The 144,179-nt window shown below is 47.8% G+C and overlaps 1 protein-coding gene and 2 long non-coding RNA genes across 4 annotated transcripts; 1 reads left to right on the top strand and 2 right to left on the bottom strand.

Annotated features, from left to right (window-relative positions):
- Positions 1–32,033: 32,033 nt before the first annotated feature.
- On the top strand, positions 32,034–85,843 carry LOC118968054 (uncharacterized). The gene is made up of 3 exons (XR_005055436.2): positions 32,034–32,653; positions 82,125–82,219; positions 85,728–85,843. It is a non-coding gene; the product is annotated as an uncharacterized lncRNA (long non-coding RNA).
- On the bottom strand, positions 35,181–60,049 carry LOC108394756 (uncharacterized). Of its 2 annotated transcripts, XR_001852504.3 has the most exons (5): positions 55,122–60,049; positions 54,964–55,025; positions 49,274–49,389; positions 37,421–37,533; positions 35,181–37,199 (listed from the first exon to the last, which is right to left on the bottom strand). It is a non-coding gene; the product is annotated as an uncharacterized lncRNA (long non-coding RNA). The 2 variants fall into 2 exon arrangements; XR_012122685.1 differs by lacking the exons at positions 54,964–55,025; positions 55,122–60,049 and adding an exon at positions 50,034–50,104.
- An 841-nt stretch (positions 85,844–86,684) lies between the features above and the next one.
- CD82 (CD82 molecule) lies at positions 86,685–133,846 on the bottom strand. The gene is made up of 9 exons (XM_017656499.3): positions 133,703–133,846; positions 109,296–109,378; positions 104,579–104,651; positions 100,407–100,528; positions 100,167–100,241; positions 91,260–91,361; positions 88,253–88,459; positions 87,916–87,999; positions 86,685–87,603 (listed from the first exon to the last, which is right to left on the bottom strand). Exons 2-9 carry the CDS (start codon positions 109,356–109,358, stop codon positions 87,526–87,528), a joined length of 804 nt encoding a protein of 267 aa, XP_017511988.1. The 5' UTR covers positions 109,359–109,378; positions 133,703–133,846; the 3' UTR covers positions 86,685–87,525.
- Positions 133,847–144,179: the final 10,333 nt, after the last annotated feature.

The following is a 144,179-nucleotide window of genomic DNA, read 5'->3' as shown; positions in this document are numbered from 1 at the left end:
AGTTCCTGGGCCAGTATGTGAACTGAGCCCCAAGACCCTTCCACCCAAAACTGCAGAGTGCATCTTGTTCATGAGCTAACAAGCAGTGGGCAAGGATCAGCTTTTCTTTGACTTTTTCTTGTTTTTCAGAGTGATGCTTGCTGACCTCCATCTACTATCTTGATGAAACAGGACATAGGACAGTGAATACTCCCAGAAGAGAGGAAGAGGAGGGTATTTCACAGTTTATCAGGAGTGATTTTATCCAACTGACTTCCTCTGCATATGAGGAACCTCACTGATCACAGCAGGTAAGTGGCTCAGCTGAGTCCCTCCGCTGATTTGCATCAGAACCGCAGCCCAGTCCGTTAATCCAGCTGCCCACTTCTCTTCTAGTTTTTCTTCTTTCCAGGATTTCCTTCTTCTCCTGCCTGCCTTGTTTCCTTGCTTTTTATTCCAAATATGTAAACATCTAATAAACATCTAGTGCCTGATTTATCCCCAGTTACAGAGGAGCTGGAGCCAATTATAAGGTGGATAAAAGGCCCCATGTGCAGTTTTTAGAAATGCTGCCCCAGCATAAACAGCTTAACTCTATAAAGCTCCCCCAGAATGTTTGCTTAGTGGCTCTATTTTTTAAGAAGCTGACCTTTGTTACAAGGCCTTGGGTCCACTCAGAAGATTGCAACATAGCAGATAATGGTGGCCCACAGCTGGGTGTGCATGGATCAGCTGCTTTGGGATAGCCTTGTCCAGGGTGTCACTCACCTGCCTGGCACCTGGTGGGGGCTCGATGAATATCTAGAGAATGAAGGGATGAGTCAAATAACAATAAGTATTAGCTTTAGCAAAACAAAATTAGGCGATTAAATCCTCTGAAGGGAAAAAAATCAAATAGCCTATCTTCCCTGGCCAAAAAGATCATGTTCTTCTGATTATCTGTGCCACTGAATGTCAGAAACACCACACTGCACTCTGGGGCATGATCCTCAAGTCAGAGGTTCCACTCATGCAGTCAGTATTTTGGTGGTGCCAGCAACTGTGCTGGGTGAACACTGGGCATTTGATGGGAAAGCCGATGTATGTGGCCCCTGCTTTAATGGCATGCATGGATCATGGGAAAGACTGTCTGCTTTGGGGTTTGCTAGACACAAGGCTTTCCTGTGAATGCAAACATGGACCCAGTCCCTTCTCATGTTCCAAGGCAGGGTAGGACCCCCTGAGGCCCACTTATGGGACTGGTCGGTGACTCCGCATCCTGCTATGGGGCCCAGCCAGGAGGAACAACAGCACTTCATTAGAGGTGAAAACTCACTGAGCAATTTGTATGCCACTTTCTATGACCTGGAACTACTGCCCCTAAATTAAACTAACTCACAAGAACTCAAAGCATTAGTTAAGCCTTCAGAAGGCTCCATGGAGGCTTGAGTACACCCAACACCAGAAGGGAGTGTGGTGGGGAGACAACAGTGCTCAACATCGGTAGACCACGATTCTAATTCCAGCTTTGCCAGTGATGTACTGGTGGCCTAGACAAGGTCCCACCCGCCGTTTCAGAGTTGTCCGGGTTGGATGAGATGAGCCATGAGTCCCTTCTACTTCAAACTTCTGTGTCCCTAATAAATAGGTCTCTCTTCCCAGTCCCCTCTGCCCCTCTGCCTGTCATCCCTCTAACTCAGAATCCTGCTATGACTGGATTGTCCTGTGTAATGCTTAGCAGTGTGCTGTCACTCCCAAACACAAATTTCTTAAAGAACTACTGGCCACATGATGCACAAAAGACTCAGTCAGTCCCAGGTGTGGAAGGGAACCCCAGCTTTAGCTACTGGGTTCAGAAATCAGAGGCAAAGATTCCAGTGCTGGTGGTCTGGGGGCACGGGAAGCACCTGGGCCTGGAACTCATATAGACCCCTGCTTCCCCATACTTGGCCATCCTGTGGCTTGCTAGAGACAGTGATCCAGGCCCTTTCTCTCCATCATCCATAGGGGAGTTCCCTTCTACTAAGAGTCCCCACAGAGCATACCCCATCCCTACATACACCTCTAAGAACCAGGATGGAATACTGATCAAAGGGCAGGCCTGCATTTGTTCTTGTTGCTTCACAGAATAGAAGGTAAATTCCTGACAATGACCTACCAGCCCAATCTGATCTGTCCACCATCCACTCCTTATTTCATCTTCTATCTCCCACCCTGCCTATTATATTCCAGCCACTGGCTCTTAGCCATTCCTCCAACACCAGCATGCTAGACATGTCCCCACCCCAGGGCCTTTGCATTTGCTGTTCACTCTGCCCAGAATGCTCTTCCCCCAGAGTACATGACTCACAGCCTTATCTTTCTCAAGGCTTCCTATAAACATAGTTTCTGCAGCAAGGATTACCCTGGCCACCCCACTGACAATTGTAACCCTAATATCACTTATCCTGTCCTATTTTTCATGGTATTTTTGGTCTGTATCATGTACTTATGCACTAGAAGATGAGCTGCTTATGAATGGCAGTCACTGTTTTGTTCACTGCTGTATCCCTGTATTTAGAACAAAGCCTGGACAAAGCAGACACTGAATGGGGAATGAATAAATGAATGAATGAGCACCTTGCACTGGGATTCCTTGAGAGCAGAGGCAGTACCTATAGGATCTTTGTTTCCACACAATAGGCCCTTGCTGAGGACCTTCTATGTGCCAGGCAGAGTGCTAGGCCCCGGTACCAGCTGCTCAGTTGCTACTGCTACAGCTAGTGCAAGAGGACCGCACACTGAAGAAGCACTCAGAACGGCCAGGCCCTGTTCTAAGCACTGTGTCTGTATCAATGCACTTAATCCCTGCACCTATACAAAGTGGCAGGTACTGTTATCATACCCACTTTAAGATGATACAGAGAACAGTTAATAAGTTGCAGAGCTGGGACTTGGATTCAGGGATCTGGCCCAGGAGCCTGTACTGCTCTCAGGGAGCCCACAGACTGATAGAGGAGACAGACATGCCATGCCATGCCAGTGACTTGTTCAGTGACAAAAGGGCACTGAGGAAGCAAAGGGCAGACTTTGACATCAAATACAACCAGAGAAGCCAAGAAAGGCTTATCATAAATGATACTTTTGGGGTCTTATAGGATGTATAGGAGTTCACCAGTGGAATAAAAGGGGGAGGATGTTCCAAGTCAAGGGGAGGACAGTGTGGAACAGCATGAGAAACCTCTTGGAATTGTGAGGGGTTCATATGATTAAATTATGGGACACACATAGGGGAAGAGTGGGACACAAAGCCAGAGCAGGAGGTAGGGCTGCCCATGACATGATAAGCTAAAGTGACTGGGCTTTCAGAGGACTTCTGGAGGCTGAGAGCTTAAGTAGTTAGTGAATTTATTTATTTATCCAACAAACATTTTAAGGAAGTTTACAAAGGAACTGGCACAGTCCCACATTCTAGGACCTGTGTTTGAAAATCAGTCCTAGGAGATAGGAAAGGTGCCTGGCTCAAATCCTGACTTGCAGCAGAGGCTGTATAGTAGTCTGCTAATGGAATGGGTGAATGGATGAATGGATGAATTAATTAATGAAACTTTGCAATAATGCATGGATTCTCTGTACCCCCATTTCTGTAGGCACGCACTTCTGTGACCACCTCCTGCAAGGGAATGACAGAGACAGACCCGTTAAGACTGGATAGTCTTTTAGAGATTACCCACTAGTGAGGCAGGATGCTTAAAAAGCACAGAATGTTGTGAAGCCCTGTGGGGAATTCCCAGGCAGATAAATGAAGCCCCTAAGAAGGGCAAAAGGTGAGCCACTGTCAAGAAGTATAAATGCTTCTGCCCCCCTTGGGTTGGTCACTGGCTCAGTAGTCCCTGCAGATGGAGAAGGCTGGGCCTTGCTTCCTGGTGCACCTCTCCCCACCTGGGCTCCAGTACCCAGTACAGTAAATCAAAGGACAGAAAAGGCAGAACAGGTGAGCTTGCTTGGCCTGTGTTTGTGGGAGAGTTCATTTGGGAGAGGGGCTTAGGCAGAACCATGATTTATTTTCTTTAAATCTTCTTACACCTGCCCTTTCATTTTAATTTCCTCTAGTTCAACCCATGTTTACAGAGGTCTGTGAGAGCCATTTGGGGACACAGAGAAGCTCCAGAGAGTAGGTTAGTTAGGCAGACGCATGTTTATTGAGCTCTGACTATATACAAGGCACCGTGCTGGAAGTCATGCCAGAGGGGAACCTGGTAGAGCAATAGTGACCACCAACAATGATCAGGATCTACTGTCAGCCAGGTGCTCTGCTCTGAGCTGTGTGTGTCAGCTCATTTAATCCTCCTTCTATTATAGCCCCATTTCACAGAAGAGGAAGCTGTGGCATTGAAGGGAGGGTTAGTTGTCCAAGGGACAGTGTTCTTAACCATGCCCCTGTGATAGGACAGGAGGCCTATGGCTGAGTCAGGGGGAAGGGATATCAGGGCAAGTGTGATAGGGGACAAGTCTGTGCACCTGCTCACAATACAAGCAGAACCTGTTCATGTACGATAGGTGCATGGTGATTTTAAAATATGTCCACAAATTCTTTAGCACTCCTCCCTTCAAAAGGTGGATCCTAACTCTCTTCCCTTCGAGTGTGGGCTGGACTTAGTGATGCCTTTGTAATGAATAGAATAGAATGGGATGTGGCAGAAGTGACAGTGTATGATTTCTGGAATAAGATCGTGGAAGGCACCGCAGCTTCCTCCTTCCATTCTCTCCCACAGATGACTCTCTCTGGGGAAGCTAGCCGCCACAATGCGAGGTCCACATGGTGAGGACCTGAGGCCTCCAGCTGACAGCCACAACATGAATCTGCTGTCATGAAAACAGTTCCTCCAGCCCCAGTCAAGCTTTTAAGATGACTGTAGTCCCAGCTGGCATCTTGATTACAACTACATGAGACACCCCAAACCAAAGCACCCCAGCCAAGCATCATGAGGCCCTGCCCCACGGAACTGTGTGATATATCATTTTATGTATGTGATGATTTGTTTTGCAATATTTAATAATTAATGGAGTGTGGACTGGCCTTAGGAGAGAGAGGCTTCTGGGGACTTAGAATGAGGAGGTCAGAGAAGGAGGCTCCATAGAGGACAGTTTGAGTAGATGGAATGGATGTAAAGAGACAATAATGATAATGATTACTGGAGGGCTTACATATACCTCCTGAGCTTCCTATACAGTTACTTATGTCATCTTCATGATAGTCCTGTGTAGTAGGTACTATTTATCATCCTCTATTTACGGATGAGGAGACTAAGGCTCAGAGGGGTCAAGGGGGCTCCCTAAAATCACAAAGTCCTTGCAGAGCAGAGTCAGGACTTGGTCAGAGGCAGACTGAGCTCAAAGCTTGTGCCTTCAACCTGCCTTTAGACAGAACCCAGGAAAGCCAGGTACTAGAAGGGATGTCAGGGTTGAGGATATGACTGAGGGCCAGGTGGGCTAGTGGCAATCTCTTGCTGGGGAAAAGAAGAGCTGGAGGTGCTGGAGGGCTAGACTAAGGCTTGCAGGTCTATCCATGGGAAAAGACCCTCTGGGTGGTCAGGTTGGGGGCAGGGACACCTTCACATGATGCTAAGTAGCCTCAGGAAGTAGGTGGCCCAGGTTCAAAATGTGTAGTTCTGCTGTGGGAACTCAAGGAAGGTGCATTTGATACAGTAAAGTTCAGCTGCTATAACAAAGAAACCCCCAAATACAGTGAAATACTATAGAAATGCTTTCTCCTTATGTAATAGCTCCAAGATTGACAGCATCTTTCTAATTGCTTTTCCACTGATGTCATCCTCATTTGAAAATGGGTCACATTGGGAAAAGGGACAAGAATGTGGAAAAGGTCCACCCAGTGTCTTCAAGCAAGACCCAGGAATAGCATCGTGACTTCTACTCAGTCTTTTGGCCAGAACTTGTTCAGTGGCAATGTCCATGTGCAGAGGAGGATGGGAAATGTAGTCTGCCTAGGCAGCCATGTGTACACCTACTGTTGTATTACTCTAGAAGAAGAGGAGAGGGGCTTTGGCCAACCAGCAGCCTCTGCAAAAGAGGGAGAGTGGGTTTGGCCCTACTATCCAGTAGGCAGGATATTGTAAGTTTAATGCAGACTGCCCCCCTTTTTTTTACCTTTTAAAAAGGTAATGAACATTTTGAGAACCTTGAGAAATCTAAAGACCCCTCCCCAGAAGAATATACATACACATAATTGTTATGGACTGAATGTTTGTGTCCTTGCTCCCCAAATTCATATACTGAAGCCCTGACCTCCAGCGTGATGGTATCTGGAAGTGGGGCCTTTGGGAGGTACTTAGGTTTAGGTGAGTTCATGGGAGTAGGACCCCTATGGTGGGATTAGTGCTCTTACAAGAAGAGAAAGGGTACATCAGAGCTTCCTCCCTATCTTGTGAAGACATAGCAAGAAAACAGCCATTTGCACACCAGAAAGAGGGTCCTTACTAGACACTGAAAATACTGGCACCTCAATCTTTGACTTACCAGTTCCCAGAACTTGTGAAAAATAGATGTATGTTATTTAAGCCCCCCAATCAATGGTATTCTGTTATAGAAGCCTGAGCAGACTAAAGCAAAAATTTTACATAGAATTTCAGGGGCTTTAGAAAGCCTCTGGGTTCCATATACTTCAAGTTAGGAATCCCTGGTTTAGAAAGTGGTTATAAATGTATTAATAATTGTAATTTAGATCTGAGCATCCTACCAGCCAGAGCAAAAAGGAAATACTAGGTTCTACAGCTCTCATTTGTCTTTGGGAGAAAAGAAAAGCATATTAAGTTCTTTGAAAGAAAAAAATCTCTTTTCAGACTATAGTCTGGGAGAAATTGATCCCTTGACAGCAAAACAGCAGCTCTTATTTTTCCACTAAGCAGGAGCTGCAGGCTGCCTGGGAATCCTAACCTGAAAACATGGCAACACCACCTTCAAATATAAAACACTGCCAGCTTCCTTTTCCCAACAATAGACTTTCAGGCACTCTGCTTGTGAATACAGCTCATAGCTTTGAGGCAGGTTGCTAAACATATGCATGTACCATATGGAGGACCCTGGGAGTATAGTTGCCACTGGGAAATGCTCCCAGCAGCCAATCTGCTGCTGCTACCTCTGCTGGTTTTCCTTGTGGTCCCCACTGAACAGTCTGGGCCCACCGCAGCTGGGCCTGGGGACACCCTGTCTGGCTGCTTTCCTGGGGATGGAAGGAGCAGAGTCCTGCTCACTTTCCTGGAGCAAACTAGGGTTCTCTCCGGGCGCTTCACAGGCAGGGGGCTCAAGTTCTATGCTGGGCAGGGCAGGACATGGGGCCCATCCCTGAAGCCTCACCAGCACGCTGTCAGCCTGATTGTCTTTCAGCCTCTACCTCCTCCCTCTCCTTTGCTGCTGATTGCTCTGTTTCTGACTCTTTCTCCTTTTTTTTATCTCAGTTTTGGCCACACTCATTTTCTCTCTTTCTCTCTTTTTTTCCCCCTTCTGCTGCTCTCTCTTCTGCCTTACGTTCTCTCTGTATTACCCTCTTGTTGATTCTGATTTTCTGTCCCAATTTTCTCCTACTTCCCTTCACCCTTTGTATCTGTTTCTCCCTCTTGCTCTGTCCAACACTGTCTTTATCCTTTCTTTCTCCATCTCTTATTAGCTCTTTCCCTTTGTCTCTCCACCCATCTCTCTGTGCCTCTGTCTCTGTCTCTGTGTCGTTTTTCTTTCTGTCTCTGTCAGTACTTTCTCTATGTAGATACCTGACGCTGTCTCCTTTTCTCAGTGTTTGACTCCCTTTTTGCCAGTGTCAATTTCTACCTCCATGCCTCTCACTCAGTCTTTCTTTCCTGATTCTTGGGAAAAGGGGTTGGGGCCCACAGAACCCTGTGCTGTATGAAGCACAAGGGCAGTTAACTCAGAACCCTGAATCTGTGTCTTACAGGTCCTCCCTTTCCCACAGTCTGTTCACTGCCTGGTTTCTGGGACACCCCCTTAGCTCCTCCTGTTCTCCCAGCCTAACACACACACAGAGCGGTCCTGGAGCCCAGCCTGGCCTGCAGGCCTCTCCATGGTCCTGGCTCCATTCCACTCCTGGCGCCAGTGCCTGGTTGCCATGGTTACCTCAGCTCTCCTCAGAGGCCACAGAGGATGGCTGGTGCTGGTGGCTCGGACTAACTGAGACCAGAAATGCTTCCCTGGCTCCCATGCCCCTCCTCAACAGGCCTCCCTCCTCCTACCCAAGGGATGCCAGCCTGAAGAACCCGCCATAATTCTCTATGAAGCATTACAGCTCTCAAAAGGACATTGCTGGCAGTTCATTTGAAAAGAAGTTAGATCCACAGCTATCTCATCTCTACTGGATTCATGACCAGGCCACTATTAGCCAAGTGTGGGTCAGGCCAAGATCAAAGCTGCTGAACTCTTACTAGCATACATTTATTCAATCATTCAGTTATTCATTCATTCAAACATTTGACAAAAGAGGGCTAAATAAAGACAGGTTGCTGCCTTTGAGAAGTCCCCACAGGTGATAGGGACAGACAACTCTGGAAACCCCAAGTTCCCTGAATCTAAGGCATCAAAAATTTCCCCCAGAGGGAAGGATAATGGCTGGGCCTTCAAAGATGAATAGGGATGTGAAAACAAGGGCTAGGATTTGAAGCAAATGACAGTTGGTGCAAAGGCACTAGGGTGTGGAAGATGTGAGAGTGGAGGTAACTGTGAGCTCCATGAGAGCTACAGCCTCATGCCCAACTCAATGTGTGGTGGGGTAAATGCCAGACACATGCTGAGTGAGTGAATGAAAGAATGAATTAGTGAATTACCTGCGAGAGGCTCAGTGGAGTCTGGAGGTATAAGGAGCATGTGGGGGTGGGGGGAGGAGAGCCGGACAAATGTCTTTGGGCAGGTTTTATTAAAGACCATTCCCCCATGCTAAAGAGTTAGGCCTTCATGCCTTAGCCACCTGGGGTTTTGTTTGTTTGATTTTTCAAGAAGTACCACTCTGGGACCCATTTTGAAAATGAACCGAAGTTTGAACTTGTCAATATGTCCAGAACTGCACTCTCCACCTTCCTCGCCTCCCCCTAAGCCTGCAAGAGGCAGGAAGAACCACGACCTTCTCTATCCAGCTGATGGCATCTCCATCCTTCCAGATGCTCCAGCCAAAAACCCTGACATCATTCTTGACTCATCACTTTCTTTCACTGACACATCTGATCTGTCAGGAAATCCTGTTAGCTATACTTTTAAAATGTGCCTGGAATCCAACAACTTCTACCCACCTCCGTCTTTGTCCAAGACACCATTGTCCCTTGCCTGGGCTACTGCATTACCCCTAATTTTCTGTTTTCCCCCTCCCCTTAGCTGCCCCCAGCCCAAGCCTCTTCTTGTATAGCAGCCAGAGTGACCTTGTTAAAATGTAAGTGAAATCATGTCACTCTGCAGCTCAAAACTCTGAAATGGCTCCATCTCATGCTGACTAAGAGCCAAAATCAGTGGAAGGCTTACAGGCCCTCATGAACTCCCTTCTAACCCATTGCCTCTGACTTTCTGTCCTGTAACTCTGCCCCCCCTCACTACACTCTGACCTCCTTACTTTTCTTCAAACACTTCAGGCAAGTGCTTGCCTCAAGGCCTTTGCACTGGCTGTTCCCTCTGTCTGGTATGCTCTTCTTCCAGATAGCCTTACTACCTCCACATCTTTATCCACAAGTAATCTTCTCAGCAAGCCCTACCTGATGACCGTGTTAGCTTCCTAGGGCTGCCAGAACAAAGTGGCACGAATGAGGCAACTTAAACCAACAGAAATGTATGTCTCACTGTTCTGGAGGTTGTAAGTCTAAAATCAAAGTGTCGGCAGGATGAAGTATTTCTGAGGGCTTAAGAGAGAATCTGTTCCATGCTATCCTCTAGCTTCTGGTGGTTTAGTGTCAATCTCTGATAGTCTTTGGCTTCTAGATCTCTGCCTACCTCTTCACATGACATCTCCCCGTATGTATGTCTCTGTCCAAATTTACCCTTTTTATGAGGATGCGGGAGAGGCTCACTCTACCTCAGTATGACCTCATTTTAACTAAACAAAATTACAAGGTCATTTTCTGAGGTACTGGGGGACATATGGACTTCAACAAATGAAATTTTTGCAGGGGACACAATTCAGCCCTTAACAACCACCAAATTTAAAATTCCACCCCAATCTCTGACCTCCCTAATTCTCATTTAAATCTCTTTTTATATATTGTGATCCCCACCCCATGTCTAGATAACTTCCTTACTTGTTACAGTTTGGTCTGTTGCTTTGCTGCCCCTGTGGGGACTAAGCTCCATGATGGCAGCACTTGCTTGTTTTGTTCACCAAAATAACCCGAGTGCCCAGATCAGTGCCTGACACATCACAGGGATTCAGGGAGCTCTGTTGGATGAGATGGGATTGACAGGAACCTGAGAGACTGTTTGGGAGGCTATTGTGGCACCCAAGCCTTTGTAGCCCAGACAAAGGTCACAAAGAAGGGATGACAAGCAGGGAACAAACAGAGGATATCGTGGAGCTAAGATGGACAGGACATAGTGGCTCTTAGATTATTTTTTAAAAAAGGGTAGAAAGGTAAAGACAGAAGGCATTCTAGGTTTTTCTCATGTCTTTCTGGTTAGTCAGTTCTTGTCACAGACACTATTGGTTGGCTCCCCCAAATCATGCTCAACCCCGGTCTTGCCATGGTAAGCAAAAAGCCAAGAGGATCACAGAGGCTGGCGGCTCTGACATTGTTATGGCATTAACCCAAAACCAGCCACGCTCCCTCCAGGCACTGGGCTTTGTGAAAAGCATGGCCCCCTACAAGTTTGACCCACTGTCCATCGATGCAGCAGGTTCTTGGGTGGGGGCATCTTGATTTCCCTCTTTGGGGGAAAGCTGGAAAGCTAGAAAAAAAAGATATTCCGAGACTCCTTTGCAGCTAAGGTTTGGGCTGCAACCGAGGTTCTACAGTTGCATGCACTGGTGTGAGGTGTGGACAGAAGAGGAGAGGCAGGCCACCATGCCCCAGTGATGATGTCCCCAGTGCCTCTCAACAGCCTCACAGGTGTGGCTGCTGTGGCAGAAGCAGCTTCCAGGTTTCTGAGTCACAGTGATGGTTGTGGCTGTTCAAACCGAAGTCTAGGACAGCCCCCTGACTGCCCCTTCTCCAGCCCTATCCACAATTTTGAAAACAGCTAATCTCCAGTTTGAAATCACTTGCTGCTTAAAATTCAGAATGCTTTCTATTTCCTGGACTGACTCCATACAGCCAGGTCCTGTCTCGTTATGCTGGTTCCCTGAGCCTCTTCCCCACCACATGGTCTCCTCTCTCACAGTCCAGTTAATTCCATTTAACTGGAAGTGTGGTGGAGATCATCTTTTTATTACCCAACCCTCTAGATCTAGTATCCTGGAACTTGAATATTTCCCACCCTTTTGAAACTCCAAGTCCAGAGCCCGTCCTTTTTTGCCATCTGCTCTCTCTGGGCCCTTAGTAGGGAGAAAGCCACCTCATCTGAGTGGGTTTGCTCTGAAGGTGCCCGATAGACTTTCCTCAGCATTCCCCTTCTCTAGACTGACTTTTCCCCAAAGTATTTTCCAGGCAACAGGTGTGAATGGGATTATTAGTAGAGGGGTACCAAATGGAAACTAGTAGTTACTGAAAGTTAAATGGAGTTCTTCACAGCAGGACTTCTCAGAGCCTTTATTGTGCTAAGGTAGATTGTGAATCCCTGACAGGGATCTCAAACACAGTGCCTGGCACAACACTTCACTCAGTGGACTCAATTTGGGGACTCAAATACACAATTTGGGGATGAGTTCATTATATAGACCCTTGATTCAGTTTAGCTTGGGTAAGATAAAACGACTATTTCCACTGTGTGGGAGAATGGAAAAAGCATAGACTCTGGATCTAGAGTGGTCTGGGTGCAGATTATGTTTCTGTCACTTACTGTGGAAAAGTAACCTCACACTCTGACCCTCAAGTTTCCTCTTCTGAGACAGGGTACCTACCACTCAGGAGGGTTGTGTAGGTAAATGAGACAAGGTACAGTGGGTGCTGGTAAACTGCAGCTATGAGTATGATCATCACCTCCAACTGCACCACCTCCAACCACAGTGAAGCCTTCCAGCACAGTTTACCAGGCTGATGCAGTGAGAGAAGAAAGCAAATGGTCCTGGCAGGCTGTGCAAGGAGCCCAGAGGGACCCTTCCCCTTAATTCTGATCATGACTGTGGGGCTCTTAGGCTTCAATATACAACAACCAGTGAGCTGCTTTGCTACCTGAGACAAATTCCTATAATTGAAGGACTAAGAGCTATTTCCAAAGCCAATTTTCAACTAATGCTGCTGGTTCACGGGGGAAGGAGGCTAGGCCCAAATTACGGCCTAATGGCCGAGGAGGAGACAGATTGATATCCTAACAATTAGCAATAGCTAAGACCTATGACTGCTTATAATGGGCCAGATACTACTCTAAGCACTCTGCATTTTTCTCACATAATCCTTACAACAAACCATAGATAGGTATTATTATCATTCCCTTGTGCAATGGAGGAAACTGAGGCTCACAGCTTCCCAAGGCAGCCTCATCCATCCGTGGTCAGCTGCCCCTGACTCTTATCAAGTCCTGGCTCTCCCCAGGTTCAAGATCACCTCCATCAAATGTCCACTTCTTGGCCCTAGTCTGTCCTCTGAGGCCTCATTGCCTTGTATGGCCCATGGGAGGCCAAGAGGTTTCAGATTATGGGGAATTGTGTCCCATCTAAAATGTCAGGGCCAAGGCAGCCCACCACAACCCAGAGAGCTTGAACTTTGAGAGCTAGAAATTTGAGGCCTGAGTCTCAGCAGCCCCATTCACTTGTATGATAATGTCTCTCCATTTCTTCAGGCCCCAGATGTGATCAGGGCCTCCTCTGTCACTGGGGTGCTACATCAGTGTGGATACAAATGACAAAAAGTCCTACTCACAATGATCTAGTAAGGAAATTTCATTTTCTCATATAAATAGAAGTCCAGAACTAGAGTAGGTAATTTATGCCCAGTGATGACATTAAAGATCCAGGTTTCCTCCATCTTTCTATTCATAGATTCTTGCTTGCCTCATGGTGGCAAAATGTCTGCAGCAGCTCCAGGTACAGCATGCTCGAACAACAATGTCTATAGACCTTCCTCCTGCTGTGCCTTTTTAACAGACAGCAAAACCTTCTAGAAACACCTTCCAGAAGTATTTGGAACCAACACATACCTGTCCTTGCATCCCATTGCCCAAGTGCCCTAGCTCCATCCATACCTGGTGTCCTAGTTTGCTTGGGCCCCATAATAAAGTACCACCAACTGGGTGACTTAAACAACAGAAATTCATTTTCTCACAATTCTGGAAGCTAGAAGTCCAAGATCTAAGTGTTGACAGGGTTTCTTCTGAGGCCTCTTTCCTTGGCTTGTAGATGGCTGTCTTATCCTTGTGTCTTCACATGGCCTTCCCTCTGTGTGTGTCTGTTTTGTAATCTCCTCTTATAAGGACACCAGTCATGTTGGATTAGGGCCCACTCTAGTGACCAATTTTACCTTACCTGTCTTCTTAGACTCTAAATGCAGTCACATTGTGTAGTACTGGAGATTAGACTACAACATGAATTTTAAGAAGTTCATAACTCCTGGAAGTAGCTCAAAAACACAACTATTGGTATTTATATTTGCATTTGTATTCACCTTGGTGTTTTTTGATGACTTCATTTGCCATCTCTACAACGAAAATTGAAGTCTGTTCTATCTGACTGAATTGTTTGAACAAAATTAAAAGATCACATAATATTAGTTCACATGGTGTGTGTGTAGGGGGGTGTCACGGAGAACACAGTGGAGCACAGAGAAGACAAGTAGTGACTCTGTGGCATCTTACTACACCGACGGACAGTGATTGCAATGGAGTATGGGGGGGCACTCGATAATATGAGTGAAGAAAACCACATTGTTTTCTTGTGAAACCTTCATAGGAATGTATATCAATGATACCTTAATAAAAAAAAGGATCACACAATAGATACTACTCTGCAAACAAATATCCTAATGCAGGAAGGAGTCACTGCTAGTAGGACCCAGGGAAAGTCCTCCAGAGGACAGGGAATGTGCTCTTGGACTCCAGCTCCTGCTGAGTAAAGCCTGGAGGCCAGTGGGTGGTGATGTCCTGTTGACCCTAACCTTCTGGTCATGTCTGCCAGGTGGCATCTCAGCCTGGAATGATGACAGCTGGGTGGGCCACAGGCAGCAAGGAAATTAGCAGTTCTGGGGTAGGAGGCAGGGAGCTGGTGGCTGGACCAGTCTCTGGGCAGGGCATCAGGCATAGCAGCTGATTGTAGCCAGGGCTGATGGATGCCAGTTTATGCCCTTTGGGGGCAGTCTCCATCCCTGCTTTGAGTAACAACAGGGATGTTCCTTTTCAGTTCTTCCTAGAGGATTCCTTCTCACCCTGACTGGTCTGTCAGAGGGAAGAGGTGAGGGGTGGACAGGGGTGCAGCCAGATGAATGGGGAGTCAAAGATGCCTTTCATAGTCAATCCCCTAGGTGACCTGATGCTTTCATTTGCTAATTCTTTGATTCACTGGTTCACTCATTCATTCAACAGATATTTACTGAGTGCTATTAGGCAAGGCAGGCATTGTTCTGGGAACCACTGATAGGGAGGCAACCAAAACAAAGTCCCTGGCCTCACGGGGCTTTCAATCAGTGAGGGAGATGGACAGTACATACACAGACACTTATTTATAGAATGTAATGCCAGGTGCTATGCTGGAAAAGGAAGCAGCATAAGGGGATGGAAAATGAGAGAGAGGGGTATTTACATTCAAGGGTCCAGGGGGACTCTCTGAGAGATGACACTTGGGCAGAAATCTGTATGACGCAGATGATCTGTGTCCATGGAGTGGGATTCCAGGCTGAGGAGACCATGCTTGCAAGAGCCGTGGCAGCAGGATATGCTCAGAGCATGTGAGCAACAGCTAGAAGCCAGCATAGCTAGAGGGCTGGCAGTGAGGAGACAGACCCTGCAGGCTTTCTGAGGCTGTGGGGATGACTTTGGCTTTCACTTTGAGTGGGAGGGGAAACCACTGTTAAGCTTGAGTAGGGGAATGATGTGGTGTGATTTGCTGTGTCTCATACTGTGCAGTGCTTGAAACAGTAAGGTGAATTCATTCCTGAAAAGACTTACAAGAAATACTGCATGAGATTTTCTATCATTATTGTTGTTGTTATGCCCATTTTATAGAAGAAGAAACTAAGGCTTTGAGTAGTAACTAACTTGCCCAAACACAGCCACTAGTAAGTGGTGGAGCCAGCCTATTACCAGAGCCTGGGCTTGGCATCACTGCAGATTAGTGAGTTTCAGCAAACCCGCATCCAGGTCTTGGCCCTGTCACTTACCAGCTGTGACTTTGGGTGACTAAATTCCTGTGGTTCCATTTCTGCATCTATAAAGAGGAGGTGCCCGTGGTCCTTTCTCCTGGTGTTCATGGCCTTGTGGAGTCTTCTCCACTGAGTAACTTGCTTCTGGTCAATAGAATATGTCAATGTGGAGGGATGGCATTTTCCTGATTAGGTACTGGAAAATGGTGAGCGCCACCTTGTCCTGGCATTACTGTCCGCCTGGGCTATCTCCCCACTACACCCACACCAGGCAGCACCCTCCCACCATGAGTCATCGGCTCCACAAGGCCTTATGACCATGACCTCTTCTCTAGAGGACATTAGGAGCTGGCTGTCTGTCCACTCTCCAGAGGCAGGACTCCCCGTATCTAGGCACCTGGACCATCCTTTGGCCTCCACAATGCACACCCTGGGCATGTAATGGGGTCTCCGTAAGTCTCACTTGATGTCTCTGTGTCTCTCTCACATTGTTTTGTTGTCTCTCTCTCCCTCATCTCTCTTAGCATTTCTTTTTCTCTCTCTCCCCCCCCACCTCCATATTGCTCACCACTCTCCCTTTGCCCCCCATGGCTTTAGGGAGGCTCCCTCCACACGTGTTCCACTCCCTAATGCCACTCCACGCTTTCGTGCCTGTGTGTCTCCTGAGACAGCTGAGCCAAGTTCTAGCTCCAGGGCCCCCTCCTCCTTGAGGCCCACTTTTATTACCTCCTCATAATCTCTCTCAAAACTGATAGCTCACTCCCCAAGGAATCAATCTCTCTCGCTACCTTGTATCATGTAATTTGTGAACAGGTCTTCACTTTCCTTCCCCTCATCTACTCCCGTACCAGGCCCAGTCATCCTCAAAGGCAGTGACAAACATCAGACCTGGCTCAGGTCCGTGCTCAGGAGGCTTCAAAGCTGGAAAGAAGGAAGAAGGACAGAGAAGAGACAGATCTGAACATAAAGACACTGAATGAATTTATTGAGCACCTACTCTGTGCCAGGCACTGTCCTAGGTACTGCAGAGTTATTAGCTCCCTTAGAGAGCTAGAGAAACAGAAGTAAGGAGGAGATTTCAACTGTGATGACTGCCAGAGAAGGGGAAGACTGGGAGCTTTGGGAGTCCGTGGGCCACGTTCTTTACCCTGGACTTGGGCATCTATAAAGGCTTCCTGGAGAATGTAATGTCTAGGCTGGGACCTAAAGGACAAGTGAGCAGGTGAGGAGGGAAAGAAGAGGGTGGACAGAGGGAGGAGCAAATGGGAAGCTCAGAGGCAGGGAGGGCAGAATGGGTAGATGGATAGATGAGTGGGTCAGGTGAGTGAATAGGTGAATGGAGGGATGATTGATTGAATGGGTGGATCCAAGAATGCAAGAATGCACACCCTGTTTGGCCAACTGTAGGGTCAGAGCAGCTACCTCTAGCAGGAGGCAAAGGAGGCTCCTGGGTCAGGCCATTATCGTCTGTTTGGTACTTGGATCTGAATCCCAGAGGGACACTAGTGACCCCCACCCCCACCCCAGCCGCAGAGACCAGACCTTGTGGCCTCAACTCCTTCCAACCCCCTCCTGGGGATCCTGGAGGTAGGGTTATTATTAGATGATAACCTCCCTGCTCCCCACCCCCAGGCAGACACTTGCCTCTCTTGGGCCATTTCCTTCTATTCTTCTGCCCTGTGTGTGGGGAGGCAGCAGCCCTCACTTCACAGAGGTCTCCCCTTCCCTTTTTTTCTTCTTATCTCCTGGTATGTTTCCTGCCCAGGAAGATAGGAAGAAACAGGCAGACCCTCCTATGAATGTTTGTGATAGTGAGAGCAAGTTTCTCAGAGGCTCCAGGCAGGGCGGACTGCTCAGGGCTGGAGGGCCTCTGCCTAGCCAGGTCCCTCTGCTGGTGTGGAGCACCTAGGTGTGGAGCAGCCAGACTGTGGGATGCTCACACGTGGGGCTGGGATGGTGATGACGGTGCATGTTGCAGCATGACTAAGAGTGTGTCAAAGCTGTACTTAGTCTGCATCCCTGGGCAGTCACAGCCTCCCTCAGCCTCATTTTTTCCATCTGTGAAATAGGGATGGTGACGGTGCATCTCTCAGGGCTGGTGTGGGAATTAAAGGAAACGATGGAAGTCATAGCACTACTGGGGATGTTTAACTTCTATTGTTAAGGCAGGAGATTTTTTGAAGAGCAATATGGGGAAAAGTGGGCTGTTGGCCAGGCCTGCAAGACCCTGAGCAGGGCAGGGGCAGGGCAGGGGTAGTGGATGCATCTTGGACCTGCTGAGCTCTAGTCTGGCACTCCCTCCCCTGGGCTTGGAAAGGAATTCCTGCCTCTGGCATCCTGCCTCTGGTTTCCAGGAAAGACCCAGGCTCCTGGCTCGGAGCTCTCCCACCCCCCACCCCAAACCCCCAACTCTCCCACCCCACCCCCACAGCTCCCTCTCACTGTCCTGCAGCAGGTCTGTGAAAGGTCCGCAGAGACACCGAGCCCCACCCTACCTAGGCTTCCACTAAGAGCCTGATACATACATCCCTCCCTAGCCAGGTGGCTCAGAAAACACTGATGTGATTTTAAAGATTTAAAACTCCTGTGATTTTAGAGAGGCCTGTAAGTGGGTGAGGAGAAGGCAGGGCTGACACCAAAGGAAAGAGCCCAGGAGGTGGCAGGGATGTCTCTGCACGCTCTGAGCACTCTTCTCCCTTGACGGCCCTTTGGCTATCTCATTTAATCATTCCCCAAGTGTGTTCAAGCACCACTATGTGCCACACAACAGTGCTAGGCCTTGGGGATATAGAAATGACCAGACATAAGGAAGATTCTGGCTCTTTTAGAGGGAACAGAAACCAAGCAGGTCAAGAATCGTAATAATTACCAGTTGGGATGGTGTTATAATGGGAATGCTAGGACAGGAAATAACAGAGTGCATGGCTGCTTGAGGGTGGGTGAGACAGCCTCTCAAGAAGACCTTTACCAGCCTGCCACAGTGAGGAGGGAAGACTATTCTAGGTGGAAGGGGCCACAGCTGGAGAGGCGCTGTGAGGAATTAAAGTCAAATACCCCAATCCAGACTGCAGTTTTGAATTAGCTTCTCCTCCAGCCATTACCTGCTTTCCCAAGTCATTCAAGGATCCTCCTCATCTGACCCCACAGTCCACCTGTCACCAGGCTGAGAATTCTGCCTCTTAAATGGTTCTGCCATGATGCTGTGTGCCCTCTGCAGTGGGAGGGCTGAGACTCGCCCTCCCTGGCCCCATATCTCTTCTCCCCATCCTCCAGTTCATCCTCCTCCCCATTCCCAACAGCTGGTCTAAAACCCACTTCCTCACACAGCTCCTTTGCTCCCAAACCTCCCCCAGCTCCCCATGGCCTACCCAGCCCAATCCATACTGCTTCGCTTGGCCTTTTGGTCACTGCACAATGACATCACAGCCTGCTTGTCTAACCCCATGTCCCTGCTCCCACCCCTTGCCTCTCACAAGGAGCACATCATGCTCGCCACCCTCTCTGTCTTTACTCTTGCAGTTCCCCTGCCTGAATGCCATTCCCCCGTTGCTCACCCACCTTTATCCTTACACAGCTCTGACTCTGTGATCACCCTTCCCCTGCCTGTCCCTTGCTCATCAACATGCCTCTCCACTTCCTCACCATGCTGTACAGGGAGGGGTCTAGATGTCTGTGTCCACCTAGAAGGATGCCTTTCAGATGTTTGGGTTCCCAGTGCCAGCTCAGGCCTGATAGGCAGGAGGGAAGGCAGTGGAGCAGACTGCACAGACTTATGACAGCCTTATGTGAGGGTCCTGGCTCCTCCTCTCCTACCTGGATGCTCTTTGTTTCCTCTTCTGTAAAATGGGGATAATATTAAGTATCTCTTATATCAGCTTGTTGAGATGATAGAACAATGTGTTAAACTGGGTGGCACTGCCCCTAGGGGATATTTTGGAAATGGATGGGAGCATTTGGGATTGTCACAAAGATAGAAGCAGGTGGGACCAGGTGGGAGCTGTGGACTGAACAAGGCAGGTGATGAGCACAGAGCGGGATAGTGTTGCCCAGGGGGGAAATGTCCCATAACCCACATGATTTTCACATGTCCTGCTGGACATTCTTGTGGGGAAGAAAAGGTGTTTATAATTATATGAGTCCAAACATTGACTAATGCCGCTTTACATATAAATATAAACCATTTTTGCACAGCTTGAATATACACTGAATTTTCCAAGGGTGCAACCAAATGAAGACAAAAACAAGAGAAGTCTATATTTAGTTTGATTCAGAGCCTGCCAAGAATTGCTCACAATTTTGGATGGTGACACTGTTAGAGTGTTGGAGTCTCTGCTCTGCACCCCACATTCCTGTACATCTATAACTGTCGCCGTCATGATGGTTCTGCAGGGGCCAGGAGCTCCTGACAACCTCATTCTGTCTTCTGGAGCAGCTGGGCCTGAGTACTAAAGTCTATACAAACAGATTTTTATTTTACACGAGGTTCTTCTATTTCTCCTTTATGTTACAGTTGGGCCATTATATATGGATATTTTTTAAAACTGTGTAGTAGGCAGGTTACAGTTTCCATGGGGGTCATTTCAGAGTGTTAAGAGGATATTACATGTCTTTAACATAAAAAGATGTTGGGAATGGGGATGTTTAGAACCGGTGTTGTGGAATACTTACAAAGTTGTAAGAATTAAGATATTATTGTTAGGGGCTCAATACATCTTTGATGGATGAATGAATGAATGACTGAAGACATGTTGTTGAAGGAGGTTCTCTGGTGCCCCTCATATTATCACCCACAGATGATCTCTTGCTTGGGCCCACCTGCACCTGGCTGCTCTCAGTTCCAGAATCTACCACTGGACAGCTCAGCACAAGGTTTCCTCGGTCTGGGTACCTGGCTCCTCACTGGGTTGGGAAGTTGCTCGAAATAACTTTAAACCTGCATTTGGGGCCCCTGAGCGGAGGCCACCTGGATTTGAAGGCTCAGCCGGAAATGGGTGAGGCCCACTATCCTGTGTTACAGGATCTTTGCAACATTCCACGTGGGACTGGCCTATGTGAGGGGCAGGGCAGGGAGCATGGTTTTCTGAGCATTGTGCTCCTTTATGCTGGAAGAAAAATCATCATATTTGCTTCAAAATTTACTTCTTTTTTTACACATTTTCTCTTTATAGGTAATACACACTTGCTGTCAAAAAACCCCAAACAGTGTAGGAATGTGGAATTCTCTATTCCATCTACTCTTCCTTACTAACCAGAGGCAGGCTGGCATTGCTAACAGTTTAGCACGGGCCCTTCTCCACATTTTTGCAAATAGCCAATTCACTCAGTTTTTTTTCCTTTTCAAGACCCATATCATATTGAATTTATTATCCTGCAATTTGTTTTACACAAAATAATGTGTTGAGGACACCTTTCCAAGGCAGGACATGCAGAGCAACTACTGGGCATTTCATAGATGCACCTTCATTTATTTGGCATTAATTTTTTCTGTTAAACTTTTTTTTCTTCTCATGGGTCGCATACATTGTGTGGTTAGAGAATAATAAAAAGTAAATTTCTTTATAGTGCCTTCCTTGGATAGCAGGAGGCTGATTGTCAGAATAAGAGAGAAGCCTTCAGATAGTGGCAAGTTTTGCTAAATGTTCTGATTCTTGCATTGGATTACAAGGTCCTGAGTGTTTGTTTATATAAATAAACAAAAAAATGGAGAACAATTCTTGAACCTACAACAAGAAGGCATTGAGCAGGAAGAATTATAATTAATCCAATTCTGTGACTCTCGATCCAATACAGTGGGGGAAAACCCTCTGGAAGTTAACTCAGGAAAGAGAAGCCACTCTTCCACTGAGATTGCCAAGAGTATAGGCTGCCAGCCTGGGACTTTCAGGGTACTCTCGGGTCTCTGGGTGAGAATCCCCAACCCAGAGGGAATCAGAACTAAGAGACGACCACCAGAACTGAGAGCAAAGAGCATAATTATGACCCCTGGATCCAACTGTGCCTGAGCCCTACATGTTGACATTTCTATTACATGAGAAAAGGTCTTCCTTTTATTGCTTCTTCCAGTTTGATATATGCATTTTCTGTCACTTAACAACCAACAGAGCCCTGAGCATAGCTTTAGCCTATCACTTCTCAGTGCAGCTGAGGTAAGGTTTGGAGGAGGAGGTGAAGCCTGAGCTGAGCGAGTCTGGAAGAGTTGACTGGCACTGGTCAAATGTGCAAAAACAGAAAGGGAGTGCCAAGAATGAAAGAAATACAGAGGCAAGAAACAGTAATATGCAAACATTTGATTCTAGAGTGTGCAGTGGGAGGAGAGCTGCAAGTGGGAATGAAAGCCAAGAAGCCCACAGGGTAAGAAGTGGGAGGGGTTTTCTGCCATGGACAGTTAGACTCAGCACCGTGGAGAGGAAAAGGAACCAATCTGGGTGTTGGGAAGTCAGCTTTGAGGCCACAGCTTGAGTCCAAGTGCAGAACTCGTTTTACCACCATGATGGTGATGACAGGAAGAAAGGAACAAAATCTGAGCCCTGCGGAAGAAAAGTAGGCAGGCAACACACCTCCATGGCCTTTGGTCAAGGTCTGATTCAGAATAAGAAACAGTGTTCGCTGTTGAAATGTCACTGAAGCCAGAGCAGCCCCCAGAAGGCTTGGGGACTTCTGCAAAGCACGTGGCCATACACCAGCTTTTCTCAGTTGGATGTGCAGAGCCTCTGTTCAGTACAGAGGCAGAGAGATGGCCAGAGGGCTGTTCAGCATTGACTGGCCATAGTGTCCCTGCCCCAGGTAGTGGATCCTGACTAACAGTTATAAAGCACTTACTTCCTGCTGGACATTTACTCAGTTAACCCTCACAACAATTTTATGAAGGAAATACTGCCGTTATTTCCATTTTTGCTGATGAGGAGACAAAGGCACAACAAGGCTAAGTGACTTGCCTAAGGTCACACAGCTAGTAAGGGGAAAGCTGGGAGTGGAGCCTGGGCAGTCTGGCTCTGCCCATGCTGTTAGTTCCTGCCCTATAGGAGGCTTGGAAGTCTGAGGGCTCAGATGGGCAAGCATCCCTCCCCTCTGCCTGTCTTCATCCTAAACACATGGCAGGAACAGTGGTTCATGGAATCAGGAGAGCTCTGGCTCCCCTGCTCTCTTATGTCCCAGAGGAGGGCTTGTAACTTCTATAGGGCTGGAGCCGGGGTGAGAGCAAAGAGGACATCTCACTCTGATCTTTCACCTGCCCATGGAAGTTCTGAACCCAAGGACCTGTCCCCACCAACATATGGAAAATATCCAGACCATGGGAGCTGTTCAGAATTGTTAAAATCATAATGGTAGCGTTAAAAAAAATCAACTGACTATGACCCAAAGACCCTATCTTAACAGCAATGGTGAGGTCAAATATCATCTCAGAGGCACTGCATGTAGCTTTTATAAATCCAGGTCTTGCAGTTCTTTACAGGACTCAGAGCTTCTGGGGTGGGGTGAAGGCGGGAACCACATCAAATCTTATGTAGGTAGAATGGGGGACTGAGAGCAAGCCTTTGGCATCAGCCAGTCCTGGGCTCTGGGTTTGAGTTCCACTGTTCACTATGGGAGCCTTGGACAAGCTCTTTCACATCGTATTTTCCAATGGAAATAATAAAGATATTCACCCCCTAGAAAGGTGTCGAGCTTAATGTATGAAGATTCTTAAAGATCATAGCCCAGGGCCTCATTCCAGGGGCATTCAGTAGGTTTTTATTGAATTGAATGAAATGGATGGAAGACTGTGGTGAATAGAAAACATTTCACGATACGAGGTTAAATAGGAAAAAAAAAATCCAGACTACATCACTGGCTAGAGATCAAATGGCAACTCTGTAAGCATTGTATCTGAGTGGGGACAAGGACTGAAGGGTCTGGGAAAAGGAGGACATTAGCGGGGAGTGGTGACTCCATTTGACTTCATTACTGGTTTGTGCAGTGCAGATACGAAAAGGAGGCACCCACACAGGAGAGCACCTACTGTGTGCCACCGTCCAGTGTCCTAATATGCCCAGCAGCAGGACCAGGACTAACTCAGACCTGGTGTCTTTCAACCATCCTTTCTCCATAGAAATCCTAGCAGACATGAGACACAGCGGGATGACTCTTTGCAGACCCAGCATGTGATGTGGAGCCAGGGAAGACATCTGGTTTTTGGATCTTTGGACCCCACACCTTTAGGTGGAGGGAAGGCAGGAAGAGGCTTGTGGGGGACTCTATATTCCCATACCTTCTTTCCCAACCTCCACACAGCCCCAGTGAGAGTTTGGGACTCAGCAGCTGGCCCAGCACCAAAGGCAAACCCTGAACCAGTGACCCCCAGGCAGAGCCCCCACCCACCCACCTACTCCCTGCCCAGTGTGCAGCCCTTGCCAGCCCCCAGCCCAGGGCCTGTAGGAGCTCTCCCCTCATCATGTTAAGTGGGACTGACTACCCACCCTAAAGGGGGCAGCCCTGATGGTAGAAGCAGATGACTGCCTAATGGGCCTCTGGGGAGTTAGGTGTTGAGTGCCACGGGAGGGGGTGTGGCTGGAGAGCTAATGGCATTAACAGACCCTAAGGGCAACAGAGCTGAACTCTCAGCCTGGGGTCCTGGGAGGGAACAAAATGCAGGACTAGGTGTTCATACAGGTGCCTTGTAGGCACCATTCCCTTACTTAAGTGACACAATGTCTGGTGAAGACAGGGGTTAGCTATGATATTAATAATAATAACAAAACGCAAAATGGTCACTACCATCCGCCAGTGAGTAGCAAGCATGTTTTGAGAGCTTCTCTGCTTGGTCTTGGGCTTTCACAATGGCCCTCTGAGGTAGGTACTCTCTTATCCCCATTTTGTCTTGGGTTGAACCAAAGAGGTTAAGTCATTTGCCCAAGGTCACACAGCATCTAACCCAGATCAGAAGGGAATGATGGCCCATTTCCTAGCTTGCAATGGCTATGTGACTCTCCAACTTCGGTGGCTATCAAATCATTTGAGATGCTGACAAAATGCAGATTCCTGCCCCTACCCCTTGACTCATTAAATCAAAAAGGGGAGTGAGGCCCTGGAAGCTGTATTTTTGGCCAGTGCCCCCAGTGACTCTTATAATCAGGCATGTTTGGAAATTCCCTCACTAAGCTATTGAAGGAACCCACCCAGAAAGAGCAGGAAAGGACCTGGATGGCAATGTCAGGCCCCCAAAAACGTGGCCCAGGGAAGAAGGGAGGAAAGAGGAGGGTTGTCATCTCAGAGGGGATAGACAGGAGGCCATTACATCCCTCCTTCCTTCCCCATGCCCCTGTCTGGCAGCCTGGGCAGCCTCATCTTAAGAGGCCCTAGTAGGTGGGGCTCTTGGGACCCAGTTGATCAGTGGGGGTCTGTCAGTCCTGGGGTGAGACTGGGTGGAGAAAGGCAGATGAACCGTCCATGACTTTCCTTAGGGTCAGACAAGAGCTCTTCCCAGCCATTCTTCCTGGGGGTTCTGCTTGCTCCCTCCCCTGCCATGACTCCTATCTCCCGTGACTCCCAGCTGGTCCCCTCTCTGAAGCTGTAATTCCACCACCTCACAAGAACATAGCAGGTTCAAAACCCTGGCTCCATCATCAGCTCCACTGATAGACAAGAGGAGTGCTTCCTGATCCCCACCTAACTAGACAGGAGACTGAGGCCTTGAAAGATGGGAGGAGTGTGCACTGCCTAAGGGCACTCAATTCAAGGGGCAGTTGGGGTTGAAATCCAGCCTACCGACTGCCCAGTCACATGCCCTGGCATGGGGTTGTGTCTCCAGGGTTGGGGGTGGGAGGTGCCTGGTTTCCAGTTGGCACAAGGGCACTGGATGGGCAGATTCAGTCTTTGGTAGGAGGCTGAGATGTGCCCTGGCTCACATGGTTGCCAGGTCACAGGTCTTCAGACCTCTGGATGCTCTCTGATCTAATAGACTAGTGTAACTCCGGGGGAAAATATGTTCCCAGCCTGGGGCAAATAACTTTTGAAGCCAAAATCAATCAAAGGGAGAAATAAAATGGGAGAAACCCATTTATTGCTTATAAACAGGTCTACTTCTGCTTGCCATGTCTCTCGCAACCTGGCTGCAAAAGGACCCCACGTACCTCTCTGGTCCCAGTGTGTGCTTGCTCCCCACCCACCCTGTAATCACCTATTGATATGATATGGAGATGCACTACTTCTCTCCACCCCTTGGAAACACCTACTGATATGGAGATGCAGTAAAGCCAGGCAAGAGATTCTGGAAATATTGCAATTTTACTCACAGCCAATCTCTCCAGAAATCTCACCTCACAATCTATTTGCTCCCCATCTTCCACAATGACCTCTGTGAGAGAAAACTGGAGCACTGTAACCAGACTAATAACATACCATAACAACAGTAATAAAATCATGATAATCCTCAAGCCAGATGGTTCAGCTAGGTTCAAAGTCCTACACAGATTAAGTCCATAGCGCTCCCATTCCACAGACGCCAGTAGCTGAACAGGTAGGGAGTTCAAAGCAATCATCATAGGGCAGCTGCAGCCAGGGCAGAGCCCTGGGCCTGGCCACAGGGACTATAGAAGAAAATAACCTTAAGAGTGATAAGACACATTTTAATGACACCAGAATACGCAAATCTTGTCCATCAGATAGGATGCATGTAAGAGAGAGTCCTGTGATAGGACAGTGGCAGGAATGGGATCTCATCCTGGTCTAGCAAACCAGACCTTCACTCCCCTCCCTGTGGGAGTAACAAATGGGTCAATATATAGGGCTATGGGAGGTACATGCACTGGCCATAAAGATAAAACAAAACTTAGATGCTCTTACCTCCTGGCCATTTTGGGTACACTACTGTGATCTTCAGGGGCCACTCTGCTGTTACTCCAGTAAAACACAGGAAGCCAGCTTCCAGGCCTTTTCTCCAAGGTGCCAGAGGGCCAGCCATCACTGGTCCATGTGTTGTAATGTCCAGGGCCAGGTCCACACAAATCATGGCATACCGATATCCTTCTGATATGGACAGAGGCCCAATATGGTCTATCTGCCACCTGACAAGGGGTATCGGCCCCTTTACTATCGTCCCACACTGCTGTGGACACAGTGTAAGTCCCTCTTAGTGCACACAAGGCACTCCTTCTGGGCTCTGCCAACTTCTTCAGAGGTCAACAGCAAGCCCCACTGATGGGTTACAGCCCACATTGTCTTTTGCCCATGTGCAACAAACACTGATATAACCATTGGACTACATAAGAGGCAGGCTTTCCTTCTAGTCAATGCACCTGGGGCCATGTGTCTGCTTCATCATTCCGTGGGGTTGCCAAAGGAAAGTGACCAGTCACATGATATACAGTAACTGTTTTAGTCTGACCAGAGACCCATAGGTCATGCCACAGGTCTTGCCCCAAAGGGGCCAGTGACCAAGCATCTAGTTGGCATGGTACTATGTTGGTAGCCACAGGGTCAGGCCCTGATAGAGGGCCCAGCTGTCAGTGCAGACAACTACAGGGGTGAGCTCCTGGGTGATCACGAGCCATATTGCCCGCAACTCAGTCCACTGACTGCTCTTCCTCTCTCTGTCCCCCATCCATATTGTCTCAGTCTTAGGATGGAAAGACACAGCCCTCCACTTCGGGGCCTGCCCCTGACTGGGGCTGTCTGTATACCAAGTATCTTCAGGTATAGGGGCTTTTCCCTTCTGATAAGGACTCTCAGCTACCAATGGCCCAAAAGAAAGTTCTTCCTGCTTTCCACTGGTATACATACACATGGCCCCAGTAAGCATTAGAGTTCTCCACTTAAGGGGCTAGTGGAAAAGGGCACTATGCTGCTGTAAATATGCGCCCCATTTGGCCAGTGTAGGCGTCTGTGCCATGCTACTCCATGGCCTTTGGGTCCAGGCTTGCACCCATCCTGTGATGGGATAGGTGGTTATTACCTTGATTGGAGCTGTTCCTGTAATGAGCTCTGTAGCCAGCAAGGCATGGTACACAGCAGTTAGTTGCTTCTCTATCAAGGTGTACTGGACCTCTGCCTTTCCATAGTTGTGAGCAGAATCCAATAGGTTGGTGGGTCTATTCAAGCTGCTGCCAAAGGCCACATCTTTGGTTACATGAACATCTAGCTCACCGGGCTTTGATGAGTCCATTACACTCAAAGTCTACACAGCCTTGACTGCTTGCTTAGCAGCAGTAAAAGCAGCTGCACATGTCTCATCCCAGTCCTACCTGATGCCCTTTCATACCAACCAGTATAAGGGCTTCAGAATTTGTGCCAAGTGTGGGATAAACACTCTCCAGTAGCCCAAGAGAGCCAAAAATTCTTGTAATACTGTCACAGTGGTAGGAGTAGGGAAAGCCTAGACCATGTCTGTGACTGCTTCTGGAATAACTTTAGTTCTACCTGACCAGAGAACCCCCAAGAACTTTACAGACAAACCAGTTCCCTGAACCTGGGTGCTGTTCACAGCCTATCCTTTCCCCTATAGATGTTGCAGCAGTCTAGGAACTGCCCCTTCTAAATCTGCAAGAGAATCAAGCGTGAGCATAATACCATCAATGTAGCAATACAGCCACACCATTTGCAGTTTCTTCCATGTGGCCAAGTCCTGGGCTACAAGTCTGACAGATGGTGGGACTGTGGAGGTATCCCTGTGGAAAGACAGTGAATGTCCACTGCTGGCCTTCCCACGTGAAGGCAAACTGTTCCTGACTTACCTGTGCTATGTCAATAGAGAAGAAAACATTAGGAAGGTCTACTACATAATGCTATGTCCCTAGTTCATGACTGAGGGTGTCCATAAGGGCTGCTTATAGAGGGGACAGAAACATGCAAAGGGGGTGTGACTATATTCAATTCACTGTAATCCATGGTCATATGTCGGGAGCCATTCTACTTTTTCCACTGGCCATACCAGGGAATAAGAGGATTATGAGTGGGCTTTATGATGCCCACTTTCACCAACTCTTGTAGAGTTTCTCCAATTTCCTTGTGTCCCCTAGACAAGTTATATTGCTTAGTATTTGTCACCCACTGTAGTACAAGCAGAGCTGCAGGCAGGTGCTTAGCATGTCCCCTCAGAACTATCTTTACCGCATGTGCCTACAATCTGAACTCATCTGCAGGGCGTGTAACCACAGGCCCTGAAGGATATTCACCCCCAAAATACATTCAGGGATGGAAGAAATGTACACAGTATACTCCTCTGGGGATAAACACCTATCCACAATGGGATTTAGGCTTTCTTCACTTTAATTGCCCTACTCCCATAGCCATCTATCACAGCAGGAGTCCCAGGAAAACACTCAGGGTTGCCAGAAATCAGAGAACATTAAGCTCCTGTGTCCACCAGTGCCAGGACATGTTGTACATTCATGGGGGACCAATCAGTTGCTAATTCTACATGCAGCCTCCAGTTCCCATCATGTCCCCCAAGGTGGGGGCCTTGACCCCCTCCTAAGTCAAACTGCAATGCCCAATTGTCCTCCTGTAGGGGTGAGGGCTCAGGTGAGCCTGAGAGCCTGAGTACTGTCCCCCAGGAAGTCTTGCAAGGACACAGGCTTGCCTCCTAATTCTATTTCCTGGACCTCAGTGGCTGGAACTACTGCAATGTCTATAATTGGTGCCACAGTTCTAACAAGATCCGATTGGGCTGCCCATCAAGTTTTTCTTTTACTACCTCTGCCTTTATCAGATCAACCCACATCCGGGTCCTTGAGACCTTCATGGGACCCTTTGCACCTCTCCTTTCAGTACTAACCCTAACTTCCTTCCTTGCTCTTATTGTTTCAACCTACCCCAGATCTCCTAAAGTACAAGTAGCCTCACTTATGCCTTGCCTTCTGTAGGGGGCAAGAATAGTCACTAGGTACCCAAAGAGATGGAGGAGCTGTATGGAGCACTAGATTTCTCATTCTTACAGTGAACAACTCCTCCTCAGGACCATGGGGATCCATATTATAGATAATATTTTTCATGCCCAACTCCAGTAACACCTGCTAGAGCTCTACATATGTTTTCCAGTAGTGGATAAGTAGGGTAAATCAGCCTGATTAGGCCAAACTTTCCTGATGCCTGCTGTCAGCCAATCCAGAAGTGCCAGATTCCTTGAGGTGTGATGGGCATTTTGCAACCACTGCTGGAGGGAAGGGTGAGTCATCAGTTAAGCTAGTCTACCCATTTCAGAACCCAATGCAACAATGTTTTCCACCCCCATATCCCAAAGACACAAAAGCCTTGTAAGCAGAGAGGTTCTGATGACTTCTGCTGAAATTGGATGCTCAGTACACCAGCTCATCCAGGGTACAGTGGCAGCATGGAGTATTCCACAACCTGGGGAGGAAGTGGCTCCTCCCCCTCAGGAGCTCACGATTGTTGCATTTTTATTTTCTTAATTACAACCAGGAGGGCCTTTAATATGGGAGAGGCTGATGCCTCAAATGGTGGCCTTGGCAACAGCTTGGTCCTTGAACCTACCCCCTCGTCCTCCCCTGATATCTCCTCTACCATCTCCACACTGAATGCACTACTCCTTCCTCCCCCTCCCTCACACACTCCTGCAGTGTGGATTTTCCTGCTGCCTCCCCCCTCACTGCTAACATATCTTCCAGAGGCAATGACCCATCTTCTCAATAACTGTCTCTCTTTCTTAAGGGCATCCCATAGGTCATCCCATAGGCCCAGCTCCTCCAAACAATACTGAAGTGTGTCTCTCTCCTTGATAATTCTTTCTACTCTCTCAAAAAACAAACATGCCACAATCCTGGCTGCCACATGGCCATTCAGGGCCTCTAAGCAGTCTTCTATCTCATGGAGGGATAATTTCATAGCTTCTGGTGTCTCCACACTTCCCCAATTCTGGGGAAAGGCACACCCATCTAGGATGTACTTTATCTTAGACCAATTCCCCACTAGGGACTCCCCAAATGGAAGTGCCATGGATGGGGGGGCTCCCATGTGATGGTGCACCATCCACTGCTGCTGGAGGTAAAAGTGAGTTATTACCCTCCACTGCAGCAGCCACTGGGGCCTCCCCACCATCCACACAGGGTGTTCTGGGTATCTCCCCACCATCTCTAGGGGCAGCCTAGGTTCAGAGGTCCTGTTAACTACCACCAGGTATAACTCTGGGGGAAAAATATGATCCCAGCCTGGGGCAAATAACCTTTGAAGCCAAAATCAGTCAAAGGGAGAAATAAAGTGGGAGAAATGCATTTATTGCTTACAAGCAGTTGTCTACTTCTGCTCACCCGTGTCTCTAGTGACCTGTCTGCAAAAGGACCCACAGCATCTCTCCAGTCCTAGTGCATCCTCACTCCTCACCCACCTTGTAATCACCTATTGATATGGAGATTGTCTACTTCTCTCCACCTCTTGGAAACACCTATTGATATGGAGATGCACTAAGGCCAGCAAGAGATTCTGGACATATTGCAATTTCACCTACAACTAGTCATGTCAAATTCCTTTAGACACAGAATTCTTATTTCAAATGATATCCTATATAAAATAATAAATAATAACAACAAGGTTTGAGCAGTTCCTATGAGCTGAGACCTGTGTTAAGCACTTCACATAGATTGTCTAATCTAATCCTAAAAATAGCCATATACATTATTATTGCCAATTTTTAGATGCACAAACCAAAGTGTAGATAAATCAGGTAAAAATGGAATTGGTATTCTAGCTCTAGTGGGACCACTCCCACACTTTTGGCCTCTAGGGTCTCCCCAGAGTACATTTTGAAAACCAGTGCACAGATAAGCCTAAACATATTTGTACCTGAACCAGAAAACATACCAAAACCATGACTCACATAAAGTTTAATCAGGGACAGTTCTTCCTGGGACCTCAGCAGTTTTCTAGAATCCTGATATCCCACCTCACTATCCTCACTCCCAAAAGCCATTTCACCATGCTCACTGTCCAGTCTTAGTAAAGAAAGGAAGTGCTCACTTATCATTTTATCTGCCCAGGCTCTTCTTTCTGGGAGTTCTATGCTCTCCCAATTCCCATGTCCTGCTTTGAGGAAGGGTTGCCCTGTTCTCACATCACTCCACCCTTAAATCACAGCTAACTGGCCAGAGGATGGATATTAGATCCCAGTTTGGCCAATCAGGGTGCTTCCACAGGTTTTCAAATTGGAATAGAAGTATTCCTGCCTGATAATGGAACTCTGAGATGTGGATCTTGTTGGATGTGTTCCTGACTGTGGAGAACTCAGTCTGTAAGGAAAGGGACTGAGTACAGCCTGCAGAGAGCAAATACAGTCTTGGGACATTTGATTTTCTGCTTTCAGTCCCTGAGATTGAACAACATTGCAGCCCTTCTCACTGTGTGCTTGTTCATTCCTTCTTTATGTTGGCCTAGCTAAGCAGAGCCAGTTTCTGTTGGTGCCACAGAAAAAAAAGAAAGGAGGAAAGGAAGAAAAGAAAAGAAAAAAGACAGAAAAAAAAGAGGAAAAAGAAAAAGAAGGGCATAGATTGTACGAGTTGAGTTGACCACTCAACAGCCATTCTTGCTCTTTTTTTTCCCTGGGAGAACCTGAATCCCAGCCAGCCATCCTTGCAGATAGGGAACTGGCCCAGCATTAACCTTGGTGAATAAAATGTAAGGGACAATCTAACAGGAGGTAGAAGAGTTGTCTGGAAGAGTTTTCTTGGTTATTCAAAGGCGGAATGAGATAGGGCATGTGAAGAGATAGCTTTTTGTCCCCAGATATCTGTTTTGCCCTTTCTCTGTCTAGGAGGAATTTTTAGCTAGGCACATATCCAGCCAACTATTGCATTTCCCAGCATCCCTTGCAGCTGGGTGTGGCCACATGATCAAGTTCTAACCAACCATATAAGTGATGTACAGTTTCTGTGCCTGTGCCTGTAAGAGGAGAGGCATGTTCTCTTTCCCCTCTCTTCCTCCTTCTTGATGACTAAAATGCTTACATAATAAAGAGCCATCCCCATCCTTGAAGATAAAGGCAACAAGATAGAGAAGTCTAGCCCTCAATATCACTTCTGTCATGTTAACCCTGAACTGGTTTGGGGCTGGAATGGGATAGGAAAATAGACTTCTATTTTATTAAATCTACTGCTATTTGGGGTCTTGTTACAGTAGCTGTCTTGTCTACTACAGGATCTTCCTACTTTAGATCTTGGTGTTCTGTGTGGAGCTGTGGCAGCCATCTTATCACCATGAGGGGAAAGTGAAGAGGATAATTGAGAATCCAACTGAGGGCCCTACCTCCACTGAGCTGCTGAATTTGCCAACTCTACAACCTCTAATTCCAGGTATCTTGTTAAGTGAGGTAATGAATTTCCTATTATTCAAGCTGCTTTCATTGGTCTTTGTGTCACTTGCAGGTGAAGCATGCCAATGAGACCTCTATGAGGCCTGTGGTGGAGTTGCCTGAAGTCATACCTTGGGCAGGGACAGTGAATGGCTATAGCCCCAGTGGGGAGCTTTGTGACCCAAGCGCATTCTCCCATCAGGAGATTCTGCCACTTCCATCCAGGAGTACCAATTTAGACTCAGACCTTTCCATACAAAGCAGCTATCAAAAGTGTTACTAAAACAGAGACTCTGTTTATCTGAAAAGAGATAGAAAAAGAGAGAGGGAGATTGAAGACATTCCACCTAAGGTGTGTGGTAGGAGGAACATGGCTTGTGTCCCCTGACCAGGAGTAACAGTGAGTCTCTCCTGGGTCCCTGGCAGCTTTACCATGAAAAGCTTTATTTCTGTCTGTGATTTACACTTCATGAAGGCAGGAGTTCCTGTGGATCACTTGGGGTCTTCGAAAGGAAATAGAAATCATATCAGCTAGGATTTGGATGAAGACTTAATGAAGGGGCTTTACAGAGGTGTGGACCAGGGCTAAGGGATTGCTGAGGTGACCACAAACCAGTAACAGAAGGACGCATTGCTCCCAGCCTGAAGGTGCCAGTGCAGAGAGCCTGGCAAGGCCTGGAGCATGGGAGGGGCTGCCCACAGGAGCTGCCACTGTAGAGGGACACAGCCAAGACCTCGGAGGAAATACCCCAAACTCCTCTCCTCCTACTCTCTCATTTCCTGCCAGTACCTTCCATTCCACAATCAAGAGAGTAACGGAGCTTGGAGGATGCAATCCTTAGAGGTTAACACCCTGGGGCAGGGAGGCTCAGGGTATGGATTGGGGATGGAGGTGCAAGGGAGCCAGGCAGGAGTCACGTTTGTGTTGAGGCCCTCTTGCTCCAGAACTTTCCACAGCTGTCATGTCTTGCGATGTGAGTGGGGAGCAGAGGGTCACAACGGCCCCTCAGCCCAGGCACTTACGATAATGGAGGATCCAGGTTTAGAGGCCACTGAGAGGGCAGCTGGTGCCAGGATGCCTTACAGGAAAGGAAGAGAACCCTAGGGATGAGGGAGGCAAAGAGCCAGCTACCCTGCCAGGTGGGCACCAGAGGGGCTCTTGGGAAGCACCCTTACAATCAATGGCAAATGATGAAAAATGCAGACAGATAAATGACCTAAAAGACCCAAGCTTGCTGGAAGTGGTTTCTGATCTTGGCTCCGCTGCTGGGCAGCCAGGCTTGCAGGCTCTATTTTTAATCAGGGGCAGTTTGGTGGAAATAACTGGTTCCTTTGGGTTGCTTTGAAAGGAGGCTCTCCCTCTGTCTTCTCTACGTAGCTGCCTTCCCTGTCCCTAGAGCCCCTCCTCTTTAGTCCCAGCATGAGGAAGGTCACTGGGAGCTCCTCCTATGTAGACAGAAGAGGTGGAGGCCAGGGGTTTAGACCTCAGACAGAGCTATGTTCAAGCTCCAGCTCTGCCACATCAATTACACATTTGGGGGTAAGCCATTTAATCTTGGGGAACTTCAATGGCCTCATCCATGAAATGGGATAACAATAAACTTGCCTCTCAGGGACATTGTGAGGATTCAGTGAAACCGTGTATTGAATACAGCACACATAGTAACTGCAGAGGAAGTGTTTGATGAAGGTTAAATGAAGCTGAGCTGAAATTCTGAGCGAAGGCTGCCTGTATTCACTACCTAGCTCTGCTTAGCCTCTCTAAGCTTTGGTTTCCTCCTCTGTAAAATGTGCCGATTGACTGTGTCCACTGCCTATCATTACCATGAGGGTTAGGAGAAATGACACATGTAAGGCACCAGGCCTCTCTGGTAAGCACTAAACAGGTGGCACCTGTTGGAATTATTACTGGTATTATTTGAAAAGATTGGGGTAAAAGAACAAAGTCACTACCTAGGGTGGGGGCTGGGCTGGGGAAGAGGCTTTTACGAGCTGAACCCCTACCTATCCCACTCTTCATCACTCATTATTGGTATAGGAAATGACATGGGAAGCTGCCTTTCCTGGTCACAAAATGCACCCTTGGGTCGAGAGTGGTGCTGGTCAGTTTGGTGCCATGAATAAGAGCTGGAGCCTCACCATCAGACAGGATACACCTATGGGCCGTGGAACCTGGAACTAATCATTTCATTTCTCTGAGCCTCAGTTTCTTCCTCTGTAGAACATCTCCTAGCATAGCTGTTACAGTTGAAGGTAAAGGACTTAGGGCCTGGTTTATAATAAAGGGTGATAGTTTTTGTAATTATTCCTTGGATAGAATCAGGGTCCTCAGCACCCTGGAGGGAAGGAAACCTAACTGTCCCACTTGAAGGTGGAGAGAAGACACGTGACCAACATCACAAACCATCAGGGAAATGCAAATCAAAACCACAGGGAGGTATCACCTCACACCTGTCAGAATGGCTATTATCAAAAAGAGATTGCAAATGCTGGCAAGGATATGAAGAAAAGGGAAGCCTTGTGCAATGTTGATGGGAATGTAAACTGGTGTAGCCATTATGGAAAACAGTATAGCGATTCCTCAAGAAATTAAAAACAGAACTACCATATGAGCCAGCAATCCCACTCTTGGGTATATGCACAAAGGAAACAAACCATTATCTTGAAAAGATAACTGCACTCCATGTTCATCTCAGCATTATTCACAATAGTCAAGGTATGGAAACAATGTAAGTACCCATCACTGGCCGAATGGATCAAAAGAATATTATACGCACACTCCCCCACACAAAAAAATATGGAATATTTTTCAGCCATAAAAAGAAAGAAATCCTGTCCTATGTGACAACGTGGATGAGCCTGAGGGGCATTATGCTAAAGGAATAAGCCAGACAGAGAAAGACAAATTATCACACAGCATCACTTATATGTGGAGTCTAAAAAAAATAGACAAACTCATAGAAATAGAGAGTAGAAAGGTCGGGGAGATACAGAGGGGCTGGTAAAAGGTCACAAATTTTCAGCTGTAAGATGAATAAGGTCTGAGGATCTAATATATTATATGGTGACTATAATTGCTAATACTTTATTGTATAATCAAAATGTGCTAGGAGAGTAGAACTAAAATGTTCTTACCAGGAAAAAAAAAAAAAAAGGATAAAAGGTGGGGTGGAAAAAAAAGAGATACATGAGAGGTTGTGCTCCTGCTCAGTGAACAGACTGCTTCCCAGTTGCTCACTCTGTCCCTTCTCAGAGGCTGCATGATACCAGAGACATGGGGCCATCTGAGTTGCTACAATGCCTCCGCCCAGCCAACTGAGTGCCCTAGAGAGCAGGAGACCAGGTATTCTTTCCCCAGCTCCTATACCGGAGTCCTGGACTAAAAGACAATCAGTAGCTAATAAGGAGAATCACACATTTGTGCACTGTGTTTCTGCTTACAAAACATATTCACATCTGTTATCCTATCAGATTGGCCTTACCACCCCTATTTTACTGTCTGAAAGACCAGGAGGCTTGCCTAAGGCCTCTCAGCTGGTGGAGATCTAAGTATGCTCCCATCACAGCTTGGGTGCTACTTGAAAATGATAGCTGAAGGGATTTTGTTTGAAACACTTACTATGTCTCAGACCATATGCTATATGCTTTATATCCATCATCTCATTTAATCCTCGTAATAGCTTTGTAAGGTATATGCTACCATTTGATAAGTACAGAAACTGCGAGTCCCAATGTAGAGCTATTTGACCAGGGTCACACAGCAATTGAAACAGAGCCATGGCTTGGAACCAGGTCCATTCTTCAGAGCCTTCCAGAGTCTTCAGAGCTCATGCTCTCAACTGCCACACTTCCTACCAACAGTTTTTTCCCCAACTCCAAAGCCATATTTGGTGGCTATGCAACATCCTTTCCTACAAGGTGTCGATATTGCTTGTCCTTTGCCTCATCCCCATATCCAAGACAAGCCAGGGCAGAAGGAATAAGCATGAGTGGACATAAAAAGGTAAAAGAATACGATCGGGGTCAACACAACAGTTAAGCAATAGATCTGAGATTAGAATAAGTTTTGTTGGATTCTGTAGCCTATACTTCTAACCAACATAAAATATCATCTTCAATCATATTTAATTAATTTAGTATTTAATTTTATATACTTATATTTTATAATGGAATACTTGTAGTTCATTAATTTCTCATTTATGATTCCTACAACATTGCATTATAATTAAGGATTCATTTGTTTACTTAAGTATTCAATAGATCACACATACACAGTGCTTAGTGCACAAAGTTCCTGTAGAAAGCAGGGAATCTCCAAGTAGTTCTGAGCTTCTCCAGAGTGTGGACTGGGTCTCAATTGCCTTTTTAGTTGTGGCGCTTAGCTCAGTGCCCAGCACAGACAGCATTGCTACTTAGAGTTAGAGCGATGAATGAAATAAATGAGTAGAGTTGCTGAAATTCCAGCCTCATTTTCTGATTTCCTTTGCTGATCTCCAGTGCTTTTTCCATTACATCACAGCTACAAAGATGTGGAGTTGCTGGAACACCTAGTGGTACAATGGTACAAGCCAGGATGCATATGAACTTCCAAGGGGTGGACTGTGTACAGAAAGTAGGGCAAGCATGTGGACTCTAAACCCAACTTGCTTGGGTTCACATTCTGACTCTACCACATATTAGTTATGGGACCTCAGGCAAGTTACTCATACTCTCCCATCAACAGGAGGGGTACCACAGGGAAGACTTAGGGAATAGGGGTCACCATTACCTGGGTGAAGGCATCTCAGGCTCCACCAATGGGCAAGGCAGATGGGGCATTTGCAGTCAGAGCCTTAATGCTTCTCCATCAGAGTCCTCTTGTGGCCAGCTCTGTACTCCTGCCTTGACAAATGCATAAAGCCTTGTTAATAATGAATAGGCCCCGTCTGCCTTGCTTAACACTGAGCTCCAAGCAGATGCACAGTCCTTTATAAATGATCCAGTCCAGCTGATTAGGCCCCATGGGGCGCATTCCAGCAGCCAGCCTCTTGTTCCCCATAATGGAATCATAATGTTAATGTGATTTCAATTAGGACTACATTACAGAACACAGGTGCTAGAGTGAGCCTGTGGGCCTGGAGGCCTCCCCAGGGACTCATTTTCCTGGGAAAGGTACGTGTGTTTCCAAGGTCTCTGCCAACTTCAGAAAAAGCAAGTCACCCCACTGAAGGTAGGTCGTGCAAGCAGAGACAACAGGTATCCAGGCCCTGCTTTTCCTAGGCCCTGGACCTGTGTTTCTTATTCAGATTTGACTGGTGTGTAGCCTTTAGAGGAGAAAACCTGTCTTGGGGATCTCTGAGGTTCACAGGCCCAGTACTGGCCCAAGAACCAAAATCTTACTCAAGGAAGATGTCTTTCCATTGTAAATTCTCATTGCAAAAGAGAGGCATTGTCTTGATAAATGGCAAGAGCATTTGTTTCTAAATAAAAATACCTCACATGTAAGGAGGGTTTACTATATGCCAGATATAATTTTTTGTACTTTATGTATATGAACTCATTTCTTAGAGTTTTTATTATCAGAATGAAAGCATGCAGGCATTTAAAAATTTTTTCCACAGGATGCAAGCATCCCCAAGAACACATTTCCAGTCCCTAGTCTGAGAAACCCCTGTCTGGAGCAGCCAGTCCAGATGGGACTTTGAAACCCACTGGGCCCATTCTCATTCTCCAGATGAGGGAGCAGAGAGCCAGAGAGGGGAAGGCGCTTGCTCAGGGTGTCTGAGCAAGTCAGGGGCCAAAAGGAGAGCAGAACCCAGGTGTCCTGACTCCTAGTCCCAGTGCTTCCACATGCTTATTGTGGAAGAAAGTACAAAGAGGAAAATAAAAATCATCTGAAATTTGACTGCCCAGAAATCTCCATTGCTAATGTCAGGCAGAAAGACAGAAATGAGCAGGATGGAAAGGAGGAAGAGTCCCCCAAAGATGATTCAGGGAGTCGATCAGGTGGAACCAGAAAGCCAAAAATGACTCAAAGCGTTAATCAGATGAAGCCACAGTGTCCAGGGGTGACTCAGGAAATGTCCAAGGTCCCCCAGATAAGAAATATCAAAGGCGCAAGCACAGCACAGCCCCTGTCCCCATTTCACCAATCAGAACAAGCCTAGAGAACCGACAGCTGTCAATCAAGGACCTCTCTGCCATGCCAAAACCACATAAAAGAAGCCTCAGAACGAGCATTAACGCCTGCCTGTCTTATCTTAGGCAGGCCCCCTCTGTGACTCTATGCAGAGTGTATTAAAACTTACTTTGCTTTCTTGACTTTGGTCTCTTGTCTGACTGTATCTGACTTCCCTGCGACACTGAGCTGAGTCCTTTCCTTCCTAATACTAAGATTCTAGAATATCCTTCACTCTATAAATATATACCCACTCATAAAATGCGATAATAATAAATAGGTTATATTGTAACCTGATATTCTTTCGTGCCTAAATAGAGCATCTAGCTGGGCAGCCCTTGGGCATTTGTTTCTGAGACCCCGTCAATCTAATGACCCAATAGGCCCAGGGTGGCTTTTCTTGAAAGCTGCATCTTGCCCAGATTATCCTATGACTCCTTTGTTCCAAATACTAAAAACTATTTGTTTCCCTAATTGAGTCCTCTCAGTTCATGCCTCCATTCCCTTGTACTTGCAGTGACCTCTGCTTGTTAAGTCATTCTCTGCCTAGCAAAATCATATGCAACTCAAGTATTACCTCTGCAGTGAGGCCTCCCCTGACCTCCCCTGACCTTTCCCTCTCCTCCCCACATTCTTCTCTTGCAGTGCTTCTGCAGGATTTTTTTAAAAGTCTTGTTGGAGCATCTATGGCTTTGAATTTCTACTGTAAAGAGTGCCTATAAATATATATAACGTCAAGGATATCTTCAACCTGTAAATAAAATATACATTTGTGTGTATATATATATATGTGTATGTATGTATATGTATGTGTGTGTGTGTATATATAATTATCTATGCTTCTAGACCTTATGGATGCCCTATATTTTCACAGCTCAGTCTCCTTCACTTCATGGTGAGCACTGGAAGTTAGAGAAATGGTATCTTCTTCATATTTGTCTCCCCACGGAAGTACTTAAGTTATTATTTATCTCCGTTTCCTCAACTATAATGGAACCCACTGGATAGAGGTAGATTAAATGATATCATGCAAGTAAAGCAATTAACCCAGCACCTGACACATAGTCAGCTTTCAATAAACAGTGGCCATTATAGTTCATAGTGGTATAGTTGTTGTTATTGTTCTTAAGCCTATGGTCTTTTGAACAAGGGGTGTACAGAGTGAGGGAGGGATGGCAATGACTAAATGATGGAAGGATGGCTAATGAGTAAAAGGATGAAAAGACAGAAGATGATGGGCGATGTGTAGAGGATGTATGGATAGTTGAATAGATGGATAGATGGATCAGTGGATGAATGAAAAGTCTGTCCTCTTTTTTCATCAGTAAGGATAGAAAGAAGAAGACAATGGCAGGAATATCAAAAGGTCTAGTGACTGGAGACAAAACTCAAAGACTGCTTGTTACCCAAGCCTTTGACCATAGCCCAAGTCTCACCTAGGGCGTGTAACTTAGCCTTCCACTGGCTGCTTCTAGGCCACCTTGAGGTCTGTTCCTGGGATAAGTAGAGTCTGCCCTTGGAGCATCTGAAGGACCAGATGCTGGGCCACAAAACTGCCCTTGGACAGAGAGGCTCCCTCAAAGCCCTGGGAAATCCCAGTTCACAGGACCGTGAAGTTGTTCCTTCATGGAGCTACTGAGCCCCATGTCCACTGGCAAAGAAGAGTGAATGATTATTGTGACCTGAGGGTCTCAGAAATGAATGCCCCAGTGCTGTGTAGCCAGCCCTAGCCTCTCACACACTCCCTAGAGAAGGATAAGCCCACCCAGCTGCCTGAGCTGGGTTATAGGAGGAATGAGGTGCAGGGCAAACCTCCAGCACAGAGCTCGGAAGGGAGCCCAGAATCCTTGAGCAATGGGAGCAAGAGGGACTCAGGGTACTCCCAGGCCGCCTCACCCTTTGGAAAAATGGAGACACAGAAGTGAGAGAGGTCGACAGTCCCAAGGTGCCCCACAGATCAATCAATGGCAGAGTTGGGCTTACTCACAGATCCCAGGCCTGGGTTCATTCTCCATCCTCACTGCCCCCAGACTCTCTTATCTATTCCTTGGCTGGATACATGGCACCAGACAGAAGCACCGGGCTTCCTGAGGCTTCTCAGTGGGACCAGACCTGGGGACAGTTTCCTCAGGCTTATTTATATTTAAACTGCTGTTCCTTTCACTGCAATCCCTATAACGTTCCAGGTGAATCACTATCCAGAACAGAATATATATAAAATATTCCAACAGACCCTCTTCCCCAGGCCCTGTAGCTGATGAAAGAAGGCTCAGCTCACTTCACTCTGCAAGCCCCTGGTTATTATTTCAGGGACTCTGATCTGAGGAGTGAGGATGGCACAGGGGTTCCTCAGGGGAAGTGATGGAGCCAAAGTGCCTGTGGTTAGGATCCTGGCTCCTCCCCTTACCAGTTTTGTGGTGTTCAGCAAGGCATCTCCTTTCTGCCTACACTGAATGGCTGGCTGTAGGAGGAGGGGGCAAGGGATACCAGGAAGGGGTGACTTGCAAGAAAATATGAAAATTCGGCATGTATTTTGGGTCCTAGAAACCAAGGAAAGAGAGTTTGCAAAGAATGCAGGAATTTAAATGGCAGATTGAAGTCCTATCACCCTGCTCCTTGCACCCAGAGCCCACTGAAAATAAGAATAATTTGGAGAAGAAAACAAAAAAGAGCAATACCTCCATCTCTTATTAAACCAGAAAGTATACTGCCAAATTCTATAAAATATGACCTCAAACAAGAGAGGAGACAGAGCCCCATGAGGAAGAGTGTCCCTCCCCATGCACAGCTGAGAGGCCTACCCAGTGGCTGACGGGGTCTGGGCTGAGTGCAGTCCGGGAAGGCAACACTTCCCAGTCCAGACCCAGTTCAGTGCCACAGAGCAGTGTGATCCCTGCCCAGCCAGTGGTTCAGTGGCTGGCCTGCTCTAAGCAGGGTGATGGTCACAAAAACCATTGTAGGATTGAAAAAAAAGGGAAGAAATGTATATAAGAAACATAAGCAAAATGCAAAAGAGCTTATGTTGCAAGAGGATTTATTAAAAACAAAAAAACTAAAACAAAAATGTTCAAGCACACAGATTTCCATGGACTCAAAGAGATTGCAGGTGAATAACTAAGAGAAGTCAAGGTGACTTAAAGAGATTATGAGACAACAGACAAAGAAAATGAGTTGGTGGCACTCAGGAAAGAAGTGAAAGCAACAAATAAAAGACATTTAGAAATTAAAAAGACATACTGAAAATAAGAAAACAACCCATAGAATAAACAGAAGCAGCACCGAGAAGGGCACATAGCAAACACCTGGAGAAAAACACAAAAATAAGAGGAAAAGAACACACATATAAAATAGTATATTGATTTCCTAGGGTTGCTTAAATGAAGTACCACAAACTGAGCATCTTAACAGAAATTTATGCTCTTATAGTTCTGGAGGCCAGAAGTCCAAAATCCAAGTGTCAGCAGGATTGGCTCCTGAGGGCTCGAGGGAGAAGCTGCCCACAGCCCTCCCAGCTTCTGGTGATGGCTGGCAATGCTTGGTGTTTTGGGCTGGCAGCTTCAGCACTGTTCTCTGCCTCCATCATCATATGCCATTCTTGTCTCTGTGTCTCTGCCTCTCCTCTTATAAAGACATCCAGTCATATTGGATGCAGGGCCTGCTCTAATTCAGTATGACCTCATCTTAACTAACTACATCTGCAATGACTCTGTTTCCCAGTAATGTCACATTCTGGGGTACTGGGGGTTAGGACTTCAACATACCTACAGGGACACAAATCAGCCCATAACAAATAGTTATGGAAAAGACTAAAAGACACAGAGGACAGACCAGAGATACAACATTTGCAGAACTGGTGTTCCTGAAAAGAAAAATGAAACAAATGGAACAATAGTGAAAAATATTGTAACATAATGGGGAAATGCTTTCCTGAAATGAAGAGTTGAATGTCAAAACATGAAAATGATTCAGAACCATCAGCCTCAAGCATGATAATCTAATGGTTTCTGAACTCCAAGGTTAAAGACAGAATCATTTGGGAATGCAGGCAAAAATCTTGAGTCACATGAATGAGGGAAACCACGCTGGCTGCAGACTTCTCTCTAGACATATACCATGCTGGGGTCAGGTGACAACATCCACAAGGCCCTAAAGGATAGAAATTGCGACTTAAGGAATCTGTACCCCAATACAGTTTCTTTCAAAGAGAAAAGGCCACCAAAAAACATCCCCAAGCATCCAAGAACTTAGGGAAAGGATGCCTTTTACTCCTTGTAACAGTTGAGCAATAAAATCTAGTCAGTAAAGGGATTTCTCAAAATAAATAGCTCTGAATGGACAAGCCAGGGTAAGCCTATTGGTGATAAGACTGAATCCATTTAAATGTAGAAATAAAAATCATGGTGAATTTGGAGTATAGAGAACAGTGTAAATGTTGTAAACATCAACAATAAAACAATAATATTAACAGGACTAAAAAGAATTAGAAGATAGAGGAGAGAAGGGGGAGAAAGAGTGAATATTAATTTCCTAATTTTTCTCATCAAGGATTGATAAATACTTTGGATAAAGTTGGAAAAATGTCATTTTTAAAATAACAAATCATTCCAATCTCATATGATATTTTACATAATCATGTTTCTTAACTTTGAAGGGCTTGAGAGAATCTATTATCATTTGCGGTAAAAAAGAATTTTATCTAAAATTTAGCAAATTTCTTATGTTCCAATATACTGATTTATTTTTCAGGTTTTTATTTTGTATTAATTTTAGATTTACAGAAAAATTGCAGAGTTCTCCATATATCCCAGCTTCCCCTAATGTCAACATGTTATCTAACCATGCCATATTTGCCGTAATCAAGTCCAAACTTTATTCAGATTTCACCAATTTTCCCACGAGTCTCCTTTTTATGTTCCAGGATCCAATCCAGAACAGAACATTACATTAGTTGTTAGGTCTCCCTCATCTCCTCCAGTAGGAGAGTTTGTCAGGCTTTCCTTGTCTTTCATGACTTTGACACTTTTGAAGAGTCCTGGTCAGGTATTTTGTAGATCGTCCCTCAGTTAGAGTTTGTCTGAGGTTTTCTCATGGTGAGATGAACACTATAGATTTTGGAGACAAATAGCAAGACAAGTAAAAATGCCTTTCTTGTGTTCTATCAGGACGTATGCATCAACATGACTTAGTAGTGGCATTAACTTTGATCACTTGGTTAAGGTGGGGCTTGCCAGGTTTCTCTGTGAAAAGAAATTGTTTTTCCCCTTCTATACTCATTTGACAGAAGTGAGTAGCTAAATCCAGCCCTTATGCAAGTGTAGAGGAATTAATCTCCACCTCCTAGAGGGAGGAGTATGAACAAATTTGTGGATACATATATTATAACCACCACAGTAGTTAACAAATACTTTTAGAGAGATACTTTGGGAACATTCATCCGTGGATCTTGCCTCAAGTAATTATTACTTTTGTGTTCGATTGCCCTCATTACTTCTATATTTTTTATTTGGAATTTTCTATGAGGAAAATTTGTCCTTTTTCCGTGATTTATTATTTAGTTAATAATTTGTTTATGTCAATATGGACTCGTGAATATTTATTTTATTCTTTGGGTTATAGTCAGTACTATCATTATTCTGTTACCCAAATTATTCCAGCCTTGGCCATTGGGAGCTTTATCAGGTTGGCTCCAGTGTCCCTTCTTTTTTCTTAATTGAATTAATGATATTTTAGGACAGTTTTAGGTTTAAAGAAGAATTGAGTGGAAAATACAGAAAATTCCCATATATTCCTTCACCACCATCCCCACCTCCCCCAGTTTCCTCTATTGTTAATATCTTGCATTAGTGTGGTACATTTGTTACAACTGCTGAGTCAATATTGATGCATTATTTTTAGTTGAAGTTCATAGTTCACATTAGCATTCACTCTTAGTGTTTTATGTTCCATGAGTTTTGACAAATGTATAATGACATGTATCCACTCTTACAATACCCTACAGAGTAGTTTTATTGCCCTACAAATCCCCTGTGCTCTATTTTTCATCCCTCCCTCCTCCTAGCCCCAGGATCTTTTTATCGTCTCTGTAGTTTTGCCTTTTCTGTAATGTCATGTAGTTGGAATCATACAGTAAGTACGTAGCCATCTTGAACTGGCTTCCCTCACTTGGCAGTATGCATTTAGGTTTCCTCCATGTCTGCTGTGGATAGATGGCTCATTTATTTTCATTGCTGAACATTTCCATGTTTGGATGTACCATTGTGTCTTTACCCATCCCCCTATCCATTTGCCTACTGGAACATCTTGATTGCTCCCAAGCTTTGCAAACTATGAATAAACCTGCTGTAAACATTCACGTATAGGTTTTTGTGTAAACACAATTTTCAGATAAATTGAGTAAATGCCTAAGAGCACAATCACTTGATCATATGGTAAGACTATGTTAGCTTTGTAAGAAACCACCAAACTGTCTTCCAAAATGGTTATAATATTTTGAATTCCCACCAGGAATGAATGAGAGCTCCTGCTGCTCCACATCCTTGCCAGAATTTGGTGTTGTTGGCATTTTACATTTTAGCCATTCTGACAGTGTGTAGTGGTATTACTGTCTTACTGTAGTGGTATTACTGAATTAAAACAATTCATTCTTGTTTTAATTTGCAGTTCCCTAATGACTTATGACATTGAGCATCTTGTGTCCTATCACATGCCTCCATACTTTTTTTGGTTTTTTTTGGTAAGCTCTTTCTTACTTTCTGGCACTACAAGATGCTCCAGGCTCATCTTATATTATTTTTCTTTCAGTCTTAGAATCAGCCATTTCTCCAGGGAGTCCTGGCTCCTTTTATTGAAAAATGGTATTTAGAAGTCAAGATCTGGATGCTAGGTATGCTTAATATTACTGGGATGTCACTGCTTCCTGGTCCTCTCTGTAGACAGAGCTAGGAAATATATGTTTACACACATAACTATATTTATTTCTGTATCTGCCTGTATATATACTATAATCAATATGATTTCATACTAACATCTTCATTGTAATCCAGCATAGCAACTTTCATTCAGGACTCCCCCTTCACTCATTTGTAATTTTTTTCTCTGTCATTGAAAACCTTGGTTCTGATAATCTGCACTTATTTGTTTTGGTGCTACTATAGATGTAAAGCAGTTTTAGAATGGCTAACCTGCATCCCTGGGAAGCAAACTAATGTGAATACAGGGTCTGTGTACAGTGTTTCCTCTTCAGCCTTACACTATACAGTCAAAATACTGTTTTTCACATTTGTTTAGGTCAGCTTCTTTTTCCCCACTGAATTTGTTTTTATATTGTTAAAGTTAAGTAAAATCAAATGCAATACTTTATATTTTAAAATAGGATATTTCTTATCATATTATTAGAGTGTATTTCTCTACTTTTCTATTATCTATCAATCCTTCTATCCATATTATGCATAAAGCAATGTGTGGAGTTATATTAATCAAATGTTAATAATCAAATGTTGGTCTTGATGATTGGACTGAGGTGATTTTTTTGCATTATTTAGGTCTGTATTCAGTAATTAATTTTTATAATAAGCATATATATTATTTTTGTAGGAAACAAGGAATTTTTCTCTAAATTCAGGGAGGAAATGGTCAACAGGTAGAACACTGCTGAGCGGTAAAATTCATATTGGGTTGAGTAACCAGAAGGTCATTTTTGAGCCTGATGAGAGCCATCTTCACTTGGGAAGAGTGAGGGGTAGGAGCCAGACTGGCTGGAAAGAAGAATAACTGAAAGGCACAGACAAGGCAGGTGATGAAGTTGAGTTCTTCTCAACATGTAGCTTGCCTAGGAACCACCCAGAGCTTATTTACTCTTCCTGAGCCCCGACTACCAGGAGTTCAATTCAGCATGTCTAGGGTGGAGCAGAGAACTTGCTTTTCCACCAAATTCCCAGGTGAGGCTGATGCTGCAGTCCTCAGACCACACAGAGCCAAACTGAAAGTCTTTTGAGAAGACTGATTGGCTGTGAGGGAGGCAGGGAGGATAATGGAGGAAGTAGCTTTGTTTGGATTATTTTGTTATTGATGTCTATTTATTTTATATCTGCACCTAGAAGTGCATAATCCAAAACAAATTAGAGAAGTACAAAAAGAAACAGACAAACCAATAAATTTAGTGGGAGATTTTAATACACCTTCCTCAGTAACTTATAGAGTGAAGTGGCAAAAAAAACCTCAGAAAGTAAGTAGATGATATGAATAACATGATTAACAAGCCATGCCTGATGTATACAGAAAAATACATGAAATAGTGACAGAATTATTTTCAAGGACACATGGAATTTGCCAAAATGATTCCATGGGGGCCATAAAATAAGTTTCAAAAAAATTTCCAAAAACTGAAATAATACAGAGTACTGCCTGGTGTTTGACCATTGTGAAATTAATTATAGTAACAACAATGTTTTCCATTGTTTAGAATTTATTTAAAAACCCTTCTATTTCTTAACCTTTTATTTGGAAACAATTTCAAATTTACAAAAAAAAAGTTGCAAAACTAAAAATAGTGCAAAGGTCACTCAGATCCTCTTTTGGGGGCACTTTACCCCCGCTGGTTTTATCATTCCCTCCCCACCAAAACTCACACTCAGTTTCTCTGAGTTCTCAGCTGAGAGCAGCACTGGCTTACTAGCCATGTGAGTCCCTTGGAAGTGGATCCTCCAGTCTCCAGTTAAGCTGCACTCACGGAGTGTGTGTGTGTGTGTGTGTGTGTGTGTGTGTGTGTGTGTGTGTGTGTGTGTGTGTGTGTGTGTGTGTGTGTGTGATTGATTATATCCTATTATTCCTATTGGTTCTGTCTCTCCATAGAACCAGGCAGGGCGGCTTCAGGTTGATGAGGACTTTCTCCGGCTTCAGGTTGATGAGGACTTTCTCCTACTGGCTACTGCTGATTATCTTTCAAATTTCACACTTCCCTGATCTCCCAACACCCAACAGACCCCCTGTAGTGCTCTGCCTCCCCTCTGTCAAGATCCCTGATCACACTGAATTAGCTTTGTCTCTTCCTCATCTGTCTGTCTCCCTGGGCTGGCTCAGCGCTTTGTCCGTCATGGTATCTCTAGCACCTGGTCCTGCACATTCTGAAGTCAGGAAGTAAGTGTTTGCTAACTGAACCAGTGTGTGAACGCAGGGCCTGATGGATGGGCCGCAGATTCTAAAGGGACTTTGATAATGGTGGAAATCCAGCACCCGCTCAGCCTCATTATTTCTGCCCTACCTCCAGAAGGTAAAATAGGAAGCCAGAGAAGCTAGAAGGCCTGCCCAGGTCACACAGCAGAGCCGCCCACTGACTGAAACTGCGGGAGAAACAAGATCAAAGGGGGTGGGGGAGGACAGTTGGAAGGTGGCCTGAATCTCTGCTCTGAGATGTCCCAGCACCCCACTGGGCCGGGGCACACTCCCCTCTTCTCCCATCTTCCCCCTCCACTGGCTGCAGGGAGCAAGCCAGCCCAGGGGCCAGAGGTGGTGGCCCCCGAAGTTTGACAACCTGTTAACTTAATCTTTGCCTGGTTTGAGGGGAGCTGGTTGTCACCTCATTTCCAAAGCAGCTCGGGGCTGCTAGGGAAACAGCTGGACTGGCCCAGATGTATGGCCCCTTCTCCCCTGCCCCAAGCAAGTAGAAGGAAAAGGACAATTGAAAGGAAACGCAGAGGCAGGAAGGCATTTTCCCAAGCCCTTGCTGGGGCTGCCCTGGGAGGGGGAGGCACCCTGAGGAAATCCCCTTCAATGGATGTTTATTTTAATGGGAGGTGAAGGGACAGGGGCTGAGACAACCCTGGGGATGGGGAGCAGATGCTGGGGCTGGGCCCGCAGATGGGCGTTTGTGAGCTTCCCAGAGGCTGTGCACGGAGCGGGTGTGTGGCCCAGAGGCAGGAGGCAGACAGCAAGGCCAGAGGCAGCTGGTGCTGAAGCCTCCACCTCAGGGTGTAGGGGGAAGTGGGTGGAGGGCACTTACTACTTGGCTCCTTCTGCACACCTCCAATATCCCCTGGGGCCCTATGATGCTCTATGCTAGGAGCTGGGCAGATGCTGACCAGCCAGTCCCGCCCTCGGGCAATAGGGGAGTCCATGGTAATGGGGGTGGGTTAAGCACAGGGGCACCCAGAGGCACAGGGACTGCAGGGCACAGGAGTAGTCCCAGGGGGCACAGAGCAGAGAGCCTACCCAGGGCTGCCCCAGGGGAAGGAGTTCTCAGGGGGCCTGTCCTCACAACCAGGCAATGGCCAGGAGAGCAGCCACAGCCTCAGTGTCTGGAAACCCAACTGGATACTGAGAGCCCCCTCCCCCAGCTTCTTTGCCCAGGTGGGTCTCTGTCATCCTTGATGGAGCTGAGGACCCTCCCTGTGACCAGCCTAACCCTAACATTCTTCAGGGCAACACTGCTATCCCTCCCACTTCCTCGTTCAGTCCACAACTCCTTACCTTGAGACACGCATGGTAGGGTTTTCAAGTTCAAAGCTGGTGCTTCATTCCTTTGCTCCATTCACTCAACAGATTTTCATGCAGCATCTCCTCTGTGCCAGGCACTGTTCTGGGTGCTGGGGATTTGTAATGAACAAATTAAGAATCCCTGTCCTTGTAGAACATCTCTCTATGAGATGATAGAGATGATAAAGAAAGGAGTAAAATATCTAGAATGTCAGGTATTGCTAGGTGCCGTGGAGGAAAATAAGGCCAGGGTGGTCATGGGGTACTCATTGCAGTGGCCATATTTCTCTTCATTCTAATGTTGAGAGGTGCATCTGTACAGGCCCAGATCTAAGTGAACTACATACAGGCTTCAGCTTGCTCCATCCTCACCACAGGCCTGAGGCTACCACACCTGCCAGCAATGACAAGCCGCTGGAGTGGGGCTACCCCTCAGTCCTCACCTTCAGAGTCTGGTCTCAGGGGGAGACAGACGAGGAAATGGGCCTCCTCCAGCCATCCAGTGAGGCCCACCTGGGGGCCTCAGCACAGGCTCCTGCTTGGCTCAGACCCAGGAGGCCTTCACTGATCAGAGGTCTTGCTGAGTATGTGGCTCTTGTCTGCTGAGAGCCCCAGCACTGCCCAGGTCCCAAGCCTTGTAGGGATCCCCCTGCCCGTGGTCAGCAGCTATGCAAGCCATGAGCTCAGGAGAAAGAATGCTGGAGGGGAGTCAGGAGGCCTGGGTTCCAGCTTGGGCCCCCATCCCTGGGCTCACCTGTCTTAGCGATCTGGGGTCCCTTTACTTCTCTCTGTCTCTCTTCTAGTCTGTGGAGGAAGGAGTTTGGCCAGTTGATCCCTGAGGCCCTGCAGAGTCTACAGCTTGGTTTTCCCATAGGCATTGGGTGCTTTAGCACTGACTGTACCCCTGGGACAAGACAAGACAGCCTCTCCCATGAATCCAGATTCAGGAGGAGCTTGTGATTCTTGGCAGTAAACTGAAGGCTAGAGAAGGAGGGCAGCTGATTTTTCACTGGGGTACCATCAATTAAAAAACTAAATAAAAAATTTTAACTTAAGCCTTTCCACATTTCCTCCTCTTCCAAAAACATCAAGACTGCTTAGGAAAATAAAGGCTGATGACCTGTTCTGGGGTTGGCCTTGCTGACACATGTCAGGGCCTGACGCATAGCAGGAGCTGCCACCAGCGCCCTCTGCATTCGCTCTCATGAGCATGGATTCAGCTGCCTTCCCCACATACACACCTGCTGGGGTTAAGCCCAGAGCTGGGACACAGACGCCCTACTTGATTCCTCTCAGAAACCCCCTCTCACCCCGTTGCACACACACAGACACACACAGATACACATACACACCGACATATGCATACACACAAACACACGTAGACACACAGACACACAGAAACACATACTCCCACCCCACCCTCTGGGGTGCTTTACACATCCCTTAGTCAGTGATTAAGACATATTTGCTAAATAATAAATGAGTGCAAACTCTCAGATCCAGGAAACCAGAGAGCCCAGCTGGGCCTTGCCTGTCTGCAGCTCCCTGGCCTCCCAAGCAGCCTGCAGTCTGCTCAGAGGCAGAGACCTTGCAGAGCTGGAGCATGGGGCAGGAAGAAAGTGCAGAGCTGGTTGTCTCCCTGGGGCTGGCCATGATGTTTCCTTTGCAAATTTCAGTACTGGGAAGCTGGCATTGAGTGGGAATATCTTGGAAGAAGCAGAAAATGAAGACGGAGCTATGTCCTGGGAGGGGCTTCTGAGAGTATTGCTCTGGCCTGACCTGGGAATGTCTCTGATTCCTGTGCTCCTCCTGCCCCTAATGGACTCCCCACCCACCGTTTGGCAGGGCCTGTGAGCACTCTGGGTGCAGACCAGCCAGTACATATGTGCAGAGACTAGCAAGTCTTCAATCATATCTTCTGTGATCTGGCCACCAGGTCCAGCTGAGCTGCTCCCCTGCTTAATTTGAACTTGATTCTCTCCAGATGCAATGAGGTACACAGAGAGAAATCATCAACCCACATATATCCTGTCTGGGGCACCTCTCTAGAGTAAACAGCTCCCAGTTGAGCTGGCTGTGGGGGTTGGCGGATGGAGGGGTGTGTGTGGGGGCATGGACTGAGCATCAGATGTTGCTGAGATGACTTGTTGAGGGCAGGCAAGGCCCAGTTCTGGCCCCAAAGAGTGTCCCCAACCTGCACCTGAGCCTCAAGGCTGCTGCTGCCCCAAGAGGCACAGGTGGAAGGTTCAAGATGGAAGTTGTAGGCATCAAGCTTCCAAATCAGATTCCTGGTGGGGGAGGATGTGAGGGAAGAGGTACATCTAAGACAGAAAATTCTATCCAGCCCTGGAAGGCCCTTTAGGAATCATCTTATCTAGTGGTTTACAATTTGAAGTTTTGTGTACCCAGTTAAAAATTACAAAAATAGAAGGCGGGTTTCTGACAAGGTTACCATTACTAGCCCTTATTTCATAAAGGAAATAGCACTCTTTAAGGTAAAAAATGTAAGGAGAAGGTGGGCATGATTACAAGACAATGGGCAACTCTCTACATGGAAAACTGGACTTTCTGGAAAGCTCAATATACAATGCTTGTTTTTCTTAATTGGTAATAAAAACCTCATCATTAACTACCTCTAGTGGGTAGCATGTTGTTGGAACAATGTGGAAACTGAGGCCCGGAAAAGAAGTGATGTCGGAGGTCCCGTGGTGAGTGGGCAGCAGAGTAGATTCTGAGTTCAGGGCTCTTTCCACAACGTTAATTTCTCAGAACTAGGTGGGCTCCAAGGGCTTGGAGGGATGGGAGCCTGGTCCCTGCTAGAAGCCTGGAAGGGTGGCTGTGCCTAGAGCCCTGGGGAAGGGGAGCCTGGAACCCAGCTCTTCTCAGCTTCTCACAGTCCCTTGGGACCCAATGTGTAGCTTCAAACACTTGCCTTCTGCCCAACAGCCAACAGTTCCTCTGGGAATGCTCTGTGCCCTCAGCTGCCAGCATTCCTGGCATGATGTTTCTCTGGTGCCAGGAGGGAGGGCACCATGTGTTCCCCATACGCCACTGGGGTGGGAAGTTTACACTGAACAGCTGAGCTGGCTTCTCCTACTTCTTCCTCTAGCAGGCTTCTCTGCCTCTCTTCTCTTTGTCTTCCTCAAGAGATCTCCTACTCCTGACCAAGGAGGAGATAAAATAGTATGTTTTATTTGCAAAGCATGTTTTCTTTCCAAAGCATGTCCACATTCACTGGTTTCAATTAAACAAGTAACATATATGGGGAAAATGGAAGTTTCTATGGCCAGGATCCTTACCTGACCCTAAGCTACTTGATGATGTAATTGGCCTACTGCTAGGCTACTGCTCCCACACCTGTTAGCAACGAGCTATTATTGACCAAATCACTATATAAAGAGCTCCACCCAGTGCTCTGGGTGGAGGCAGAGACTGAGGTGGGTTGTGTACCTGCAGACTGCTGGATGCAGGCATGGTTCTAGTACTTGACCTACCACTGTGAGAATAAAGCTGGGTATAAATCCTTTTACCCCAAGAACACTCCATTGTAATTTCTTGGTCTCACTGAATCCATAGTGAATTTGCCTGGGACTGAAACTCTCAGGCAAGACAGCATACCATAAAGTTAAACAAATCAAACAGGCATATACCCTGCAGGGACAGGTAAAGGTAAACTCCTTAGAGGATAACCAGACTTCTGTCTCTCCATCCATTTGTTTACCCCATCACCCATCTGTGGGGAAGGTGGGGTTCCTATGGCCAGGATCCTCACTGAACTTAAACCACTTGATGATGTAACTGACCTGTTGCTAGGCTACTACTTCCACACCGTAGGCAATAAGCTATTACTGCACTATATAGAGAGCTTGGCCCAGTGCTCTGGGTGAGGCAGAGATGAACAGTGCTTGACCTCCCACAGGGAGAACAAGCCGGGTAATAAACCCTTTCACCCCAAAGAAACGTTCTACTGTCATTTCTTTGGTCACACTGAATCCAAACTTGCCTGGGGCTGAAACCCATTGGCAAGACGCCATCCAACCTACCATCCAGCCTGCCATCTCTCCATTTCTCCATCCATCTTCCTCCCCTCCATTCTTCCTGCCATTCATCTCTCCCTTTCTCTTTCTACCTCTACCTCTAGAGGTAGAAATTTCTAGAGATAATTTCTAGAAAAATCTTGAGGTAGAATTCCTCTATTCCCTCTCTACTTTTCCATCTCTTCATCCCTCCATTTTTCCATTCCTCCATCCTTCCCACCACCCAACTTTCTACCCCTTTATCCCTTCACCTAGCCCATCAGTCATGCTTCCCTCTCATCCTCCAACCATCACTCATCCATCCAACCATTAATCCCTTTAGCCACCCACCCATTCAACCACCATCCATCCACCCACCCACCCATCCATCCATCCATCCATCCATCCATCCATCCACCCACCCACCCATCCATCCATCCATCCAGCTCTCTATGCCTCTCTCAATCTCTCCATCCCTCATTCCTCCATCTACTTTCCACCCTTCCACACTTTCATCAGTCTATCTCTCCATCACCCCACACCTTCCTCTATCCTTTCTTCCATCTTCCCCTCTCTCCCTTCTCCGTCCATCCCTTCCCCCACCCCCATTTCCTTCACCTAGGCAACCAGCCCTCCATCCATCTCCATCCCCCTCCATCCCTCCTCCCATCCTCCTATCTCTCCATCCTTCTCTCCACTTACCAGGCACTACCACTGTGCCCCCTCAGGGGACCTGCATGCTACACACTGCGGTATCGCAGTAAATGTTTGTTGAATGGACCTAATGGCACCCCTGCCTTTCAGAGCTTACACTACAGTGAGGGTCAAGTCCACAACTCACTCCATCGCACTAAGTCTGCAGCTGGGCCTGGTCTGTGCTTGGGAAGCAGGTAGAGAAATACTGGAAGGATGCAGCTTCTATGAGTACTTAGAGCGAGCTAGGAGCCTTACTTGTGCACTCTCTTAATTCTTCATAGTGTTCCTATGAGGAAGATGTGATTTACCCCCATTTTGCTACTAAGCAACTGTGCCCAGAGGCCCTAGCATAGGAAGAAAATCTGAGGGCACCTCTGCCCCACCATCAGTTCCACTTTGGGGATCAAATGTGTGGTGCCTTTTCTGGTTTGACTATAAACCCCTCCTGCAGCAAATCCTGTGTTTCACCAAACAGCCCACACCTCAAGGCTTGATGTGTTTTGTCCTGCTTGTTCCCCCATCCTGAAACATCCTAGTCATCTTCTCTAGCGGAAGAAATCCTACCCCACTCTCTAACACTCATCTCCAATAATGCCTCCCTTGGAGGCCTTCCAAGATTACCGCCCCCCTCCATTTATTTCAGCAAGGCTAATCATTGCTTTTTACCCTCACACAAAACTTTATTGATTTCCACTTCACACACACTGCATTCTTCACCCTGTCTGAAGGTGTGTAGGGTGAGGGATTGTGCATCTGTCTTCTCCTTCTGAGCTCTCTAAGTGGGTTGGGGACATGCTGAGTCACCTTGGTCCCCCCACTACACATAACCTAACACCAGAACATGCAGAATGGACAAGCAATAAATATAGTTGAACCAGATTTATAACCAGGGGTGATATTAAAACTATTTACCAACCAGTAGAGCATGGAAAACCAGTCAGAAAATAAAGAAACAAAAGAGCATCATCCTACCTGTAATTTCCAAGGGGCTCAACTTTTGGCCCAGCAGCTCCAGACCTGATGCCTTCCTCAGCCTGGGAAAGAAGTTGAGATGTGGTCAGTCTCTGGGGAGGTTTGGAAGAAGGGCACTGGCTGTGAACCTGGGAAGCCCAGGTTTGATCAGAACATACCTGACACCTCCTTTTCTTGCCTTTCCTGTCCTACTCCAGCCTGGGCTAGGCCATACAGGCATCTGGGAAGGGAGGAGGAGAATCTGGGAAGCAAACATTAAAAGCGAATGTGTAACAAGTGCTACATGTACTCTAGGGGCCTAGAATTGATGTGTACAATCTCATTTAATCTAAATTACCCTCTGGGGTGGGCACCATTGTTAACCCCATTGTACAAATAGAAGAATGAGGCTCAGGAAGATGAGACATTTCCCAGACTTCCAAGCTAGGAAGCATATAGCTGGGGTTGGAATTCAAGCAGTGGGATTCCCCAGGACCCAGTGTGTCAGGACAGCCCATACTCCTGGCCTGGCTCTGCAGTGAGCTGAGAGGGAACCTGGGTGTAGAATTGCGTGGGTCCCTTTTAGGACAAGAGAAGGGTTGGCTCCCCGGGCCTGGGACAATCAGAACAAGAGTAGAAACAATGACATCAGGCCCACTTCCTTCCTTGTCTGTGCTGCATTTGTGGTCTTCCTTAGCTCTCAGTTCTCATTTCATTCTCATGGTCATTTGGCAGATGAAACAACTGAGGCTCAGAGAGGCTAACTGACTTATCCGGTTGCATCTCTGGGCAGTGGCCAAGCTGAGGCCCAGCTGTGTGGCTCCTGCTTATTACTTCTTGCTGTCTCTCTGCTGTTGACGCATGAATATCTATGTCTGGCATGCACAGGTACACTGGGAGATCACAGGGCTGTGGCCAGAAGGGTGATCCGGTCAGCACTTAAGGAGGAAAAAAGGACCACTGACTCCCAAGCCTTAAAGGCCCCGGCTTCATAAGGAGCCCCTGCCCTGGGAACTCCTGTCCAGTGCCCCAGGCAGGAGTCATCTTCCCTCCCAGTTACTGGACCTGGCATTGCTTGGTCAGAGGGACATGCTTCTGTGGCTGCCTTCCCCAGGAGGGCAGGAGGAGTCAGGAGCCCCCTGCTTAACCAACCTCATGTGTCCAGGGCCTGCCCAGGGCAGGCACAACAGATTAGTGCCACCCCTGCCAGTCTGTGTGAGTGAATGGGTGGAGATGGGTAGTGGGGAGGAGACAATGGGGACAGGGAGATGGGAGGGCAGCAGCCAGGGAGAAAAAGAACCGAGTGCCCAGATTTTAAGTTTCTTCTTGGGGACCCAGAAGCTTGGCCTGAATGTGGAATGCCTTCCCCACACTTCTGGCCTCTCTTATTTCTCAGCCTCCATGTAGTTTTCTGCCCCTAAGATCTTGCAGCCAATGGCAGGTGAAAAGAAAGAGGAAGCAAAGTTGGCTGGAAGCAGAAGTGGTTTTCCTTCCTATGGAGTTTCCTTCCACTTCGCTCCAGGTTGGGGAGAAAGGCAAAGTCCACAAACTCACAGGGCTCATTGCCTGCATCCCTGCAGCCATCCCCTCCCCACACCCCAGGGTCTAGTAGGAACTGAGCTGGAAAGCCCTGGAAAAATAGTGGCAGGGATGCCATTCCCTGGGAGGCAGGAAAGCCCAGCTCTCCGGCCAGGGCTTAGCATGGGAATTTCCAATACTGCTCCTCCCCCATCACTGCTCTGGGGTCAGAACTGGGGAGGCCAGAAGGGAACTAACATTCAGCAAACCCATATGTGACCATTTATGTCTCATGCGGTCTTCACAATAACCCCACGTGTAGAAGTCTATCCCCCTTTTACAGATGGAAATCTGAGGTTCAGCAAACTTACACAACTGGAGAGCAGTGTGGGTGGGATCTGAGCTTAACTGTGTATTCTTTCAAAGCCTGTCCACCTGTAGGAGGCAGATGCAAGTCGCTCTAGGTTGTATACTTTCTAAGGGATTCTGCTGCTTATTCCAGGCCACCAGCAAAGATGGCTCTTTGCCCAGGTTAAAGTGAATCAGATGGACCTTCTCTGAAATTTCCTGGAGAGTCCCATTTCATGTCACTCACTTGACGCCTCTCACTGAAAGTGACTCTGGCCACTACAGGGGATCCTCTGAGTGCGTGGGTTTGTGTGGGCAATGCAGATGGCCTGAACAGAACTTCACAAGGTCAGCCCCGCCCAGGCTCTGCAATAGGGGATAAGACTCAGGACCCACGGTCACTGGAAGGTGGCTGCAGAGGGACTGTTTCGCCAGTGGGTTTCAGCCCTGGGTAAGTTCCCTATGGATTCAGTGAGACTGAGGAACGACAATGAACATTCCTGGGGTAAAAGGGTTTATTACCCAGCTTTATTCTCTTGGCAATAGGTAGAGCACTAGAATCATGTCTGCATCCAGCAGTCTGCAGATCTGTAATCCTCCATCTCTGCCTCCATTCAGAGCACTGGGCAGAGCTCTTTATATAGTGACTCAGTCAATGATAGCTTATTGCCTACGGGTATGGAAGCAGTAGCCTAGCAGCAGGCCAATTAAATCATCAAGTAGTTTAGGTTCAGGTGAGGATCCTGGCCAGAAGAAATTGAATTTTCCCCACAGAGACCATCCATGGGGATGCCCTGTGAAGGCTGAGCAAGGCAATATGGACTTTGTACAAAGAACTGTGCTAGATTTCAGTGGATTCTAGATTCAGGAGAAGGGCTTGTAAAAGGCCATTTTTGCAGCCACATGGGGGATTCAGCTGGCTTTTTGGAGAGATGTGACTGGAGTCTGGGGCTGGGGAAGCCATCACTGGGACCTCCGCACAAGCTCCAGGCCCCGATAGCCACCCTCCAAGGCCAGGAAGTTGGGAAACCTGGTATCTCCTGTATCCTTTGTAAAGAAGGTATCCTTTGTGCTAATGCAAGTTAGCTGTAACTTTGGACAGATTTACATATAGGTATATTTGGTTTTAGCTGGGTGTCCAACCCAGCTCTCTGTGGAACCCCATGACACAGTTCTGCCTGTATGCTCATGAGTCCTGCTACCCATAAACCCACTTAGAGAACACAGAAAACACTATCTTTCAACATCTGCCTGTTTGAGGGTAGAAAATGCCCTGCAATGATAGAGTTCCATTAGCCAACTGTTCTACAGCCAGAGCCCCAGGTAGGAAGGAGCACTGGAGCCCAGAAGCAGGGGAGGGAGAAGGAATGGGGGAGATGGCAGCCCCAATCCACCCGGCTGTTCAAACATCCAGGCCCCCTCCCTCTTCCTTCCAAAGTCCTCAGTCAGCACTCAGCCTGGCTCACAGCCACCCTGGGTCCCTGCAGTAAACACCTTATAGAGATTTTTTTCCAGCAGACAGGAGGCATCTCTCTAAACCTCAGAGGTTAGACAGCTGCCAGCTCTGGAGAAGCCACCAGGGTTGGGCAGAACATGAAATGGAAAGAGCGGCCCTGCTGGGCTCCGAGGCAAGCATGGGAAAGAGCATGGGGGGAGGTGATAGACTAGGGGTGTTGGCTGCAGCCACCACCCCATCTCACTGTTCCCATGTTCTCACCTCTAGCCATTATTCACACTGGCTTCTCCTTCTATCCCTTCTCTCTGAGTATCAAAATGCTGCCCATTTTCAAGGCCCCCAGGAAAGTACTTCCAGATGGAGATCATCCCTCCAACCTCATTGTTTCCTGGGGCCCTGGTCATTTTCTCCCTCATATGGTGGGTATGGGTGCCGCTCATGCCTGCCTTCCTGCAACCCTTGAGGCCAAGCTGTGAACTGAGTCCTGCCATGGAATCCCAAGAGGGTGCCTGCAACAGGGCCGTGGGGAGGAGCAGGAGGAACTAATGTTTCCTAACTTAGGAATTTTGCATTTGCTAATACTTTCCTTACTTAGCTCCTTAATCCTCACACCAAAGTGTTGAAGAAGGCACTGCTTTCCACATTTTATGGATGAGGCACTTGTAAACACTATCTTTTTTATTATTCCCATTTTCTAATATTCCTGGGACATAGAAACATACTGGATTTTTCTATGTTGATTTTGTAGCCACCTGCCCTGTTAAATTCTCTTATTGTTAAATTCTTTTGGGTTATCCATGGAACAATGAGATCATTTGCAAGTATTTATTATTTTTTCTTTCTTTCCAGTATTTATATCCTTTGATCTTTTAAAAAATTTGTTTTATCTTATTTTCTGTCTTACTGTGCTGGCTGGGACCTCCAATATAATATTGCCTAAGAGTGGTATTAGCAGGCATCTTTGTCTCGTGCCTGATTTTAAAGGGAATGTGTTCAGTCTTTCCTCATGCTTTAATGTTTGCACCAGAGTTTCTGTAGCTACTGCTCACTAGGCTAAAGAAATATTTCTTCCTCGTTTTCTAAGACTCTTTTCATGAATGAATGTGCAAATTTATTGCACACTTTTTTCTGCATCTGTTGAGATTATTATATAGCATCTGTCCTTTGATGTGCCAAATGTGGTGAATTACATAGATTTCTTTTCCAAAGTCAAACCAACTTTGCATTCATAGGATAAATTGAATCTGTTATGACATGTCATCATTTTTGTTCATTAGAAAATTCAGTTTGCTAACATTTTGCCTGGAGTTTTGTCTCTATGTTCACTAGTGAGATAGTTAGCTTTTTCATCGTGTTGTGTCTAGCTTGAGTATTAAGGTTTTACTCATCTCATAAAAATGAGCTGGTAATTATCTTTTTTTTTTGACCTCTAGAATTTTTGTGTGAGACTGGAATTATCTGATGCTTGACTGTTTGATAGAATTTGCCTGTAAAGCTGTCTGAGCCTGGTGTTTTCAATTGTGGAAAGTCTGAAACTTCATATTCAGTTTCTTTTCTTGTTTTTTGTAAGAATTTTTTATTAAGGTATTATTGATATACACTCTTATGAAGGTTTCACATGGAAAACTATGTGGTTACTACATTCATCCATATTATTAAGTTCCCCCTGATACTCCATTGCAGTCACTGTCCATCAGTGTAGTAAAATGCCACAGAGTCACTACTTGTCTTCTCTGCACTACACTGTCTTCCCCATGACCCCCCTGCCAACACCATGTATACTAATCATAATCCCTTCAATCCCCTTCTCCCTCCCTCTCCACCCACCCTCCCCCACCCCTCCCCTTTGGTAACTACTAGTCCCTTCTTGGAGTTTGTGAGTCTACCACTGTTTTGTTCCTTCAGTTTTGCTTCACTGTTATACTCCACAAATGGGAGAAATCATTTGGTATTTGTCTTTATTTGCCTGGCTTATTTCACTGAGCATAATACCCTCCAGCTCCATCCATGTTGCTGCAAATGGCAGGATTTGTTTTCTTCTTATGACTGAATAATATTCCATTGTGTATATGTACCACATCTTCTTTATCCATTCATCTACTGATGACCATTTAGGTTGCTTCCATATTTTGGTTATTATAAATTGTGTTGAAATAAACATAGGGGTGCATATGTTTTTTGAATCTGAAAACTTGTATTCTTTGGGCAAATTCTTAGAAGTGGAATTCCTGGGTCAAATGGTATTTCTATGTTTAGTTTTTTGAGGAACCTCCATATTGCTTTCCACAATGGTTGAACTAATTTAAATTCCCACCAGCAGTGTAGGAGGGTTCCCCTTTCTCTGCATCCTTGCCAACATTTGTTGTTCTTGGTCTTTTTGATGTTGGCCATCCTAACTGGTATGAGGTGATATCTTATTGTGGTTTTAATTTTCATTTTCCTGATAATTAGTGATGTGGAGCATCTTTTCATGTGCCTGTTGGCCATCTGAATTTCTTCTTTAGAGAAGTGTCTGTTCATATTCTCTGCCTATTTTTTAATTGGGTTATTTGCTTTTTGGGTATTGAGGCATGTGAGTTCTTTATATATTTTGGATGTTAACTCCTTGTCAGATATGTTGTTTACAAATATATTCTCCCATACTGTAGGATGACTTTTTGTTCTGCTGATTGTATCCTTGGCTGTACAGAAGCTTTTTGTATGATGTAATCCCACTTGTTCATTTTTGCTTTTGTTTCCCTTGCCCGAGGAGATGCATTCAGGAAAAAGTTGCTGAGATTTTTGCCTATGTTGTCTTCTAAGAGTTTTATGGTTTCATGACTTACATTCAGGTCTTTGATCCATTTCGAGTTTACTTTTGCGTATGGGGTTAGACAATAATCTTCATTCTCTTGCATGAACCTGTCCAGTTTTGCTAACACTAGCTGTTGAAGAGGCTGTCATTTCCCCATTGTATGTCCATGGCTCCTTTATTGTATATTAATTGACCATATATGCTTGGGTTTATAACTAGGCTTTCTAGTCTGTTCCATTGGTCTATGGCCCTGTTCTTGTGCAAGTACCAAATTGTCTTAATTACTGTGGCTTTGTAGTAGAGCTTGATGTTGGGGAGCATAATTCCCCCAGCTTTATTCTTCCTTCTCAGGATTGCTTTGGCTATTTGGGGTCTCTCATGGTTCCATATGAATTTTAGAACTATTTGCTCTAGTTCGTTGAAGAATGCTGTTGGTATTTTGATAAGAATTGCATTGAATCTACAGATTGCTTTAGGCAGGATGGCCATTTTGACAATATTAATTCTTCTTATCCATGAGCATTGGATGTGTTTCCATTTATTGGTATCTTCTTTAATTTCTCTCATGACTGTCTTGTAGTTTTCAGAGTACAGGTCTTTCACTTCATTGATTCTTAGGTTTATTCCTAGGTATTTTATTCTTTTTGATACAGTTGTGAATAGAATTGTTTTCCTGGTTTCTCTTTCTGCTAGTTCATCATTAGTGTATAGCAATGCAACAGATTTCTGTGTATTAATTTTGTATCCTGCAACTTTGCTGAATGCAGATATTAGACCTAGTAGTTTTGGAGTGGATTCTTTAGGGATTTTTATGTACAATATCATGTCATCTGCAAACAGTGGCAGTTTAACTTCTTCTTTTCCAATCTGGATGCCTTTTCTTTGTGTTGTCTGATTGCTGTGGCTAGGACCCCCAGAACTGTGTTGAATATAAGTGGGGAGAGTGGGCATCCTTGTCTTGTTCCCAATATTACAGGAAAACTTTCAGCTTTTCACTGTTAAGTATGATGTTGGCTGTGGGTTTGTCATATATGGCCTTTATTATGTTGAGGTACTTGCCCTCTATACCCATTTTGTTGAGAGTTTTTATCATGAATGGATGTTGAATTTTGTTGAATGCTTTTTTGGCATCTATGGAGATGATCACGTGGATTTTGTCCTTTTTGTTGATGTGTGGATGATGTTTGTGGGATTAACATAGAAACCAAGTATAGAAACCAAATGAATAATCATATGTGACTTGATTATTTTTCCTGTAATTCCTAATAAGTGATCAAGAACAGAACAAACAAGACCAAAGCAGTTTCTGTGATCTAATTGCCCTTGCTATTGTTTCAATACCATGAAAGACATCACACCCCAGGAGACTGCCAAGGATTAAGTTTAGAGTTAGTTAATGGTTGTCTATTAAGTCCCCCACACAGAATCTATTGTTGTTAACATGTATTTGCTCAATAAATATGAAGGGTGCCCTCTCAGCACCACTCTTGAGATGTTAAGCCTCGAATCCCCTGGATGGTCTTTTCAGATCTTTGATATCTCATCGTGTCTTCTCCCTTATCTGTGGGTCAGAAGAAGGGAGGGACTGACAGATGTTGATGGATTTTCTAATGTTGTACCATCATTGCATCACTGGAATAAATCCTACTTGATCAAGATGGATGATCTTTTTGATGTACTTTTTTGTATTATTAACATACAATTTCAAGAGCAATATTATGTTTACTAGACTCCCCTCATTATCAAGTCCTCACCACATACCCCATTACAGTCACTGTCCAGCAGCATAGTAAGATGCTATAGAATCATTACTTGTCTTCTCAGTGTTATTTTTTTATGTGTTTTTAAATTCAGTTTGCTAATATTTTGTTGAGGATTTTTGCATCTATGTTTATCAGGGGTATTGGTCTGTAATTTTCTTTTTTTGTGGTGTCTTTGCCTGGTTTTGGTATTAGAGTCATGCTGGCCTCATAGAATGAGTTTGGAAGTATTCCCTCCTTTTTACTTTTTGGAAAACTTTAAGGAGAATGGGTATTAGGTCTTCACTAAATGTTTGATAAAATTCAGTGGTGAAGCTATCTGGTCCAGGAGTTTTGTTCTTAGGTAGGTTTTTGATTACCAGTTCAATTTGGTTGCTGGTAATTGATCTGTTCAGATTTTCTGTTTCTTCCTTGCTCAGCCTTGGAAGGTTGTATTTTTCTAGAACATTGTCCATTTCCTGAAAGTTATCCAGTTTTTTAGCATGTAATTTTTCACAGTATTCTCTAATATTTCTTTGTATTTCTGTAGTGTCCATAGTGATTTTTCCTTTCTCATTTCTGATTCTGTTTATGTGTATAGACTCTCTTTTTTTCGTGATAAGTCTGGCTAGGGGTTTATCCATTTTGTTTATTTTCTCAAAGAACCAGTTCTTGCTTTCATTTATTCTTTCTAGTGTTTCATTCTTCTCAATTTTATTTATTTCTGCTCTAATATTTATTATGTCCCTCCTTTTACTGAGTTTGGGCCTCATTTGTTCTTCTTTTTCTAGTTTCATTAACTGTGAGTTTAGACTGCTTATATGGGATTGTTCTTCTTTCATGAGGTAGGCCTCTATTGCAATATACTTTCCTCTTAGCATGGCCTTGGCTGCATCCCACAGATTTTGCAGTGTTGAATTATTGTTATCATTTGTCTCCATATATTGCTTGATCTCTGTTTTTATTTGGTCATTGATCCATTAGTTATTTAGGAGCATGTTGTGAAGCCTCCATGTGTTTGTGGGATTTTTCATTTTCTTTGCATAATTTATTTCTAGTTTCATACCTTTGTGCTCTGAGAAACTGGTTCATACAATTTCAATATTTTTGAATTTACTGAGGCTCTTTTTGTGGCCTAGTATATGATCTATTATTGAAAATGTTCCATGTGCACTTGAGAAGAATGTGTATTCTGTTGCTTTTGGGTGTAGAGTTCTGTAGATGTCTGTTAGGTTCATCTGTTCTATTGTGTTGTTCAGTGCCTCTGTCTCCTTACTTATCTTCTGTCTGGTTGATCTGTCCTTCAGAGTGAGTGGAGTGTTGAAGTCTCCTAGAATGAACGCACTGCATTCTATTTCCCCTTTTAATTCACTTAGTATTTGTTTCACATATGTGGGTGCTCCTGTGTTGGGAGAAAAGATATTTATAATGGTTATATCTTCTTGCTGGATTGACCCCTTTATCATTATGTAATGTCCTTCTTTGTCTTTTGTTACTTTCTGTGTTTTGAAGTCTATTTTGTCTGATACAAGTATTGCAACTCCTTCTTTTTCTCTCTGTTAGTTGCATGAAATATCTTTTTCCATCCCTTCACTTTTAGTCTGTGCATGTCTTTGGGTTTAAAGTGAGTCTCTTGCAGGCAGCATATAGATGGGTCTTGTTTTTTTATCCATTCAGTGACTCTATGTCTTTTGATTGGTGCATTCACTCCATTTACATTTAGGGTGATTATCAATAGGAATGTATTTATTGCCATTGCAGGCTTTAGATTCATGGTTATCTGGTGCCAATTTTTAAGTTTATTTTTCTAAGAATTCATGCATGTCATACAATTTTTAATATGTATTTGAAGAAATTTTGTAATATCTTCTGATTATATGAGGAGCTTAATTGAAATTGATATAAATTAACTTAACATATACAAAGCATACAATTTGATGAGTTTTGACATAGGCATATATTTGTGAAAACACCACTATTGCCATGATAGTAAACATATTTGTCATTCCCCAGAAGTTTTCTTATACATTTTGGTAATTCCTTCCTGCTCTCCCCTACCTTCCTTCCACGTAACTACTGATCTGCTTTATGTCACTATACATTTGTATGTTCTAGAATTTTAAAAAATGGAATCATACAATATATATTCTCTTTTGCCTGGCTTCTTTCACTCAGTATAATTATTTTGAGACTCATCTAAGTTACTATGTGTATCAATAGTTCATTGCTTTTTATTGCTGAGTAATAGTGTAGTGTATGAATATACCACAATTTGTTTATTCATTCAGCTTTCAGTGGACATTTAGGTTGCTTCCAGTTTTGGCTATCATAAGTAAAGATGCCATAAACATTGGCATACAAATCTTTGAATGAAGCATATGCTTTTAGTTCTCCTGGGTAAATCGAGGTGGAATGGCTGGGTTGTATGACTGGTGGATATTTAACTTTTCAAAAACTGTCAAACTGTTTTCCAAAGTGGTTTTACCATTTTACATGCCTACCAGCAGAATATGAGGGTTCTAACATATCCTCACCAACACTCCACATAGTCAAGCCTTTTCACTTTAGACATTTTAATAGGTGTATAATGGTATCTTACTGTAGTTTTAATTTGCATTCCCTTATCTTGCCCATGATGTTGAGCATCTTTTCATGTCCTATTTGATATCTGTATTGTATATCATCCTTGGTGAAGTATCTGTTCAAATTTTTTACCCATTTCTAATTTTTATTTGTTGAGTTTTAAAAGTGCTTTATGTATTCTGGATAGAAGTCCTTTATTGGATATGGGATTGGCAAATGTTTTCTTCCTGTTTGTGGCTTGTCTTTTCACTTTCTTAACAATGTCTTTTAAGGAGCAGAAGTTCTTAATTTTGATGAAGTCCAGTTTTCAGTTTTTTTCTTTAATGGCTCAAGGTCACACGTATCTTTTCTTTTGTTTTTGTCCAGAAGTTTTGTAAGTTCATATTTTACATTTAGGTCTATTATCCATTTTGAGCTCTTTTTTGTATAAGGTGTGAGGTATGGATCTAAGTTAAGTTTTAAAAATACATGCATCCAATTGTTCCAGCACCATGTTTTGACAAGACTATTGATATGACTTTGTTAAATTTAACATCTGTTAATTGGGGTATGGAGTGCCAGCTGGCAAGTTGGGGTTCAACAACAGACTGCAAGAGAAACTGAAATGAAACATGTAATACTCACAGGTCCTGCAGGAAGTATAAGGCATGCTTCAAGGGACCACACAGGGAGGTCAAGGCACAGTACAGACAGAGAGAGACAGGATCTGGAGCACTTTCCTTTTTAGGGCCTGTGGATGTAGTGCTTTGGAGTTCCTGGGCTAAGATGAGATTGTCAAAAAACCAAAAGAGTGGGGTTTGGGTAAGGAGCACATAAGGGAAAGGTCCTCAGAGGCAGGGAAGATCATTTATCACAAGGGAAGTTGGGAAAGTCTTATTAGGAACTTAAATTTGCTTGTGACTCTGTGAGCTATTATTTAGAGCATGCTGCATTTGCATGAGAGAGGTGGTGTCACTTTAAGGCCCCCAAAGGCTGCTTGGCCAAACAAAATGGGTGCCAAGGCAGCAACTACTATGGATAGCCTAGCTAAACTCTCAACAACTAACCTTTCTCCACTGAATTGCCTTTGTACCTTTGTTCAAAATCAATTAACTATATACGTGGGTCTAGTTGCAGGCTATTTGTTCCATTGATCTATTTGTCTATTTTGATGCTAGTATCATACTGTTTTGATTATTGTAGCTTTATCCCAAGACTTGACATGAGGTAGTGTAATTTCTCCAATTTTATTCTTCATTTTCAAAATTATTTTAGCAATTCTAGGCCATTTGTATGTACAAGTGAACTTCAGAATCAGCTTATCAATTTCTATAAAAATAGCTTGCCAGGATTTTGATTGGGATTGAGTTGTGTGACCAATCTAGAGAGAACTGACATCTCAACAGATTGAGCCTTCTAATCCATGAACAGCATAGCTCTCCATTTATTTAGACCTTTAGTTTTATAGTTTTCTGTGCACAGGTTTTTCACATATTTTCTCACATTTATCTCTAGGTATTTCATATTTTTTGATATTATTATAAATGTTTTTTTGTTTCAATTTCCTGTTGTGAGTAGAGTCTAGAAATAGTTTTGACCTTGTATTATACCATGCCACATTTCCTAACACACTTAGTTATATCAGTGTTTTTGTAGATTCCAGAGTATTTGTTGCATAGTTCACCATGTCATCTGCAAAATAAAGACAGATTTACTTCTTCCTTTCTAATCCTTTCTTCCTTTTATTTTTTTTTCTTGCCTGAATGCACCAGCCACAGCCTCCAGTACACTGCTGAGCTGAAGTGGTGACAGCAGACATCTTTGACTTGTGACTAATCTTAGGTGGTAAATCATTAAGTCTTTAATCATTAATATGATGTTAATGGCAGTGTTTTTTTTAAAATAATTACTCTTTATCATGTTGAGGAAGCTCCCTTTCATTCTGTTCTATTGTGAGCGATTTTATAGGGAATGGATGTGAGGTTTAACAAAAGCTTTTAATGCTTCCATTCAGATGATCAAATGGCTTTTCTTTTTCAGTCTGTTTATATACAGTGTATTATATTGACTGGTTTTTGTAAGGTTAATCCAACCTTACATTTTTGTAATAAAATCCCACTTGGTCAGGATGAATTATCAATTTAATGGCTATAATAAAAAAGTCAGAAAATAACAAGTGTTGGAGAAGATATGGAGAAATTGGAACCTTCACAAATCAATATGGGAATGTAAAATGGTACAGCCACTTGGGAAAAATCTATCAGTTCCTCAAAAGGTTAAGCATAAGTCATCATATGACCCAACAACTCCAGTCCTAGAAAACATATGCCCACACAAAACACATGGAAAATAAAATGTATGTCCACAGAATAATTTATACAAGAATGTTCATAACAGCATTATTCATAATAGCCAAACAGTAGAAACAACCCAAATACCCTTTGGCTGATGAATGGATAGATAAAATGTATATCCACTCAATGGGACATTATTTGGCAATTAGAGAGAAATGAAGTACTGAGACATGCTACAACCTGGGTAAACTTATGTTAAGTGAAAGAAGCCAACCACAAAGCACCACATACGTTATTCTGTTAAAGTGAAATGTCCAGAATAAGCAAATCTATAGAGGCAGAAAGTACAAAGTAATGGCAGCCCAAGGCTGAGGAATTAATTTTGAGGGAAATGGGGAGTGACTGCTAATGTGTGCGGGGTATCTTTTTGGATTGATGAATATGTTCTAAAACTGATGTTTGTACCACTCTGCAAATATACTAAAACCCACTTAAAACTGATGAATTGTGTGGTATGTGGATTCTATCTCAATAAACTGCTACTTAAAAAAAGAAAATCAAACATTTAAGCAAACACAGTCTCAAAAACTTGATTCAAGAACAACTAGCTTAGAGCTGTAATTTAAGTTTTAATTTAATCTGAACATTTTGTCTTTGAACCAGAACATTTAGTCCACTTACACCGACCTTAATTACTGATATAATTGGGTTTATTCCCATGATCTTATTTTGTGTTATTTGTACAGATTTTTCTGTTTATCTTCTTTTCTCTTTTTTTGATGTCTCACTTTGAATGAAATGGATTTGACCCTCACTGAAAAATATATTAAAGGGAGAAAAATCAAATAGTAGGAACAAAAGTAATGTTACCTCCCAAAGGCCCCAAATCTAGCACTTGAAGTTCTCTGCATTCTGAGGTCAGTGTTGCCTTCTCTTTGGGAGTCTACCCAAAGGTACAGTTACTTTGCCAAAGTATATATTTCCAGAAGTATACTGATTTATTTCTGGATTCTCAATTCTTTGTGATCTGCTTATATGGCCAGTAATAAGATGAGGTCCAGATTTCTATGTGTATGGAGTTCCATTTCTCCTTCCACTTGTTAGGCAGTTTTATTTTCTCTATTTTTTCAGTTGTTACTCTTAATGTTTTCACATTCTCACTTAGCATTACAAAGTTAAGTTCGACCTTGTTATATTATACTCCCCAAATTAGATTTTATTAGCTTTGCTATTATACAGCCATTGTGCTGGCACAGCATGGGGACCAGCCCCTACCACTCCAGGATTTGGGGGAGCCACAGAGCACTGGATGAGATTATGTTCTGAGAACTTCCCAAGAAAGGAGATTTTCAGGCAGGCTACTAAGAGCAGATTGCACACGGCAGTTCCATCCAGGTCACCCAGGTGACCGAAATATGCAGGCCCAAATCTGAGCTCTTAGCAGTCCCTTCCTACCTATCAGGAATAAAGCAAAGACAGAGTGAAGACTTGGAAATAAAATGAAATAGCAAAGAGACAAACTGCAATAATCTGAGCAGTGAGAAAGCTTTATTTGAAAGTATGCACTTAAAGAAAGGAAAGTGCAGGTGTCATCGGAGAGGAGACATGCTGAAAGTTTGGAGATTCTGTCTTTTAAAGCTTTCAAGATGGGGCAAAGGGCAGAAGGGGCTTGTTGGGTGTAGGCTTGACTTGTGGTCTCAAGTGATTCTCTCTGGTGAGACACCATGTCTCCTCTCTCTGTTATCAGCCCTCCAGCTAATTCTGCTAAATAAACCCAACACAAGGAATCTATTTATCCTGTCCTTCTCCAACATAGTGGTTACCCTCAAGGAGTGGGGACACATCAGTTAAGACTGTCTGCTCTGCCTTAAGATAGGCTGTTGGGTTATTGTCTGATTACCAGAGAATATGTTAGGAATCTTACTTCTCAACTTTTGCTTTTTAAAATGGAATCTTAGCCTTAAGATGGGGTCTCTCCTATTCTTCCTATACTGTTTACATCTCAGAATTTTTCATCATAGGCAGGAAAAGTTAATAATGATGCTTGTCCCATGTTCCTGCCCTACCTCATTATGATTACAAATTTTTGTTCCTCTTTATCCCCATCATGCTCCCCACCCACCTACCCAAGCCATCCCCCATGGTAACCACCAGTCACTCAGTGTCTATGAGTCTACTGCTATTTCATTCATCTTGTTTTGTTTTTATATTCCACAAATAAGTGTAATCATACGGTATTTGTCTTTCTCTGCCTCGCTTACTTCACTTGGCATAACACCCTTTAGTTCCATCCACATTGTTGCACATGGCAGGATTTCATGGTTTTTTTTGTGGCTGAATAATATCCCATTGTGTATATGTACCACATCATTTTTATCCATTCATCTATTTATGGACACTTAGGTTGCTTCCATAACTTGGTTATTATAAATAATGCAATTTAGCCTCACATAGGGGTGCATATATCTTTTTGAATAAGGAATTTTGTTTCTTAGGATAAATTCCTGTAAGTGAAATTACTGAGTCACATGGTATTTCTATTTTCAGTTCTCTGAGGAATCTCCATACTGCTTTCCATAGTGGCTGCACCAATTTACATTCCCACTAACAGTGTAGGAGGGCTCCCTTTTCTGCACATCCTCTCCAACACTTGTTACTTCTTGCCTTTTGGACAGTGGACATTCTAACTGGTGTGAGGTCATATTTCACTGTGGTTTTGATTTACGTTTCCCTGATGATTAGTGATGTGGAGCATCTTGTCATATACCTGTTGGCCATATGTATTTCTTCTTTAGAGAAATGTCTGTTCAGGTCCTCTGCCCATTTTTTAATTGGGTTATTGTTTTGTCGGTGTTGAGGCATATGAGTTCTTTATATATTGTGGATATTAACCACTTATTGGATAAATTGTTTACAAACATATTCTCCCATACTGTAGGATGCCTTTTGTTCTAATGATGGTGTCCTTCACTGTACAAAAGCTTTTCAGTTTGATGCAGTCCTACTTATTCATTTTTTATTTTGTTTCCCTTGCCCAGGGAGATGTATCCAGTAAAAAATTCCTTGTGCTTATGTTCAAGAGATTCTGGTCTATGTTTTCTTCTAAGAGTTTTATGGTTTCATTTCTTACATTAGGTGCTCCCCATTCTTTCTTGCCTCTTGGGCCCTCCAACTAGGAGTTATTTTACCTTCTACCTAGAGTACTTTTTCTAAAAACTGCTTTACTGAGCTATAATTTGTATACCATATAATTCATCCATTTAAATTGTATGCCTCAGTGGTTCTTAGTACATTCAGAGTTGTTCAACCATCACCACAATCAACTTTAGAACATTTTCATCATCCCAATAAGAAACTTAGTAACCATTAGTAGTCACTCCACATTTTCCCCCAAATATGGCCCTACGAAACTACTAATCAATTTTCTGTCTCTAGATTTTGCCTATTCTGTACATTTCACATAAATGGAATCAGACAATATGTGAGTATTTTTGTGACTGGCTTCTTTCACTTAGCATAGAGTTTTTAAGGTTCATCATATTGAAGCATGAGTCAGTACTTCATTCCTTTTTATTGCCAAATAATGTTCCATTGTATGAATATACCACATTTTATGTATCCACTCACCAGCCAAAGGACATCGGGTCATTTCTACATTTTAGCTATTTATGAATAATGCTGCTGTGAACATTCATGTATAACTTTTTGTATGGATATACTTTTCATTTCTCTTGGGTGTATATGCAGTAGTGGAATCAGTGGCTCATATGATAACTCAATGTTTAATATTTTGAAGAACTTCCAAACTGTTTTCCAAAGTAGGTGCAACATTTTACATTCCCATCAACAATGCATGAGGGTTCTAATTTCCTGACGTCCTCACCATAAATACTTGATATTTTCTTTCTTTCTTTTTCAAAATTTTATTATAGCTATGCTAGTGGGTATGAAGTGGTATCTCACTGTAGTTTTAACATGCATTTCCTTGATGATTAATTATGTTGACCATGTACTTGTGTTTTCTTGTATTTACTAGCCATTTGTACATATTCTTTGGGGAAACATCTATTTAAGTCCTATTTTTTCAATTTGGTTTATTTTTAATATTGAATTGTAAGAGTTCTTTATGCATTCCAGATACTAGTTCTTTATTGGATATATGATTTGCAAACATATTCTCCCATTCTGTATTTGTCTTTTCACTTTCCTTTGTGTTTTTTGAAGCGCAAATGTTTCAAATTTTGATGAAGTCAGGTTTCTTTATATTTTCTTCTGTTGTTTATGCTTTTGGTGCTGTGTCACAGAAGGTTCTATTTAACCCAAGGTCACTGAAATTTATACCTATATTTTCTTCTAAAAGTTTTATGGTTTTAGCCCTTACATTTAATTTCATTATCTATTTTAAGTTAACTTTCATGTATGGTATGAGGAAGACATTCAACTTCATTCTTTTGCATGTGGATATCCAGTTGTTGTAGCACCACTTGCTGAAAAGACTATTCTTCCCCCATTGAGTTTTCTTGTCACCGTTTTCTATAAATATACTGATTTATTTATGGATTCTCAATTCTGTTTCATCGATCTATATGCCTATCCTTATGCTAATACCACACTGTTTTGACTATTATAGATTTTTAGTAAGTTTTAAAATAATTAAGTCTGAGTCCCCCAACTTTGTGCTTTTCCAAGTTTGTTTTAGCTATGGTTGGTCTCTTAAATTTTGGCAAGAATTTTAGAATCAGCTTGTCAGTTTCTGCAAAACAGCCAGCCAGGGTTTTGCATAGAATTTGTAAATCAATTTGGAGTGTATTGCCATCTTAACAATATTAAGTCTTCTAATCCATGAACAGTAAAGATAGTCTCGTTTACTTAGGTCTTCCCTAATTTATTTCAACAGTGTTTTGCCATTTTCAGAGTACATATTTTGCCCTTTTTTTGTTAAATGCATTCTAAGTATTTTATTCCTTTTGATGCTATTATAAATGGAATTATTTTCTTAAATCCATTTTTGGATTATTCATTGCGAATGTATAGAAATATAATTAACTTTTGTGCTTAGATCTTATATCCTGCAATCTTGCTGAATTTTCAATAGTTTTTTAGTTGATTTGTTAGGATTTTCTGTATATAAGAACATATTATCTGCAAATAAGGATAATTTTACTTCTTTTCCAACCAAGATGCCTTTAATTTCTTTTTCTTGCCTAATTGCTCTGGCTAGAGCTTCCAATGTTAAATAGAAGTGATGAGAGCGGACATCCTTGTCGTGTCCTTGACATTATGAATGTCCTTAAGTAAGGTCTATTTGTGGTAAGCCCTCTCAGTTTTATTACATCTTTGTTTTTGAAAAGTAGATTCATTAGATTGAGAATTCTAAGCTAACCACTATTTTGTTAGCAATATAAATTTCAAAATTATTAAAAATATCATTCTGCTGTCTTCTGGATTGAATTATTGTTGCTGAGAAGTCAGCTGTCCATTTAAATGATATTCCATTAGACGCTATTTTCACAATATTTCCCTCTCTCTGATGATTTACTTTTATGTGTATAGGCATGGATTTCTTTTCACTTCTAGTGTTTAGGCATTATTGGGTTTCCTGGACATATAGTATGCTATCTTTCAACAACTTTCATAAACTTTCAGTTATGATGTGTTCAAACACTGCCTCTTTCCTATACTTTCATCCTTTCTGTCTCATATTATAATTAAACATGTTAGATCTTTCTACTCTATCCTCCATGTCTTTTTACTTCTTTATATTCTCAAACTTTCTCTTTGAGCTACATTCAGGATAATTTCTGCAGCTCTATCTTATATTTCAAGAATTCTATCTTCAGCTTTACTCAGTCTCCTATTCAGCTCATACCATTAATTCTGCAATTTGAAGGATGATGTTTTTCATTTCTAGAAGTTGTGTTTGATTAATTTCCAAATCTATTTGGTTTATATGGGCTCTTGTTATTTGTTCATACTTTCAAGTGAGCTGAGGAACTCCATTCTCAGCTTTATATCCATCTACATTGTGGCTTTTTATAGTAATCATGTATTATTTTTAGAATAAAACACCAATAAAAACTTGAATGTTCACTGTGGAAGCTGTGGTGGGGTTGGGTAGATGGGGGTAGGTGGGAAGGGTTTTTTTTCATTGCTTCCCAAATATACTTAACCACATACCTTCACTACTATTACATTATTTTTGACGGTTGGTGGTGTGTGTAGATGTGTCTCTTAGGAATGAACCTCAGACATCAAGATGGACTGAAGTTCCTTTTGCTGATTCATGATCTCATTTAAACCTCACACCCACCCTCTGAATCAGGTCTGATTATTTCGTAGTTTTAGAGATGAGGCCCAAGGAGGTAAAGGCCTTTATTTAGGGCCACTCAGGTGGTGCGCAGAAGAGGCAATCAGTGTGCATTTGGATCTGTCTGGCCCAGTCCCTGGGACCAGGCTGCTCCAGCAAGACACAGCAGCTTCCAGCTGGGGGGACAGGGCAGTTTAAGTGTGCTGAGCCTGGGGCTGAGGACCTTCACCATCCATCCCAAGGGGAGCCCCCTCCCCTATTCAGGCAGGATGTGTCATATTCTCAGGGCCAGCCAAGGGTGAAGGGTAAGTGAGGCCGGGGGTGGGGTGGGACTAGAGAGGGTGACGTCACCCCCACTCTTAGTAATGCTTTGGCAAAGCTTGAAGCTCCCACTTCAGGAGGGAGAGGAAGGAGGAGGGGAAGCACTGGAACCAGCAGCTAGGAGGCTGCCAAGACAATGATCAGGACTGGGCACCATGCCAGGAGCACCCAGGACTAGGCCTCCTGGGCAGGGGGGTGGGGAGGGTCCTCCAGGAAAAGACAGATGTTCTCAGAGTCCTGAGAGGACTTCATCAGATTGAATATAGAGTAATCATCAGATTGTTTGTCTGACCAGCAAGGCTGGCAGCCAGTCATCCCTTGATGGATGCTCAACTGTCTGATGGTATGGCCTTTTATTTCCCTCATTGTTTGATGAACTGCATGGTTTATATGACTGACAGAGAGGCCAGCAGGGATGGGCTGAATCTCTGTCCACCTCTATAAGATCTAGAGCTACCCTCTCCCAGGTGCCTGATGCCGCCCCTCTGAACACCCAGGGTCAGGTGGAAGGAAAGGAGGAAATTACCATGTACAGGTGGCCAGGTGCTGGAGGGACAGAGCTGAATCTGGCAGGGCCTGCCCTCAAGATCCTCACATTTTAGGAAGAGAAGCAGATCTACACCCATGATAGCAAGCTGGAAGCAACCTTATTCCTGTCTCCTGGTATCTTTTTCTGATTAATTCACAGGAGGACATTCTTCCTGTTCTGTTTCTGGATGAAAACTTGGGCAGTCCCACAAGTTTTCTGACCTCTGTTAGGTGACAAAAATTCTTACGTCACTTTAAATTGCAAACACAGAGTCAGGTTAACAATTAAAAGCATCTGGTCCCAGGTAATCGTCATATCTTTGAACCTGGTTTACAGTTAATACTTCTGCGCTTGCTGTCTATGCAGACAGCAAGCTGGAGAAGGGGGTTTAAATTTCCTGCACCCTGTGTGTGCCCTCCTTCCTCAGCTCCTCTTCCCTCATCTTGCTATTTGCAGTTTTGGAGTCTGCTAGGGCCTAGAGAGCGAAGGAGAGAGGTGGAGGGGAAGGAAGGAAAGGCTTTTACTTCACTGGTGTGAACTGGTTTCTGCTCACAGGGCCCTGGAGAGGGTAGAACTGACTCTGGGGTCCTCAGGCCCCCTCCCAACCTGGGAACATTCAGCTGGAGGTCTCGTGACATGGATCATGTGCCTTGTCCACATGGCTGTGCTCCAATCTGCCTTTGGTTTTCTAGGTCTGCACAGACTCTGTTTATTGTTCCCCACATTTCCGAGACCACGTAACCCTGCTGATGACGATGGTGATGAGCATATCCAGCATCTTGTGAAACACCTTGGCAGACCAGGCCCTCATTTGGATCATAGGAAACACACTAGCATTGTATACTCAAATCAAACCTTCCCACCTCAGAGATACCTCCTTCCATTCATCCCTACCAGGGAGCAGCCCCTTTCTGGCCCTTTTAGATTTTCTCCAAAGGGAGGGGCCAACTATGTCCAGGCCACTGTGTGCCCAACCTGCTGTAGACACAGGTTACCATATCTTGTGGTCTACAGGGAAGCCTCTGACCAAGCTCCAGAGAGAGGCAGGTACTCCCACCATTCCTTCTTTGTAGGGCTGGGAATCCAAGCAAACCCCCAACCAGATCTCCTTCCAAAAAAATCTTGTGAACATAAAACCTCAAATAAGTATGTGCTCAAAAAAGGTGTTTTACTTACATCTTGTAGTTAACAGAACACCTTTTTGTTTTGACTATTGCACCAGGTCAGTTTTTCAAAACTGCCCATATGTATTACTGTATTAGTAAATTCAAAATACTGAAGGATAGTTTAATAGTTCATTAAAATCCTCTATCTCTGGATGACACAGAATTTTACTGTGAATATCAATTCTAATACAGCCCTAAAAATGTGAAAATAAGAAATTGTTCTGAACTTACTTATGGATCCAGAAGTTTGTTTTTAAATAAATTCCTAGTAACAACAACAACAACAAAATCTTGTGAACAAAATCTCCTCTCTTGCCACCTGGCCCTTTCATTTCCTCAGCAGGGGCATGCCACTGACCTGTTCTCGACCCCAAGCTTCCACTGTGGCTCTTTTCCCATCATGACCCCTCATACCAAAGGAGCCAGAATTCCTAAGGGTGAGCCTGTAATCAAGATTCCTAAGAAAAGGCTCAAGTGATTGTCAAATCAGGCAAGTATAAGGCACTGTTCTAAGGAATGTTGCCTGAATTCTTTTCTGCAGTACCTTATTTCACTGTGGCACTGAGAATGGGGTTCATTATATTCATTCATGCATTCATTCATTCATTCAACAAGTAGGTATTAATTGCCCATTTTGTGCCAGGCATTATGCTCCAGGCTGGGGGAAGTGCATGGAACAAGACAGAAACCTCCCCTGCCTTCATGGAACTTAGAGTTCAGCAGAGAAGACACAAACCTAACCACCAATTACAATTTATTGTCAGGAGAGATCTGATGGGGAAAACGACACCTGGAATCAGGCATTGAGAACTTGTTTCTCATCAAGCAGTGGTCCTAAGCCTGCACATGTGCTAACTCATACAGGCCTTGTGGCAGTGAAGTTGGGACCTCTATTATGCCCACTTTTGAGAGGAGGAAATAAAGGTTAACCCACTTGCTGATGGTCATACCTCTTGGGAGGGCAGAGTCTGGATCTGAACCTGTGGCCTCTGTGTGGGCAGACAGGAGACAGGGTTGTGTGTATTGCCTCTGGAGGAGGAAGCCGTGGGAAGGAACAGCAAGGCCACCGTGCTGTATATGGGTGTGGTCAGGGAAGCTCCCAGAAGGCTGATCTGAAGGAGGGGCAGGGTTAGGCAAAGAACAGAGGGAGCTGAGGCCAGAGAAGCAAGCAGTACTCACTTTTGAGGGGAGAGCACAGCAGATGAGCTTAGGGCACCAAGGGAGTTCTAGGGGGGCAGCATCGTGCGACATCAGGCAGGCAAGTGTGGGAGCACCACCTGACCAGCAGCTGATGGATCTGGCAGGATGTCCAGGCATTTGTAAGTGTCACCTCCCTCAACAAAGGAGGCCAGCAACCTTGAGGCTGAGTCCCTGGCCACCCACTCACCACCTGTGACTCTGGGCAAGTTATTTAACCCCACTGAGCCTGTTTTCTCATCCATAAAATGGGGATGATGCTAAGGATTCTTAGGTCTTAGTGTTGTTTGGGAGAATGACTAAGATAATGTGTGCAAAGTGCCAAGCACTTACTAAATGTTAGTTTTTAGTGTCTGTACAGTATGTGGCTGCGAGACTTCTCGTCCAATTGAAAGATGAGGAGATAGGGGGTCCAGAGAGGTTGAGTGACTTGTCTAAGCTTCTCAGCCAGTGCAGGGATCTTCCCAGCAACCACATTGCCCCAGGGGAAGGCAGCCATGAGTGGCTGTGGGATACCAGGCCCCCAATGCCTAGACGACCCTCAGGCCTCTTAGCCACTCACCTCTGTACCCCTCCTGCTCGCACGCACACACCTGCTAAAGCCCCTGAGCCAGGCAAAGGCTTCTTGCAGCTCGATTTTGATTGGCAAGGGCTCCTGGGTGGGGCCTGCTGCCAGCCTGGAGAAGGCAGCCTTGGCAGGGGCTGGACTCAGAGAGTCTTGAGAGGCCTGAAGCTAAGCCTCCATCCCAGGAGTGTGATCTTCTGGGAGGAGAAGATAGCCCAGACTGTCCCTGAATCCCACACTTGTAAACAGCACAGCCAGGAGGGGAAGGGCATGGTGCCCAGTGCCTGGTGCTGGTGGATGGCTGCAGTCCAGCGGCTAAAGGGAGGGGCAGGGCTGGCGGTGAGGATAAAGGATGGCTGTGGCTTGTCAACTGCAGACACGAGGAGAGCAGGCTGGAGCCCGTGGTTACCTCTCCACGCCCTGCTCCTGGCCTGCTCTCACTCACATCACTACCCACAGCCTGAGCATCATGGCAGGGAGGCCGTCAGCTCCTGGAGTCAAGGAACATTTTCTAACACCTGCACTACCCTTTCTTTCTCCTCTCAGCCTCCCAGCCCCCTACCTGCTATACACAGAACCCAGAGGAAATTTCAAAATCCCTTTTTTAAAAACCCACAGTTGTAATAATAGAGTAAGAAGAGGCCTTGCCTGACTTGAGCCAAACCTAGAAGGGAATCCTGTCCTAACCACTTACTAGTTAGGTGGCCTCAGCATGGCCACTTCACTTCTCTAGAACCTCAGTTTTCCTGTCTTTAAAATGGGGATGATCTTAATGACCCCAGTGTTGCTGTAAGGATTACAGACACTGAGGGCCTGGCACACAGTAGGGCTCCAGGAAATGTCACAAACGAAAGAACACTATGGCAACAGGCATACTTACAGGTCCTTAATACATATACTTGCTGATTAAATAGAAAGGGTAATAAAAAAGAAATAAATGATTCCATTATCTGTGCCTTTTTCTTTCTAAAAGCCCACTGGAATTAGAGGCATTGGCTCAGGGTGAGAGAAGAGCAGGGTGAGATATGGCATAATTCTTGGGGAATGGAAGGCTGAGAACATTCTTAATGACATCAGCTCCTGTGCGCAGAATACATGACACACTCTCTAGTGCTGCTGGCTTTCTCTGACATTGAGGCTTGTCTGGGAAGGAGATTCAGGACGAGTCCATGAAGACAGACTTGAGGTTCTAATCTTGTTCTTTAGGTTCCTCTTATTCTTTAGGCCTTCATAGATGAGGCGCACATCTTCTCCAAGCCTCCATTTACTTGTCTATGAAGTGAGGATCTGAATACCAACTCTCAGAGCTGCTGGGAGAATTAAATGAGGTTGTCTATGTCAAGAACTTGGAACTGGGCCAGGCATCCAGTAGGTCCACTTCAAATGATAGCTGTCACTATTATTATCGAAGGTCATTGTATCAGTTAGCTACGGCTGTATAGTAACTACCCTCAAATTAGGGGTCTAAAACTACTACCATTGATTTAGCTAATGAATATGCAGTGTGGTGGACTGTAGGTGAGTGAAGTGGCTCTGTTCTCAAGGGTAGGCTAGTGCCAGCTGAGTGCCAAGGTGACTGGGCCACTTGCCTCATCCTCCAGGAGGCTAAATTGGCAGGGTTTGGAGAGCCAGAGTGGAAGGGCACAAAACTTGAGTTTAGAACCGGCCCACTGTCCATCCCCTTCCATTCTATTGGCCACAGTGAATCACAAGGCCAGACAAAATTCAGAGACGGGCCAGATGCACAGTCATGCTATAGTGGCATTGATACAGGAAGGGGAATTGTGTGACCATTTCTGCAAACAATGGATTAAGTGACCACATGGGACACTTGAGACAGGAACCAGATCTCTTGATTCCCAGTGTAGTGACCCCATCTTAGCTGCTCTCTCTGCCTTGTGACACCAGCCACAAAGCTGTTGCTCTCCCAGATGGCTTCATGACTCCATTCTTTACCCCTGCTCAGAGCCAGGTGACTATCTTGAAAATCCTTTACCTTTAGGAGATGGAGAACAGCCAGCCACATGCATCCCACACATGGTGTCATGGGGACCTGGGGACCTGCATTCCCTGTGGAGCCCTCATAGAGTCCCTGCCCTCTTAGTTTCTCAAAGAAAGAAAATACACAGAGCACCCCTGGACACCCCTCCACATGGGGTGCCCCAGCTGTCCACTAAATTGACTCATTCAACTATCACGATGAGATGTTCAAGACCATCACAAGTTACAGATAGTTTCCCTGGGCCACAAGGAAAAGGTTTTCCTGCTCACATTGAATGAACAGGAAGCCAACTCAGTTCCCCCACAGGTAGGAGGTGCCTGGTTCTGATTTGTATTCGTTTTTGAATTAGTTCCTGTGCGTCCTTTTGGACTCTAGGCCAGCCAGCCTCCTCATGGATGGACAGCCCCCGCATTGCCCCAGGCAATGAGGACATCAGGAAACAACAGCCAGTCTGGGAACAGGCTTTTTCTGTCTTCTGCGCACTTACTGGCAGGCAGAAACAGGGTCTTGCTCATCTGTCTGTGACACAGGGTAAATTATCTGGTTTATGTCTGTTTAATGGCTGTCCCCCACATAGTCTGTCAGCTTCATGACATCAGGAGCCTTGTTCACCTAAGTGAACCCTGATTCCTTCCACAGTGGCTGGCACAGAGTGGTACCCAAGAGTTTTTGCATGGATTGATAGGATGTCAGATTTAATTGAGTGGATCCTCCTCAGAAAGGGCCCATCTCCTCTACTCCTTTTCTGAAACAGCAATCTTTATTCCCATTGGCCTTGAGGTCTAGTAGAAAGGGCCCTGGACACAGCCACAGGCCTCAGGGTCCAATCCCAGCCTCTTCACTACTGTGTAACCATGGACATGAAGCAGTCCTGTGTGGTCAAACTGATTGCTCACTGCCATCTCCAGAGGGAACCATTTATTTAGACTACAGTGTGAATGACTCCTAGTAGAGCTGTGCAGAGGGGCAGGCCTGCAGCAAGCAATTTAGCTTTTCTAAGTCTGGGTTTCTACAACCAAAAGAGGGTTAGGGGGCCAATCATATCTACCTAGCTAGGATGTTAGGGTCCAAGGTAGGTAAACACTGAGTAAATGGTGGCTGCTGTGATGATGATGATGGTGATGATGCCTGGGGAGCTGGCTTCCTGTCCTGTCTTCTTGCTGGTCCCTTTCTCTCCTCTACCTGTCCCTTCTCTTGTTGCTCGAGTTGCAACATGCCCTGCAGAGTTGGCCCAACTCATTCCCAGCTCCTCCTCTGGCTGAGGTCCTGCTCACAGCATTGTTCTCACTCCTGCCCTCCCTCCTTCCTCTTTGTGGGCTCCCTTGGGTTCAGAGCCTACCTCTCTGGGGAAGGGCCCCTCTCCTCCCATCCTAACAGACCCCAGGACAAGGACACCTCCGGGCTCCTAAGGCCTGAGTTTTCCGTAAACCAGGACCATGAAGACTGGCTGCTGGGATCCATGTTGCTGTCACCCTGGAAGCTCAAACTGGGCTCACCCAGGAGTGTGATGCAGAGGCAGAGGCTACACCCACCAACTCCTGTCAGTGGCGACAGCACCCCCTGACCCTCACAGCCCTCCAACAGGCTATCAGGGCCTCTCCAGCTCCTGCCTTCCATCCTTCCTGCCCCTTCAGCTGTCTGGGGGCTAGTCTGTGCCCCTGCTCCCCCAGTATCATACAGGAAGCCCATTCCTGTTTCCAGAGGGCCAACTTGAATCATCTGAGGTGACATTATGGGGCAGCGGGAGGGGCTTGGCTCTAAGCCTGACATGGCCCTGGCCCAGAAGGCAGGTGCTGGGGAAATGACTTCAGAGGGAGCAGCTGAGGTGGGGGTGGGGGTGTTCACTGCTCAGATGTCTTCTCTCAGCCCCTCCTACCTGCTGTACCTGCCCCAGGAGGAAGGAGGCTCTGCCCAACCTGGCAGGGGGCTAGGCACAGATTCCTTCCTGATCTAATCCCAACCTCTGGGACCAACCAGTAGTGCTCTGGAGGCCCCAAAGTTCTTCTGCCTGCCTGTTCCATCCACAGAGAGCCACCCCCAGGGCATGGGCAATCCCAGGGAAGTCCTACTGTCATGGGAATAGGCTGCATTTGGAAGCAGCTCATTATGTATGCTACCTCATTTAATTCCCACAATAACACACTGGGAGTTAGTTATTACGGCCCCCATTTCACAGATGGGACTAAGAGAGGTGACGTCACTTGGCCCACCAAGCCCCGAGCACAGGGGTGATTTGATCTGATTTGTTTCTGTTGGGAAGAGGGCTGCAGGGGAATGGCCGGTTCCCGAGGAGTGAGGCTGGAGGGGAAGGGGCTGAGTGTGAGAGCTTCCACCCCCTTTCCTGTTTGTCCGCTTGCCGCTCATGATTCTGCTTCCTTCCACAGGATGCCAGCATCCTTGGATGGGCCCCAGGGGTCCCCCAGCAGCTCCTGGAGTGGACTGTGCTGTCAGCAGACGTGTTTATGTACACCTGAACAAGGTGCGTGTGCGTGTCTGGGCGTGTGTATGGGCAGGTGAGTGTGTGGGATCCCCTGTATTCACCAGAACACAAATGTCACATGGGCAGGGGTTTGCCTTCACTGCTCTGTTCTCAAGAGCTGTGCTTAGGGCTGGTGGGCCAAGTGACTTTACCTCTCTGAGTCCCATCTGTGAAATGGGGACTGCAAGATCTAACTCTCAGTGTGCTATTGTGGGAATTAAATGAGGTAGCATACATAACACGCTGCTTCCATAGCTGGTACATAGTAGGTGTCCATGAAGTATTTATGGTATGAATGAATGAATGAATGAGTGAACAACCCTTAACTCACAGGTTACAAAGGCCTCAAAGAGCTGCCAGATATTTGTTCCAAGACAGTGTAGCAATCTGAGTATCTCCTGTGAAGGTGAAGGTGGTGGTGGCAGTCCTGGCCCAGGAGATGCCGGGTGGCTGGACACTCCAGTGTCATTAGTGACTCCCTTCCCCATGCTGCTCCTCAGCCTGCGGGACTCCCCTGGAAGACGCCAGGGTGGAGGCTGGAAGGAGCTCTGCTGGGACATAGGATTGAGGTCAGCAGCTGGGATGCTCTGCCAGGGTGAGCCTCGAAAGTCCAGTCCAGAACACATTTAGCCTTTCCTGCCCACTGCCAGCCACCTGCAGCTAAGGCTGAGAGAAGAGCTGGGGTCCTTCACAGCTGAGAATGGACTGAGCCCTCAGGGAGTCTCAGGGCTTGTGTGTGTGTGTGTGTGTGTGTGTGTGCGCGCGCACACATGCACATGCTGACATTCAGCAGTACTCACCCATACAGCCATGACTGTTATTAAAATATTGAAATATTTCTGCTGGTTGACAATTCCCCCAGCCCAACCCCTAAGAGCCCTGCACCTCCTGCCAATCCACACAGAAGAACCCCCTCTTCCCACTCAAACCTGGCTTCCATTCCCACTGGTCAGTGTCCATGCCACACAGCCTCCCTTCCTGCTCACTGCCATTGGCTCCCCCCGGGCTGCTGTGGGTGGGTACCACCCAGGGGCACCCTTGCATCCTCCTCCCGCTGGTTCAGCAGCGAGGCCATGGTGGGGCCCATGTGCAAGTCCTCTGAGCAGCATGTCCTGGCTTGGACCTTGGTGGGAGAGATGGCAGCCGGAGGGAGGCCCACCCCCAGCAGAAGGCCCGGTAGCAGCTCAGCTGGCCCAGCAGCCCAGGGAGGGAGGCAAGAGGGACAGAAGCCCCAGGTAAGCTGGGATGGATGACTGGCTATAGAGATCAGTTCAGGAATTCAAAAAGCCAGACTATGCTCCCTCCCTGTGGGATCTGAGAGGCCCAGAGGACAGCAGGAACTGGGTCCTCCCCAGGAGGTAGGAGGGAGGGTCCTGCAGGCTCAGTGCTTCCTGGGACCAGATTTCACAAAAGTTGAGTCCCTGGTCCAACAACAAAACACACCCCCAGGATCATCCCAGGAAATCCGGGGTGATGGGAGGCAGATCTTCAGGGTCCGATGAGTGCTGTTCCAGTCCTGGCTGGAGGCCTGGGACGTGCCTCACAGGGTAGACGCAGACTGGGGGATTTAGCCCACCCCTTAGTAAACTTTACCCCTTTTCTCAGTCTTCACTGAAGTGTTTTGCAAACACAGCTTTGAGCCCACCTGCACACTTGTGGCCTAGAGTCACAGACTCAGAGCCAGGCCCCCGGCTCCTGATGAGGCATTTATGAAGAGCCATCCTGAGGGTGAGGCTCTGGGGGCCCATCAGGATGACAGGGTCTGTGAGGATAGGCCAGGTAGGCCTTCTGCACCCTCATGCTCCTCCCCCACCTGCCTGAGAGGGAGGTGGCTGAGGTGAGAGGGGACCAACAGCTGACGCCCCTCAGCAGGTCCCAGTTAGGGTGGAGGTTGGCAGGTGGCCCAGGGCAGGGGTTACCTCAGCTCTCCCTTGCCCCTCACCCTCTCAGGACTCACAGCTTCAGCCCCAAATCCCCAGGCAGCTGGGCCTGACCCATCCAGACTTTAATTCATGTTCTGTTCTTGGCCAGCTAAAATCAGTGGTGCTCATGGGGAGGGGCTCTCAGCCTCCTGAACCATCCCAGCACCCTCATTCTTCCCACCCACTAGGCCTGGGGGTGGGGAGCAGAGACATGAATGGGGGAAGAGAGTGGCGGCCAGTTTCTCTGTGCTCATATGCTTGCTGGCCCCATGCTGGGTATCATTCCCAACTCTAGAGGTTGCCTGGGCAGGCCATCTGGAGCACCCAAGCCCCGCTCATGCTAAGCCCTCCCCAGGTCTCACACCTGGAGCTCACCCTGCAGGTGTTGCAGAAGGGCAGGGAAGCCCACGCTCTCTTGCCACTGCCCACAGTGCCCTGTGCTCCTCAGTCCCCACCTCCTGCAGACCCTCACCCACTGTAGGACCCCCACTGCCATAGTCTCAGACACACCAAAAAGATGTCTGCTCAGCTGGGAGTGCTGTGAGATGGGCAAAGCCAAGGGATACTGTTGCTTACTCTGGTTTGAGGTTCCTGAGGGGCCAGGCTGAGGGCTCTACATCCTTCACACAACTGAGCCTCCCACGATCCTGTCAACAGCCATGTTCAGATGAGGAAAGGGAGGCTCCAAGAGGCGAAAGAGTTTGCCAGGGGTCACATGGCTGAAAAGCACCTGTGTCTTCATTCCAACTCAGGTCTGCCCCTCTTCTCAGGGCAAGGGGATAGGTGACCACAAACCTCCCAGACCTGGCCATGTGCAACTGTCACAGGAATCAGACCCATCCCACCCCACATAGCTCTGAGTCCAGATTCAGCCCCAGATTCTCCTTTTCTGACCAGAGACCCCAGTCCTTAGTCAGATACCAGCCTTGCTTCTTTACTCAGCCTCTTCCCTGCTGCAAGTCCAACATTGGGATGGGAGGTGGCCCATGAGTTCTTCTGTGGGTCAGAGAAGGCAGACAGCAAATGTGAGGCAGCTCCCAACCTGCACCTCAGCAGCAGTACCACCTTAGCCTGGAACCTGTGCAACCCGGTGCCTAGGGTGGCTCCACTCCTCTCAGCAACAGCGGAATGCTGAGAAAGTACTTAACCTCTTGCTCATCATTGTCCTTATCTGTAAAATGGGGATAATAATGAATACATACCTCATAGGATTGCAGTGAGCAAATCAGTTAACATATGCCAGTGGGACTAGTATAGAACAAGTGCTATTTAAGCACAAACTACTAGGTAAAAATGTTGCCCAATTGCTTTGTGCGAATACACTGGGTCTTCCCAGTTCCCCCTTGGCAGATGGCACAGTTTCTGTCCTCAATGCCAACACAAGGGTCTGGAACACAGTAGGCTCATTTATGCTTTTTGTCCCAGTAGTGAAGGGTTATCAAGGTTTGTGTGTTTGGGGGATGGTCTTGAATTCTAGCTTCCATCCAGCCACAGTCCTTCTAATAGCTAAGCTAAGGAAACCTTGAGAAACAAAAGCCAATACCAAGAAAACCCAAAAGTTTCCCTTTTTCTTCTTTGATCACCAGGAAGCTCAGAGGTAAAATTATACATGATTCAACTAAACAACTAGAGTTCAAGGATGAAACCTGCTTTTATTCTGCCTTCTAACCAGACTGATTGATGGTGCTGAGCTGAGAAAGACTCTGAGGCTGCAATGAGTGATGCTGGCCATAAGCATGGCCAGGGCACATTTGGCTAAGGAAATGAGGATGGTGATCAACTAGTGATGTCTGGTCTGAGCACTGCCATGGAGTACACACATGTGTGCAGCATGCATGCATTTGCCATCACCAGGTTGGGCAACTCAGCTGTGTTTACTTTACCCATGTCTATGCTTCCTCATAAATTTATATTTTCCCTGTTTTATATTTTATTATATGTGCTTTCTGTTATAAATGAAATAAGTTGGAATATATCATTGTAGCCCTCTTTGAACATGATAAAAGCTCCAGGGAGAGTCTCTGGGGCAGAGAAGAGACCACATGGAGTATAAGACTTTTCCAGTCTGTGCCCAGCACTCCCACAGAGGTGCCCCCCTCCCCTTGCCTCCTCACTAAGGACAAGGCTGTTTTTCCCCGGCCCTCCCCTACCCCCACTTTTCCCTTTAGGGAGCATCTATAGCTGCATCTTATCAGGGCCTGGGAATCTAAAGCAACATGATTCAGGAAATCATCTTGGAGGACTGCTAAAAATACAGGTTCCTTGTCCCCAGCACAGATCTGCTGCGTCAGAATTCCCAAGACCTGTAATCTGTATTTTCACCAGTGTTCCCACTCCAGCAAGAGACTGGAGTTGGTGAGGTGCCCGGAGTTGATGATCTTTGGGCACTGCCAGGCTCCCAGGCTGGGGCAGGAGCGCCACCTGGTGGGTTCTGCTGAAACGCCTCCTTTCTACTGCCCTTTCTTGCCTCACTGCTGGGGGAGGCAGCTCTCTCTCCCTTTTGTCCTCCCCACCCCGGCAAACAGCACCCTCACTGCAGCAAGCTGGATTGTTACAGATCCTCTTTAATAGTCAGTCATCAAATCTTGGAGCATGTTTCACAGAACTGACGGAGCCCCTCCCCACTTCCCTAAAAGGCACAGCCCTCACCTGCCCATCCCCTAGGGGGCACAGGTCAAACCAGCCAAGCTTCTCTCAGGAGAAAACATGCTGGACAGTTCAGGGTCCTGGAAAATGTCCGGCCAGCTCTGTGCCATGCTTCAGGGGTTCACTCTTCTGATCCCCTAAGCAACCCAGGGCTAGTTCAGACCCAGCTTACCTAGGCCCTGCCCCCACGGCATAGCCTAGGCCTATCTGAGCTGCCTTGCTGGGGCTGGATCAGGTCTGGGGAAGAGGGGCTGCTCTAATGTCAGGTGAAGCCCACCCTCTCCCACTACCTTCAATGAAAATCTGAAAACCAAAGATATATGCATTAAATGGAAAAAAAGTTTACCCACGCAGTGGGCAGTCCCCTGAAAGTGCAGGGTGCCTTATCCAACCTCCCACCCATTTTTAATACACTTTGCCCCCCTGCAATATATACAGCCTCCAAGGCAGGTAGAGCCCAGCCCACCTGTGCAGGGATGCTGCAGACAGTGTTTTGTCTGAGTTGCTAAGAGAGCCCAGGTGGGCAGTGAGCGGAGGAGCCACCAAACAGCTGGGGCTCAAGGTTGGAGGCAGAAAGGCAGGGAGAGGGGTCCAGGCCCCAGAAAGCCCCCCACTTCCAGCCAGCACAGGATGGGAAAGGGGTAGTAAGCTGGGAGGTGGGCCTGGAGGAGGGAGCCAGGAAGACCCCTAGGAGGCCGGTGGTTGAGGGGTGGGCACGGAGTAGGGACAGCAGCTGCCTCAGTACTTGGGGACCTTGCTGTAGTCTTCAGAGTGGATGTGCCGGCACAAGCAGATGGACAGGAGCATCCCTAGGAGCTATCAAGAGAGGGGACAAGAGTCAGAGGGAGGCAGGGCTGCCTAGTGCCCCAGAGGCCCCAGGGTAGCCCCTCACTATCCAGGTCAACACATGAGGTTTGATCCTGACTGAGCTGATCTGCAACTAGAACCTTACAACCAGCCTGCAATTCAGGTGGCAGAGGGGCCCAGGGAGGAACAGTGGTCAGGCCAGGTTGCAGCAGGGCCTCTAGAAGCTGATGGGCTGCAGCCTCCCTCCCCAAGAATATCAGCAGAGAAGGGACAACTGGGAGGACAGAGCATGGGGAGGGCAGGAGGGTAGGGGACCCAGACCTCAATCACAGCGACGCCCACACACACGCCTAGGATGATGCCCACATTCTCCTGCAGCCAAGCCTGCACCTTCTCCATGCAGCCCTACAAGGGGAGAACATGACTACGTCACCCCATGTCATGCTGCCTCACCGCACCAAGCAGAGTCATCAGGAGAGGCCACCCGCAGCCCCGAGGGCCTGCAGAGAGGGCTCTGGGTGTTCCTTGAGTGGAAAAATCAATGAATATGGAGATGAAGGACAAATGACAAGCCAACAAATTAATCAAATGCAGGAACAGCTAAGGGGAGCCTGGGGGGTGCCCCAAGCCCAGCCCCAGCCCACAGCCCACCACACACCTCGTTGTACACAGGCCAGTCATCCAGGTTGTTGCCAGTCTGGGTTCTGTTGCCACGGGGGGCCTCGCAGAAGCCCTTCCTCACTGGGAGGCTGGCGTCCTCATCCCCCTTGTCCTCACAGGAACATGGGTAGGTGATATTGGTGCGATTCATGAGCTCCACGTTGTGTGACCAGTTGTGGAAGCTGGCCCAGCCGCAGCACTTCACCTGCGCCAAGTGGGGGACAGGCTGCTTGCACCCACCATCCTCCTGGCAGAGGTGGGGCCTTCCAATGACAGGCTCAGCTCTGCCACTTCCAGGTCCCCCACCAAGCCACCAGGAGTAGAGTCTGGGTTTGACTTTGGCTTAGGTGAGCCCCAAGGAATTTAAAGGGGCTCTCAGGAAACACATGCCAGAAACTATTAATACAGGAGGGAACAAAAATCAAGAGCAGCCAAAATATAAAGCAGAACAGAAGGAACATTCAAGTTGAAAGATAGAACACAGATGTGTGGGCCACGAGGGCAGATGATGTACAGGTAAGAGCATAAAGGGTCTGGAGTCACACTATGGGGTTCAAATACCAGCTCTGCCTGCAGCTCTGCTTACAGCTACTCAACTTTGGTCAATGTACGAACCTCAGTTTCCTCATCTGCAAGATGAAGGCAACAAAGGTTCCTCACTCAAAGGGCTGTTACAAGGACTACGTGGGGACGTGTCAGGCAAAGCATCTAGCTGGAAAGCAGAGAATTGCTCAGGGAAGGCCAATTCCACTTTCAGGTGCTGTGCACATGCTGGAGTTGAGTTCTGCTTCTGAACTTTCTGATTGCCAAAGTGAAAAAGGAGACACGGTCAATTCTACCTTTTTAGAGGAGGAAATGCTCTAGTTGCAGAGGGGAAGAAAGCCTTTCTGAGTTCTATGTGCTGGAAAGGGTCTCCATGGGGCTTATGAAGGGACCCCAGGAGGATGCAAGTCACATCTGGACTTGAATTCCCGACAGAACTGGGGTCTTAGGGACTAAGCTTGTCTCAGAAATGTCCCTGGAAGGTGAGTGGAGTGAGAGGAGGTTCCTTCCAAATTCTGGCCCTGTCTTGCACATGGGCAAGCCGCTGCACTTCTCTGAGCCCTAGTTTCCTCACTCAGAGAATGGATGGCGGTAGCCACTATGCTGAGGTCCCTGGGAGGATTAACAGGCCAGGATGGGCGAGCCGTGTGCCAGCGTGACCAGACAGGGTCAGTTGGCCACGGGCTTCCTTCCCATCCAGACAAGCAGCCCACTGGCCAGCAGGGGGCGTGCCAGACTCATTCAGGCCTCCTACTTCCAGTAGTTTGTAGCCCAGGTTCTACTTTCTTGTTGCACTTGCCTGGCTGCCTCCTCTCTGGCAGAAAGACCAGCATGTCTGAGGGGCACCCACAGGCCCTTCCATACTCAAATAAATGAGACAGCATTCCTTGGGCCTCCTAATCCACCTGGCAGAGCCCTCCTCTCTGGGACCGCCTGCTCAGACAGTACCACTGTTCCAGGCTACTCACCCCATCTCAGTGGTTGTGCATGAGGAATAATAAATCACCACCAACATGTCACCTGGTAAGTTCTGTCTAAGTGCTACAGGCTTTATACATCCATCTTACAGGAGCATGACTCAACAGCCCCATGAGGAAACTGAGGCTCAGAGATCTGGCCAGGAAGTGGCAGAGGTTGTATTCCAGCCTTCAGGGGCCTGACACACAGTCTGTCTTCTTAAACACCAATCCAAATAGCATCTGACAGACATCACAATCATCCAGAGGCCTTGCCTACTGCAGGAATCTCTCAACCCACCAACCATCTCCCACGGGGAAGCATTCACTATCTCCCAAGGGACCTCCTGCCCCCACCACAGGCTGTGAAGGCGGCACTTGTTCATTTCAGGAGGTCCATCGCCCTCGAATCTTAGCCAAGGGTCACAGCAGTTGTGAGTCAAACTAAAGGTATGATAAAAATGGCTAACACAGGGCCTGACCTAGCCTCATCTGATCCTCACCACAAAAATCTGTGAAGTGCATAGTCCAGAAAACATCACCCTATCCTTTTCACAGCTCAGAAAACGGAAGTGTGCCCATATGACCTGGACCTAGTCCTGTCTCCTGATGCTGAGGCACCAGGCTCTCTCCTGCTGCCCGGGCCCTCCCTCAAGGTGGCAGGCCATCAGTGCCAGCAGGGCTGAGACTGCAGGACAGGAGGCTGCGGCCCAGAGACCATGGGTCCTGGCCAAGAGCACATGACACCTGGGACCACAAAACAGGGGCAGCTGAGACCTGATAACAGAAGCCAATCTGTGTGTGAGGTGATTGGTTCACCATCAAGGCAGGCTGGGGACCTGGTCAGTCAGTCAGTCAGTCTGTCTGTCAGTCATTTAGTCACTCATCCATTTATTCCATCAGTCTTCCAGCCTTTCTGCCAGTCATTCTGTCTGTTAAGTCACTCAGTCGGTCTGCCTCTCTCACTTTGATGTGGAATATACATATACACTAAAGTACACAAATTCAGCTTGATGAATTTTTACATACAGTACTGGTTTAACATCACTCAGATGAAGACCTGGACAGAAAGTTCCTTTCACTCCATAAGGTTTCCACAGGCACATCCCCAGTAAATGCTCTCCCAGGGAGCCTCCACTCAGGTTTACGTCAGCATATCAGCCTTGGCACCAGTTTCTTAACCCACCCGTGGAGCCCTCAATACCCCTAGCCTGGCTTGAGATGAGAGGGTTGAGAGCTATCCCCTCTCTCTCTGGCCATAGGCTGTGGGCCATGGGGCAGCTTCCAAAACCCTGGGCCCGCTGAGCAAGGGGCTGTGGTGATGGCTGGAGGCCAGGTAGGTGGACTGCTCAGGGGCACCCTGCCCCCAACAGATGCATGCTCACGTAAGGCTCACTGGCACATTCTGTCAGGCATACACAGGCAAATGGGCAACCCATGGTCAGACACACAGACACACACCAGCCAGGAACCTCACGCTACCCCACGTCCCTCATCCCGCCTTGCCTGAGCCTGCACATAGTCCCAGGCCTCCTGCAATCTGTCCTCGTGATTGTCCTTGTAGCTCTGAATAAGCTTGGCCACGATGTTGTCCATCTCTTGCTTCACCTACAGAGGGGAGAGAAAGGGTCAAGGTCAGATTTCTTGAAACCTGTGCCCCACCTCTGGTCACATTACTTAAACTGCCCCTCTCCCCACCTTCTGCGACCCCAAACCCTGGGGACATGCTCAGAGTTCAAATGCATTTGTTGTTCATTCCAACCACTTTCCTAGCACTTCCTGGGTACCAGCCCTGTGCTGGTCACATGCTAAGCCCAACGCAGTCAGGGCCAACCACTCCTGCCCTACAAGGCAGCAGCCAGTCAGTGCAGCATGTCCTAAGTGACAACTGTGTCCAATACTCTCCAGGAGAGAAGGATGCTGCATCCTGGAAAAGGCACTCAGCAGTGGCATTACCCTTTAAACATGAATATTTCCATGTAGCTGCTGAAAACCCTCCAGTGGCCTCCCACCACTTTGAGAAATGCCAATATCCTCTTGATGGCCCTCAAAGCCCTGTGTCATTGGGCCCCAGCTCCTCCCAGATCTGTTTCTCTGTTCTTCCTTCATCTTCTTCAGCTATACAGGGCTTCTTGCTGCCTTCATACTAGATACACTCCTGTCTCAGGTCCTTTGCACCTGCTGTTCCCTCTGCCAAAAATCCTCTTCCCACCAAATATTGACATGGCCCACTCCTCCACTACCTTCAGGGCTCCCTGCTCAAACATCACCTCCTCAGAAAGGCCTTTCTGGGCCACCCTATAGAATACCATCCCTTCTCTACCCCCTCTCCCTCCCCATGCAAGGTTAAGGGTATGCATGCTGTGATTTTCTTCATGGCATTGTCATTACATGCTCACTTGTTTTCAGGAGTTATTCTTGCTCTCCTCTACTAGAATGTCAGCTCCGTGGGAGCAAGGACTGTATCTGGTGAAGCCTGGCCAGAGTAGGAGTGTGGCGTGCCTGATTAATGAACAGGTGCACAGTGGCCACTATATGACCCACACCCAAACACTATCCCAGTTAATCCTCATACCTGCCCCAGGGCCCCATACAATCAGTCCTGACTATGCTGAGGAAGAGAGAAGCACCTGGCTTTTCCCTAACCCCATAGAACAAACCTGATATACGAAGGAGGGCAGATGAGGGGTGCAAGGGACAAAAGACCCCTCCCTCACTGGGGCTCCAAACAGAGGATCTCACTACAGAGGCAGCTTTTCAGGAACAAGTCAGCTGTGCAAAAGGAGGCAAACCTGAAACCAGTCTGGGGAGCTGAGGGCTGGGCCTCACTGGGCAAAAAAGCCCAGCGCCATCTGGGAGTGAGGCCTTGGCGAGCCAGCCCCACATAGGCACCACTGGCCTTCCCCAGGGACCTTGCTCAAGGCCATCCCCAGGCAGGTTACCTGCTGTCACTGTGGAACCCCAGAGCAGGGAGCTCAAGAGGGGACGGGGGCAGAGGGGACAGCCACATACCTGCCCCTTGGTTCCTATGAAAGGGGAATTGGTGCCTATGAAATGGCACCAGGGAGGGTTTCCAGAGCCTGGCTAAGCCCTGTGAGGGGGGCTTCCACCAGACCCCTGCAGGGAACCCACACCCTCCTGATGGCCCTGCAGCGCTGGCTCCTCACCCCTCCCTTAGCTGACCTGGGAAACTCACCCTGCTCCCCAGCAGTCCCTGGGGAGGGGAATGCTCTCCGCCCTTCTTCCTCTAGATAAAACTCATAGCATGATGCATTTTTCTATTCACACAGAATTCTACAATTTACAAAACTTCCTGTCAGTAACTAATCGCAACAACAGTAGCTCTTATCAAACGCTTGTTATGTACCAGGCCATGCTAATGCATTTTTAGGGCATTATCTCACTTTAGTCCTCAGAGCAGACCATAGCCTAGATATTGACTCTGTTCCCTCATTTTTGAGATGCACAAAATGAGGCCCAGAAAGGTTAATTAACCTGCTCAAGGCCACACAGCCAACATGTTAAGAATTGGGGTGGGACCCAGGCCTGACTCCAGAACCCACATTTTTACCCATTAAGCTCTACCAGCATTTAAACCACATGGCCATAGCCATACCTTGAAGTAGGTCAGAGCAGTTTTAATGAGGGCCCAGAGAAGCTAAGTGATTTGCCCATGTCACACAGCTGCCTGCAGATCTTGGGTCTTTCTGCCCCAACCCTCTGTACCACCTCTGCTCCCCAGTGAGTGGATGGTTCCCCCAGTCATAGAAAGAAGGGGGGTCCCCAGAGGCATTTATTTGCATGAGCTGCCTCTCCCACATCCTTTTCACCTGCCCTCCCCCACCGACCTAGGCTCTATTTATACCCCCGCGTGGTTGCCCCAGCAGCCCAGACTTCCCTGTTTCAGGGCCCCTGAAATGAGGTGATGGAAGCTAGGTGGTTTCCACTGAGTCTGGGTGGTTTCCATGGGAACACCAGATCATCCTCCAGCCCAGAATATGGTTGACAGACCCAGCCAGGCCATAGGGACCAGGCTGCAAGGGCTGGCTTAGCTTGGAGCCAATGCCTTGGAATCCCAAGGCCCACAAGGCTGTGTTGGGAGGCCAGGGAGGTTGCCCTGGCAACCAGGTAGTTCCTGAGACAGGAAAGAACAGGGAGGGAGAGTGAGAAGACGTTCACTAAGGTGCTTCCAGGAAGGGTTTCCAGATAGGGTTTCCTGGGCCAGCCTAAGAATACCATGGAAAGAACAGGGAGGGAAGAGTGAGATGTTCACTAAGGGGCCACCTCTGTGGTTTCTGTCTGCTTTGCACTCATTTTCCCCGCTTGGAACATCAGTCCCTCTCCTTAGGGTTAACTGTCCCTTCCTCCCTCCATGTTGCTGGGAAGCCTTGTCCCTTGCTGACAGGGGCAGGTAAAGACCCAGACTACCACTTAGCACCTTCCACCTCTCAGGGATGGGCGTGTGACCCAAGGTGACCCTCTGGTGGGGTGAGGGTATAAGCTGTGGTGGCCACCTCAGGCTCCACTGGGGACAGCGTGCCTGGAGGGTGGGGCTGAGGGATGGGGAGGGACAGAGTGCTGGCGGCAGCACTGGATGACCTGGATGCCACTGAGCCTCCAGCCAGCTCTGGCCAGTTTCAGTTGGGTTACTGTCACATCCAATGGGGAGTCCTGCCCAGAACCAGCTACATAATTCACAGCCTGGTGCCAAATGAAAATGCAGGGCCCGTTGCTTAAAGATGATTAGGAATTTTAAGACAGCTTCAACAGAGCATCAGATCAAGCAAGGGAACCCTCTAAGCATAGGACCCTATGTGACTGCTCCGGTCACATGCCTAGGAGGTCAGCCCTGGTGCTGCCCAGTACTATCCTCCCCATTTCCCAGATGGGAAAACTGAGGCTCAGAAAGTCAGAACAACTTCCCAAGATCACACAGCTAATAAGCAGCAAAGATATGACTGTAACCTTGACACGTGTACCTCCAGAAGCCTGAGATCTCAACAACAGCAAGCCACCCACTATCTCTACCTGACTGAGGCCCCACTGTCCTCAAAGCTGACTCCTCACTCACACAAGGCTGTGCTTTTTCTGTGTCTTTTCACAGAGAAGTCAAATTAGAAGAAACCTTTGGGTCTTCACATACTTTTCCAAGCTCTGCTTAAAGCTCCTGGTAATGGTGAACTCAGTACCTTACAAAATAGCACACTGCAAGGTTGGGGAGGCTCCTGATACAAGCAATTCATTTTGAGTTGAGCTGTAATGACTTCTACCCATTAGTGTTAGCTCTCGCCCTTATCCTCCCTCCCAAGTCCCAGATGGGACTACATGGAACAAATCAAATTACTCTCCCAGGACAAACATCATTCAGACATTTGAGACCAAGCCATATCTCCGTTTACCCCCTCCTCTCCAGGGTAAATTTGCAGGCTCCTTTGGCTGCACCTCAGGATGGTATCCAGACCTCTCCATGCTCTTTACCCTAATGTGTCAAATTGCTCCTTAGAATGAGGTGTCGCAAATGTAATATATGGACCCACATCTTCCCGTCCTCTCCCAGGGTTCCCACAGGGCATGTTGCCCAGTGCTTTGCTGGAACACACACACAGCAGGTCTGAGACTGCATCCTGGGATCCTGATGGGAAATGAGGACCCACTGCAATGGTGAATAGGGGTGCGGGCAGCATGTTTACTTTTAGTGACCTCACACTTTCCTGAAAGCCTGGGTGCAATATGCATAACCAGCTACCCCAGAGCTCAGCAAGAGCTCCACATCCCACCCCCAGCTGCCTGTAAGCTCCTTGAACGTGGGGCCTGAGCCAGGTACTGCCCAACACTGCCAGCAAGCCATGCATGCAGCGCAGCACCCAGCAGGTGCTTGGCAGTCTCCATCCACTGCTCTTCATGATCACTTTGCAAGACAGCCAGGATGCTTCCCCCTTCCCTTAGGAGGGAAGGGAAAGGTCATTTCTCTGTCCTGGCTCCAGCTGCTGCTGCCACCATGGCCAATAGAAACCCAAGCCAGTGGATCAGGAAGTTTCTATCAAAGCAGGCAGACATTTCACAGAACTGCATTGTCCTCCAGGAACCTGTTTTACCACCTGTGTCTTAGGGCATGTGCACACTGGATCTTTTGGGCTTCTTAGGTGGAAGAGGGAAGGAGAGAGGGAACCACAGTTTTGATCAACCCCCTGGGGAACACATAGCAGTTGGGTCCAGCCATGTCACCACCCCCACCTCCTTCCTGGTTCTCACCTAGATCCCACAAGCCCCTTCCCTGCCCCACCAGGCCTTCAGCTTGTGCCCCATATAACCTCGTGGAGCTGCAGAGGCTCCCCTGTGCAGGCTGTTGGGCGGGTTTGCTATATGACCTGCAGGAGTGCCGCGAGGCCAGTGCTGAGCATGACACAAAGTATGTTCATTTCCTTCCTCTTGACCACCTCCCACTCTCTGCTACCTGGAGAGAACAAGTCAGAATCCCAGAGTGTCAGAGCTGGAGATGGCCCAAGAGGTCCCCTGAGGCTCAGAGAGGCTAGCTAACTTTTCTAAGCCCACACAGCAATCAGTGGCAAAGCAAAACCTAGAACATGGGGCCCTTGACTCTGAGACCTGGGCTTTGCCCACTGAACAGAGGCTGGATAAATAATCAGATGAGGACATGGTCAGAGGATTCTTAACTTCCTACCCAAATCCTGGCTCCTGCAACAGTTCTTGCTAATACTAATACTAATATCAAGGACAACAGGAACTGCTGCCATTTACTGAGCCCTTACTAGGCATTAATGAAATTAACAGTTGTGGCAACAATAATAAATGATGCCAGCAAATGTCTGCTCTGGGTCAGGCACTATGCTGTGCCCTTCCCATATGTCAATGTTTTTAATTGTCACCACATTGCTACGAGATGGCCCCTGGGGCCAATATGCGCCAACACCCTGAAATGTTTGGAGTTTAGAAAGGGACAGGGGGTATGTGCCACACCCCAAAGCTTGCCCCATTCTTAATACCTAAACTGGGTAAACAAAAGTTATAAATAGACTCACTTTCATTCAGGTTCAATTTTGCCACAAAATGAGTTGCAAATGATGGTTTTGGTTTTCAAAGTGGTTTCTGGATTTCAGAGTTGCAGTGAAGGGAGAGCCAACCTATGTGATTACTGCCATTTGACAAACGAGGCAAGTGAGACACAGAGAGGCTGAGTAACTTGCCGAGGGTCTCAGAGCAGGGGTTCCAGAATGAGCAGGTTGGTTCTGGAGTTGAGGCTCTTGGCCACCACTCTATTCTATAAGAGTGCTGCAGTCTGTGTTCACTTCACCCTGGGTGGGTTGGGGGCCCAGGCTAGCTTACTATTCTCAATTTATAGACACAGAACCCAAGGTTAGAGAGCCCCTGTGCCTTGCCTAAGGCCCTCAGGCTTCCCTGTTGCTTCCCTGGGAAGAGCCTGGGAGCATGGGGTAGGTGGAAAGGCAGATCGCAGCTCCAGAGACCATGCGAGGGTGCTCAGCCCTTCTGCTCACCCAGGAGGCCTGCAGAGTGGGGAAAGAATGGCCTATTGCCTTTAAAAGACCTTTTTCCTTCAGGCTAAAACAAGTCCCACCTCCCCAGCTGGGCTTCATCTGCATCTGCAGGAATAAACACCATCAAGGGCATGTTTAGTCTTCTTCTGGGATTTATAATGTGCTGGGAAAGAAAAAAATAAATCATTCATTCTAACTCTGGTGATAGAGTGGCCCCAGAACGTCCCCAGCAAGCCAGGATTTTCCCTTGCCTTCCAGAAGAGGAGATGGGCCAAAGTGAGGCGGGCTGGGGCCGTGGAGTGTGAGGTGTGGAGCCTGGAGGTGACTGGGTGGGAAACAGAGGAGGACACAGTGGGGTATGGTGGACAGACTCTTAACTGGAGTCAGGAGGCCTGATTGTCCAAACAAGCCCTGCTCTGCAGCCGTGGGGTGCCTCTGAGGCATAGTTCCTGGTCCGTTGGGAGGCAGCACGGTGGGGTGGGAGGCATGGCCCAGGGCCAGAGGGATGCGGATGGAAATCTCCCCTGATACACTACAGCTGTCAGTGACCGTGGTCAAAGGCCACTTTGTTTTTCAGGGCCTCACTTTCTTAAACTGAAAAATGTTTGGAAAACTGAAATATACGTCAAGTTCCTAGTTCAGCTCCTGGCATGTGGTTGGTGTCCAACCAGTGGGCACCATCTTTATTACTGTGAGATGGGGAAACCCACAGAGTCTGAAAAGTGGACTACCCAAGACCCCTGCAGAATCAGCCGGCTTCTGAGTCATTAGGAGTAACTGTGAGCTGGGACCTGGTTCTCATCAACCCTGAGTATAATGTACCATTGACCAGGTCTGAGAAGCCCCAGGTGCATCTCACAACCCTTTCACTGAGAAAAGAGTTTCCCTCCCCTAAGCCCTACCTTCCTGTTTGATGGCCAAGAAAGCTTCCTTTCATCTACTAAAACCACTATTTCCCCTTTTGCCCCAACTGCCAGGATCCTCAGTGTTCAAATTAGCCCTCAGCTACAGCATCTGTCCCCTGGCTTCAGAAACAATGATCTTCCTCTCATTCACTGTGTATTCCGATGTCTCTCACTTTGATTTTAGTTACCTTGTGCCTGTGCTAGAAGTCAGCTTTAGTTCTCCTGGGAATTAGGCTGGGTGTAGATTACAAATAAGTAAAGCAGATTCAGGTAGGAACTACCATAATGAAAATGTCACCAGCATAGACCGAAGGTCACCTGGGTTCAAATCCCGGCTCTGATACTTACTAGCTGTGTGTCCCTTGGCCAGGTTGCTTAACCTCTCTGTGCCTCAGCTTCCTCACTGAAAATGAGGGGATTCATATCCATAGTCTTGTAAGATTATTATGAGGCACAGCTACTTAAATGCATCTGTGTGTGGCATTTGGTACCAGGCTTGTGGCATATTCTATTAACTGTTGGTGCTTCCTTCTAAGAGGGAACTAAGGCAACTGGATCTTCAAGTGGCAAAATTCAGGAGCCCACCTGACTGCCAGCTCTGCCACCTCATCAGTGGATGTGAACTGTAGCACCAGAGGAGGGCAGGCCCCCAGGCTCAGCTGAGCCATTGGACATGTGCAGAGGGGTAGGATGAACTCTGGAATGGCATCAGGGGCCTGGCATCTGACTGGCTGGGTGTCTTCAGCCCCCTTCCTGTAGGATGGGGACCTCATGCCACCTTGCAAGGGCATGGTGAGGGTCACTGAGGAATGAATGTGAGGTGCCCGCACTGTACTCAGTACATGGTGTGGGCCGGACCTGCTGCAGGGGTGGAGGAGCTTCTGGTTACTATTACTGATGTCACTATTGTCCATCATCTCTGAGCATCTACTTCCCTGTCAACATCACACAGTACAGAACTGTTGTGAGGATGAGACAATGTGTGCAATGCTTCTAGAAGATCCCATGTGCACATAGCAGGTGCTCTATAAATAAATATGATGGGCACACTTGATTGGCCTGACCAGCAGCTGTTCCTGCCTCCCTTTCCTTCTGAGCCTCTGTGTTTAGAATCCAGAGCTGGATACTCACTTTCTCAGCCCCTTGGAAGCCAGGGGTACTCTTGGAACCCAGTCTGGGGAGGAGGGCTGGAGGATTTGCTCTTCTGGTAAAGGGGACAGCTATGGCTGACACTGCCCTCTCCCATTCTGGCTGCAGCAGCATGGATGTTGTGCCAGGTGCTGGGGCTGCCACCCTGTGACCATGAGGTGAGTGCATGATGTAGGAGTGGCATGATGAGGGTGCTGAGCAGACAGCCAAAACAGCATCTCTGTGCTTCCAAACCCAGCTTCTGATTAAGTCAGTGACATACCCTTACAGCTGAAGCCACAGGAAGTCTGATTTTTCCATTCCTTTAAACCTGAGTGCCTTCCCTTTGACACAGGACTAATGTTTTTATTGACAGTCTCTTCCCTGGGCCTCACCTGTGATGAGTGGCACAGATTTAATACTTGCTAAGGTGCCTTAATAATAACAACAAATATTTATTGAGTGCTTTTGTGCCAAGCACTGTGCTGTGCTTAACTAAGATAATATCACTGAATCCTCGCAACAACCTTGAGAGTTAACTTCATTATTGTTCCCAGTTTACAGAAGGGAAACTGAGAGGCAAGCAGCTTGCCCACAGCCACACAGCTACAAAGTGGTGGGGTAGAGCTGAGCTCAGCCCCAGCAGTGGCTCTGCTCACACACACTGCCCTTCCCTTCTAACATCCTACCGTGTGATCACAGGGGATGGGACTGGGGGTGGGGGGAGAGGGGGGCAGGGGCTGCCTTGCACATACTGTGTTTGCCTTTGACACCTGAGAGGCTTCCTGTCTATCCCCTACCCCCAGAGCCAATCCCGTGCATGGGCAGTCCAGCCTAGGTTGGGGCTGGGACAGAGGGGTGCTTACCTCACCCATGTTCAAGTAGAAGAGGGCCCCAGCAGCCACCTGGGCGATGAGGATCAGGAGGAGGAAGACAAAGTACTGGGGACACAGAGCAGGCACAGAGTTAGCCACAGGTGCCCCAGCGGGAGCACCTGACCCCCTCCCTCACCTCAAGGATGCTCCCCACAGTATGGGCAGGGGCAGTGCTCAGGCACCATGGCTGGCTGGCGGAGCTGCTGGGCAGTGGTGGAGGGCCATACTCACCAGCCCCAGCAGGCAGCGGACCTCCTTGATGGCGCCGATGCAGCCCAGGAAGCCCATGAGCATGGTGACGGCCCCCACGCCAATGAAGACATAGGCCCCAGCCTGGAGCGAGCTGGAGGTCTCTGGGGGATGGGAAAGGGTGTTGAATTCAGCCTGGCTGTCTCACCCTGAGTGAGTACAAAATCAGGGGCAGGGCCTGATGGCCTAGGACTGCCCCCAAACCCACTCCTTGGAGCCTGAGCCCTGGGGTCAGCCCTCAGACAAGGAACCAGCTCCCTGTACACCTTTGGAAGCTGCCTCCCCCGGTTTCCCCCTACTCTCTCATCTGTCCTATCACTGCTTCAGTTTGTTCCTTAGCACTTAAGACTGAAAAGACCCTACGTTTTACTGATTTATCTTGCTCACTGTCTGCCACCCCTACAAGAATGTGAGCTGGACAAGGACAGGGTTCCCTGCTGAGCCCCCAGCCCCCAGAACAGTGTCTGGCAGTGAAGTGCTATATGAATATCTACTGAATTAATGGACTACAGACTGGCAGGTTCTCCGGGGCCATGGACATTTAAAACCCGTCTCCCTCCTTGGCCATATAATATAAACCCTAGCCTCTCTTGCCTACTCACTGAACCTCGAGAGTTCCATCCACACTGTCTCCAACTCTGACGTAACTGCATGGTAGACACTAGCACAGCTATTTCACAGATGAGGAAACTGAGGCTCAGAACAGCAAGGATCAGGGCTGGGATCTGGAAATATGCAGACCTCCAGTGCCGTGCTCTTCCCAACGATGCACAGGCACATGTACTGATAAAGGTGTAATGCTGTTCATTCAACACACACATTTTTACCAGGTGCCTGCATGTGCCAGACACCGTGCCAGCTACTGGGGATACAGAAGGCAGACCAAGGAGCTGACATTCAGCGTAGACTGAGGAATGGTGAGAATAAGTAAGCAATTAGATCTGACTGTGTAAAGGGCCACGGAGATACGGATGCGGCTAAGGTGGATAACAATGGGGCAGGTCTGTGGGTTGGGGTGGCTGGCAAAGGCTGGTTTGAGCAGGTGACAATTTGAGCTGAGACAAAAACGGAGAAGTCAGCCTAGTAAGGATCAGAGGGAAAGTACTGCAGACAGTGGGAACAGCAAGTACAAAGGCCTGAGGAAGGAGTAAGCCTGATGTATTTGAAGAATTGAAAAAAGGTAAGTAAGAATGGCCCAGTGTGGGTTGGACAGGAGTCTAACAGGTGACCTGCCTGAGGTGTAGAGAGGGGCCCGACAGCAAGAGACCCTCTTCAGGGGGGACAGCCTGCCCTGGTGGGAGGAGGTCAGGAGTCCCATCAAGGCACCTGGCCAGTATTTCCCAAGAAGCCCAGCAGATCACAGAGGGCAAAGCTCAAGTCTTCCCCCACCCAAGCCTGCCGATGTGGGGGATACTCTACCAAGGCTGTGATAGGCCAGGAAGCCTGGGTACATATGCCTCCTCACAGGCAGGAGCCTGCAGACTCGCTCTCATGACAGCCCCACATTCATGGGGAGGCAGGAGGGGAGAGCAGGCTAGATGGAGTGCATCAGCGGATCTGAGGAACCTCTTAGAGATAGATTCCTGGGTCCATCTCACCTGGGCAGACTTTCCTAGGAAACTGACTGGAATCTACATTTTTAATGTGCTTTCCTAATGACGTGGGCACAGCCAGGGCTGCCATAGCTGACTGTCAGCTGGACAAATCCAGGCCAGCTTCTTGAGGGACCTTGGGGAGGCTGAGATCCCCACCTTGGCCACCAAGGGGTATTAACATTCTTAAAGAATAACCACAAAGCTGGAGTGTGGGTGGGTAGGAAAGCCTGATCCAGCTCTACTTCCTGGTCATAGACAGAATGTTCTGGAACTCAGGAAGAGCCCTAGCCAGCCCACCCCACTCTCAGTGTGCCAGAGCAGGGCTGCCTCTACCCAGCTCCTCACAGGATCCCCCAGGGAGCCAGGCAGCACCCCCACCAGGGGAAGTGTGGGGGCTTCCTGGTCCTGAGCCCGCCTTTTTGTCCCAGGCCCTACTGCCCTGGCTCTCAGCCACTAACTTGGGCAGGAGGAGGCTGTCCAACTCCACGTTTTCTAAACTTCCTGAAATTGGGTTCTGAGTCCTCCCATCAACTGCTCCCAGGAAGAAGGAAGTGGCACTGCTGGGAATCCACCGTGTGGGGCCCCAACAAGGCCTCTTATCAGAGCCATCCTGTTTCATTTCCACAACAGCCAGCAAGGGGGGATTTACATCCTGACTTGTCCCTAAGGGCCCGGAGGCCCAGCAAGGCTAAGAGGCCACCAAGACACCCAGCAGGCAAGGCCCAGGGCTGAGACCCCAATACAGGCCCTTCCCTTGGGAGCTAGCCCAGCTGTAGGGCTCGGTCTCTTAGCACATCTTATGGACACCAGCCCCTGTCCTCGCACAGGCCAGCCCTGATCCGAGCCTGCAGAGGGAGGCAGGTGAAGATCCTGGGGCGGGCCATCCATGTGCATGACAGAGCTCTAGCTCTGACCCTCACTTGTTGTGTGACTCTTAGCAAGTCTTTTCCCCTAAGCCTCAGTTTACCCAGGGGTGTAGTGACTGAGCCCTGGCTGCCTGAGGAGCTTTTTAACAGCCACCTGCTCCAGGCCCCCACCCACACCCATGGAGCCAGATCCCTCAGTGGGGCCTGGGCCCTGATGTTTATAAGAGCACTCCATCTAGGGGGCCCCCAAAAGTTGCCTAGGTCCAGATCCTCAGACCTGAGCAGGGAGAAGGTGGGAGGAGCAGCAGGCATCACTGGATCCCTGGGGCTGGGTGCAGAGGGCAGAATGCAGGGGACAGGCCAGGCTGAAAGACCTTGCTCTGTGGCACAGGGTCTGCTGGGTGTGGGCCGTGGCCCACGAAGCAGAGAGCCTGAGTCTAGTCAGGGTCCAGGAGGAGGTGCCCCATGCTGAGAGGGCATGGGGAGTGTGGGCACCCAGCTGAGGCAGGAAACCCCCGACCCTAGTGCCAGAATGGGGGTGTGGTCTGCTTCCCCCACCAGGAGGCAGGACTGACAGCTTTGGGCTGCATCTGATATGGCTGGAGGGTGGATCATCCTGCATATCTGAGGGGAGGCCTAGCACCCTAGGTCCACAGTGACAGGTGTGGCCTTCCATCACCCATCTCAGCTTGGTTCTGTTTTATTCAAATCAAGCAGCTGTCATGGGCCCAAGTCCAAACCTGCTGCCTCAGCAGCTGCTGGGAGGGTGGGAGGGGAAGAGGCCAAAGAGGCGCTTGCTGCCGGGAGAGGCACCACTGTGCTCCTCAGGGCCCTCAGCTGTGCTGAGGCCAGTGCAGCAAGCCCAGCAGGCTTCCTGGAGGAGGCCATGAGTAGATCAGAAGGGCTCTTACCATCTGGGCAGGGGTCCCTCAGGCTTCTTTCCCCCTCCTTCAAGTGTGAGAGGAAGGGCTTTGATGTCGGGGCTCCCCTACCATTTAGGACCAAAGCTCTCAGGGTTCCTGTCCCATGCCTATCACTTAGAAGCAGTGTGAACTTGAGCAAGGGTCATCATATCTCTGAGCCTCATTTCTTCATTTGTAAGGCAGGAATGTAATAGCTCCTACCTCACAGCACTACTGTGGGATTAAGACACTATATGTTGCAACCCTTGACCCCAGGCCAGCCACACAATGAGCACAAACAACAGAAGCAGTGCACGGCGCCTTCCTCCTCGGCGCACATGCCAATTCACCTGGCCAGTGTTAGGCACACAGCAGGCACTTCATCAGCTCCGGCCAACCCATTGTTCCTGACCTTTCCTACATCTCAGAATTGGCAGGGGAGGGACTGTTGCCCACATTTTGCTGAGCTGGCAAATGTAGGGGCTGAGAATATAAGAGGCTTTCCCAAGGTCAGGGCTGAAGGAAAGAGCCAGGATGGGAGAACAAGATTCCCTGATCCCCATGTTCTTCAGACAACAGCAGCTTTGTTTGGGGTTAGTGGAGAGAAAATTCCTTCCAGAAACCCCTGCAGAGGAACCCATGGTGGACCGGTCAGCAGCAGGACCTGGGGAAGGCCCTGGGGTCAGCTGGAAAAGTGACCAGCTTTGAGGCTGAAGTCTTGTGGGGGCAGCCCTGTCTGCTGCCCCAGCCCTCCCCACCTCCCCCCAGAGCCAGCCTGGGAGGGTCCTTACGCAGGACAGAGATGAAACTGCTCCTGTCGGCCAGGATCCACACCCCGAAGCCCAGGATCACTGCACCCAGGATCTGGAAGGAGAAGGAAGTAGTTAATGGGGGACCTGAGAGGGCCCTGCAACCTAGGCTAGGGTAATATAATAGAAACCAATTCCATCCTTGCCTAGCCTGAGGGTATCAGGGTGGCCTCAGACCCCAAACCCTAAGTCTTGGCAAACCCTGGCAATCCAAAGAACAGAGCCATGTGTGGGGAGTCCCTCCTGCCCCCATACCCCACTGTCTTCCCTACTCCATGCCTGCGTGTGGTCATACTGAGCTTACCACTTCTAGGGACATGGCCTCTTGCCAGGGGTAACTTTCTACTTCATCTCCTAATCCTTCCCTGTGCTTATCCCTTCCACTCCAGCCCATTTCAGGGGCTGGGAATGTCCTGAACAAGCTTTGGGAGGAAACCTCCATGGATTTGAACATCAAAGTCCATTTGTCCTTCAGAGCTTGGCTCCAAGGCCACCTTCCACAGAAGACTAAGACCTTCCCCCTGCAGACTAAGGGGCCCCTACTTTTGGCCACCACTGTCAGCCCCTTCTTAATAGCCATTCTCACTGGGTTTGACTCTGCCATGTGCACCTCCCAGGCTAGACTGTGAGCTCCCTGAGGGCAGCGCCAGGTTGCATACAGCTCTGTACCACTGCGTGGTAGAGCACCAGGTGCTGTGGGCTCTGGGAATGAATGAGTTCATCACCCGACAGTAAGTACAGGAGTAGAAAGGCAAACGAATGGGGCAATGCTGGTGTAGGCCTAGGCCTAGAGATTCTCTGCCTCCTTCCCCTCTGCCAGGGTGGCCCACAACCTGAGCCTACCTCCCCAGTTGGAACTTTAGCCAAGACCCACTATCCCCTCATGCTGGCCAAACTGGGGAAGTGCCCAGAAAAAACACTAGTTCCCTTCAGGAGTGGAGGGTCCCAAATCATCCCATAGGTTGGCCTTTACCTGGGGCCTGGCCTGGGCCCACCTGGGGAATAACGCACCTTGAGAGTCCCAGCATGTCACCATCCACCTCTATTGCTAGCCCTGGGTTCTCACCTCAGCCATCATCCCTTAATCTTAGGTGAAAGGCAAGCAACTAACAATAAAGCCCTCAGCATGGGGGGGTGGAGTACTGGGGCCCCAGGGCCTTTTTCAGCAATTATTCTTAAGAAAACAAAATTAATGGAAAAAAATCCATGATGAACAAAATATCAAGCATTTCAATAAAGAAAGGGTTGATGTCACTGTTAGTTCCCTTTAGAAAAGTGACAGCCATGGTATGGCACGGTTTATCACTGCTTCTCATTCTGAGCCAGTGCCTCACTCACCTTACGGAGTCCAGGCCCCTTAAAGACAGCAGCTGATGACCACCTACACTGCCCTCACTATCTTCCAGCAGCTCACTGTCTTCTCCTTTCCCTTTGTCAGATGGGCCCTGTTACTGTCCTCATTTCACAGATGGGGAAACTAAGGCTCTGACCTTGCCCAAGGTCACTCAGTTCATCTGTCAGTCTAAGCCAGGTGGTGGTACTGGGGTTCTCTTCCGAACCTTAGCCTAGAGAGCCAGTTTCTGGGGACAGGAAGGCTATGGAGACCCTAGGAATTGTCTACCCTCAGGTGGCATGGCCTCAGATTGCACAGCTTGCTGGGAGGAATGGGCTTGGTCTTTACAGCAACTGGGATTTGGTTCCCAAACACTCCTGAGCCCCTGCCCACCCCACCCCAGCAGCCCACAGCACAGCTGGACCCAGGCAGGTCATCAGGCCCACAGTCTGCTCCTGTGCACTTCAGACGACCTGGCTGGGCCCCTAACATGCTCACTCCTGCACTCATGGGGCAGGACAGCAGGGAGAACAGCTCTTTCAAAAAGGGTGTGGGAGGCAGGGCAGGAAATTCCCTCTGGGAAAACATAATCCCAAGTAGATAAAAACCCAGGACTGCCCAGCTAAACTCCTCAGCTCACTTCAAGGGATCCATGAGGGAAGTCCCTGGTGCTATCTGTTCAGTCCCTCTACATGTCTGAGGATGGCAGACTGGCCATCAGGTATGGCTGGACCAGCCTCCAGTACGTGGATCAGCCAGAAAGGAGGCCTAGACAAGCAGAATGGGGAAGGCATCTTGTCACCCTCTTTCTCCATGAAATATGACTGTGTCTGATGGGCACCCTCCACGCCCCACCAGAATCTCCCAACAGGGCTTAGCAGGAGCCAGGACCCTCACAGCTAGGATCCACCCCCCAGAACAGCTATGGTTCTGTTTTCTCAGCACACCTGAGAATAGCTGACTGGGCAATTTTCTGGGGAGTTTGGGGTCAGGAGGAAGTATAGGCAAGGACATGCACATGTACGCATGTGCATGCATAAGCACACACAGCAGCCAGGGCAATTTTCCCAAACCACAAGCTGATCATGTAACTGCTTCCCACTGTGCATAAAACAAAGACCAGAATCCTTCCAGGAAGGCCTGCATGTCCTGTGCCTGGAGAGGCACACTCCATCCCACCCCCAGCTTGGACTTATGCTCCTACTTCCAGGAGCCCTCTCTCCACACACACAACTCCAGGAAGCTTTTGCTGACTGCCCTGTCAAGGTCAAGCCCCCTATCTGCTCTCCTAGGGGCCATATGCTTCACTCCCAGCACCTAACATAATTGTAATTTTATTATCCATTTGAATAAGTATTTGGCTGGAGACCCCCACTCCGCCAGAACATAAACCTCATGAGTACAGAAACCACAGCTCTTCTGCAGGTGAATGTCTACCTGGCACCCATGAAAAGGGCTGGATACACAGATGTGTCAAATACACATTTGGTAAATGATAATGAGTGAATGAATGAATGAACGCATATACACTGTCCCTATATCTCTCCTTTCCCTCTGGCCTTTCTGTAATAAAAGTTTCCCCTCTCTAATCCCCCACCCCTACTCCCCATATCCTGGGCCCCAGCACACACAGAGTTAATACCTGGAGCAGCTGGGAAGAGGCCAAGCCCAGGATGGGATGGCCCAAGACCATCTCCCAAAGCTCTGGCCAGAGAGAAGCTTTTCCAGTCTCTGGCTCCGTAGGACAGCCTGGGAACAGGATAGGAAGGGACACCTTGGCCAAAACCATCAACCCCACTCCCTTTCTCCACAGTCTCCACCTGTTCTTCCCACTGCATGGGGGACATGGGGTGTCTGTGCCCCTGATTCCCGAGCCCCATTACCTCCTAGGCTGTAACCCAGACCTCTCTCTCTATTCCCTAAAGCCCCCAGGGGGTAGAACCACAGCACTCAGACCCCATTTCCCAGTCCTGGCTGGCCCGCCCTTGATGCCAGAGAAGTGCCTGCCAGGGAAAGCTTGGCTCTTCTGCACAGGCGGCTGCTTTCCAGAGGCCTGGGCCAACCAGCACGGACCTGACCACTAAGATTCTCCAGATGGGAGCTGGGGCTGGGGCCAGGGTGGACAGACGGCAGGACAGGCAGCATGCGCTGTCCCTGTGCCTGTGCGGGCTGGGAACACACTTGTATCTGCATGTTGGGTTAAAGTTATGAAGGCAGATTTGGAATGATTCTTTGTTTTCCAAACTTTCTACTATCCTATGTAACTTGTAGGGTAAAACTGTTTTGGTCCCCAAAGTACCTCATGTCTATTGCAGAAAATTCAGAAAATGCAGAGAGGCCTAAAGGATAGAATCAAAATTCCCAAGAATCCCAACAGTAACATTCAGAGGCATTTTCTTCTCCTCTGAAAAATATTCATATATGTGTACCATTTTCAAAAATAAAACTGCATCATAATGAACATCCTCCTGTATAGCCTGATTTTTAACAGGATGTAATGAGCCAGCATGGTGAGGACACAGCCCCCAGCACCACTGGGGCCACAGAGGCCTCTCAGGCTATTCTCCCCCTACCCCCATCACGCACCCATTCACACACACATCCTCACACCAGGATATATGCTCAGACACACACACACACACACACACACACACATACACACACACACACGCTATTCTCCCCCTACCCCCATCATGCACCCATTCACACACACATCCTCACACCAGGATATATGCTCAGACACACACACACACACACACACACACACACAGTCATGCTGGCAACTCCAAGGCAGAAGGAGTCAGCCAGTGCCAGGCCAGAGAAGAAAGTCAAGACCCTAGGAAAACCAGCTCCAGATGTGTCCTGAGCTTCCATCTGGGAGGCCCATGGCTCGCGAACCTGCTGAGGACTTCCGGGGCGGATCTAGGGAAGGGGGGCTGTGTCTCCACTCTGTCCCAGGGCCCCGCCTCTCTTGCCCACCCTCTGAGCACTCAGGAGACATCCCCATCATGGGGGTGGTGGGGTGCAGTGGGGGCTGACGAGACCTGGACCTGTTAACAGGTGTGTTCTTCAGAAGGGGGCCAGGAGGGCAGGGACTCAGAACAGGATGCGAAAGATTCCCAACAACTCCCAGCTAATGAGCTGGAGGACACACATTCAGGGGCTCCCCACACCCACCTCCAGCCCTGAATGGCCTGGACCTCAGTACTCCAGGAGAGGAATCCAGTGCCCTGCCACAGAGCCAGCTGGAATGAGGCAAATCTCCTTGCTGCCACCACCTGGTCCCACTTGGAATAGCCTGTCTTCAGCCCCCATCCTGGGAGAAGAGTCTGGTGGAGGTGGTCCACCAATGCTACTCATACTTACAAAGAAGAGCAAATTGAAGAGGAAGAGAAAGTATTTGGTGATTTTGATACAGGCTGACCCCATCCTGCAGGTCCTGGAGCTCCCTGGGGAGATGAGAGAAGGGAGGTAAGTCAATGCAGGGTGGGCTGGGTGGGCAGGGCTGGGGCTGGGGGCAAACGGAACCCAAGGTTGACGGGCATCTGTGCTCAGCCGGCCCCAAACTGTCCCAGCTGCCCTGACAACAACCCCATGAGGCAGGTACTAACATGGGGTCCCATCTGATGGTACCCTGAGGGCCAGAGATGTTAGGTGACTAGCCCAAAGCCACACAGCCAGGCAGTGCAGTCCTGTGGGCAGTCTTGGCTGCTTGATGTTGGACAGTTCAAGTCTGAGTCAGTCACTCTACCAGGGCTGGGCCTGAAGGGAAATTATGTAGGAGGTAGTGAGTGACTGCTGGAGACTCAGAGGTGAGACCTGTGGCCTGTTCCACAGATCTGCAGGATTCCCTCTGCGGCTAGGGGCTGCTGGCGGGAGAAGGAGAGTTCTGGCTTCTCAGAAAATGGACTGAGGGCTCCCTACACCGTCTTCTTACTAAGGGAACAAATATGTATGGTAGAACAGCCAACAAATACAGAAAACTGCAAATTACATTTTTTAGCTTACCCCAGAGATAAAAACTGGCATCATTTTAGGAGCTATATTTCCACTGTGTGTGTGTGTGCATGTAACAAAAGGTTTTAAACAAAGTTGGGCTCTTACTGTTTATAGATGTAGCCTGCGTTTTTCATTCTATAATTTCCATCTCTGTTTACTGATAAAATGTTCTTCTACAACATAATTTTGCACATTGCATACGAGTCCATGCTATTGATCAGTACTTACTAACATTTGGGAAGGGTCACAGGTTCACCCAGAAAATTTAAGTATAAGTAGCATTTTGCAAATAATTTCTGGAGGTTCATAGACCCCATGAAGCCTGTTCAGAAGTCCATTAGGATCCCAGGTCACTGTGTCAGGTACAGACATACCATGAAACATTTAATCAATACTTGAAGATTAAGCACACAGGTTGTTTCCAAGTCATCCTGGGCGACACACTGGTGCTTCAGAAGCCACACAAAAAATGCTTCAGCACACTGGCTGCTCTGCTCCACCCTGAGGGACCCCAGGTCAGGGCAGCACTCAAGGAGGGAGAAGGAAGCTGGACACTGGCTGACCTCACTGCCTCCCTGAGGCCAGACAACTCAGGAATGGCCGGCCAGCAGGCCCTGTGGGGAGAAGGGAGCCAGTGGCCGGCAGTGGGGGCCAGGACAGCTGGCCTGAGACAGCTGCACAGGCAGAGCTGGGCTGCAGGGGTAAGGGAGCAGGCACCAGACCCAGTTGTGTTCCACTGCCCTGTGGAAGCCACAGAGGAGAGGGAGGGAGAGCCGAGGGGCAGATTTCACCCCCTCCTCCTCCTTTAAGGAACCAAGGCAGTCCTAAGTCTTACGACTCTCCCCTGTCCATGTGGAGGCCCCCTCACCCTTCTCTGGACATGACAATCTTCGATCATCCTTACCAAGTGCAAGCTCAGCTTCAACTTTCTACACCTCCAGTGACAGGAGGAAGGGTTACCAGGGAGGGCCCACCATCTCCCAAGGGGTCTGGTTCAGCTTTCTGACATCTGTTAGGGAAAGCATGCTTCAGCTGCCTTTCTGTGGGTCTGATTTGGGTACAACATGCAAGAAAGACAACCAAAGAAGGAAATAGCTGCCTGTGCGATACGCATGCCCATCGTGTGGCACAGAAACAGACTCTGAAAGGGTTCATGAGGGATTCACGTGCTGTGGGAGAGATCTGACTGAGGGCCCTTCCAGTCTACAGGGTCCAAGGCCTGGGTCTGAGACATGCAGGGACAGCAGTGACCCAGGAGCCAGGGAAGTCTGGCCCCAAGAAGCCACTGGGACCCCTGTCAAACTCAGAGGCAGGAAAGAAGGGCTCACCCACATCAGGAGATCCAATGATCTGAGATCCCCAACGGGGACCTGCCTGGGGATGGCATACAAAGGAGAGCTTTTGTTTTCCTCTCTCCCCTACCCCGGACCCATGCCTGACAGATCACAGGCACTCCATAGACTTGCAAAGAACGAAACAGAAAGAGAGGAAAGATTCTCTCATGGAGAGAGGCATGGCTTTCTTTCCTACCAGGGACCTTCTTGCCTGGCTGGGTCTCTTTCCAGTAAATGACACAGGACGCCCCAGGGACTGACCGAGGCTCAGGCTCAACCAACTTACAGAAAGGTAGGCACTTCACCAGAAGAACCTCACTAACTACATCCAAGCACCAAAGAGCTGAGCATGGTGCCAGCTGCGTTCTTGTGAAACCAAAGTGTGGAAACAGTCCACCCTTTGGCAACTGCGGCAGGCCTGTGCTGTTACACAGTTCCAGAGAGGCCGGGAAGGGAGTTTCTACACTTTCTGGCTCCCACGTCCTCTTCTCCAGGGCAGGGGTGTTCCAAAAAAGGCAGTATTTAGGCAAGAATAAATACTGGGTCTGCTGAGATGAACGTCCATGAATGGCACCTACTCAGGTCTGTCAACCCCTTTAACCTTCACAGCCTGTCTGGAAGGTGAGGAGGGTATTCCTATCCCAAGGGGCCCAAGGCTCAGAGAGACAAAGTAACTTGCCCAAATCACACAGCTCATAAGCTCCAGAGCTCAGACATTTCCACTGTGAAATGCTGCCTTCCAGGGAATGGCCACAGCTGTATATAGGGAGGTAGGAATGGCTGGGATTCTGTTGTCCAAGTAGGTGGTGAGTACCAAGGAGAACGGTGGGCAAGGAGGAGGCAGAGGCCGCTGGATTGGTACTTTCTCATACTCTGGACCCCGGCAAACTTGCTGGTCCCTTGATCTCTCATACACATTGTGTCAGGTGTTGTGTGAAGCCCTTCAGTGTTCTATGAGCAGACTAAGGCACAGAGGGGTGGAGGAGCTTGCCTGGCATCACTGGTGTGCAGACAAGCAAAGACAGGCCGCTAGCACCTTAGGTCACCCCATCCTCTCCAGATGCTGGAATGGAAGCCACACAGCCCCATGACTGGAAGGGACTGGGCCCAGTGACTCCCTGGGAATCCCCTGAGGGAGGAGAAGGTGCTGAAAACAGAGCTTGGGATAAGCAGCTGCAGGGCATGTTCACAAGGTCCTTCTGGCCTGTGAGCAGGACATTTCCTCCTTGCAGTGGGAGGGAGCTGGACATGCATTCTCCATGCTCAGGAGAAGATGGGCAGTTCCAAGAAGGGCAGGGGCTCAGCTCAGCCTGGGAACAGGCCCAGGTCACCCCACAGTGGGGTATGGCCCAACTTCAGGGAGCCCACAACCACCACTAAGCCCTAATGAGACCCCAAAACTGGATTCAGAGGGCCTGAGGAGTCTGAGCCTTAATCTCTTTACCCATGAGACAGGAGTAAAGGCTGGCGTAAGGCAGGCAATGGCCAACTAGGGTCATCAACACACCCCCTATTTTTGTATGGCTTATGAGGTACGAGCAGATAGCTGGAAAAAATCAAAATCAAAATCAAAATAATAATTTGTAACAACTATTTGGCAGATTTGTCCAGAGATGAAATTAGATAATGTGGGTAAATTGCCTGGCACATGGTAGGCTTTCAATAAATGGAGATGACCATTATAAGTCAATGCTGTAAAGGAATTTTCTACTTACTTGTCCATCTCCCCTGTGGACTGTGATACCTTGAGGGGAAAGACTGCATTACTAATGAAAACATACTCCCAGTAAATGTTGCCAAATGAAAGATTAGATGGGTAATGGAGGGATAGATGTGGGTGGATGGATGGAGGGAGGGAGAGAGGAGTGAAGGGGGAGGAACTTCCACCTAGAACACAAGGACTTTCAAGTGTTCAGCCACCTGCAGGGGGTCTAATATTCACTGCTGCTGAGCCAGCTGAGATTCTGCTTTCAGGCGTCTTCTGTCCTTACCTAGAGTGGGGTGGGGATTGCCCAGAGGGAGCACCTCGAGCCAGCTCTAAATGCTGGGACCCACTGACAGGGTTCCCTCCCTGGGACCCCTGGGTGAGAAGGGAGGACTAGGGAAGAGCTGGTGTTTTTTTTTTTTTTTTTGAGAGGGCATCTCTCACATTTATTGATCAAATGGTTGTTAACAACAATAAAATTCTGTATAGGGGACTCAACGCTCAATGCACAATCATTAATCCACCCCAAGCCTAATTCTCATCAGTCTCCAATCTTCTGAAGCATAGCGAACAAGTTCGTACATGGTGAACAAATTTTTACATAGTGAATAAGTTCTTACATGGTGAACAGTACAAGGGCAGTCATCACAGAAACTTTCGGTTTTGATCACGCATTATGAACTATAAACAATCAGGTCAAATATGAATATTCGTTTGATTTTTATACTTGATTTATATGTGAATCCCACATTTCTCCCTTATTATTATTATTATTATTATTATTATTTTTTTTTTTAATAAAATGCTGAAGTGGTAGGTAGATGCAAGATAAAGGTAGAAAACATAGTTTAGTGTTGTAAGAGAGCAAATGTAGATGATCAGGTGTGTTGTGCCTGTAGACTAAGTGTTAATCCAAGCTAGACACGGGCAATAAAACATCCGCGGATGCAGAAGATTTCTCTCAAAACAGGGGGGGTGAGGTTCTAAGCCTCACCTCTGTTGATCCTCAATTTCTCACCTGATGACCCCCTGCGACTGTGGAAGAGCTGGTGTTTTTGAAAGGACCCCTTCTCGGTGTTGGCCCCTGTGAGCTCACAGCTGTAGGGCAGGAGGTTTAGTTTGTCACTCACGAAGGATGGGGGAAGACCTCCCCGCCTGCCTCTAGAACCTGTGTGTTCCGACATAGCCCTGGGGAAATGAATTACGTGGTGGAGTGGCCCCTCTAGGCCCAGAGTCAGGAGCTACAGGCTCAGTCCTGTCCTGATAAAACAGGAGTTATGAGACATCTGGAGGCGACTGCCCTCCCTGGGCCTGCCTCCTCACCTGTCAAATGACGGGCAGGCACCAGAGCAGCAGGCTCTGGAGCAGTTCTTCCAAATACAAGTCCTAGAAGACATGCTGTTAAGAACAAAAGATGTTGCTGTCACCAAGTGTGTGACGTACCAATTCTCCTCCCCGAGAATCAGTGTACATTAGGCAGTTAATGTCTCCAAGACCGAGACAGTAAACACTGCTGACCTGAAGCCATTTTTTACTTAACAGCCTTTAACACCACATGGAACACATCTTAGGAAATACCAAACCAAAGGCTCCTGAGGTCCCTTGAGGGCTTGTGCTCCAGGACTGTAAGTGCAGCAGGATTCAGAGGTGGGGGAGAGATGGCCCTTCAACCCACCAGATGGCTCAGACTGAACACCTAAGAGCCACACTCAGGTCTCCCTCTTCTTCATCCCCCTCATCCCACAGCCCACAGGTCTCCTCAATCCAGAGCTGCTCCTGGCCCCTCGCCTCATCTCCCACCTGGACCAGTGCAGCTCTCTGACTGGTGGCAGACTCTACTCCTGTCCTCGCCAATTCATTATTCACACAGCAGAAGTGCTTTGAAAAATGCAAACCAGATCTCGTCACTCCCTTGCCTGCAACCCTGTAATGGCGATGACGCCAACATGTTCACTGTAAAATCCAGCCTCTTATGTGGCCAGTGGGGCACTGCCTGGTTTTCCCTGCCCGCCCTCCGTCCTCAGCACCAACTCCCCAGACACATGTTCCTTCCTAAGGCTACCCTTCCCTGTTGTTCCTGCCCACCAGGCCCCGCCCACCTCAGCGCCTTCGCCCTCAAGGTTCCTCTGATGGAAGCACTCTTCCCCCAGAACCCGGGCTGCCCCCTTCGCTTCCAGGGGCTGAATTCCCTCCTCCCAGAGGCCTCCTCTGAACACCTGATCTACACCTGATCTACACCTGGGTCTCACCTCCACGGTACACTAGGATCAAAATACACCAATGCCTGGCCTCCCTGTCTCTGTCCGGAGCAAGTCATTACACTCTCTGGGGGAAGCAGGATGGGCTCCCCCGTGACTCCAAGGAGCAGAAGCTTCAAGGACATCTGGGCCGGTCACATGCCCTGCTCCTTGCATATGTCCTACTGGTTCACTAGTGGCTGGAGCCCCCATTAGAATAAGGCTCTTTGAGGAGAGGTTGTATCTGTCTCATTCACCCTATATCCCAGAACCTAGAACAGCATCTAGTGTGTGGTAAAGGCTCAAAATTAGTTTGCAAGAAGAAGGAAAGGAAAGTGAGGGAGGTGGGGCGGGGAATATCTGGCAGGTCAGCAAAGGTGGAAAGGTTTCTTAGAGGAGACAAGAGAAATCAACTTTGATTGTACAGCTGGAGGTTTCTGGTCCTTAGAAATGACATCATTGGCTTGTGGGGAAGGAAGGTTGCTTCCCCCACCAGGTTTGGATTTTAATCTCCTTTGGGTCAGAAAAGCAGTTGGAAATGGACTCTTTGCCCTAGAAAGATGCACGCAGACAGCAGTCACATGCTTTCATCTGGTTTCAGGGGATTATGCAGCCTGGAAAGCCAGGAGCTTTTTCTTTCCCCCATCTCCCAGTGGCTTAGAGCAGTGGTCCCCGATCTTGGCTGAACTCTAGGATTACCCCTGGAGCTCTAAAACTTGCTGGTGCCTGGCTCCCCATCCCAGAGATCCTGATTTAATTGGTTTGAATGTAGTCAGGCATTAGGGTTTTTTTAAGCTTGCCAGGGATTCTCGCTCTGCTCCGGCAGATGCAGGCCTGAAGGGCCTGGTCAGAGAATCTCACATGAAGCTCCCTGCACCTCTGCTCTGTCCTGCACTTCCTAGAGGCTCATCGCACAGGTCATTTACCCCAGGACAGTGACTGCTGTGAGGTCACTGCATTTCTCAGAGGGGCTGGGGAGAGCAAGAGCCAGCAGGCCACACAGTAAGATCAGCGCTGTTCATGCCGTGAAGGAAACAGAGATTCCTGTCCAGAGCTCTTCTCTTTCCACCTTTTCCAGCTCACTAGGCATTCCACACAGAGAGTTATAATCTGAACTGGACTCCAAGTCACACGGGAGCCCTTGGGTCTCACCCTTGGATCTGCCACTTATCAACCACATAGCCTTTGGCAACACTGCAGAGCTGCCTCCTTATCAGTGAATGGGGAGCCTGGTTACCCTGCACAAGGGTGAGAAACTGAATCAGGCTAGCACATAGTAGGGCATCAATCCAGGCTGGCACCATGGCCCACTCTTCCTACTCTCCCTGATAGATCAGCCATGTATTACCAGGTATGTGACCTTGGGCAAGCACTTCACCACAGTGCCTTACCTTTTCCACCTGTAAAATGGACTTAAGAATGGCTTATGGTGAAGCTTACATAAATTAGTATCTGTAAAGTACCTGGCACCCAGTAAGTGCCAAATAAATGCTATCGATTATGATGATGATGACTACTATCCAGAAGTGGTTGATTTACTGACCAATAGTCCAAAGCTGTCTGGGGAATTTGATCCAGCTTCTGGATATGTGTGCCCAGCCTGGAGGCCCTATGCCAGGGTTAAGCAGGGTTGGGCTCGGCTACCTAAGGAAGGAGGGCTGCTGCCCTCTGCATAGGTGGGACCTCTGTCTCTGAGCTTCAAGGGGCCTGCCTGAGGCCTGAAGGTCCAGCAAGTTTGGTGAGTGGGACAACAGATTCCATGAGCTCAGTCAGCCTGGTCTAGCAGAAAAGTAGAATGACAAAGCCTGGCCTGGCTATTCTGTTCTGGAAGTACTCTGCCTGCAAGCTGGTTCTTGGCCACCTAGCTCTCCAGTTCTCTGGACTTTGTCCTGATCACCTACAAAAAGAGACTGATCACAGGTGGCTGTATTTGTTTTCACATGTGACAAGTGAAGTGTTTCCTGAAACCCTGGCTGATTTCAGGGGCTGGGTTTTGACCTCCTTAATATCCTATATTTAAATCTCTACTACTTTTTTTGTTGTTAAAACAGAAAAGAAAAGATAAAAGCTGTTACTCTGGGCAACAGGAAAATCATGAGGCTATAAAGCGTGATTAGGAACTCAAATTTCCTTCAACACCTAGGTTTGAATCCCAGCTCTGCTTTGTACTAGCTGTGTGACCTTGAATAAGGGAGTGACTGAATCTCTGAGCCCCAACATCTCGTCTCTAACACAGAACCCCCATCTCACAGGATTGTTGGAGGACCAAGATAAGGTGTGTAAAGAACTTTAAGGACACTGTCAGCTGCTCACAGGACAGCTAAGCAAATTCCACCACCACTGTCATCTTGGGTTGTTAGAAACATGTCCAGATCAAACTCCACCCCACCCAAGAATCACAGGATTTTAGATTCCCAAGCCTTCCTGTTTGTCTTACAGGTGTGGAACCTGAGGCCAAGTGAAGTACAGCTCCTGTCTCATGATCCCATGAGCCAGGGTGACAGGCTCCCCTTGTCATTATCGGGCAGATGTTAACATCTGACCCATGGCACTTGGGGGAAGGGGGCCCGGGGCACCAGAGGAATGCGGGCAGCTGGCTCCCCTGGCCAAACCATGGTAGAGGAGTGACAGTACTTTACAGTCTGTGTTATGCCATAGTCATGGTCTCTCACTTCTCTCTAACAATCCCCCAAGATACTATTATCCTCATTTAACAGATGAAGAAACTTGGAGACTCAGAGGTTCAATGACTTGCCTAAGGCCAAACAAGAAAGTGGCTAAGCCCTGATTAAAATTTGGGTCTGTCTTGGGCCCAGCGCTCTTCCTCCTCACCTGCTGCCTGTATGAACTGAGGTGGCTGGCGGAGACAGCACTCCCCATTCTTTTGCACCTCTGCCTGACCCCCATATTCTGCCCCAGCTCCAAGGCCTGATTCTTGGCTTCCTGTCAGGAAGGAAAAGATCAGCCCCACTAATCCTGGCCAGAGTGTTCCTTCAGTGTGGCTAATGTGGCCCTTCCCAAGAGGCTTTGCTCTGAAATCCAAGCAATGAGACTGGAGGGCCATCTGCAGGAAGAAGGGCCACTCTGACGGAGAGTGCAGCATGGGGAACAGCAGACAGCTCAAGGCTTCCAGCCTACCCCCTGGCCCTAGGCAGCCGAAGCTTCATGTTGAGGCTGAGCCACAGCCTCTGACCTCTCCTTCTCCATGGTCACCTTTCTTGGCTGTTTTTGGCCTTTTTACCAGGCCACTTGGGCCCCATGCAGACCCTGCTCCTGCCTAATGCTGGGTTCTAAGGTTCACACACTCAGATTCACAGTACCAGAAAGGCCTACTTCAGTCTCCATTTCTTAAATGAAGAGACTGAGGCCTGGAGAGTACAGTGAATCCCCACCCTTCTAGGGAATGTGTGTGTTCAGTGTGTAGAGCCAGGTAGAGGGCTGGCTGGAGTCATGAGTGCTTTCCAACCTATTTCACATCATGTCACATGCTGAGAAGTATACGTATTTGTTCAGCATGCTGGAGCGGACAGACAAAACTGTGCCAGGTCTGAGGTGACCAGCCCAAGGCTCTGTGCCCAAGGGCTGATGAAATAACCAACCATCTCAACACATCTATAACCCATTCAAGCCATCAGTTGGGAAGCCCTAAGTTAGAGGGACATTTAGGACTATATCAGAGGCTGTCCAGAACCCAATTCTAGGGAACCCTAACAATAGAACCCAGATTGCCAGGTGAGCTCTCAGGAGTCAGCCACTTTCCAAGGACCCCTCTCCAGCTCCATAGCAAGAGGCAGAATAGTGAACCAGGTCATAGTATGGACTTTGAATCTCATTTCACAGGGCTGTGGGAACTTTTGACAATTTGCCTACCCACCCTGAGCATGAGTGTCCTCATCTACAGAATTGGGTTCCATCAGGGCTTGTGCAGGAAGACAGTGGGATCAGCTTGCCATATCCTAGGATGAGAGCATGAGAGGCAGGAGACTCTGGGAAGAGGTCATGTGAAGCAGAGTCCCCTCCTCACATGGCAGCATGGGGTATGGCATAAAGATTATCCCTTCAGATGTGGGACACACACAGATTCCTACAAACTGTCCATATACAGAAGGGAAGAGATGGGGTACTGAAGAAAGAGGGGTGAGGCCCCAGAGAGGCTGGCCCTGCCTTCTCACTTGGGCTGAGCTGCCTCTAGTTGTGTCTCAGCCAGGAAGACTCCCTCCCCACCACTTCCAGGCTCTTGGAGTCAGATACCTGCTCCTGCCCTCCAGCCTCACCCGGCCCTTCTCTATGTTCCCACTCCAGGACCCATGAGAGAGTGAGTCCCTGTGCCTGTGTGTGCAGTGTTTGCCTTACTGTGCCTTACTCACCTCCGTTCTCTTCTCTCTCCCCATCAAGTATCCCCAGAGCCAAAATGGTTCTCAGGCCTATTGAGGTGCTGAGAACTATAGTCTTGGGAGGTAAGAAGTATTAGCCCATTTTACAGATGAGGGATCTAAGGCTTAGAAAAGTTAAGTGACAAGGGTAGACAGAGCTAGGGTGTGAACCCATGTCTGTCTGATGCCCACCTGCATTACTCATGCCCAAATAAATAGGGCTGCCAAGAGTGCTCTGTGAGGGTCTGTGCAGGAGAATGCTCTGGGGAGGCTGCCTGGAGGAGGTGTCATCATCTCAGCTGCCCGCTTCCTTCCTGAACCCAGTACCTGGGGAGGGTATGCTGTGACTGAAGAGCCTGCCTGCTGCCATGTGGGGTCCCTGAGTAGAGTCCCCCTCCCTCTCCCTAACTCCCTTGCCAAGAGCCCACACCCAGCACAAAGCTTCAGTCTCTTAGAACCCCAGCCTTAGCCCAGATGCTAACCCTTTGTTGGCCACCTGCCCCAGCTGACCAGGCTCTGTCATGGGTGTGTTAGCTGGTCCCTGGTGTCTAGTGCCTCCCCAGAGTGTCTTCAGTTGGTTGGGTTCAGAGGCAGGGGCTGTGAAACCCAGTTAATGCCCTCTGGGCCTTTGTGAGGTTATTTTAGTTACCCATCACTTAGAACTTTGTTTCTGCAGGCAGCTTAGCATGACAATAAGGCACAGGGGCTCTGGGTGGGACTGCTGAGTTTCCACTCCCAGCCTGACAGTCAGCGAGACCTTGGGCAAGTCCCTTTACCCCCCTGAGTCTCAGTTTCTTCTACTGTAAAGCTGTACAAGGAGGCTGACAGCAGTGCTTACCTCACAGGGCCAGTGTGCGGATAAACTGAGCCCCAGGAGGTGCTTAGCACCATCTCTGGCAGTAGTAACTACCAAACTACCAGTCTGGAGGGGCCCACACATGAGCCATAATGCCCCAACATAATCATACAGCAGCCTGGTGATTCCACCTGGACTCTAGCTCTCCCTCTGAGGGACCAGATGGGCTCTTTAGTAATGCCTGGAAGTGCAGGCCCTGCTGGCCCAGGCAGGATCCCACCTGGGGAGCCAGCCCAGCTCCGCTCTGACTCTGGACCACTCTGCATGCTCACTCCTCACCCTCTTCTGTAGCCAAGAACCCTGCCTCCCTTGTGGCCTCCTTGAGGGACCAGTGCCCTCCTGCTCTTACTCACACCATCCTTCTGTTCATAAGCCATCAACAATAGCTCATCCCCTCCCCAGCCAGTTCTTCTCAGCCTTGGCCTCCCCCAGATTCTGCAAGGGCTGGGTGGTGGTGCCCTGAACAAAAACCCTCTCACCCCCGTCACTGAGATTCCTGAGCAGCCTGGGTCTTTATCAGCAGAAGGGGTGCTGGAGCCACCCACAGACCCCTAAGGGAGCTGAAGTTGAGACAGAGGACTTGACCTCAGGCAACAGGGGCTAAGCCAGAATAAGCACCCAGGTCCCAAACAGCCATGTGGAATCCCCCAACTTCACTCCTTTGGGCCCTGGGGAAAAGGAGGAAGGGACTGAGCCCAACCAATTCTACCCTGTAATCACTTCTCTCCCCTAAACCTCAGCTTGCCTATCTGTGCAATGGGGACAGTCCCATGCCAGCTCCTAAAGCAAGGCAGAAACCTAGGATCCTCCATCCTGGAGACCTAGGACTCTGCCACCCTCACCTCCTCTCAACCCACTTCCCATGCCTGATTCCAGGGGCATGCCTCTGGAAGGCAAATTTAGCCAAGAATGTGACCACCCACTGAGAGTTGGGGAATGGGAGTGGGTAGAAAGGTTGTGAGCCCCAGATGTGGACCTCGACAAGTCCTGTTTCCTTCCTGGGAAAGAGCTCTTCCCCATCTTACAGGGAGGTGTGAGAATTGAGGAATACAAATGCTCTAGAGCACAATAAGGGAAGCATGGTGATTATTATCACTGTGAGAAGGTTCCAGGTCACATAAAGGTGGGAAGGGGGGCAAGGTGTACAGACAGACAGAAATGGATAGGAAAGGTATGTGGTGCTCTAGGAAGGGATCTGTGTTCCCAGTGGGTCCCAGGGTCCGGGCATGGGGTTCCAAGAGTCCTCAGTACAGGGACCTGTGGTGACACACCACAGTCTCAGACAGGCAGGGCCTCAGGCTGCACAGGTAGGAGCTCAGAGAGATACTGCTTCCCCAGGCACCTGAGAACGCCAGATCCAGGTGAGCCTCCAGATGTCCAGAGGGAAAGGGGATTGTTTGCTTTGCAGCAGGAAAACAGATATGTAAATGAGCTGCAACTGGCTGGACTTAAACTTCCTAGGAGGGAGTACTCAGGGCTTCAGGTCACCTGATCCCACCTGCGTCATCCAGCTCCATGGGGAAGGCCCTGTGTGGCCCTGAGAACATAGGAGATAGGAGTTATCCCCTGCTACAGATTAGGAAACTGAGGCTCACAGAGGTAGGTATGTGCCCAGGGTCACAATTTACAACTGGCAGAGCTTGATTAAAGACTTCCATGTTTGGATCTGATTCTGTCCCTCTGCCCAATCATTCCCATTATTAGCCTAGAACACGCCCTCGCTGGAACAGATATAGGTTGGGCTTTAGACCAAGGCCCAGACACCCTGCACAAGAGGGTTGGGTGGGGAACATTCCCACAAAGGAGGCAGAATGTAGCAGGGCTGATGGGAGGGGAAAGGAGGGACAGCCATTTCCTGAGTGCCTCAAACCCAGCAGGCAGCAGCGGTGGCAGGTGTTTCGCACACTTTATCCCATGAAAGCCTCATGAGTGGTCAGAGAGGAAAGTAGCTTTCTTACTTTAGGAGAAGGAAGCTGGCAGTCAAAGAAGGTGAGTGACTTGTTCAGCATCACGAAGTGTGAGTCTCAGATCCAAGGCTGACCCTGAGGGTTTCCGCCGTCCCCAGTCCACGCAGACCCAGTGCCCTGAGCCCCACCAGCCGGGCAGACCCTGCGGGTGCAGCCACAACCCCTGCTCTCTAGGCTTTGCTGGGGAGTTAACTGACCCAGTTAGCTGCCACCCACTAGACAAAACCCAAGACAGCTCAGTTGGGTTGGTCAGAGCACCAAGGCCTCCCCAACGGAAGAAGGTGGCTGGAGATGGAGCTGGGCCTGGAGAAACAAGGAAGATGGTCAGGAGATAAGGAGTGGGGTAGGGCATTCAGGCAGAACTGCGCACCAAGGTCTGACAGTCTGGAAAATTCTGTACTGTGCAGGAATATAGGAAGGCAGCACAGTCCCCAAAGGAAGCTAGGGGCTCAGGTGGGGCAGAGACAGGCTGGACCCCACCTCTTCCCACAAATTCTAAGACCTGAGCAGGAGCTGATAAGAGGAACAGCCTGGACCACCTTATCTCCCGTCCCCAAGTTCCTGGCCCAGAGCAAGGATCCCAGGCCAGCCGTTCCTGGAGTCCTGGGCCCCCTGAACCCAGGAGTCACTAGTCCAACTATGGTTCCCAATGAGGGATCTCCAATCCTGAGGCTGAGAATAGATAAGAGCCCAGAGTTCTCCCTCCTTACTTAGGAGGGGACTTGGGGTGACAGACCAGGCTTAGGGTGGGGAACGGATAGAACATGGTTCAAGTCATGGCTCTAGCTCCTCCTCAGCCATAGGATCCTGGGCATCTCACTCATAGCCTCTGCCATCATCTGTAAAATGGGCTCAGAAATAATACTCTCTCTGCCTACTTTACGAGGTGCTGGGAGGCTTGCAGGAATAAGTATATGAGAAAATGGCCATTGTGAAAATCTATAAAGCATATGAGGACTCAGATGCCCCAAGTCAGGGAGTAACTTGCTCAAGGTCACACAACAGCAGAGCATGATTTGAACTGAGTCTCCTGACGGCTAGGCCAGGGCTTTCCCACTGCAAGACCCTGCATCCCAGGGAAGCCCTGCCCCTGAGCTGATCTCTTTGCCTGGGTGGTGGGTGGAACACAGGCTGTCTCTCAACATCCCAGCTCCTTTGGTCCAGGACCCATCGCCATTTCAGACCAGACAGCCAAGGCTTGGAGTTTGGGATTGAAAGCCCTTTTTAGCTGTGACTGTTGGCAGGTTGCTTTAGCTCTAAGACACTCAGTTTCCTCACGTGTAAAATGGGGACTGATAGCCTGTACCTGGGGGGGTCTGACAGGAAAATTACCTAAGATCTTGGCTGCAAAATGCCCAGGGCAGGACCTGGCACACATTAGCACACATTAGCTGCTCAACAGATGAGGGGCCTCTCCTCTCTCTCTGCTGTGCCTGCCAGGAAGCGCCCAGTCTCAGCAAGAGGAAGTTACCAGCCTCCCTGAAAACCTGCCCAGAACAATACCTGGGAACATAAACTGGCTGGAGAACCTGAGATCTTGGAAGAAGATCACATTACTGAATATAGCCAGTGGTGTAGGCAGTAGTTGGTAGGCACGTGGTAGTAGGGGGTGGGGGGCGGGAAGGGTAGAGCAAGCCCCTGGCTCAGAGATGGTGGGGGAACCTACTTTCCTGGCTCCCTCTCTTGGGGTTCCCTGGGGCAGGCACGGTGTTCAGAGAACTGCTCTGCTCCAGACCATGGGGAATGCCCAGAGAGTGTGGTGGGTTGGGGGGAAGGCAGAGGTGACAAGTCCAGGGCTCCTGTATTAGCACTCCTGCTGGCTTTCAGGACATCCTCGGACATATCCACTCACCTCTCAGAGCCACAGTTTTCCTCTCAGTACATCCCAGCAGCAGAAACATCTCCTGGGAACACGTTAGCAATGCACATTCTCAGGCTGTACCCCAGAACAACAGAATCAGAAACTCTAGGTGTCTGATCTATGCTTTAACAAACCCTCGAGGAGACTCTGACGTATGTCAGTGTTTGAGAACCACTGTTCAATTCCATGACCACCTCCGACTCCAGAGAAACTCCCTCCCACGGACTCATCTTCCTAGTCTCTGGCTCCTAGAAGGCTGTTTGGGAGAGAGATCATTAAAAAGTAAAGAGATCCTATAATTAATTGATGATACCATAGGCTCCCAGAGAGGAGACAGGATGAGGGTCCAAAGTCAAACTGGAGTTGAAGAGAAAAAGCTCCCCGAGAGCTGTCTTTCTCTGCCGATCTCTTCCACACACACACATACCCTAACAGCCAGACCCCATCCTTCTATGAGTTTGCTAACCAGCACTGAGGGACAGACAGTGCCCTCTTCCCAAGTGGGGCTGGAGCTAAATTTGGGAGTAAATCCTGGTGGATACTGGGGAAAGAGCTTTTCCCTAAGAATCTCACCCTCAGACCTGAGTTTAAAAACCACCTGACTGGAAGCCATTTCTAGGAATTCACCTCTTGAAGCTTAATATATATATGTAGACAAGGTGGTCACTCACAGTAGCAATGTGAATACTAATGAAAAACTCAAAAGAGGCTGAATATGCAACAGCAGGGGGAGGCTTATCTGGGTCACAGTAGATCCATTAAGCACAATACCATGGAGCAGGGAAACACACTGTGGGAGAATATCGAACATGGAAAAACCCTCCCTCTACAATTTAACCTAAGACCAGCAGCACAGGAAGTTTTTCATAAGGTGTGGTTCCAATCATGTGTGTGTGTGTGTGTGAACACCAAACTGTTCACAGTACTTATCTCTGAGTGGTTATTTCCTCCCTTGCATCTGTGTCTTTACCCATCAAAAATTTCCATTTAAACTATTTCTTCAGTAATTAGAAAGTTTTTTAACTGTGCATTTGGTTCAGATGGTGATGAAGATATTTCAAAAAGTTGACAGAAATATCTCTTTCCTACATCACAACCGCTGGCCTTGGGCAGCCCCTGCCACAAGGGAGACTTGGTCCCCCCAGGGAGTGTCCACATTTCATGTGGTCCCAATTATCATGATCAGGACCAAGGAGTGGAAGCAAAGGGAGGGTAGATTTGCCCAAATTTTAAAGAGTCAGATCTGTCCAGAGATGAAAACTTAGTGAGCTCTCCACATCTTGGAGAGGTGTGCAAGCATAGGCTGGATGACACCCATGGGATCAGACTGGGTAGATAGACTGACTCAATGAACTATAGAGCTGCTCATAAGACTACAATCCATGAATCTAGACACAAGCCCCCAACAATGTCTTCAACTCCAATCCAAGCACACCCAGGTCAAGGCTGGACTCAGACAGTCTGATCAAGGACTAAACCCACAGAGGTCAGAGGCCTTCTTGACCCCCCGAGCTTCAAACAGCCCTGGAAAGCTCCTTCAACTCCAGAGCCTCTGGGGAGGAGGACTCTGTCATTTCCCCACAGGAGTAGTAGGAGCAGCCTTCACTTATCATGACCACCCTTATCATTCTCTGGCTTTTATTGAGGCTATATTCTGCACTGGGCCACCACTAAGCATTTTACCCACACCCATTATCTCCTTTAATCCTCATGCAAGCCCATGAGAGAGAAGTACCACTGTCTTTCCCCGTTTCATGGACAAACCAAGGCTCTGAGAGGCTGATAAACTTGCCAAAGGTGAGCAGATAGTGGGAGGAAGAGCTGGTCTCCACCTAGGTCTGGCCAATGTCAAGGCCAGAAGGGGCCAGAAGATGCACAAGCTATAAGTGCAACCCTGGTGGTCCCCTACTTGTAGCTTGTGCCCAGGGATTTCTGATATGTACAAAGTTTGAGAAGGATGGCACCGTATTACACAGTCTCCTTGCAAAAGAGGCTGCTTCTCCACCCTGCCAGGAGAAAGTGTGGGGCAGAGAGAAAGGAGGTCAGAGAGCTTCTGGAGAGTTTCTGAATCCCCTCTGGGAGTAGATGATGTATCCTCCCTGCCCCCATTTACTCCTCTACTGTGTTCAGAGAGACCAGGGGTCAGGGAGGTGGGGTGTCTACAGTGACCCAATGCCTAGCCACCCACTCACTTCTGCAGGACCTCAGATGAATCAATTCCCCTCTCCCCACCCCGCCCCGAGTTTCTATTTCCTCTATACACAAGGACTTTTCATGAGGTACCATTTCAACAACATTCTAATACATATTCCATCTCCTGAGAGTGGGTGGGAGAATGATTTGCCAACTGTAGTAGTACAATTACTTATTGTTATCATTATTAGACATGAAAAATTCACATTCATTGAGTGCTTACTGTATATCGGGCATCATTGGAAGTGCCTCAAACGTGTAAGAGGAACAGATTACTCCCTTCACTTGTTTCACTGTCAAGGGATGTTTACCCAGGTAACACCTCCAGCCTTGCTCCGCCCCTTCTTCACTTCCCACCTGGCCCCCAACAGTGGTTTACATGATTATTGGCTGTTGGGGAGACACAGAGGCAGGCTCAGCCGGGCCCCGCCTCTCTCAGAGCCAGGCTGCCTGCAGGGAGCTGCCATCTGGGCTGCCCTCTGCTGCTACCACCTGCTCCTGAAGGGAGGCTGGCCCCTGTCCAGCGTGGTCAGTGATAGACAGGTAACTCCTCCAGTTCCATGGCAGACAGTTAGCAAGACCTCTGGGCCTCGCATCGAAAGCCACGTTCTCCAGCCAGCCTTCTCAGTAATGATGCTTCTGTTTGAAGCCCCCATCTTTGTCACTGTTTTCACTTAGTTACAAATTCAGGAGAAGACGGGCTCCCTCTAAGACCTCAATATGTGCTAAAGTTCTTTAACCTTCACAAGCACCCCCCTGAATTAGGTATTATTATTATCCTTACTTTACCCAAGAGGAAATTAAACCCCTTGGTGTCAACGACTGTTGAAAGGTTTCTGAACACCAGGCAGTACTAAGGGCGTGTCCAGAAGGAAGATAGGGAACACATCCATCCACATCTGACCCTAGTCTTCCAGGCTCTGGTGCCCATGGCCAAGGCTACTCCCTCCACAGAGGCACCCTTAATATTTTGAGGCTTGACAAACTAATAATTCACTCCAAACCAACACCCTACCCCCTTTTGAAAAAAGTGACTTATTGACAACAAAAACCTCAGTATGATCCTAAGTTCAAATAATACACTTTCTTTAAATATGTATAGTACATTTTTGATAGCTTTGTGCCTGTTCTTTCTTTCTTGAGCATCAAGATAACATGAGCTCACTGATGAAGATTCTGAAAACAGGAAAAAGTAAAAAATAAAATAAAAATAAAGCTCTGTAATCTGATGAGTATAATCCCACTGTTATGTGTACCTTTAAGTGTATTCATTTACTTCTTAGCTTGTTGAGTACAGTTGTTTGGGGGCAGCTCCGCCATTCTGTGCCTGCACTGCCCCCGTGCCTCCAGGACCCGCCCACCTACACTGTCTGTCTCAGCGCAGGAGAATGAGCTGGGAACCCAGAAGTTCTTCCCTGAATAAAAACCTGCAACTGCTTACTGTGACACTGCATGTCCCTCACTTATGAAAGCCAAGTGCAGCAAATGCAGGATAATAGTTATAGTTTTGCAGACCAAGAAGGACTGCAAATTGCCCAAGGTCCCATGGCAAGTAAAGGATGAGCTGGGATCAGAACCAAGGTCTCCTGACCCCCAGACATAGGCCATTCACCAAACGTACTCCCTCAGAGACTTATATCCTATCTCCTATTAATAACAGCAACACTACCAAAAGCAGCTGATACATATATAGCACTTACTATGTGCCAGGCACATGTCAAAAAACACTTCACATACATTAATCTATATTATTCTTAAACAACCCTATGAGCTAAGTACTATTATCATCTCCATTTTAGATGCTGAATCTGATGCACAGAATTTAAGAAATCTGCCCAAGGTCACAGCCAGCAGGCAGGTGGCAGAGGTAGGAATCATCCTCAGGCAGATTGGGTCCAGAGTCTGTGACACTGCCTGTGGTTCCTTCCCTACTTGGGCCAAGCCCAGCTGAACCCCACACAGGCTTCTGGAGCACTTGCCTGAAAAGCAGGAAAACTAGCCCAGAGGGTCACCTCCCTGGATAAGGTTACTCTGCAACTTCACAGCAGAGCCAGGAGCTGAACCCAGACTTCCTAATGCCCAGCCTCCAGCACTTTGTCCATTTTTTGCATCAGCTCTATAAGCCTCAGTCAGAATTCTCAACAACTTGCATCATGGATCATTTCTCAATATAGCAGGGATGTAAGGGATGAGGCCCAAAGAAGGGGCAGAGACCCCTGCAGGGAAAGTGGGCAAAGAGGAGGTGCCTCCCCAAGCTGCCCTCCTGGTGGGTCTGCAGGGGTCAGGTGAAGGACGGGCCTCCTGGAGGGTACCTTCCCATTCTCACAGCCCTGAGCCCATGCATTCACAGAGGAGGAGCACCTTCCACAAAGAACTGCTGACTCTTTGGCAGAGTCAGGGGTCACTAAGGGCCAGAGTGTATCCTCACCAGGCTGGGGCTGGAGGAAGTCGAGCTGTTCCCCTCTCAGAAGGCAAAAGGCCAGACCTCACAACGGAGCTAAAGCCCTGATGGAAGCAATTCCAGGCCAGCCAGACCATTCCCGTCTTCCTGGACCCTGGTCCCAGGAGCAGGGCAGGTGGGAAATGTAGACCCTGCATCCTGGCTCTGCCTTTGCCAAGGAGTCACCGAGGATCTGGCACTGAGCTGCATCCTGCTGGGCCGCCCTGAGGAGAATCACTTACATTCAACCATCATTTCCTGAGTACCTGCTGTGGGCCAGGCCTTGTGCCAGGAGCCAAGGGTACAGAGACGGATAGGGTAGTCCCAGCCTGTGAGGGTTCACGGAGACACTCCACATGCCACAAAACCACAGCCAAGAGGAAAGTACTCAGTGTAGACAAGTGCTGAGGATGGGGGAAGGGAAAGGCAGGATTTGGAGAAAGTTGCCATCTTCAGACTACTTCCCCCCAGAAAGCTTAGAGTCACACTGGGGAAACCCAGCCACCCCCAGGAGGACTAAGGCAGCACCACACAGCCAGCAATGACGAGCATCTTGGGGCACACACGATGATGCTGGAGAGGCACAGGAAGCCCATACAGAAGGTAGGTGTTCTGGGGAATGTTCCTGGAGGCCCGACAAGCAGCCAGTATGAGCCTTGAAAGACGGCTAGATGCAGACAGTAAGAGCAGCAGTGACAGCCATTGTGGAGCATTCACCATGCGCTGCATACAAGCTGCTAGGCGCTTCACATGCCCTTGTTTGTTTTATCTTCACATCACCCTATGAGGTAATGACCATTATTATCCCCAATTACCAGATTCATAAACTGAGGCTCAGAAAGGCTCAACAGCTAGGAAGGGGCAGAGCCAAGATTCCAGCTCCAGAGTCTGCTCTTGACCACCATTCTATACCATCTCCCCGATTGCAGACAGGCAGGAGGTAGGAGAGGGTGCTTCAGGTGGGGGCAAAGCAAGGGTGAGGAGGTGGGACTAGTTATTGTATATTTGGGAGGAGTCACCCAGTGCCACTGTATTGAGACTGTGTTGTATGTCTGTATGGACATATGCGCACACGTGTGAGCTCATATGTGCCCTGCTTTACAAATGACAGACTCCAGGTTACAAAACACCCTGAAAGCCAAGGCAAGAACCGGCCACTGGCAAAGCAGGGAAGGGAAGCCCAAACAGGAGAAGAAACTTATCAAAGGTCACACAGCCTGTAAACAGAGGAGCTGGAACTAACTCTAAGAACCAGAATACAGGCCTCTTCCCTCTCCTCAGCTGCTTCTCCACGTCCGCGCTGAGTGAATCAGCTGCTGACAGGAAAACCACAGAGCAGCGGGAACCCCAGAGGTGAGTCAGGAACCAGTCAGCCGCGACACCAACTGGGGCTGTACAGAGGCCCTGGGCCTATGGCTGGCTTCCTCAGAGGCAGCTTCAGGGGGCAAGGGGAGGAGGGAAGCAATGCCCCACACTGCTCAGCCCATGTTTACCTCTGGGCTTCCCTCCTGGCTCCTCAAACCCAGGCTTAGAGGAGGGGAAGCTGGTGGGCAGGGCAGTTCCTGCTGAGATTAAACAGACCCCCACTCTGGCTCCATCCTGTCCCAGAGAGGGGCCTAGGCTTTTCCCTCCCTCCCACATCGCACAGAGCCAACTTCTGACTATTTGATGCTCTTGATCAAATCATAACCGCCCCCTCCAAGCTTTCCATGGGGTGGAGGAAGTGGGTAGAACGGTTTGGAGAAAAAGTTTAAGGCTAAGCCAAAACCAGGGGGCGCCAGCTGGCCCCAGATGCTCTAAATCCAAAGGAATGCTCAGGGCTTGGGTCTTCTTTCCCAGAGACAGGAGGGGGCTGTCTGGTCCTTAAGTAGAACAGGCGGTGGAGATGGTGGGGGGAGGAGGAATGAGGAGGAGAAGCTTCTAGGTAGTGGCTCAAAAGTCTGAGGCCTCAAGAGAGAGGGGACTACCCCACACTGCAGAAACTTCAGAGGAGCTCAGAGGAACAAAAATCCACCGTTTACACACAGGGAAAATCTGTGCCCCACTGCTAACCTCTCACCCCAGCCCTCCCTGGGCTGGGGCTAGAAGTGGGGAGCTGCAGGCACTTCTTATCCACCCTGCTCTCAAACCCACTGCAAACTGGCCCAAGCTCCTGCTACTTGGCCCAGATGCCTCCCCTTCACAGGCACAGGGCTTTCTGCAGTGGCTCCCTCTCTCTCTGCAGCACTCACCACATGACCCAGTGCCTCTTCATTCAGTCCCAGCTGCAGACATCCCCAAAGCCCCCCATTATTCCTTGACCACTGGGACCCCCACCCCAGCACAGCTGGAAGACACCATTCCTAAAGTGCCACTCTGATGATGTCACTGTTTCACTCAAAAACCTTCAGTAGCTCTCACTTTCTACAAATCAACTCCAAACATTTCACTTTGGCATTCAGGGCCCTCCATGAGCTGATCCATCCTCCGATACCCCCTTCACATCTCTGCTCAGTCCCAGTTCTTCAGCCAGATTGATCAACTTAGCAATTTCTTAAAAATTCTCTGAACACTTCTGACTTCCTGGCCTCTGCCGAAGCATGTTCCTCTGCCCAAAGCACTGTCTTCCCTGTGGCTTCTGAAAGCCTCCCAATCCTTTAGGACCACCCAAAACTCCACCTGCTCCCTGAAGTTTTCCTTAAGATCTTCTAATCCTTTCTTCATTTATGTCCTATCTGAGTTACTGGTATCCTTGTCTGGGTGTCTTACCAGAAGGTAAACAACCAGAGATGAGGGCAGTGTTTCAGGATTTGTCATTTATCAGGTGAGGTTGAGGGGGGCTGGGGAGGACTTTCCAGTAGATGCTTACTAAGCACTGTTTGAAACAAACATCACCACAATCCCACACAGACACCAACTACTGACCCTCTGCCTCTCCACCATAAAAAATTCTGATCGTGTACAATCAAATGCTGGGAGAGAGAGTCTGTGGCTCCAGCCAGGATCAAAGCCCAACCAGGACTTGGGAACCCAGACAGAAAGTCCTGCTTAAGTCCCACCAACTCCAAGAAGCTCCTTCACCTCCGCCCTGGTGTCTCCAGTGTCTCACTTCTTCCCCCTACCCTAAACACACACACACACACTGTCTCCTCCACACAAGGCAGTCTTTAATCAGACTCTGTCCTACAGTACCTTTCAGCTGGTTCCAAAGTGTAGGGCCCATCTCCAGAAGAGATTCAGGAAGCAGACATGCACACTCCCAGTCTAGTCTGGTGCCCAGCCCTGATAAAACAGTTAACAGGTGCCCACACTGCCCCACACCTCCACCCCAAGCCAAGAGTGCAATGGAAGAGCTGGATTCCAGCCACCAGAGCAGTACAGACCTATGAAATTTCATCTGGCCCTGAGCCATGGGTGTGAGTTATCCTCTCCAGCCAGAGGCATGGTGGAGATTAGGGGGGCAGGGCGGGGGTGGTCCTGTCAGCAACTCAAAATGAGGATAGAACCCAGGTCTGGCTAGCTCACCTCTGTATCCCCTAGCTCCACCTAATGTACAGTAGGTGCTCAGTAAACATGTTTGGGTTTTTTAAATCAGACACCCATCAACCTCAAGCAATATTACAGAAAACTCAGACACTCTTTGGTCCTGATGTCTTATTCCCCTCAGTCTTGAAATGGACAAAGTGATGGTGGTGGCAGGTAGCAATTTCTGGCTTTCACAAGATCAGGAGAAGCTACAGCTAGTCTCCAGCCTTCCAAAAACAGGCTCATTCCCAGGCAGAAAGCCAGCCCATCACCTGCCCATCTACATCAGAGCAGCTGTCACAAAGTGAAGTCTCACTGGGTGCCTGACGCCTTGCTAAGCACTATAGACACATCATTCTATTTAGTCCTCACTACTGCCATCGGATACTGTCACAACCACCATTTTGCAGATAAGGAAACTGAAGCTTGGAGGGGGAGTGGAATCCAAGTCAATTTGTTCTCAAAGCCTAAGCCCTTGACCACTGAACTGGGCTGCCTCGCTACTCTGGCTCGGACACAGAGCGCCCACTACCACAGGGTCAGAAATTTCCAGCCTGAGGAACTAACCCTGGGCATGAAGCAAGAGGCTGGGGCCCTGGGCTTGACTCTAGACCCAGGGTTTAGAGGGGTTTTCCCTGCTCGCCCGGGTAAGAACTTGCATCCTTGTTCCCAAACCAGCCTCCTAGGCCAGCTCACCTGGAAAGGCCCCAGGAGAGGGCAAAAGCCCGGCTAAGTTTCCAGTCTGAAGTCTCACTTGGCTCTTAGAGTTGTGAGGGAGCGGGGTAAGGGGAGACAGAAACTTCCCTGACTTGGGCTCACCTTCCCCGGGGCTTGTGGGTCCAGGCCTCACCCCAGGAATCAGTGTGATCTTTACACCAATTTGTTGAACGTTCACAGGGAGTCTACTTTGCTCAGTGCCACTATGCAGAAAGAGAAGTGCAGTCGGGCAGCGCGATCTCAACACCTGGGGCAGAACAGTGGTATGCTCTCACCTTCCGGGGTTTTAGAAAGGGCGACGGGAAAACGGAGTTCACTTGGTTCAACTCCCTCCGTATACTGGAACCCGAGTGGTCCAGAGCAGGGTGAGGGACGCGCCAGGGAACACACAGCTGTTGCATGGCAAAGCCGAAGGGCTGGGGATGAGGACCCGGGGGCTTTTGCTCCTTCTCACCCACCAGCTGTCTCTGTGGCTCTACCTGTCACTTGTTCCGAGAAGGCTGCCCAAGCGGGCTCTTGAAGTGCGGGCGAAAACTAATTTTGCTATTTGTCTGGTCAGCCGCCCCCTGCCCCCGGCCCCTTCTCACCTGCTGCCTCTTTTTTTTGCTCAGTGCTGTAAGCCCAGCGTCGCCGGCTCGCGCCCCAGTCACCGTCCGACCGCACAGCCTGCGCTCAAGTCGCTCGGTCGTCCCACTCCCGGCGGCCGTCGGGGAACTCTAGAGCCAAGGCCAGGGCCAGGCCCCGCCCTCTCGAAGACACGCCCCGGACACGCCTTCGGCTTCCGGACTCGGGCTCTCCAGCCCCGCCCCTCGGCCATGCCGGAATGCAGCCGGCCTCCCACCCAGACCAGGCTCCTCTCGCTACTGCCCCCCTTCCTCTAACCAGGCCTGCCCCGCCCCGGGCTCCGCCCCGCTATGGCTTCCGTAAACCACCCGCCAACCTCAACCCCAGGTCGCGCAGCGGGTGAGGCTCGCCCTGGACCCGCCTCCTCGGGCCTGTGCTCTTTGTCCCTCCAGCCCAGGCCCTACCGGGACGAATCCTGCCTCTCGCCCTCGCGGGCCCTGCACTCGAACCCTGCTGGGTGGAAAGCCCCCCTCACAGCCTTCCCTAACGCTCCGCTCTTCCTCTGCCTTTTCCATCTTTCCCAGGCCTGGCCTTCTGTGGTCCTCATCTCTGTCACATTCACCTTCGGGCCTATCCTCGCTCCCTGGGCTGCTTAGACTGAGGCCGAGCCCCAGCCACGCTCCTTACCCGCCTCAGCGCCTCTCTATCCCTGCCCTGACAACTCAACCCGGGGCGGGCAGCTTTGGGGCCCGCACGCGCATTCCAGGGCGGGTGTATCCGGGTACAACCGGGAACGGCTTGGGAGCGGTTTGCGTTCCAGGACAGGACCTCTATCAGCAAGCAGCCTGGGCGCAGGTACTTTTTGAAAATGCTAACTACAGACTGAGCCCTTGCCAGGGGCCAGGCTGTATGTCAAGTGCTGCGAGTACTAGCCCTCAATTTGCACAAATTTATGCAGATGGACTAATGTTGCACCCATTTTACTGATGAACAATCTGAAAAGGGAAGTTGTGGCCTCTGAGTCTCACTTTGGAGGTGAGCAGGATCCAGGTGCAGGCCCTGAATCACAGGCTTAATGCTGCCACAGCTTGCCTGGACTGGCCCCTGGAGAAGTGGCCTGGGCCAGCCAGCTGCCTGAGGTGAGGGAGGAGGTGTGAAATGATGAGGGGTTGACAGAAGGGCATGAGCCCCAGAAGTTGGTTTTCTCCTTTATGAAGTGGCTCAGAATTAAGGTGGGCTGCAGAAGATCTCCAGATGCTCCCATCTGCACCTCAGCCCTCTGCGTTCCTAGGCCCTAGGGACTAGCCGCAGGCAGGTTACCAGTTAGGACCATTCACTTGTGCAGCTGACAAAGCTCTTTCACTCCCATTATCTCAGCATCTCACAAGGAAGCCATTGTGGGAAGGGTATGATTAGTCCCATTTTGCATGGGTGGAATAGGGTGGGGAGCTGGATTCCTGCCCAGCTCAGTGGTTCCCAAAGCATGGTCCTTGGGCCCACAGCAGCCACAGTAGCAGCAGCTGGGAACTTGGTAGGAATGTGTGTTTTAGGGCCCCATTCCAGACCTACTGAGTGAGAAACCTCAGAGAAGCCTAGCAATTTTTTTTAAGAAGGCCTTCAGGTGACTCTGAATTACACCCAAGTTTGAGAACCATTGTTGAGCATAATGGTGAAGAAGTCAGGGTGGTCTGAGAAACACAAAGACCTTACAACCCTTGCAACGTAAGTATTTAACCTCTCTCTATGATGAGCTGTCAAAGGGGAATAACAATAATGACACCAGTCTTGAGGGTGGCAGTTGAGTATGATAGCATTCAGGGAGTGTTTACCCACTCTTGGATACTGTACTGCTCAGTATATGTTCTCTTTCTAGTAAAAAGTCTCCTTCATAGAATCTCCCACACCAAGTCAGGGTGGTGGGCTGGGTAATCTTTAAGAGCAGCAGTGTTGTCCTCTGTGGGACACAGAGGAACACCATCTTTTCTGCAAGGGGCCAAGAGCCTAACAAGATCCCAGATGATGTCAGTGCTGCTGTTCCAGGGACCACACTTTGAGAACCACTATACTATTTTGTCTTGGGCTGGGTCCCTAGCCAACCCATACAAAATGAGCATAAAATACCCTCCTCTTCTACCCAGCTCCATAGCCCCTCCCAACAAGCTGGGGGTATTTGTGATGGTGATTGACAGTTGGCAAAACAGCTGGATCCCATCTCCAGACATTCAATCACATTAATCCCATCTGCTATCCTTTCCTGTGTCTGTCTCTCCAGATTAGAGATGGAGGCAGCTTCTGGAATCTCCACCATACTCCCTCACCATTCTCTGAAGCCTGATAGAAGAGAGTCTTGCTATAGACTCATGGCCTAGAGCAGTGGTCCTATTCTGCAAAGCTAACATGTTAATAGTGAAAATTGAGGCCCACATTTAACAAACTAAAATAAAATATTTATTCTTTTGCTTTAAAAAATATCTTGATAATAACCAAGAAGGCCATGTTCAAATTTAGAATTCTTGAACTCTTTGAAATTCTCTACAGGAACATGGTAGTGTGGAGTGGGTATGCCCTGACCCCAGCTCTCACTTCACCCACCCCAATTTGCTTCCTAGCCCCATATCTGTCCCGTGTCCCAAATGGCCTAGGATTCATGTATATGAAAACCCTAGTCCACATGTCCAAAGTCAATCATCCTTCTAGGGGTACTCACGGGAGCAAGTTGTACCCTCAGAAGTGTGGATGGGGGGAAGTTGCTTATGTAAGCCCTAAAGTTGAGCTTGGGCCAATTAGGCAGAGATTTCCAGGGTTTTAGATACCTGAAGCATGGTCAAGGAGAGGAGCAGGACTCAGCCTCTGAGTGGATATAGGCGGCTCTCTTGCCTAGCTCTGTCGGTGGTATTGTTGTTTGGCCTTGTGTCTACAGCACCTAGCACAATAGTTGGCACATATTGAAAGCTTAAGGGACAGTAATTGAGTAGATGGGTCTGTCTCAGAGTTATTTATTGAAATTTCAAATTGGGTTGGCACTCTCAGCACCCCCTCTCTCTTCCAGGAGGACTCAAGCTTTGTCTTGACTTAACCTTGGACATTTTGCTGGACAGAGAGCAGAGCCACTTCTAGTGAGAAACTCCTTCCAACTTCTCTAAAATTTTTTAATCCATTCCCAAAGTCAAGCTAGGAGTTTAGGAGGTGGGAAAAGGGGCAAGAAGAACAATTCTAGAAAGATTTGAGAGAACATATCAAATGGTCAGCTTGGAGGTAGGGGAGATAGTTGTATGACAAGACCTCAAAAGGGTATCGCCATGGGATTCCCAGCCTCTCAGAAGATTCCTCCACCCTAAAGGTAGTACAGGAGCTGTGGAGCAGGAGACCTGAAGGTCCTTGGACTCAAGAACATAGGCATCAGGGGCTTCATACAGTGGCCTAGGTTAAGGTCCCAAAGCTTTTGCACAACTCTGGATAGAAAGAGGGAGGGAGAGTATGCATCTGTTTCCTGTTGCTATGTAACAAACCACCCAATCATTTATCACACAAACCTACTATTTAGGGTATATTTGGTGGGGAAGGCTTGTCTGTGCTCTATGCAATGTCAGCTGGTTTCAATTGGAGGCTGAGAATCCATTTTCAGCATGTCACACTCACATGGCTAGCCAGTTGGTGCTAGCTGTCAGTTGGGAGCTCCGCTCGAGCAGTGGACCATGTCTCAGTTGCTCTCCATGTGGCCTCTCTGCAGGCTGCTTGGGCTCCCTCACTGCAAGATGGCTGGGTTTCAAGAGCAAAGGGCAAGCTAGGAGCAGAAGCCATGCAGCATCACTTCCTTTGTGTTCTATCAGAGACAGCAGTCACAGGTCCCGCCCAGCTCAAGGGGGAGGAGACACAGTCTCCCTCTCTTGGTGAGGTGTTGACAAAGTTCTAGAAGAGATTGAAGGACAGAAGATACTGTCGTAGCCATTTTTGGAAAATGTAATATGCCCTAAGTGGGTCCTCAGAATGAGTGGAGTAGAATTTCCTCTGGTGGAAACTGAGAGTCTGAATTAAGCTGATTTAAAGGAAAAGGTATGTAATGTTTCTTGCATAACTATTTGTGTTCAAATGAATAAGTCCAGTGGACAATGAGTACTCAGTTTATTTAGGATGTTACATCTTCAGAAAGTCCTCAGAATAGATTAACACCTTCCTCGAGTCAACCTGTACTCTCCTTAAGGTTAATTTTCAATAGCACTCATTTGTTCCTCACAACAACCCCCATGAGCTACATACTGTCATGATCCCCATTTCTAAAATGTGAAACGGAGGCACTGAGAAGGTAAGTAACTTGCTCAAGAAAAAAGAAATGACAGTTTATAGCCAACCCAGTTTTCTGTTGCAGAAATTGAGCCCCAGGGAAAGGCCCAGGTTGGGCAGGACCTAGGTGCCCAGATTCTGAGCACTTAACATTGAGCCATGTAGTCTATCCCTAAAGGCTCACACTGGGTCAAAGAGCTCCCCACAGGACTCCAAGGGGCCTTGCTTGCCACAGAAAGAATGCTGGCCCCTGAGGAGCTGGTCTCTAGCCCATGCTTGGGGCAAGCTTTGTCTCATACTGTCCTCTTGTTGGGTCTCCAGCCAGGAAGTAGGTGTAGCAGTTTCTCTAAACTGAGTCTATGCCACACAGTAATTCTTGCCTTTGAAGGGACTCAGCAGGGCTACCAACATTTACTTTTTTCTTCAAAGGTTTTAATGAGGATCTGAACTCTAAGTCCCTTATCTCTGGATTGTAGCTGGGACAAGTCCCAAGTTCCCACCTAAGAGACTGAGCCATTGATTCCTTTCCATCTCAGTCATTTAAGAAGGATCATTAAGCCCCCTGCTGTGATCCCACTCTGTCCTCTGCTACATCTGAAGTTCCAGGGGTTACTCGCATCAACCATGACTTCAGGAGGCTTTAGGCATGTGGGGAAGCTGACTCAGAAGCCTGTGCAGTGGTGCACCAGTGTTAGAATACCTGCAGCAACTACAGCAATAATACAAGCCACCTTTGTTTGTAAAGTGTGCTGTTATCATGTGCCAGATATTTAAAAAATGGCTTTGAGTGTATTTAATTTGATACTTAACATTTATGTAGCACTTTACATATTATAAAGTTTTTTTTAAAACTTTTAATAACTGTGGCACTTGAGTAACAACCTGTTAAATGATGTCTCTCCATCCACAATTCTCCCTGACCCCTGTTGTTTCCCTTTCAGGCATCAGCTGAATCCCATGGCAGGGGTTGGGCACCTCAAACAGTCATAAGCCCATACCCCAAAATATGCTAGTTTATTTATAATTGAGACGAATGTACTATTTTACTAGTCATTTTGCATATTCTGAGCCATACATTAAACAAAATTTTAAAAGACAAGATAAAAAATTATTTAAGATATTCAACATATGCAAAATTTAAAGTAAATATAAAGCAATTCTATTTTCTCCTTGAACCCCAGTAGGTTATGTTGGAGGCCATCTATCAGGGCCTCCATGCCCACAGGGAAAAGCTGTTGGAGTAGAAAACAGGGAAGGCTCCTCTGAACAACCCTTTTTCAGTGTCTCCACTCTTAAGTCCCCAAGCTGGATGGGCAGATGCAGAAAGGAGAGAAGGAATGGGAGCTGCCACGTTTCACTGGCCACTGGGTAGAGCTACACAAAACCAGTATGAGAGCCTTCCCTGATTCAGTCCAAGGATAAAGAGAACACTCCGGTGGCTCAAGAAGTCAGTAGTGATGTTCTCCCCATTGTACAGCTGAGAATGCCCAGGACCACAGAGATGAGTTGGAAAAGGTTTTTAATTTGTCACCAGCATTTCAAATTTGGGAAATTTCATATTAACGTTTAGATTTCTAGCTCTGTTGAAAAATAGAAAAATCCAAAGATGTCCCTGAGGGACATTCTGACATGGCAACAGCTGGCTGGACCTGAGTGTGGCTGCTCCCTTCAGCTGTAACATATATCCTTACTCTGGCCACAGTCCCCACCACTCCCTATTGCCCACCCTCTACTTCCCCGATTTCTGTGAACTGTTTGGTCCCTGGGGTCACCTGAGTTTGTAATCCTGGGCTCAGTCAATACTGATTGACTTGGTATTTATACTGAGAGCTTTCTGAGTAGCATCAGTGCCACACAGACATTTACAGGATGGGACACCACTCTCCCTATAACAGTTGCAATGTTAGCACCTACCCCCGTGATAGTTTAGGCTCAAGTGCCTGTCTGCCTACCTTCTTAGGCATGCAATCTCAGGCAAGCTTCTTCACCTCTCTGGGTCTGTTTCCTCGCCTGTAAGCTGTGGACAGTGTCCACACAGCACTTACTGTTTTAGAGCTCTAAGATGGACAGGCTAGCTGCCTTTGAGTCATCTCTTTAACTATAAAAAGTGAAGAGAGAAACAAACCACCTTCATCACATTCTTCCCTCCAAAAATGAGCATTTATCACCCTCTGGTGTCCACAGAGCTCAGTGCAGCCAATCAAGAGAAAAATGGAGACAAGGAGAGGAAAGTCTGGAAATGAAGAGACTCCTGGCCTCAGGTCAATTCAGGCCCCCAGGAGCAAAGCGAACCTGGCATGAGGACAAGGCGAGGGATGGAATTAGGTCTCCTTAGCAGGTTCCAACACCAGATCTTCCTACTTGTCCAGGACAAAGAAAGCTGGGGTGTGAGATTCAGGAGCCAATGTTAGCTGAAGTCACCCTGGATGGCTGGAAGCCTCAAGGACCCAGTGACTCTTATATAACAATGGTGATGAAATAATACTAACTAGAGGAGGCATTATAAGCATAGGAAGTAGAATCTAGTTGTTAATGAGTACAAATTTATTAAAAGGCATTTACAAAGCCCTCTGAATTGTAGAGTGGGTTGGCTAGAGTCTGCTTCCAGCTGTTTCCAGGAATAAGGCCTCAAACTGCAGAAGTTGCCTAATAAGACAACTGTCACTGCCGCCATCCTCCAACCAATGTCGCTCTGCCCCGGGGAATCAACTTAGTAATTCCTTGGTGACAGCCACAAGGAGGTCACCTCCACTGTGCCAGCAAAGCATGGAAGCTCCTTACAGAGCCTGTTCTCTCCAAGCCTGAGCCTTGCATGGAGTATCTGGAGTGCCTGACTGGGGCCTAGGTCACAGGCCTGCCAGCTGGCTGCCAGGGGACCTGGAAATCAGAGTTCTGTGCCCACTTTAGGAGGTAGAACTTGTAACATGGGAATCTGCTCAAATAAAGAAAGATTATTTAAAAGACACAGGGCAGCTATGATGGCAGATGTCTACCACAGCTCCTATTGATGGGAGGCGTGCTACAAGCCAGCCATTGGGCATTATCTCATCTAATCCACACACTGACCTTCTGAGGTAAGAACAAGTACCAGCTCCATTTTGTGGAGGAGCAAACTAAGGCTCAGTGAGTTTAAATAATTTGAATAAGGTCACACAGCCAGTAAGTAGCAAAGCTGGAGCAAGTCAGGGTTGCCTGACTCTAAACAGAATAAATATGCTATATTGCCTCCCTAAAGGGCCTGCCTTTCCAGGACTCATGTCCCATTTCCTGCAAATGAGCCAGAGGGTCTAGAATGAGGGCCTAGAAGGGACTTCAGAGGTCATGTAACCTAACTACTTGTCCAGAGCCACCCCTGAGCCCTGTTCAGTCAGCTTTTGTGAGGTTATGCTGTACTAACAAAAATATCCTGAAAATCTCACTGACTATAACAGCAAATGTTTCTTTCTCATCCTCGTCAAATGAGTGCTGCAGAGCACCATGAGTCAGGTGAGCTGTTGCTGTGTCTCTGTCATTCCTAGATTCAAGATGAAAAAGTGGCTCCTGTTTGGGATATGTTTTTCTCATGAAGAGGGAAAAAGAGCCACGGGCAAGCCCTTTGATGGCTCTCGAAGCTTCTGCTCAAATGGGGCATCTGATCTTTCTGCCCACCTTCCATTGGTTAAAGAACATCACGCAGCTGAGCTCCATGTTAATGGGCAGAAACATGTCCCCCCTCACTAGGGAGGCACTATTAGTTACATGAATGAGCAGGACTGTCTGGTCTTACAGGAATGAGGAGAGGGTAGTTGGGAGCAAAACTGTTCTACCACTAGCCCCTCTAGCACTGCTAACTGGATGCTATTTCACAGAGTTACTGTGTACACCAGTTACAAATCAACCAAATGCCATAAATCATGCTTAATACTCTTATTTGACTGTAATTCATTCCTTCATTTCACAAATATTTATTGAGTGCCTCCTATGTACTGGGAAATACTCTAGCACTGAGGAGACAGAAATAAAATTGTCAAAAGCCCTGCCCTTTGAAAGTTTCTTATCGCCCAGTGATGATGATATATAATATAGTGGATGGCAACAAGTGAATGAGAGAATATTAGCGCAGGGTAAAGGGTAGGGAGCTTCTGAAAGAGGGAAGTTGTTTCATATAACAATTCAGAGAAGCCCATCTGAGGCAAGGATGTGAGAACAGAGACCTGAAGGAAGTGAGATCTTGAGGGTATCTGGGGGGAAACATCATAGGCAGAGGGGTCACAAGTGCAAAGGCCCTGAGGCTGAGGTTTGAAATAGAGCATGTGAGGGGCAAGTACTAGGAAATGAGGCCTTAGAGGTGGCAGGAGCCAGGTGATGGAGGACCTTGCAGGCTTTGGCTTTTAATCAGAGGGAAGGATTTGAGCAGGGAAGTGGCACAATCCAACTTAGCTTTTACCAGGAGCCCTTGGGCTGCAGGGTTGTGATCAGATCTTAGAGAGACAAGGCCGGCAAAGCGAGACTAGTGAGGAGACTACCACAATAATCTAGGCAGGACATGTTGACCTGGACCAGCTCGGTCCAGGGTAGTCCAGTGAGCATTCAGAAGCACATTTACAGCATTATTTATATCCACAAGAGCAGCCAGCAGTCACAATGAGAGGAGACCAGAAGACACCACCACCAAATGCAAAAAGGTGGAAGCCATGATGGAAAGGGAAAGGGAACTCACACCTGCAGAAGGCCCAGCGAGAAAAGCTCTGACAAGCGAGCATGGAACTGATTGCTGCACTGCTGGAAATATGGAAATCATCTGGTTGATGGCTTTTCAGAGTAAGCTTTGTGCTTAGGCACCGCTTTATGTCTTTGTGGATGTTCCTGGAATCTATGGTGACTCAGTGGGGCGGGGCTCTGGGCCCCACTACCCCTTTCCTCTGGCAACTCCACTCTCAGGTGTTTACTATATATCTGAATAAGATTTCTTCTGAAGGAAGGATGAGATGCACACACACACACACACGCACACACACACACACACACACACTGGAGAAAAATAGTTTCCCAAAATACACTCTGTGACTCATGAACAAAAAGCCTGCTCTAATGATTCTGCAGGAAAATGCCTTAAGAGCATTTATGCTGTGGGTGGACCCAGTGAGCAGACTGGGTGATCGGCAGTGGCCTCTCAGCAGTCCTTGCCAGAGATCCATGTCCAGAGTCTACACAGTTTAATGGAACTTGAACCACCACCATCGCCTTATCAAGTGTAAATGTCTCCTGAAAAACAAAAGTCTGTAAGAGGGGAGATGAGACCTAGAAAATCTAATCTACTAATAGAAAAGTTTGGTAATGAAAGAAATGAAAGGATGGAACCATGCATTTGGCCACACACTTTCCTCCATCTGTGGCACATACTTTTCTCATGTATAAGAAAGTACAGAATGATTATGAAAGTGTTGTTGGTTCTGGAAGTCATCACCACATTTGGCAAGCATTTGCAAACCTAGAGAAACGGTTGAATGGTGAGCTGACAGTCTTCATCCACCAAGGAGCCCCTGAGCATCGTGTCCACACAGCACCAGCCCAGCAAACAAACAGACTCACTAAATGAGTCAACTAGGGGGTGAGGAATTAGGCAAGTTATGCGGAAATCCTTAGTGGATTATTATATATGTTTTCCATGACATTTGGAGAATTGTTTGGGAATTTTGGATGGGTTAAGGAATGCATTACTTTTCCTACTTTGAAAAAAAAATAATATAGTCCCTCACTATGCAAAATTTACTATCGAGCTGTTCAGGCATGGGTTAGATTTTTATACTGAGGCATACCTCTCTATATGAAATTAAAGACCTGGTCATAGTGATATCCAATACTAATGAATACTTACCATGTCCTGAGTACTGTGTTAAGTCTTTCATATGTTGTAGTTTACTTGATACTTAAAACAGTCCTATAGGTTAGATATGTTTATCATGATTGATGCTAGTTTATAAATGAGGAAGGTGGAGTGAGCAGCTGAATAACTATCCCAAGGTCACAGTCTCTGGCTTTGATGGACAGACATTTGTTTTTAAAATTGTCCTTATAATGGGCATATACATATTCAGGTTCACTTTATGCATTCTAAATTTCACCATAAATAAAAGTAAAAGAAGACAGAATCAGAGAGAACTCCTCTCATTCTATGAGACCAGCATCATGCTAATACCAACACCAGGAAAGTACACTGAAGGAAAGAAAGCTGTGGAC

Source organism: Manis javanica, chromosome 11 (assembly GCF_040802235.1).
Source record: "Manis javanica isolate MJ-LG chromosome 11, MJ_LKY, whole genome shotgun sequence".
Lineage (NCBI taxonomy): Eukaryota > Metazoa > Chordata > Mammalia > Pholidota > Manidae > Manis > Manis javanica.
Note: the sequence above shows the minus strand (reverse complement) of the source record. Positions and strands in the feature narration are given on the sequence as shown.

What these genes read in the sequence shown, in the direction of transcription:
- CD82 (XM_017656499.3), bottom strand. Translation starts at nt 109,358, where the DNA reads ATGGGGTCAGCCTGTATCAAAATCACCAAATACTTTCTCTTCCTCTTC. An exon ending in TCTTCAATTTGCTCTTCTTT is followed by an intron (nt 104,652 to 109,295) that starts GTAAGTATGAGT and finishes TTCTCCTTCCAG; the next exon opens with ATCCTGGGTGCAGTGATCCT. An exon ending in CAGTTTCATCTCTGTCCTGC is followed by an intron (nt 100,529 to 104,578) that starts GTAAGGACCCTC and finishes CCCATCCCCCAG; the next exon opens with AGACCTCCAGCTCGCTCCAG.